The sequence below is a fragment of the Dipodomys spectabilis genome, unplaced genomic scaffold (genome assembly GCF_019054845.1).
Source record: "Dipodomys spectabilis isolate Male_0828 unplaced genomic scaffold, ASM1905484v1 ptg000504l, whole genome shotgun sequence".
NCBI classification, from domain to species: domain Eukaryota; kingdom Metazoa; phylum Chordata; class Mammalia; order Rodentia; family Heteromyidae; genus Dipodomys; species Dipodomys spectabilis.
This window is the reverse complement of record NW_024871181.1, coordinates 1058870-1203048: the sequence shown is the minus strand read 5'-3', so window position 1 is coordinate 1203048 and position 144179 is coordinate 1058870. Positions and strand designations below refer to the sequence as shown.

The following is a 144179-nucleotide window of genomic DNA, read 5'->3' as shown; positions in this document are numbered from 1 at the left end:
CAATAGACACATGAAGAAATGCTCAACCTCCCTAGCCATAAAAGAAATGCAAATCAAAACAACATTGAGATACCACCTCACTCCAGTTAGAATGGCAAAAATCAAGAACTCTAACAACAACAGATGCTGGAGGGGATGTGGTCAGAAAGGAACCTTACTTCATTGTTGGTGGGAATGTAAACTTGTTCAACCACTTTGGAAAGCAGTATGGAGGTTCCTCAAAAGACTCCACATAGAACTCCCCTATGACCCAGCAATCCCACTTTGGGGCATTTACCCAAATGTTTACAAACAAGACCACACTAAAGCTACCAGCACAACTATGTTTATTGCAGCATTATTTACCATAGCTAAGATCTGGAACCAACCCAGATGCCCCTCAGTAGATGAATGGATCAAGAAAATGTGGTATATATACACAATGGAATTCTATGCCTCCATCAGAAAGAATGACATTGCCCCATTTGTTAGGAAATGGAAAGACTTGGAAAAAATTACATTAAGCGAAGTAAGCCAGGCCCAAAGAAATATAGGCCCCATGGTTTCCCTTATTTGCAATATCCAGTATATGTATGAGTCAAGCGGAAAAGGTCAGATAATGTGATGTTAGGAAAATGAACCCTTAGATATGTATTTTAATGTTTTTTTCTTTCATGCATGTGTTTCTAATGCATTTATAAGATTGTTTCTTTGTTGCTTTGTATGTCCCTCCCCCACAGTATAACCCCTGCTTTCACTATATTTGATGTCAGTATAACTTGTGGAGGAGATGGGGAAAAACAAGTCGTTTCAGGATACAGGTGGACCTGTTGCAACAATGAGAAGTACAAGTTGTCATGTCCATAACGAGCTTTACAATGTCAGTGGGGGGGGGGGAAGGATTGGGACTGGGGGGGAAGGATTGGGACTGGGGGGGGGAAGGATTGGGACTTGGGGGGGAAGGATTGGGACTGGGGGGGAGGGGGGAGGCTGGGAAGGGATGTGAAGGATAAACAAAGGAGGAGGCTGCAATGCTTGGTAAGAAATGTACGCATTATCCTGCCCATGCAATTGTAACCCCTCTGTACAGTATGTTCACAAATAAAATAAAATAATTTTTAAAAAATGTGCCTATTACAAATGTTCTAATTCCTAGGGTGAGGAAACTATGGCTCACAAAACAAGAGGAGTAATTGCACTAAAAGGAAAATAGTCTAGTACCACCAGTGACTCCCACTTATAATCCCAGCTACTGAGACCCAGAAGATCATCGCTTGAAGCCAACCTTGGCAGAAAAGTCCATGAGCCAGGCTGGAGGGGCAGTTCAAGTGGTAGAGCACCAGCTGAGCAAACAAGCCAAGTGCATGCAAGGCCTTGAGTTCAAACCCAGTATTGCCAAGAAGAGGAGGAGGAGGAAGAAGAGGAGGAGGAAAAGGAGAGGAAACAAAGCAGTGACAGCAGTGTTTATCTAGAGAGCATCCTGGGTCAGGCAGGGTGATAAACACTACACATAACCACACAGCCCGAGAAAGTGGTAAACATGTTATTTTCCTTCCATTGAGGAGGGAAGTATGGCACAGAGAGGTTAAGGTGCTTAATGCAAGGTCACACAGCTAGTGAGCCGCAGAAGTGGGGTTTGAGCCCAAGCCATTGAGCATGTCCCTGCTTCTGACAAATAGGCCTGTTTCTGATGTGGGAAGTCCTGCACTGCTCATACCTGGGTGCCTGCACACACTGTTGTGATGCTGGAGGCCCAACACGACCCTGTGGATTTTTCCTCACACAAGCACCATGGGTAGGAGCTTTAGGAGGTCAAGTTGACGTCTGTGGGTATCATGGGCAGCGCCCGGGCCACCAGCCACCTGTATCCCTGGTTGATTAGCATTGCAGGTGGGTGTCCTAACCAGAGTAGAAAGCAACTGCAGGAAGAGGGGCTGGTGCTCTTCCCACCCCCTGTAAGCACCTAGCATAGCCAGCCCAGTGGGTGCCTCTTTCCCTTTAAGGGCCTGTAGGTGAATACTTAACTAAATGCTCAACTCACTATTGGGATCAATTGTTTTTCCCACTGGCCTTTAGTTCCTCCAGCTGGTTTCTGAGGTAGAAGAATCCATCTTGAAGCCAGGTGTGGTAGCACATGCCTGTAATCCAAGATACTCAGAAGTCTGAGATTAGGAGAGCTGTATTTCAAACCCCGGCGAAGCCAGCCCAGGAGAAAGTTCACAAAAATCCCACCTCAGTTGATAAAAGTTGAGTTCAAGGGCACACACCTGACATTCCAACATCACAGGAAATGTAAATAGGAGAATCACCACCCAGGCTAACCCAGGCAAAAAGTAAGATCTGAAGAAAACAAACAGACAACAACAAAAACATCCAAAGCAGCTGACCACTGGTACCTCAAGCCTGTAATCCTAGCTACTTGGGAGACTAAGATCTAAGGATCGCGGTTCAAAGCCAGCCCAGACAGGAAAAAAAAAAAATCCATGAGACTCTTAGTTCCAGTTAACCACTCAAAAGCCAGAAGTGGAGCTGTGACTTAAGTGGTAGAGCACCAGCCTTGAGCAGAAAAGCTCAGAACAGTGCCTGGCCCTCAAGTTCAAACCCTAAAACTGGCGCGCGCACACACACACACACACACACACACACACACACACACACACACACACACACACACACACACACACACACACACACACACACACACACACACACACACACACACACACACACACACACACACACACACACACACACACACACACACACACACACACACACACCGTCAAAAAAAAAAAAGAAGAAAAGAAAAAGAAAACAAGAAAGATTATTCCAAGCCCTCACCAGGAACATGAGCTTCTGAGCCTGAGATCAAAGTTCATCTCCCCACTGACCTGGATGGGGCCCTGCGCTGCCCTGCCCATACATATCCTCTGTGGGAATCGGGGCGGGTTTCTAACAACCACAGGAGAAAGACTGGGGAGACATTGCAGGGAGTGCAGCAGTCACTGTGTCCAGTGTCCTCGCTGGGAGCGAGGTGAGCCCCGAGCTAGGTCCGCACTCCTGAGTGGAGCTGGTGGTCGTTGGGGCGGTGTGGTGGACGCCCCCTGGAAATGGAGGCCACACTGCCTCTCTCCAGGCACAGACTCACTTTGCCCAGAAGCAAAGCTCGTGAGAGTCTGAGAAATACTTGCATCTACATGTAAGATCCCATTCGTGCCAGGCACTGGTGGCTCACGCCTGTCATCCTACCTACTCAGGAGACCAAGATCTGAAGATCATGGTTCAAAGCCAGCCTGGGCAGGAAAGTTCACGAGACTCTGATCTCCAATAAATTACCTAAAGAAAAAGCCAGAAGTGGTGCTGCGGCTCAAGTGATAGAGAGCTAGCTTGAGCAAAAGAAGCTCAGGGCCAATGTCCAGGCCCAGAGTTCAAGCTCCAGGACTGGCAAAAACAAAATCCCATTTGTGGTACTAACCCAGCTGCCCGGATTCAGAAGTTAATTCTCCTCTTGGCTTTACTTTAGGAGGAGCATTGTCCCCGAGGACCACAGGTTACGGTCACTGCGGGTCTGCAGGCACCCGTGCCTCTGCAGAGGAGGTATTCACTGACAGAGAAATGGGGGCCAAGAGGGGCTCAACCTTCCAGCCCAGCCCGAGTCACTCTGGTAGTACAGAGGGGGTGCTGAGGGCTTCAGCCCTTTCTCACAAAGGCTACTAAGCTCCTCTCTGCACACCCAGCACCTCAATAGGGCAGTCAGGAAGCGGGCACTTTCCACATATTTCTTCCTAAGGGCCCTGGGAGGCAAGGCCTTAGAGATCAAATTCTCCTATGGAAACGAAGCACAGAGAAGCTAAGTCACCTGCCTGAGGCCACACAGCTGGTAACTACCTGGGTTTGCAAAGCCCCAAGCCCTCTCTCAGCCACACACTGGCCCAATTTGTTTACAAACCAGGACATGGGCTACCGCAGGACCCGTCAGCCCTGAGTCTGATTCTTGTGCATTTCATCTGGAAATCAATAGCCCAGGGAAGAGAGGATGGAGGTTTGCCATTCCCAAGGTCACGTGACCATCAGTAAACGCAGCCACATGGACTCCTCCTACAGTGCCCTTCCTTACCATCTTCAAGGCAAAACACACAATCAGTATTTCTACACCCAGGGAAATGATTGGGGAGATGAGTGGCCATGGCCCATCTCCCCACAGAAACGGACTCTGCAGAAGCAGAGAAGTGGAAGTTCTCTCCTCCTCCTGCTGTATGGGATGGGGGGTGGGGGGGAGAAGGAGGCATTTGAAAGACAAAGCCAGGATCTGAGGTTCACTGAGGGTTAGGGGCCGATGGTTGAGCAGACACTATAACAAGCATGGACATAGCTCCAGCAGCCAATGGTGGAGATTACACCCGTCCAGAACCCGGAGAAGCAAGTGACAGTCAGAAAGGCAGCCGGCCCAGGACTGGCCCTTGGTCGCCCCTACGCAGCCCTGGTCACCGGGCCAGGGGCTCCTGGAAGACCTGGCCTCCTCCTCTAACCACACAGAAAAGAAGCAATGACCAAGGCCAAAGGGGAACCTCTCCTGCCACATCTACGCAGCACACTCAGTCCTGAGCACTCCATCACCCGAAGTGCCGGGTCGTCCCTGGGAAAGTCGTACATTAAGAAGGGAGAGGTGTGCGCATGCGTGTGCACGCACACATGCCTGCACACACACACACCCTCTCCCCCCCCAGCCCCACTGGAGGGTCCCCTCCCCCTCCCCATCACACACCCTCCCCCTACCTGCTTCCATCAGCCGGCACTGCTGACCGAAGACGTGGGAGAAGGTGACGGGTCCTGGGGCAGAGCCCGAGGCGGCCAGCGTGGACTCCATGGCTCTTTTTTAAATAGTTATTTGGGGGGGGAGGGTCGTTGGTGTGGGTCACACGGCAGCGTCCAGACCTTTGGTGTCCCCACAGAGGGCCTGGCCGGTGGCTCCAGATCTGTAGAGCTGAAGTCACTGGTCACGGCCAAGAATATGTCTCCAACCCCAAAGTTGATGAACCCCCAGAGGAGCAGCTGCACGACGTGGATGCAAAAAGCAAATCTCAGTCCCCTCCCCCACTGGAGTGCTTTGGGGGGGTGCTATGGTCCTGAGGTGGAGTGACGGGTGGGACTTGACTTCTGCCTTCCTCTCTTGTGACAGAAGAACGGGGAAAGCCCAGCCAGGCAGGAGCACTGGCTGGAGAGGGAGGCCTCCCAGCGCTGGGGCTGGGGGCCAAGGGGAGCCCAGGGCTCCCTAGGGCTCCCCAGGGAGCGGTGATCGATCCTGCAGTGCTGAGCCCCCGAGGCAGCTGCAGCGATGACCTGGTGAGATGCGCGGCACTGGCTGGCTCTGCTGCGGGGTCCCCGTGTGGCCAGCTCATCCTTCACACTGCCTCCGGGGGGGCCCTGCTCCCCTCCGGGACTGCAGGAGGCTGAGCCATGACAGAAAGACTCTGTGCCGATGCAACCCCCCCCACCACCACCGTGCACCCTTTATCAGGATGCAAAAGGGGCCGGCTGCAATCTGAAGAGATCCTGGATGCAGGGGGAAGTGCTAAGCACAGCCCAGCAGGCTCCCGGGGCGGGCTGCCGTAACCTCTTCATGCCCACAGCCCAGGAAGTGCCACCTGCAGGACACTGCTGGCCAAGGAATCCTGAAGATGCTGCCGGGAAGAGAGGAAATGCCTCCCACGGACCTGGCCCTCCAGTTGGCGTGGGGTTGATCGGGAGGCCCCCCCCCCCGTACTTCCTCTTCACCGTCCAGGCTGAGTGCTGGCTGTGGATGCACTCAGGGGCGATGGGGAAAGGGCTAAATCTCCAGGAAGGGAGAAGAGATGGGCTACCTCCTCTCTCCGGATTCCAGCGGCGGTGCTGGGTGCCAACTTTGGGCATACGGGGCTCCTTCACGCCAGCTTTTGGGGGTGCTGGCTCTGAGGAGCCTTGTCCAACAGCAGGATACTGGCAATCTTCTCTTTCATTATCTCAAGGAGTAGCTGCTGGAAAGCCCAGCCCAGCTGCAAACAATCACAGCACGCCAATCTCCCCTGGGAAAGCGGAGTTTGTGCCCCACACCTGCATGCTCACCAGGAGAGAGGCTGAAGGTCAGGTTCCAGCTGACTTGGTGGGACCCCATGTCTCAGCATGAAGAGCCTCTGCCAGCAAAGATGCCCAGCTCACGTCATGTCCAGGGGGCTGCCTACCTCAGGGGGTCAGGCCAAGGCACTGGAAGCCAGGGAATCTGTCCGGGAGTTCAGCTAGAGGCTGACTTCACACTCACCACTGTGAGCCAACGAGCGCTCCTTTCCCTGTGGTGGAAGAGGCTCTTCTGTGCGTCGTGAAGCTGTGGGACATCGGATGCCATTGTCTGTGACAGCAAGGGTCTAGAGTGGACAAGGACTGAGAGAAACCCCAGCTCCTGGTGACAGATGGAAAATGGAGCTGCTTCCCCATCGGGCTGTATAGATTAGGATGGGCCTGGCTAAGGCCACTGCTACCACAATTCCAACACATGCATTCAGCCCACCCATGTCCTTAGCAAGCCGTGCCTGCCCCAGTCTTCCTCCTCCCTGCCCCCATCCACTGATGCACGCCATTCCACCATGGAATCCCATGGTTCTTCCACAGCTGACGCCGATCTCCTCTGCCCGCCTCAGGGCCTGCACCTGGGTTCCTGCCTGGGCTTGGTTGACATGAACAAGCACAGCAATGGTGTCCCCAGCGCACCAGGGTCATCTGACCATTCATTGTCAGGACTTCGGGAGGGGGATGGGGGACCACAGGGGTATGCATCATAAACCAGGGTGTTGAAAGCTGCTCCAGTGCTCAGACCTCACCGGAGGATCAGCCCCTGGATGAATTCGCAGCTGAGTGGACAGTGAGAAGTTTGGTCCTCACTGAAGAGTGGAGGAATGCGCCTTTGGTGGCATCCATCTTGTGTGTGGCACCTTCCTCTTCGGTTCCCTCTCTGCTCCCTGGCACCACGGAGTGAGCAGCTTTCCCTCACCACGCCTTCCTGCCATGATGCCACCCCCTGCCACAGACCCAGAAACGCCCAGAGCTGGAAGACCAGGACTGAATCTCTAATAACTGTGAGTCAAAGATAAATCCTTCCTCATCTCAAGCTATTTGTGTCAGGCATGTCGTCATGGTGATGGGAAGTAAGGGATGCACAGGTACTGGTCTAGGATGCTGATTTGTGCCCTCTGCCCCCAGTACTGCCCAGGACTGACTCTACACAAGTACCCTTACATTTTTTACCTCTTTTCTAGTAACTGTTGCTGATAAATAACAAGTACAACGACAATAATAATAACACACTGGGGTCTCCAACAGGTATTATGCATTATGGTTCATCGATTTGGTTTGCCTTTCCTTAATTACTAGTAAATCAATCACCTTACACACAGTTGGTAAGCTGTTGATGTTTATCCTTGGGAGAATTCCTATGCACGGAATTTCTTGTCCATTCTCCCGCTGTTCTTCCATTTCCTGACATTCTTGTGGGGTTACAAGAATTCCTTGGCTTTGGTGGATTTTAACCACTAATTCGTCTAGGCTTTGCCATGTCTCCTCCCAGCTGTTCATTGTTATTATCCCTGTCATCTTCTCTAACTAGAAATGCATGTGATCTGAGCACAGAAGTTCATGCCTTTTAACCATAGCTTTTAAGGAGGCTGAGATCTGAGGATTGTGGTTCAAAGCTATCCTGGGCAGGAAAGGTTGTAAGACTCTTATCTCCAATGAACCAGCAAAAAGCCAGAAGTGGAGCTGTGGCTCAAGGAGTAGAGTGAGAAAGCTAAGGGACAGCACACAGACCTTGAGTTCAAGTACTGACACCAAAAATTATTAACAACAATAATACTTGTGAGTGTAGACAGCACTATTGTGCTTGAGACTTAAAACTGACTTAGGGGTCTGGCATAGAACATCCTGCTCTCCTATATTAACTACAGTCAGCCTCTGTGGTAGTTTGACCTTCCGTACTTTGATCGACCTGGAGCCTCTCTTCATATCTGGGATCAGGTTCAGAGCGGGTTTTATGTTTTCATCCACCATAATATTGTGAACTAGATTCTCTCCCATACATTTCTCTCTCTGCACTGGATTGAATGGCACAGAGAGAGGGGGAGGGAAGAGAGAGAGGAGAAAGAGAGGAGAGAGGAGAGAGAGAAAGAATATTCTTATTTTGAAACTCTAACTTCCATTAGGTTCAGAGAGATAAAAGGTACCGTGTGTTTCCTCTCCTGTGTGGAAGATAGATCCAAAATTATCAACATATATGAAAATACATGCAGGGCCACGTGGAGATATGCATGCACAAATCGATGGAAGTGTGATACAGACAAGGAGGATTTCAGTGGTGTAAACTCCTTTGCACAACTAACTTAGGGTTTAACAACACAGATACCGGGAAGCTGGAATGTATGCTACTAGCAGTTGGGGAGTTCACAGAGATGGGGGGCAGACTGATGGAGAGAGGGAGGATGGGCAAATACAGTCATTATATTCAAGGTACATGTAGGAAGGTGGAGGGGTAGTTGGAGGGGAGGAGTGGAGTTGGGAGAGCTGGGGGTGGACGATGGAAGGGATGACTGATCAAAACGCGTTGCACTCACACGCCGATGTATGGAATTGAAACATCTCTGGACAACTACTCAGAGATAATTTTAAAATATAAAAAAGAAGAAAGAAAAAGGAGGGAAGGGAAGAAAAGGAAAGGGAAGAAGGAAGGAAGGAAGGAAAGAAGGAAGGAAGGAAGGAAGGAAGGAAGGAAGGAAGGAAGGAAGGAAGGAAGGAAGGAAGGAAGGAAGGAAGGAAGGAAGGAAACCCCAAGCCCCAATATGGTGCTCTTAGATGATTAGATCTTGAGGGTGGAGCCCTGATAAAGGGACTGTAGACCTAGTTCTTGCTCTTTCTCCCACGAGAGCACAGCAGGAAGGCAGCAGTTGGCCACTTACTGAAGATCCTCACTAGAACCAGACCAGACAGGGCCCTCAGTCTCAGACATACAGCTTCCAGAATGGTGAAAAATAACTGTTGTCTAAGCCACCCAGGGGATGGTAGTTTGCTACAGCTGCCAGAACTGATGGAGACACCCACTTCCCATTGACGGGGGTCTATACCTGAGCTCTGTCCTGGGGGTCTGCGGGGTCTATACCTGAGCTCTATCCTGGGGGTCTGCGCCTGAGCCCCTGTCCTGTCCTTTGGAATGCCGCCCCTCCACTATGCTATCAGTGTTAATGTCTCAAAGTTAGTGGCCAGTATTTTAAGAAGTCTGGATTTCAGATTTTTCAATGAACATCAGATTTGACAGTGTCCCCCCTGTGTGTCTCCTGCTACAAGGCTTCATGGCGGGGAAGGGGCTGGGAGGCATTGCCCAGATGTCCACCCCTTCTTCACAGAGGGGTGCCCAGGTGTTAGAGATGCCTCTAAGATGGAGGCTGAGAGAAAACCACAGGAGATAAGTCATTAACTGTGACATCAATATTGATTACATACTAGATACAGGTAGATGAAAGAGGGACAGAGAAAATGGGAGGAGCAGAATTAGGAGACAGAGGGAAGAACAAGCCATGATCCATCCATCCATCATCCATGCATCCATCATCCATCTATCTATCCATCCATCCACCCATCTACCCATCATCCATCCATCCATCCATGTAAAAGAAAAAGAGACACAGGGAAGATAAGAGAAAGTACCATCTGAATCAAATAATCACAGCATCATGGATAGAAGTCAGGATCATGTGGACTGGTGGGTGGATGGATAGGTAGAAAGATGATTAATAGGCAGATGGACTGGACTAGTGGATGGAGGGATGGATGGATAAATGGATGGATGGATAAGTGAATGAATGAGTGGGTTGGTGGTTGGATAGATAGGTAGGCAGATGGATAGATAGAGTGATGAATTGATTGAGTGATTGGCAGATGGACTACACTGGTGGATGGATAAATGGATGTGTGGGTAAGTAGGTGGATGGATGGATGGATGGATGGATGGATGGATGGATGGATGGATGGATGGATGGATAGAAAAATAGAAAGAGCTGTTGTAGCTGTTACAATCATACTAAATAGATTTAAAGATTAAAAAAAAAACATGGATGATCTACATGGAAAGATAAATCCACAGGTGCAAAGGAGGAAATGGCAACAAAAAGTACCCAATGCAGAAGCAGAAATAAATCTGGTTCTGTCTCTTTGAGCTACATGAAGCTATTGGCAGGAAGGGTCAGGCAGTGGCCACCTTCCGGAGGGAGAGCTAAGCAGGAAGGCTCCGGAGAGGCTGTTGGGGCTCACAGTGTTCTCTGGGCACTGATGCTCCGTTTTATGTCTTTTGCTCTTGTTCTTGGCATTTTAATACTTCAATAAAGAAGGGAAGCTGTGGCACAAATTGGTAGAGCACTAGCCTTGAGCGAAAGAACACAGAGACAGTGCCCAGGTCTCAAGTTCAAGCCCTGCGACCAGGGGGGAAAGAAAAGAATCTAATTGTTTAATAAAGTTCACTTTTTAATGTCTGGGTGGATATCCACTCATCTGAACAGCTATCACTCCTGAAGCAGGGCTGTGGAAGGAGCTGTCATTTTTACTACTGATAATAGTCCAAAACAACAGTATAGAGTTGTCAAGTTTTAAATAATTAAATATTGCAGGAGGTGGGGAGGGAGGGAGGGAGGGAGCTGAGCAAAACGGTAGCTTCCACTGAGAAAGCTTTCTATTCGCCACCCATTCTTCCCGGAAAAACAGCTGAAGATTTGAGGAGCCAGCTACTAAAGGACAGAGAGAAGTTCTTTATCTTAGTGGTGGCTTCGGCTTCATTTCCCCTTGTTCTACTTAAACACAATAAGAAGCCTGTGATGAGAGGCGGGGTGTGCCGGGCCTGGCTTGGGGAGCTAGCTACAATGACACGCAGGGCAGGCTTGCAGAGGTGAATGGATGAATGAGCTCAGTTTGAGGCCTGGGATTGACGTTGTTGCTAAGGGATGGATTTCACCTCCACCACTGTCAGCATGGATTTGATTTCCCGATTCACTGCCCGCAGTGGAGCCCTTGCGGGTACAGAGGTAGTGGTAACGATGCTGGCTGTAAACTAGGCCAGTACTGACCCCAAGTGAGAAGTCAGCTTGCAAGCCAGCTTGGGATCCAGCACACACTCCAGAAATCTCCCAGTGTCACCCAGGGGCGATGGGAGTGGGGAGCTGGGCTGCCAGCTGTGTTATTGAAGCAGAGCAATTGGGCTCTTCTTACTTCCTATGTGGAGCAGCGCTGGAATAGAAACCTGGGCTAAAAGCATCTTTTATGGGATGTGCACACGGCACTTTGTGCTCTCTCTCTGTACTACTTGCTGGGTGCCAAATGCCATCGCTGGCAGAAGACAAGCATGGTAGGTTTTGTCCTTGTGAGAGGCGAGCCTTGACCTAACTTCATCCTGATTGCCTCTCTTGGGCTTCCTGAGTCAGTATTGGGGGGCCAAAAGTCTGGGCTGGTAAAGGCAGGAGACCCCAGGGTTCACTACAGGAGTTTTTGAATAAAGAGTTGTTAAAGTGCAATTCCCTCCAAACTAGCTTTCATAACTGCTGCTTTTCCATGCCTGAAAAGCTCCTCCCCTTTTGTCCCTGGGTTAACTCTTTCTAGCCCTCAGTATCCAATGTAGAAATTCCTGATGGCCAGGGAAACAGAGATGTCTCCTGCCTCACATGGCTCAGACCTCCTGGGAGGATTCAGATTTTGATCTGAGATTCAGTGACCTTTGTTTAGCTCTTTCCTCTCCCAGGGCCTTTGTATGTGCTGCTACCTGAGCTAGGGTGTTGGTGCAGAACTCCAGCTAACACATCAGTGGCTGAAAATCATGGCCCTGTAGGTCAAAGCATGGTTGATTGCAGGCTGCTTAGCTGGCTGCTGTCGCCCTGCTCAGGAGCTGGTGTCATGACAGGTATCTGCCTTCTTGCTTGTCTAGATTTGTGCTGCAATGCACAATGTCTCCTGAGAGCCAAGCCTCAAACCTCCTCCCCATTCCCAGACTCTCCCAGCCATTCTCAGGAAGATGTGGGCCTCATAGTGACAGGGGAGGGAAGAGAAGGCAGCCCTTCTGCTTAGTCAAGAAAATAGAGCTTGTAGAATGAGTGCCCATCCATCCACGCCCGGCTGTGCCCTGCAGACACTGCCGGGCTTTCAGCAGCCCAAGGATCCCCATGCAGAGCGGGCTGGGGGCACCCATGAGCTCGGAGGGGCTCCTGCGTGACCCAGGTGTTCACGTGAATGAGGATAACCTGATAACCACAGAGCCACCATTTGTGACTGAGACCAACGCAGGTCAGGACAGGAGGCCTCCGCCACAGCGGCCCAGAGAACTCACAGGAGTGCTCACGCTTTCAGGGTGCCAGTGGTTCACGCCTGTAATCCCAGCAATTCAGGAGGCTGAGATCTGAGGACTGCATGTTTAAGCCAGGCCAGGCAGGAAAGTTCATGAGATGCTTATCTCCAATTAACTACTAAAAAGCCAGAAGTGGAGTTGGGGTATAAGTTGTAGAAAGCTAATCTTGAGCAAAAAAACAAAAAAGGAAGAAGAAAAAGAAGCCCAGAAACTGAACTCAGGGCCCGGGCCCTAAGTTCAAGTTCCAGGATAGGCACAAAAAGAAAAAAAGGAGCACTCAAGCTGCACTGGTATTTTGTTTCCTATCAGCTCCACACAGGAGTTTCATGGTTTAATTAAATCCTGCAGACTTGCCTGAGAGGGAAGGAGGGAAGGAAGAGAAGGAGGGAAGAGGGAAGGAAGGGAAGGAGGGAGGGGGAAGGAGTCTAGGCTGAGATTTGCTGGGCTGCTCAGTTGACCTTGGAACAGATTCCCAGGAGAAGGCATGAGCTCTGATCTGTAGAAATGCATGTCCTTGGGCAAAAGGGAAGGATGGCCTGTCCCTTCTAGAGACTGCCAGGGCAGAGCTAGCATTTTGCAGAGGATGTGTGTTACCCTGCACCAGGACCTTTGCACTTGGAATATTCTCCCACAGTGTTATTTCCTACTTTCCCTGTGCACAGTTAACTTTGTCATTCTGGTTTGGGTTTTTATTTTATTTGAGCATCTCCTCTGACCCCTTTTAGCTAGGCTGGACCTTTTCCTCTAGGCCTTCACAGCAAATAGAACTTCCAGAAACTTAACCATCACACCTCCCTTCCCACCCCCTTTTCAAGCAGCAGAAGCTCATCAGAGTCCTTTGGGGAGTCCCTTCCACCACGGCTCACTGTCAGGACCTTTGGTGGAGAGGGGGCGAGCACAGGATAATCCAGCGGCCTTGTGTTCAGAGCATCTCCCATGGCACCACAGCTGCTGTGCTTTTACTGGTCAAGCTTGTAAATCTAAGAATAGCCAACTGAAATCCAGGCGGACTCTCTGGTTGAAAATACACATAAAGCAGGTGTGGGCGGCTATTTCCATCACATAGTTTTAGCTGTGTTGGCTTCCACTGTATTTGTACGTCTTCATGCTCAACGTGGCCAAAATGTGATTATTCACAATTTTTAAAAATGCCATTTTTGAGCCAAGCCGTGGTGGCTCACGCCTGTCATCCTAGCTACTTAGGAGGCTAAGGATCAAGGTTCAAAGCCAGCCCAGGAAGGAAAGTCTGTGAGACTCTTATCTCCAATGAACCACCAGAAAAGCTGAAAGCAAAGCTGTGGCTCTAGTAATAGAGCGTTAGCCTTAAGCCAAAGAGTTCAGGCACACAAACCCAGGCCCTGATTTCAAGCCCAGGACCAGAGGGGGGCGGGGGGAAACTTTTATTAAGGTTATATACTTGGTAAGATTAAGGTTAAGGTGCTATTTTAATTAAATATATTGGATATTTTTGCCCCTAACTTTATGGGGGTTTGAGCATGATCTCTATGCTGGCTCAATTGACAGCTTCCCTGAGCCACACTTCCAGCCCTATTTTCCATGGGTTATTTTGTAAGACAGAGTCTCCCCTGAGCTGCCATCCACCTCCTCTAGACTTCTCATCCTTGCTGAGATCACAGGCAAGAAGCAGTGGGTCCAGCTTCCCTCCTATGGAGAAGGAATCTCACAGACTTTTCTGCCCAAGCTGGTCCGGCACCTTGATCCTCCCAATCTTAGCCTCCCAGCTCTCTTAGGATGACAGATAGGCAATGCTGCACCCAGCTGTGTGGTTGAGAAGGAGTTGTGGTAGCTTTTCTGTCTAAGCTGGCCTTGGACTGTGATCCTTCCATTCTTAGCTTCCCAAATCCCTAGGAATTACAGGTATGAGCCACTACCCCTGGTTCGTTTGGTCTATAACTTTCTATAAAGGATGTCTACTGCACATGTAGAGAATTACATGTGTGTGTCTTCTACCTGAGCCCTTAACATTCCCATCTTATTTTATGCTCTGGAAATTGGTAAAGACTTTGCCAGAAGCTGTAGTCTAAACATTTCTTTCAGGCTGTGGAATGTTAGTTGAGAGAGAGAGAGGGAAAAAAAAAAAAAGCTGTTTTCACACAGACAGACCTAAGATGGGTTTGGCTGCTATCTTATGTAATGTTTTTTTAAGCTTTATTTTCCTTTTAGCATTTTGAAAAATGTGTGTTTTGGTCAGTCTCAAAGTAAATCTTTGAAAGTTAAAAAGAAACTTGACCAAAAGACAGTACTAAAATGCTGGCCTGTCAGAATGTCACCCCAGGCAACACGGTATTTAGGGCAGTGTGAACATCTCGAGTTAAGTCCCCTAAATCTCTGACCAAGTTCATGTGACCTGACATTGGCCATTAGCTATACCTTTCTGGCAAAATTAAAGACAAAACTGGCAAAGACTTGAAATTAAAACCTACCAGCGGGGCTGGGAAGATGGCTCAGTGGTAGAGCGCTTGCCTTGCATGCATGAGGCCCTGGGTTTGATTCCTCAGCACCACATAAGCAAAAAAAAGAAAAAAGCCAGAAGTGGCGCTGTGGCTCAAGTGGTAGAGTGCTAGCCTTGAGCTGAAGAGCTGAGGGACAGTGCCCAGGCCCAGAGATCAGGCCCACGACCAGACCCAAAAAATTAAAATTAAAAATAAATAAATAAATAATAAAACCTACCAGCGTTCTGATTGCGCTCTCGACCCTACCTAAGATATTCACAAAGATGCCTCTTCTTTTCTCAGTTTTTCTTTGATGATGCTGGGATTTGAACTCAGGGCCCTGCACTTACTAGGCAGACACTCTACCACTTGAACTATGCTTCCAGCCCTATTTGCTTTAGTTGTTTTGTTTTGTTTTTTCAGATAGTGTCTCACTGTTCCCTGGGGCAGGCTAGGACTATGATCCTCCTATTTATACTTCCCTCTTGGCTGTGATTACATATGTGCACCACCATATCCGGTCTATGACATTGGTTTCAGACCAGGCACATTTTCAAAGGTTTGCTTAGCTGTGTTCTATTTGGCTGGGTTTTCAGTGACTGTCAGGCCTAGCTGTCATTCCAACACAGGCTTGTATTTGTCTATTGCCATCACTAGTAGCTTTTACACTCAGGTTTATTAGCCGGCAGTACTCATAGTACATACATTGAACTTGCTAGATATGAGCACTGAACTTAAATCACTGTGCAAATATAGCTATTGCTTCTCTAGGTCCATTTTAGGGGCCAGCACTGAGTGAGTTATGCTTATTCTAACTTAATTAAAATAAAATGCTGTTTTATGAGGCCAATGGAACAAGTCTGATCTGCAGCATCACAGCTCATCCCTGGTCTCTGAGTTCGATTACTCCCCCTTGTCTATCTTAAGGACTATGTCATAGCTTCACTCTTCACTGTCCTGTCTGAGATTGTCCACTACTCTATTACTTCTCACCGCTGACGAGCCCTCTGGGTCTCTAGCCATCCACCCCAGCGTCAGTGCGAGACAGACAAATACACAAATATAACTAGGAACCTTTTCACCCTTCTGTTGACAATGAATGGCCAGACATGAACCATACGGCTATAAAACAGATAAAACACTATCAACAAATAATCCTAATTGACATTTATTCAACACACCACCTAACAACAAAATAAGCATTCTTTTCAAGTTTCCCCAGAACACATATGAAGATACACTATCTGTGCCATAAAGCAAACTCTAGAAAAAATATTTAAAAGAACGGAAATCAAGCTAGGTGCTGGTGGCTCACACTTGTCATTTTAGCTACTCCGGAGGCTGAGAACTGAGGACCATGAGTTCAAAGCCAACCCAAGTAGGAAATTCTGTGAGACTCTTCTCTCTAATTAACTAGCAAAAGGCCAGAAGTGAAGCTGAGGCTCAAGTAGTAGAGTGCCAGCCTTAAGGGAGAAAAACAAAAACTGAGTGAGAGCTCAAGTGTTCAAGGCCCAGTACTGAGCCCCCCTCCCCCCCCAAAATCATGCAAAATGCATTCTCTGAGCATAATATAAGCAAAGCATAAGTTGAGAATAACAGAATATAGGAGCAATTCCATGCTTCTGGAAACTGAGCAATTGTGTCATCTAAATAATGCATGGATGGAAGAGGAAGAAGCCTCAGAAAATGCTAAGGATATATTAATCCAAATGGGAACAGAAGACATAAATATTTCAGGCACATAGCTAAGCCAAAAGAGGAATTTATAGCACTAAATCCACACTGTAGATAGGTAGGTAGATAGGTAGGTAGGTAGGTAGGTAGGTGGGTAGAGATAGATAGATAGATGCATACATACATACATACATACATAAATTTGAAGCTGGCTTTGTGAGTGAATCTGCTTAAAAGCACAAAAAAGACAAGTTGCAAACTGGGAAGAAAACATTTGTCACAGATCCAGGCCAAGACAAATATGGAGAGGATCTAGAGTCCTCATCCCAGCCGTAAGAGACAAATGATCACAAGCAGACATCGGAGAGACACTAAGGGCCCCTCCCACTGCGGCCCTGAGGAGCCTGGGCAGAGGCCCCTGGCCCTGTGCTCAGACCCCACATCCTCTCCTCCTGCAGCAGGTAGGGCCTGTGCTCACCAACACTGACCACATGGAGGTGGGGCTCAATTTGCTCAGCTGTGCTGAGGATGGAATAGCTCCGCCCCAAGACGCTGATCCCTGAGATGTAAAAATTACAAAGCCATCCCATCAGACAAAACAGTTCCTTGACTCTTTTCTGCCCAGATGCCCCAATGTGGCATTATAGAGTCATGCTGGCAGACGCACTTGGGGACCATGATTCCCTTAAACTTCCCGGCAAAGCTGCCTCTCCTGCTCTCCTGCACCCTCCACAGGATGACACCCACACCTGCACCCTCCACCGGCTAAAACCGTGGAGGACCAGGCTGCATCTCCAAGAAAGGACCCTTGGAGGGACAGCCTTCCTAAGGGCAGGGACAGGATAGTCAGGAGGAGGAGCTCAATGTGAGAGGAACTCAGTTGAAGTCCAGCTCAGGCAGATGTTAGAAAAGGCCCACTTGAAGCCATGAGCTGAGTGTGGTGGCACACACCTATGATCCTGGCTGTTCCAAGGAGGCTTAAGGCTTAGGCTGGCTCAGGAAAAAAAAAAAAAGTCAAGACACTTACCTGAAAAATAACTAAAGCAAAAAGAGCCAGGGGCATTGGCTCAAGTGGTAAAGCACCTACCCGTGCAAGCACAAAACCTTGAGTTCAAACCCAAGTACCAGCACCACCTCTACCCCCAAAATAAAGTACTTTTTCCAAAGTGTTTAAGGAACTGCTGAGTCCCAGGGGAGTACGGAGGGCAGGGGACCCCAGCAGTAGGAGCCCTCTCTTGTGCCAGAGCATCCTGACAGCTGGTGCCAACGCAGGTCCCCTCACACGTCCCTCTGCGATTTGGTCTTCGCATCAGACAAGAATGGGAAGGCTTAAGCAAAACTAGCAATAACAACAACAATGACAAAACAGTGAGCAAGCATCAGAGCCACAATCCCAGGGGCAAGGCCTCAAGTCCACTTGAAAACTCTTCAGAGCCTTCGTGACTCCACTTGACATTGGATGACCTTCACATCCAGGCACGAGTGGCTCTTAAGAGTGGAGATAGCAGTGGCCCGGACGCTGGGCTGAGAGCCAGGGCAGGCTGAAGGGCACCGCGGTAATGAGCCTGAGACCTTCATGCTGACCCAGAAGAGAGGACTATCATGAAAGGGCTCAGCCCTCCAAATCAGCCTGCCAAATCCTGCGAAGGGCAGCCCAGAAAGCCCATCCAATTGGACTTCCTGATAAAGGACGGTTGTTTTAGTGTGAGGCTGTAATGTACATTTGGGACATTGGGGCATACTTAAAGTTAATATTAATTGATTGGTTGACATTCATGTGTACCCAAAATGGTTATTTATTTTTCTGTTCTCGGGTGAGGTGGGGTTTTTTGTTTTTGTTAATCCTGGGGCTTGAACTCTGGGCCTGGGCACTGTCCCTGAGCTTTTCTTGCTTGAGGCTAGGGCTCTACCATTTGAGCCACCGTGCCACTTCTTCCAGATTTTTCTGATTACTTGGAGATAAGAGCCTTCCAGACTTTCCTGCCTGGGCTGGCTTTGAACCACGATCCTTACATCTCAGCCTCCTAAGTAGCGAGGATGACAGGTGTGAGCCACCGGCGCCCAGCTTTTTGTTGTTGTGTATTCATTTGTTTGTTTGGGGGCTAGTATTGGAGTTTAAACTCAAGGCCTGGCATTCTTGCTTTAGCCTTTTCACTCAAGACTGGTGCTCTACTACTTGAACCATACCTCCACTTTTGGCTCTTTGCTGGGTCATTGGAGAATCTCTCAGATTTGCTTGTCCTGGCTGGCTTTGAACCTCAGTTGCCAGATCTCAGCCTCCTGAGTTCCTAGGATTCCAGGCATGAGCCACCAGCGCCCGGCTGTATCCTGTGTCTCGCCTGGCAGTCCCATCTCTGAAGTAATGAGTTTAAAATAAAAGGCTTCCCTGGAGTCAAAGACAGGCACAGAGAGACCTGGCAGGCCAGGCTGCAGGTCCTGGCTCAGCCCTGAGGCTGGGAACCAACCTGTGTCTTCACTTCACTGCTTCATACCATCACATTCAGGGAGGCCTTCCGATGGCTGTCATGGTGAATCCTTGAAGGGCCTCCTGGCAGCCAGAGGGCTGCTGGCACCAAGGCACAATGTGCAGGGACAGGTAGAGCCCCTCTGCTCCATGGGATTGCTGTTCTAGATCAACTAAGAGGCCAGAAGTGCCTGCAGGACTAAATGCTGTAAGAATAAAGCAAAGCCAGGCCCAGCTCCTCTTGGGAGCGTCTCTCCCTTCTTCCTTGAGCAGGGAGGGGGATGGGGACACGGAGCTGAGTGGGGCCTGCCTCCCCAGCCCCGGGCTGCAGAGCTCTGGAGCCCCAAGGCTCCCCTGGCCTCGGGCCCTGACTGGGTGCTCTTAGCTCAGTGGCTGAACGCACTGAAGGGAGGAGCCTCAGGAGCGCTGCCCCATCCACCTGGGCCTGGGTCCCAGCCACAACTGATGGCGATACTGTGTGGCGAGCAGCATCTTCCTGTTGCCTTGGGCCAACTGAGCTGGCAGAGACTTGATCACTTCAGTCTTCCTGCTGCAGAGGCTGATGGGCTTCCTGTGAATGCCGATGTCCCCAGCCGCCAGGGACACTGTCGGTAGGGCATCCCGGAGCCCTTGAGGCAGCCTTGGCCCCCTGGGGGGCTGGAAGCCTGTGCTCATGCTCGGTCACACCTCAAACTAAACAGGTGGTGAGAAAGAGCCCACCCAGGACGCAGGTGGCCCAGGCGCACACCCCACCCCTTGGTCTGATTCAACCTATATTTTTTAATTTGTGTGTGTGTGTGTGTTGGTTGTGGGACATGAACTCAGGGCCTGGACCCTGTCCCTGAGCTTTTGTACTCAAGGTTGGTGCTTTACCACTTGAGCCACAGCACCACTTCTGGCTTTTTGCTGGCTAATTGGAGATAAGAGTCTCATGGATTTTCCTGCCTGGGTTAGCCTCAAGCCACAGTCCTCAGATCGCAGTCTCCTGAGAAGCTGGGATTACAGGCATTAGCCACCGGTGCAGCTCAATGCAATCTCTTTAAACGAAACTACCAGGTGATTCCAGCAACAGCGGTTTCCTCCACCTGAGGAGACACTGGACCAGACCACAGGGAGGCAGATACACAGATGTCACTGTGTGTTCAAACGAGGAACAAAGCTGAGCTCCAGGGCCAGCCGGGCCTAACCCCCGGGAGCTGGGCTGAGGATGGGGTACTGACCCTTGCTCAAGTCTAGGAGGAACCAGCAGTGTGGAGACAGAGGCAGCGGGGCAGGGCGGGATGGGTGAGGCAGGTGAGGGGGCTTGGAAAGATGCGTGGAATTCCTGGCCCACAATGGCCAGCTGTGGGACCCTCACCAAACTGCCCAACCTCTCTGAGCAGACGGCTGTGGACGGAGATGGGACAGAGTTTTGCCTGGCAGGCTTCTGAACTCAGTAATGGTACTGCCGCTGGGCTGACTGAGCAGGGGTGGTCTAAGGGAGCTGCCGCTCGCTGACCTCCTCTGTGCAGAAGAGACACGGGGCCTGCCAGGCCCTCTGGAAGCTTCTTCTGAGGGAGCTGAACTGTGGTCTGGAAGTGGACACCACCTTCTTTTTCATCCTAACCTGCTTGCTATCTTACCTTTTAAGGCTCAGTATGACCTTAGAAAATGGGGTCCTGATAAGGGCCTGTGAGCCTCTTATGTCCCTGCCTCCTCCAGGAAGTCCTCCCAGATACCCACCTGTGTGCTCGCAACCCAAGCAGGCCTGCCTTTGAATCTGCTGCCTCCTGACACCGTCCTTCTTCTCCAACCTCTGCCAGCACCACCACGTGGAGGCCTATAACAAGGCCTGTGTGCATTCAACTCCACCTGCTCGAATTTGGGGGGTGGCTGGAGAGCCGGGTGTGAGGGATCCACCCCCTCATTCCAAGGCTGGCTTTTGCTTTCCCAAAGAACAGGAAGTTATGGGTGCTGCCACTCTGGTGTATAAGCGAGCAGGCGATAGGGTGGGCTGTGCCTGTGGGATTCTTCCCAGAGGAGATGAGCCCCCAAGTCACAAAGGACCCCCCATGTGGTGACAGCCACCCCAGCCTCCCTCACCAGGACGCTTTCCCGCACCGCCAGCCTGCAGGTCACAGAATTTCCTGGACTCCGTCTCGTGGGATGTGATGGGTCTCCATCCACTCTGTTTCCATGGAGACCCCTGGCCCCCACACCGCGGTGTCTTTTCGGAGGAAAGTGTTCAAGTGAAAAGACAAAACTCCAGGCTCTTTCCCTTATGGTTGTACGAGATTAAGACAGGAGCAGAACCCTCTGCGGGGCAGGGGGAACCCACCCCAAACTCCAGAGAGAATGCAGGGCTGCTGTTCCCATCACACTTCCATCCTCTGCCCCACCCACGCCCAGGATCACCCTCCCCAGGACCACAGCCCCTTCCTTCTAGTAGAGTGGCTAAAACCAAACTAAGGCAGCAGTAAGTGCAGACAGACACAGGGAGAAAGCTGGGCCTAAGTTCCCTGCTGTGGGAGTGCCATCTTGTATGTAGGGGTGACGTGTGTGTGTGTGTGTGTGTGTGTGTGTGTGTGTGTGTGTGTGTGCCACAGCTCTACTTCCAGCTTTTTGCTGATTAATTGGAGATAGCTTTGAGGCTAACTTTGAACTATGATCCTCAGATCTCAGCCTCCCGAGCAGCTAGGATGACAGGTGTGAGCCACCTAAACCCAATTAGTGCCATCCTTTGTATCAGCCCCCATCTTGGAGCAATCCAGGAATCATCAGCTGCAGGGGATAAGTGGACATAGAGCATGTGCTCATGGAACATTGGGTACCATAAGAGACTGAATACAACCTGAAGGTGCTATACCAAAAATCGCGTGTCACATGGTCCATTTATATGACATGGATAAGATGGACAGATTCTTAGGGATAGAAGGAGGTTTTATAGTAAAGGCATTGGGGGAGTGGCTGCTGAAAGTTCCTTAGCTTTTTCATTCAAGGCTAGTGCTCTACCACTTTGAGCCACAGCTCCACTTCTGGCTTCTTTTGGTGGTTAATTGGAGATAGTCTCACAGACTTCTCTGCCCAGGTTGATTCTGAACCTCGATCCTCAAAGCTCAGCCTCTTGAGTAGCTGGGATTACAGGCATGAGCCACCAGCACGCATCTGGGGTTTCTTTTGAGGTGATGAAAATCTTCTAAAGCAGATGTGGCAGCTCACACCTGTAACTTCAGCACTTGGAAAGTGCTGATCAGGATTATAGTTTGAGACTAGACCAGGCAAAATGTTAGCAAGACCCCCATCTCAAACAGTAAGTTGGATGTAGTGGTGAATGCTTGTAGCCCATACATAGGTATAAGTGGATCTCAGTCCAGGCCAGCCATGGGAAAAAATAAGCTAAAAACAAACAGAGCAGGGAGCATGGCTCAAGTGGTAAAGTCCTGAGTTCAAATCCTAGTCCAAACAGAATAAAAAACATGAAATTGCTGGCCACAATGGCTGCACATGTTATAAATCCTCCAAACATTATTTATCTATTTTTATTTTTTTGCCAGTCCTGGGGCTGGTGAACTCAGGGCCTGAGTACTGTCCCTGAGCTGCTTTTGCCCAAGACTAGCACTACTTGAGCCACAGCACCACTTCCAGCTTTTTCTGTGTATGTGGTACTGAGGAATCGAACCCAGGGCTTCATGCATCCTAGGCAAGCACTCTACCTCTAAGCCACAGTCTCAGCCCCTAAACATTAGTTTCTAAGGGGGCACACTGCCTGTGAACTGGCTCTCAATAAAATTGTGGAGAGAAACATTTTTCTTTCTATGTTAAAGGCAGGCCGCCTGTGTTTGCAGGCATGGTTGGACTTTAGGACTTGGATAAATGGCTTCATTACTGGAGGGTCAGTGAGTGACCAGCGAGAGAAACGTGGCTTTCCAGATGTGTGTGTGTGGAGGGAGGGGAGTCTCTGAGAAAGCCTGTGTCTCAGCCTCAGCCCTGCCACCCACCCACCCATGCGGGAGACCACAGGCCAAGATCCACAAAGACCACACCACGCCCTCTCCTCGCCATCCCTCTCCAGCCTTTATTTCCACTGGCTTCCCGCAGTAGAGGCAGCTGACCCGTGCCCCAAGCTGGAGGCCTTTGGAGGAACCCCCTCCCCCCCACCGGCCGGGCAGGCCCACTCCCCATGGGACAGCCTGGGCTCTGTGAGCGGAAGCGCTCTCCTCACAGCCGAGTGTGGACGGGGCTTGGTGTGCAGGTGTGTGGACGAGGAGGAGCCCTGGGCGCCGACACTGGCGGCTCGCTGCGTGTTCCTCTCTCCCCTCGGGGTGCAGAGGCCGGGGCACAGTCCGTGAGTGAGGACGTGCAGGGGACAAAGCTGCATCCGTGCTTCGTGCTGGTGAGAGGCCCCCACTGGGGTATGGATGGATTTTTACAAGTTGAAAACAAAGAACCAGCTCTAGCTGGGTGGAAGCTAGGACGAGGGCGACCTGGGCCGCTGGCCGGCACCTCTTTGCCCATGTGGCTTTCTCCCAGAATCCCCGGAACCCCCATGCCGCAGCCAGGACACGGACGGATTCGATTAGAGGCATTATAAAACTTTAAAAACGGGGCATTTACAATCGGGGGCATAAATAACGTGCTTTTTAAAAGCGTCTCCATACATATTTACAGAGTTGGGAGATCAACCCTAGTAGCCCTGAAAAAGGAAAACACAAATCTCTCTACGGTGTCGCGCTGTCCCACCACCCGGGGCCTGCCATGTGCCCAGGGGACACAGCACCAAAGGGGTCCCAGGGCCCCTCTGCCCGGGGTCCACCCCCAAGGCACAGGACCCACCAACCTCACTGACCCAAACACAAACTCGCAGCTGGACCCAGACTATGTCCAGGATAAGCTGATGTGACCCCTGACTTTCCCTGGCAGGAAAATCATTCCTCTTCCCGCTGTCCTTTTTGTAAATTCTTCTCCTTTTTTTTTTCTTTTTTCATTTCCTCTGTGTGTGTGTGTGTATGTGTGTGTGCGTGCGCGCATGCGCATGCACGTGCACAAGTGTGTGCATCGTGCAAGTGTGTGCACGCATGACCCTCTGCTCTGGTTCCTCAGGCAGGAAAGAGGATTCCTCCCAGTGCTGGGGCTGAGGACTCAGGCTCAGCCCGTGGGGTCTATATGCTACTGATTCCCAGAGGCATGGCGGGGGGGAGGGGGGGAGAGGGAAGGTAGGGGTGGGAGTCAAGGGGGAACTTGGCCTCTTGGAAGGCCTTCCTCAGGCAGGACTAAGGCTGACTCCGGGGGTTAACCCAAAGTCCCCACAATGGCCAAAGACAGCTCAAGAAGCAAAAAAAAAAAGCAGGGCAAGGAGCTCTTGAGAAATTGCATAGTATGAGAGACCCCATCTCGACAGCAAGACTGAGCTGCAGAGCACCTTCTGGGGTCACATCCAAGGATCAGTCCAGAGGATGGTGTGAGCCAGCTGCCTGCCTGCTCCCCCGGGTTTGGGACCTTGGCTTGAAGGGCATGCGTGGACCCGCACGCCCAGACGCACACGCACGCACGCTCGCAATCTCACACGGGGCCCGGTTGTTACTTCCTGCAGGGTCGACTGCCAGTCCCTTTGGCTTCACTGATTCCAAGTCACTTCTGGTGCTGAGGAGAAACAGGAAACAAACAGCGATGACCACATGCACTGGTGGCTATTTTGTTGTTATTGTGCTAGTCTTGGGACTTGAACTCAGGACCTGGGCATTGTCTCCCTTTTAGCTTTCCCTAATCCAAGGCTGGTGCTCTACCATGTGAGCCACACCTCCATTTCCAACTTTCTGGTGGTTCACCAGAGATAAGAATCTCATAGATTTTCCTGCCTAGGCTGGCCTCAAACTGGCCTCCAATCTCAGCCTCCTAAGTAGCTAGGATTATAGGTGTGAGCCACGGGTACTTGGCTGCCTCCCAGGTTTTTCCCATTGTGGGAATGGAGACTCCACAATGCTTCATGGACTTACAGGCCCTGAAGCTTCGATTGTTGTTGTTATTTTCCCACTATTTATCATTATATCACCATACCACAGGCTAACACCCAGAGCTGAGTGATGGCCAGGCACCAGGCTACATGCTCTGGATACATTTGACCCTTACTATGCGCACAATCATCCCACAAAGCACGCTCTATTGTGCTCCCCATTGTACAGATGTGGAAACTGAGGCCCGGAGATCACATGACTTGAGGCCTAGCAGTCAGTGAGTGGCAGAGCGAGGGTCTGAAGCCCAGGGGTCCCACGTCTCTGCCTTCGGTCATGAAGGCCTTCCTGGAGGAAGGTCCTAGACAAGCCCACCACAGCCCACACCAGCCTCTCCACCCCCAAGAACCACGCACGTCAGAAACCAATGCCACCGCTCCCTGCTTCCTACCTGTCAGGGCAGGCGAGCACCTACTCTTTGAAGAAAGGTGTCTGGAAGTGGGGCGCAGCCGAGGCCTTGACCTTCCGGCACTGCCTGGTGATGTAGGTGGCTGACGAGGGACTTCGGGATGCCAGGCGGAGGCTGTAGCTGCACAGGAAGAGGAAAAGCAGAAATGTTACCTGGCGCCCAGGCAGGATGGCATCTCCTGGACACCGGGCGGCTGAGTGCCTGGTTTCAGCCCATGTGACCTGAGATGTTCTGCTTTGTTGTGTTGTGCCATTCCTGGGGCTTGAACTCAGGCCCTGGAGGCCCTGAGCTTTTTTGGCTCAAGGCTGGTACTACTGTTTGAGCCACAGCTCCACTTCCAGCTTTTTCGGGAGTAGTCAATTGGAGACAAGGGTGTCACAAACTTTTCCTGCCTGGGCTGGTTTCAAACCATGATCCTCAGACCTCAGCCTCCTAAGTGGCTAGGATTACAGGCATGAGCCCGGCTATGCTGTGAGATTTAATCATCAGTACATGCACTGTTGGGTCTGATCAACATGCCCTCCCCCTGGGGGAACAACACAGAAATCTGGGCAAGAATAAATAAAGGTCTATTTCTGAGGCCCCACAACAGACAGACAGACAGACAGACAGACAGACACACACACACACACACACACACACATACACACACATATTCATATTCCCAGTGGACAGCTAGGATTGGCTCCAGCCGCAGAGACCACAGCCTGACCCGCTCTGTGGCTCCATTTCCCACTGGCCTCCCTGATCCTCCTACCTGCCAGGCCTCAGCACCATAGGCAGAAAGCTCCTGGGGCAGTACAGACACACCTGTGTGTGGACGGAGGAGGGCAGTGTCCTGAGCCTCTGGACCCAACATCCAGCCTACATCTCCGGAGTGTCAGCCCCTCTGGAGGAGGGTAAATGGGAGTCTGGATTTTATGACAGCCCACTCAATAGAATGTGGGGTTTCCATGTTTTTCAGAAAATTTTAAAATATTATAAATATATTAATTAAAATCATACTAATATAATGTGTGTGTATATGTGTATAATATGTATATGGGGTGGGCACCCGTGACTCTGCCTGCAATCCCAGCACTCAGGAGGCTGAGGCAGGAAGGTCCCACAATCTAGACCAGCCTAGGCCACATAGACTGTGCCTCAAAAGCAAAACAATAAAATGACGCCAAGGTGATAGTGGTATGCAGGACTGTGTCGTATTTATACACAGGCCACGCCCCTCCCAGCACATTCTGTTGTCTCTGCCCACCTCTGGAGACAGACCAATAGGAGGCTAGCAGGATGCTGGCCAAAGCAGCTAGAGGCAAGATGGATAGCCAGGGCTTCTGGGCCTCAACTTCCCTGGTGCTGGCTGACTGGGTGATGGGGCCGGTGACAGGCAAAGCGCAGGGTGGGAGCCAGTGGTGCCCCAGCCTGGCACACAAGGTGGTAGTGAGCATGGACTAATACCCAGCTCCATCCAGCCATGCCCCGCCCCCCCAGCTGCCCCCCAGCTGCGGCATGACCATTTCCACTAGGGGGCGTGCTCTCCCTCTGCGTGCACGCATACACACACACACACACACACACACACACACACACACACACACACACACACACACACACACACACACACACACACAGGAGCCTGGCCACCACATCTGGATGCTCTGCCCACCTGGTGGACAGTTCCAGCTGCCACTCACAGGAACCCCACTTCCCCAGCCCTTTCCCGGCCTTCCCTCTGGGCCCCCCGCAGCAGCCCAGGAGATAGGGAGGGTGGATGGTCACATTGCTTCCCAGATAAGGAAACTGAGACTCAGGTCACCACTTCAGGGTCCTCTCTGGCCCAGGGAGTGGTTGTCCTGATCTTGGAGCCCTGCATTGGTCAGGGCACCCCAGAGACCCCAGTGTATTCCTGGTCCCCAGGATGCTGGGGGCTGAGCACAGGGGCTTTGGAACTAACTGGTCCTCTGGCAGTCTGCTCTGAGTCACACAGAAGATGGCAACATAACCTCACAATGCTGGGTGCCCACTCCCTGGCTGTGCCACCTCGGCAAGTCAGGGCCCTCTCTGAGCACCAGGCCCGTCGGCAATGTGAGAACTGTGGTCCTTCCACATGGAGACGGCCCTCGGCATGCTGGCACTCCAGCACATACTAGCAGGGTTTGGAGAGTGGCATTTGGAGACATTGATGCCAAGGGTGGCAGCATGGCCCTCAGAGAGCTGGTGTGTGCTCCCCAGGCCCCCTCCCCCACACCATCCAGGCTCAGAGCGGGACCGCAATCCACCCAGGGGATGGCCTGTGTGGGAGCAGGAAGCACTGGGGGGGGGGGGGGGGGAAGTAATCTCGGATCCTCAAAGGCTGACTGCCAGCCTGCACCCATGGCTCACACCTGTCATCCTCAGGAGGCTGAGATCCGAGGATCACGATTTGAAGCCAACTCAGGCAGGGAAGTTCATGAGACTCAACTCCAATGAAGCACCAAAAAGCTGGACCTGGAGCTGTGTCTCGAGTGATAGAGCACTATAGCCTTGAGTGCAAAAGCTAAAGGATAGTGCCCAGGCCCCGAGTGCAAGCATCAGCACCAGCACAACACACACACACACACACACACTAGTGACAAGAGACACTTCGTGGGTCCCCCCACAGCCACTTCTCCTCCTCGGTCCCCTTCAGTCCCCCTCCGCCAAACAATGACGGCAGCCTCTTCAGGACACTAGATGGAACAATGACCCTAGACTGCATCGCTGCATCAGAGTGTCCTGCTGGCCACCCTCAGCTCCCCTTCACCCCAGTTGCTCTTCTCCCACCGATGGCAGACGGGGCCTGGCCTCCCTGCCTTCAGAGCCCCACCCCCACCCCTGGGTACCCCACCCTCAGTCCAGGGCCTCACCCAGGCACATCTGCCTCTCGCTACCCTGTGTAATCAGGCATCCACTTCCGTACAACACAGTATTTCTGTACAGTGCCTTCAATACAGACCCCAACCCAGACTCACACACACAATCACACACTCACACTCATTCACAAACACAAGACACACATTCCCACACCTACACACATCACTCACACACAACACACATTCCCACACTCACACTCATTTGCACACACACTTATTCGATCACACTCACACACTCCCCATCTTGGTGAACAGTTCCCTGCTCATGTCTGGCAGCAGTGTGGTTTTCTCTTTCCACATCTGCTCCTTCAGAAATCCCGGTCCCTGCTAGCATCTGGCCCATCTCCTTCCCTTCAGAGCTCGTCTCGGTGAACTTGGGTGAGGCCTCTGGAAGGGATGGGGCCCTGGCTGATCCAGAGATTCCCTGAGAGAGGCCTGGACTAAACACGGAGGTCCTGCCGCCAGAACCTCAGTGGGGGGGGGGGACGCGGGGAATGGGGTGTCTCCAGGGACCCAAGGTGCTGCCCAGGGGAGAGCCACCACCCTGGGCTACCCTTGAGGCAGAGTGGCCTTGGGCCAGGTCCCATAGCCCTGAGCTCCAGAGCAGTCAGGGTGAAGACCGCCGCCTGGGTTTAGTCCCTTGTTGTGTTGTTAGCTCTTAACATAGCACTGAGTGAGCACAGATCCAGTGGTTCTGAGTCCACGAAATTCCCACCACTGGGGCTGCACTAAGACGGACTTAAAGGGCTCCCGCGCACATCCCTCCATGAGGGGCGCCAAGGCACAGCACTGCGAATCCCAAAGCCAAGGCGCTGAGCAGGGCCCAGGAGTTTTGCCACGCAGGGTGCGAGTGCCGTGTGCAGGTTCTCACAGAGTGGCTGGACTTCCTCAAAGCAAAGATGGGCCGTGAGGAGCCGGCCCCCAGCTCCGCCCTGACCTGGCTCAAAGTGGGATATCCACCCACAGGATGCCTTCCAGAAACTACTATGCGGCACACAGTCACGTACTGGCCACAACATCGGGGACCCCAGAGCGCGCCAGCTACCCCAACCGACAGCTTGCTTCCTGCGGTCCCCTCCTGCCCCAGGCAGCACGCCTCTTCTGTTATGCAGTGATCTGGCTTGCCCCTCTCTCCTGCAGAAGGTCTTTGCTCAGATGCCCAACACCTGGGAGGTGGAGATCAGAGGATTGTGGTTCAAGGCCAGCCCAGGTAAAAGTTAGCAAGACTCTGTCTCAAAAATACGGTATGGTAGTTCACACCTATAATCCTAACTACTAGGAAGGTAGAGATAGGAGCAGGCTAGCCAGGCAAAAGTGCGAGACCCTATCTGAGAAACTAACCGCAAAAGGACTTGAGGTGTGGCTCAAGCAGTCCCTGGCGATTTCAGCTAAAGGAGAAAGACAATGAGGGGCTGGGAAGGTGGCTCAGTGGTAGAGCGCTTGCTTTGCATGCATGAGGCCCTGGGTTCGATTCCTCAGCACCACATAAGCAGAAAAAGCCGGAAGTGGGGCTGAGGCTCAAGTGGTAGCGTGCTAGTCTACAGTTGAAGAGGTGAGGGACAGGGCCAGGCCCAGAGTTCAGGCCCCACGACCAACAAAACAAAAAAAAGAAAGAAAGAAAGAAAGAAAAAAGGAGAAAGACAATGAAATATACAAGAAAAATTGAACAACAGTGAGAAGTACAAAATGTCATGTCAAAACCAGCTTTACAATGTTGGTGTGGGGGGGGGGGGAGGGGGGTATGATTGGGTGGGGGGGAGGGGGGAGGCTGGGAAGGGAGGTGAAGGGTAAACAAAGGAGGAGGCTGCAATGCTTGGTAAGAAATGTATGCATTATCCTGCCCATGTAATTGTAACCCCTCTGTACAGTATGTTCTCAAATAAAATAAAATAAAATTTAAAAAAAAAAAAAAAAGAAAAATTGAAAAGAAGAAACAGGAAGCCAGGCCAGCTGGCAGGGAGAAAACAGGGAAAGAAGACTGAGGGGAGGAAGAAGGGAGGTTCTAGAAGTGAACAGGAAGGTTCTAGAAATCCCAAGCAGACAAGAGCCACTTGTGGACCCCATGGAGATCTCTCCCTCTGGGGTCCAGAGCTTTCTCAGGAACACAGTGTGGCTGGGCCAAGGAGACAGACCAAAGCCACGGCAACAACAAAAACAGAAACTAGGGAAATAATAATTACAAGCTAAACACAGGCAAAGGACAGCCAGCCACCGAGCAGAAAAATAGACTTGTGGGTGGGAGAATATGGAGAGCAGCTTGTGTCCCTGCCAGCTTCAAACCCAGAGAGAGAGACAGAGACAGACAGACAGGCAGAGATAGAGAGATAGAGACAGAGAGACAGACAGAGATAAAGTCAGAGAGACAGAGAGAGACAGAGAGCGAGACAGACAGGCCAGACAGCAAAGGAACCTTGGCTGCTCCCCGGGCTGCTGTAGATGAGTGTGGGTAGTGGCCTCAGCCCCTCCCGTGTCTCCTGAGACCTCCCCAGCCCAGCCCAGACTCCAAGGCCAGCAGGCGCAGAGAGTAAGCAGGTACATGCATGCGTGCCTGTGGCCCCAAAGACCCCAAGATGGTGATGACAGAGACACCACAGAGGGCGGACCTGAAGTGCTATGGGGAAGACCAAGGCCTCAGAAACAGCACCAAGTGAGCCAGGACTTGCAGGAAGTGGAGAGACGGACCCATATTGGGACTTCGGTTCCAAGAGGTGGGAACAGCAAAGGCCCTGAGGGTCAGATGTGCCTGAAAAGCCAGAGAGATGATGACGAGGGTGGAAGGAAGGGCCTGGGAGACTCTGAGTAAGGAGAGGGCCAAGGACAGGCAGGGCCCGCCATGCCTGGGCAGCCCAGGGAAGGCCAGAGGGTGCTGTCCCACCAGGAGGGGAGGACATGGCATGGGCGGGTGACAGGAGACCTGCCTGCATCTAGAGCCTCACGGTGGGAAGGAGGAGGGGTCCAGGCATGGCAGCATGAAAGGAACGGGGGAGAGACTGGGTGGAGGTGTGAGCAGCAGAGGTGGAGCAGGGAGACCTCCACTGCCAAAGGCAGAGGACAGAGCAGAGCCGGGAGCACCTGGAGGATGCGGTTGCCATGGCAACAGACTCCTGGGGAGCTAGGGGAGCTGATCTGGAGGTGCACAGAGCCCAGTCTGGGGAGAGGAGGGGCGGCTGCCACTCTGATGGGTGGGGGGTGGGGAGGCAGCAGTGTCCCTTTGGGGCATCCTGGGCTGAGACTCTTGTGCACCCTGTCCCTCCTTGTGTCTCTCCTGTGTACTTGTCAGGGCTGTGCTAGTTGGGCCATGGGCCCAGCCCAGCAGTCTTACCCAACCCTAGTGCCTGGGACGTTCTGTACTTTGGCTGCAAGGGGGTGGGGGATGGAGGAGGATGGAGCCCAAGAGTTGTCTGGCATCTACTCCCAGGAACTGTCGGGTGTCACCCAATGCAGGAGCCAGGCGTGGCTGGGGAGAGTGGGGCGGGGCTTCCTGGCTTTGTCACTGACTTGCTGTGTGGCCTTTGGGAAATGCCTGTGCCTCTCTGAGCTCAGGTAGACTCATGGAACAAGGTGCATGTCAGGAAGTAAACTGAGGAAGCAGATGAGCTCCCTTCCCCTCCCCCCCCCACATCTCCTTTCTAATGGACATACATGGGGGTATGTAAATCTGATATCTTATTTTTTTTTAAATCTGGGAATGTCACAAATGGGTAGAGATAGAAAGAACGACAGGTATGTGTGGCAAAAGAGGTCCTTGCAGGTTACCTAGGTGATGGGGGGCTGTCACCCATCTTAGCCCCCCCACCCCTGCAAAAAAAACCAAAGGTTTAGGAGCTGCTGCATGAGCAGAGCATGAGAGTCCTCGCCCAGCTCGGAAAGTGGACAGCACAGGATGGGGACCAGCCACCACCAACCTCGAACTCCCACTTCCTACGCGGGGAGCAGGACGCGTTTCTTTCCCTCCCCATCTCTCTCTCTCTCTCTCTCTCTCTCTCTCTCTCTCTTTCTCTCTCTCTCTCTCTGTCTCATTTTTCCCTACTTTATCTGAAGATACTAAAATAAACTCTTGCTAAAGCTTGAAAGAGAGAGAAAGAGAAAGGAAGGATGGGAAGAAGGGAGGGAGGGAAGGGGAGAGAGGGAAATAATGTAATAGCATCATCACTGAGCACCTCAGTGGGGGGGGGCAGTTACTTGGGGTGCCTTGTGGAGTCCTCAGCCCCCCTGTTTTGAGGCCAAGGCTGCCACATCTGGGAAAGAGGCTCCTAGGCAAGTTCTCTAGACCATCCAAGCTCTCCTGGCCAACAAGAACACTGTGAAGATTTGAATTCAGGACCTGGGCTCCCAAAGCTGTGTCCGTGCAGCCCCAGGCCTTGTAGTGGTAGGGATGGAAGGACAAAGCAGGTGGAGTGGGCCCTGGGCCATGGAGTGGCCACACAGACCTGGTAGAGGAGGGGGGAGTCTGCTGGGGGAATCTCAAACACCATGTTCTCTGGGTCCCCAGGCTGGGGACAAGGTCCCCCCACCCAGGAGATCTGAGCAGAGGTGGCTGGGGTATAGCCCAACAGTGGGGTGTGGGGGGGGGCAGCAGGCTGCATCCCTCTGTCCGGGTGAGGTCGGGAGCAGCAGCACCAGCGCTCGGCCCCACCACCAGTGATCACCAGTGAACAAGGCCGGCGGGGCCTGGGCCAGGCCACCTTGGGCAGGGTGTGCAGTGCAGTGAGGTCAGGCTGGGCAGAACCCAGGAAAGCAGATGTGGCTATAGCAGCTAGTGGCCAGTGGACCAGGCCCCTCCAGCCATTTTTCTTCTAACAGTCCTGGGGGAGGACATGGGCCCAGTGGGCCCCCATTTGGCCACTTCACCCCAAAAAGCTCATCCTACTCTACCTGTGGGTCATCTAGGCCACGTCCTGAGGCCTTTGGGGGCCACAAGTCCCCCAAACCCAGGTGGCTGGCTCTCAAACTGCTCAGCAGGTGATGTGCTGGTCACACCTGACATGGTGTGAACAGGAGGAAGACAGGTGCTGTGGCCTGATGACATCGACAGGGACCCCCATGGGCTGCCAAGAGCCTATGCTCAGTCAGGGAAACCAAGCTGCACTCCGCCTATGGGAAGGGGACAGGACAGGTTCATGGCTTCCTTGAGGAATAAAGGTGTCGGGGTGAAGCCTCAGGAGACATAGGAAGGTTGGGAGGCAGGGACCTTTTGGCCCTGGCATGGCACCACCCACCAGAGAGCCTGGCACAAGAGAGCCCAGAGAAGGCTCTCTCAGTCAAGAAACAGCACAGTGGAGCCAGGCTCCTGATATAGACCTGACCGCCCCCCCCCCCGCCCCTCCCCATGTTATTTTCAAGAACAGAATCTGGCTGAGGTGGCTCACACTTGCAATCGTACCTACTCAAGAGTTGTGATCCAGAGACTCATAGTTCCGGCAGAAAAGGCCCGAAGACTCCAGCTCCAAACACAAAGCTGGGCTGGAGGCATGGCTCAAGTGGCAGAGCACCAGCCAAGGAAGCAAGCAGACTAAGCATAAGGCCCTGAGTTAAAACCTCACTACATAAAACAACAACAACAACAAACAGATTGTCCAGAGACCCAGCTTCCTGGCAAGGTGGCACTCACTGCCCAAACCGTGGGGCAAAGGTTCCATTTCCCCAGTTCTGTGAACCCAATTGTGTGTGGCTACAGGTCCCTCAGGAAGAGCCTCCCCACGCATCCCAGGGCTGGGCTCCAGTCCTAGGGACCTCACCCCTGCAGGAAGCCACCCACCTGACGTGACCCTCCTGGGCTAAGGAAGTACCAGCCAGCCTCAAAGCTGTTTCTCCTGCTTGCCAGACCCTCTGCCCAGCATCAGATCTCACCACATCTCTCCCCTACAGTCACAGCTCCAGCACGCCCCAATGCCCTGTGGTTGGCCCAGGCTGCTTCTTCCCAAAGGAAATGACTAAGAATGGGATGCGAGCCTAGAAGAAAATGTGGAGAGAATGCAGGACCCGCCTAGGGGAAGCGCATTCCTATCTGCGTCAGGAGATGTGGCATCCCCATGACAACAGGGAAGAAGAGTTCATTACTGCCATTGTTACTAGTCAAACAACGAGGCCAAAGGGGCTAAAAAGCTGAGGTCAAGCTGGTGCCAGAGGCTCATGCCTGTCATCTCAGCTACTTGGTGGCTGAGATCAGATCATTGAGATTCAACGCCAACTTGGGCAGACTGTTAACTCCAATGAAGTGGAGCTGTGGCTCAAGTGGCAGGGCTCCAGTCTTGAGCAAAAACACTAAGGGACAGTACCCAGGCCCTGAGTTCAAGCCCCAGGAGTGGCACCTAGTAAACCTAGGTGCCCAAGGTGGGACATAAGATCACAGGAACTTGGAGATGGGGCATTCTGCATTTCAGGTACAGAGCCAAAGCACAGAGAAGTCAGACAACTTGCTGGACAACACATAGCTGGCCAAAGCCAGGACTGAAGCATAGCCATAAACCTACACACACAGGATTGGGGGCAGGGAACAACATAAATAAGCAGGAGTGTTTCAACAAAAGGGTCGAAGACAGCTTGTCATTTACGCCAGACGATATTTTATCTGGCCACTCCAGGCTGCCTACTCAGTGCTAGGCCTCAGGGACAGGGTAGGGAGCGAGGCGCATGCTCAATTCTCACAGGTGGAGGGTGCGTGCTAAGGGCTCATGGTAGCAACGCGCATGCTCAGTGCTCACGAGAGGAGGGCGCGTGCTCAGTGCTCATGTGTGTGTGGGGGGGGGGAGGGGGGATGGAATGGGGTAAGGCACATGCTCAGTGTCCAGGGGGAGAAGGCGCATGCTCAGTGCTCATGGGATTTGGTTGCGGGGGGGGGGGGGGGGGGAGTGGGAGTGGGAGATAGGCGTGAGGCGCATGCTCAGTGCCCATGGGAGCATTCCTAGGATGCGGCTTTGCTCAGGGCCCTGGTCGGGCCTCACAGGAGTCCTGGACACGTCACAAACATCTTCCAGATTAATCTTGAATGTAAGTTTTCTCAAATCAGGCACAGCAGAGCCGTGTCCTGCATAGGTTGGTCTGTCTCCTTGTTGCACAGACCCTCTGCCTGTACAGGCATGTGGGCCCCGGGAGACGTCAAGTGGCAGAGCGCTAGCCTTGAGCTGAAGAGCTGAGGGACAGTGAGTGCTCAGGCCCAGAGTTCAAGCCCCACAACAAATAAATAAATAAAATGAGGTGGTGTTTACACATACTTGGTTGAGAATTATGGCAAGAAGGTGTTTGTGCATGGTGAGGACACACACAAATTTTTCTTGAATATTCTCCAAGTATAGTTGGTTACATGTGTGGATGCAGAACTGGTGGCCAGATGGGGTGGAATGGGCTCAGCGGGCCACAGCCCGGACTAGGCACTCTGGGCTCTGCCTGCATGGGGCACAGGTTCTAGGGGACTATTATTTGTGTAACATATAATGCATGGCCACTGTGATTAGGACAGAGGAAGGTAAAGGGCCTGCAGAGATCATTGGGGGGGGGGGCATGACCATGCTTGTGTGCAGTGCTTGGTAACCAGAGGCCATTGGCCTTTTACGAGCAATGGATCTACCGGTTTGGGAGTGGCCAGGAGAGGTGATAGGATGGGAGACCCCCCTGCTTCCTTACAGAGAAGTGAGGGAGACTGCTGGGGACTGTCTCCAGGGACAGCTGGAGCCATGTGCACTGCTGTGTACACCCAGGCCGCTCATGGCAAGCAGAGTGTGCCTGCTCCAGCAGGAGAGCAGGCCTGTGCACAAGGACCCTGCCCGAACACCCCCATCAAGAGCCACTCCAGCCCTCTGTCCGTGGACGGGTCCTGGTCCCTGTCGGTCCCTGTCTTTGGCACTCTGCTTGCCCTACTGCTCCTGAGAAGGCAGAACCAGCGGTGTGGAACCTGACAATCTTGCCCTCCTGCCATCTGAGTGCCACCCACCCTTGCAGGGCAGTGTGCTCTGTGACCACCAGGAAGTCCTGGATGGTGCAGTGACTTGGCTCAACAGGGGGCCACTGAAGCAGGGACTCCATACCAGCCAGGCTCTCAAACACCCCACCCGTAGCTGGATGTTACATTCATCAACCTCTGTGATGAATCCTGTAACCCTAGCTACTGAAGAAGCTAAGACCTGAGGACCCTAGTTTAAAGCCAGGCCAGACAAATCTGAGAGATTCTTATCTCCAACCAGCAAAAAGCCAGTAGAGGGCCAGCTTTGAGCAAAAAACTAAGAGTGTGAGGCACTGAGTTCAAGCCTCAGTACCTGTGTGCATGCACACACACACAATTGCTTTTAGAGAAAATAAACATATCATTACTTACAAAGGTGAGATAATTCTGCTCATCACATACTTGAACTAGCCATCTAGCCTACTCTCTCAGACCTGTATCCCCCAACCTCACTCATGACCCCTCAAAGGAACCTAAAGTAGGCAGATGGCCAGAGTACAAAACTCACACGCGACACTACTGAAGAAGTTATTCAAAACTTCTATAGCCACTTCCTGAGTCAAGAACAGAATGAGTTACAGAGCAGATCCATAGCTTCTACCTGGTAATTAGAAGAGGAACTCAGGCTCTTCCAGGGGTCTGAAAGGACCAGGGAACCAAAGCTATCAAGATCTAGCCACCAGGGAACCCTCGACATTCACTGGCCACACGTATTGGTGGATGTAGGGAAGTTGGGAGAAAATGCCTCTGTTCAGAATCCAGTATTCCTGGTAGCAGATCTCATTGAGAAAGGGCCTTCACTTCTTCCACCAAACTTCCTTTCTGTCCATAAGTCACTTACAAGGTGCCGACTTTTAAAGAACTCAAACAAAAATGCAAGCAAGGAGTGTTGGCACACATCTGTAAGCCCAACTACTTCCGAGGTAGAAGGAAGGATGGGGAGTTTGAGGCCAGCTGAAACAAAGATAGTAAGATCTTCTCAAAAACAAAGTGCCAAAGATCTGAGGGCCCAAGTGGTAGAGCACTTGCCTAGCGTACATGAAGCCCCAGGTTCAATCTCCAGCTATCAGGGGGAAAAGACAAAACAACACAGGCCCCATCACACATCCACCAATGTCGCTTACCAGCAGAGAACGAGGAGACAAGCCCACCCGTGAGTGTGACATGCACACCAGGTCACCAGAGAGGTTGCTGACCACAGATCCTGGCTAGGACTTCTTCCTGACCCTGGGTTTGGGTCCAGGAGGCCGAGGGTGGGAGGAGACAGCACTGAGATGCACTTATCCCAGAAAAATTCTCATCTTCAGCCTCTCTGGGGACAGGGTGTTTGTTCCACATTTGATGCTCACACGCCTCCAAAGCCAGGTGATCGCTTCACAGAGGCCCCAGCCCTCCATGGCTGACACAGGTACCTGCAGCCCGACTTTCCCCAAGAGTGAATCTAGCTCCAAACAGTGCCCCAGGCAGCCACTACACTGCTATACGCACACGCACACACTGCTGTGGCTTGGAAGGATATTTGTAGATGGGGACCAGAGTTGACTCTCAGGCAGATGAGGCCACACCCCACCCCCATGCTTGCTAAGATGCTCACAGCTGGCTCCCACCCAAACACATACCACCCTGACCCCAGGAAGAGCCACTGTCTTTCTCCTGCTAGTTTTCAGTTCCCCAGGTTGGCTGGTGCTCCTTGTCCCTGGGCAGCAGGCCGTGTCTCCTTGCTTCCTAAAGCTGTGTGGCTGGAAGATGGCATGTGGCATGCTCATGCGCAAGACATCAGCAGGTCAGAGTAGGAGGAACTCAGGATGGAGACACCAGACTGGCTGCCTGGTCCAGATTCCAGGCTCCAGCTCTCACTCACTGCACTCACATTATTTAGCCTCACTGTTCCTCAGTTTCCCTGCCTTTGAAACAAGGGGACTTCCAAATTTTTACTTCACAGGCCTCCTGTGGAAACTGAATGGGGTCATGTATACAAAGCCCTCAGAACAGTGGCCAGCAAGGCTGAAAAGTAATGACAGAAGGAGTGACAGAATAAGACGTACTTTAGAAACTGATTTGTACAACTACTTACAGATAGTAATAATAATAAAGTGCCAGCAGCCATTAGTGTGCATCAGTAAATCAGAATTCTTTTGTTAAATTTCCATGGTTGCACCCAGGTGCTGGTGGCTCATGCTCATCCTAGCTACCCAAGGAGGCCGAGACCTGAAGATCACAATCCAAAACCAGCTCGTGATACCTTTATCTCCGATTAACCACCAAAAAGCTGAAAGTAGAGCTGTGGCTCAAGTGGTAGAGTGCCAACCAAGTGATCATGCAAGGCCCTGAGTCCAAGCCCCAGAACATGTGCACGTGTACACACACACACACACACACACACACACACACACACACTCCTGGTTGCACAGAGCTAATGAGATGTTTTCTTTTAAATCAAAGTAATTTTAAAGTTTACATTTGGCATTTACATTCCAATCAGGGGACGCATGATGAGTACAAAGCTTGCTGACTTGAAAAATGACTTCCAGTCCTACACCTCACCTGTTTCTTGTTATGTTTGGGGGGAGGAGGGGCATCCAGAAACAAACAGCAATAGTGTCCCTGGCAGCAGCACCAGAACAATTCCAGGTCACTCAAAAGCTCAGTCTCCAGACATAGGCAAGAAATTAGGGGACACTCTGGCTATTTTGGCTATTGCGTTCCATTCTCTGCTGAAATCTTATACCAACCAACACTCCTCAGGTTCAAGTTGAGGCTCAAGAGGGCATCTTTCAACAGCAGCAGTGATGGCAGCTGTCTGAAGCCCACTGAGGGCAGCATCTGTGATTCTCAGTGATCACCAGGCATCTTCTCAAGGATGCTGTGTGGGCACAAAGATCATCTCAAGTTTATAGATATGGAACCCCCGATCCACCCAAGAGGGTCAGTCAGTAGCTGGCTGAGGATAAGTGTTCAGATAAGTACAGGATAGAGCCAAGGATTCAAATAATTTATTCAAGGAAGATTTATGGAGCAGCTACTACATGCAAGGCATTGTGGGTCTAGAAGCTGAGAATGTACCCAGAACCAAGTGAAGTTCCTGCCTGGGTCGAATCCTCGTTCAAGGAGGGGGAGCCATATAGTGAACAAGCTGCTACCACAATGCAGAGAGGAATTTAAGCCCCAAGAATAGTAAGGCAAGTAGGCAGAGGGGCAAGAACTTTCTCGGTTGAAGTTTGTCTCTCTGAGAGGAATTCCTCCTTGGTGACTCCCTGCGCCCCGATCCTGCCCCTGCCTACCTGGGCAGGTGACTGAACATTATCTGGCCATTAACTAGGTGCTGCCTTGAGTCTGTCATTGAAAGCACCCTGGCCAGCAACCATCAAGTCCTGCCTAGGAACCGGTGCCACCTTTAACTAACACAGCCACATGGGTGGGGAGTACACCTGGCCTGTTAGAAAACAGGTACCCGGGGAAGGAAACACAGACCCACAGGAGCTCCAGAGAAATGTTTATTTCTATTGGACCACACAAATTCCTTGCAACAAAACCACTCTGTTGTCTAAAACCCCCAGGCCAATCAACTGGTTCATACTGCAGCAGAGCATGGAGCCCCCCCCCCAACAGCTATGCATGGCCACCCCACACTGCTCCAGTCTGATTGACCTGAAAAGCGAGAATCTTGTCTTCCTTGGGTTGTGGGAGAGATCAAGATGAATGAAGCCATGGCTGTGCACAGCGGCAGCCAGCAACACCAGCTCCCTCCACTGCGGCTGGCAGCACCCAGGTCCTCACACAGTCCCAGCCACCCTGCAGAATGCATCAGCTCCACAGCCTGACACCCTTACAACCCAGGCTGGCCACTTAAGGTTTTAAGTTTGAAAACGCATATTGCTGCAGGATGTGCTTGAACTCCCAAGTTCCATTAATAGCTCGGGAAAAACAGCCATCTGAAAATGTTCCTCCACTCTAGATGGGCTGGCAAGCATTGCATGTGATTATAAAACAGGAGAATGTAGCCACAAGGAACACTGAATCGTGAGTCTTTAAATAATTTCATTCCAATAAAGAATATTACATTTTTGGCAAAATTAAACACTAAGAAACAGCCAACTGCTTGAAATTGAAATTGCTTGTAAGTAAAAAAATTAAAGTTGCTGCAGCTCTACCCTCAAGGCCTCAGTGTCCTTTGGTTAATTAACTTACCTGTGCAGCAAATCCCAGGTCCTATTTAAAATTTCCTTTGGATTCAATGTTAAAACTTGGCGATTGCAGATGATATACTAGGGAACCTGTCTAGCAGCGATCTAGAAGGATCTGGGTTTTAAAAGTTTGTCATGTTCAAATACAATCCTGTCAAAAAAAAAAAAAAATACAAATACAATCCTGTCCTCCCCTGCCAAGTGACCCTGTACTTCCTCCACACAGGAGGTGCTCAGCTGGCACGGATCACGGGACGTGCAGAAACAGAGTTTCCCCAGTGGGCTTTCTGCTATGGTTTGTTGGTGGGACAAGAGAAGGCACATTAGGAAGTCAAGTCTTCAGATATTTCTACTACAATCACAAAGATTTGCAAAGAAATCCAGCTGGCACCCCTAAGGCAGGAAACGCAAATTCTATTGTCCCAATAGGCTGGTGAATTTTCCTCTCATAAAAGTATCCCCACGCCCCTTCTGTGGTTCACCATTGAACTTGATTTTTTTCAGTGGCTGCAACTAACTTTATGCAGAATAGTGATGGTTTTCCAGTTCTTTGTAATCCAGATGGTAAATAAAGCCATCCCTACACACACACAAATGCCCTCTATGTCCAATGCTCTAGTGGCAAATTTTAATGCACTTTTTGTTGGGGTGAGAAAGGAGCCTAGACCAACTCTTTTTGAGTTCATACCCTGCAGATCAGGCCAAGGTACTCTGGGGTACCTGTTCCCAAGGTGTCTCACAACACCCCAGGTGCTCTCCTTATCCTCTCCCAAACCACAAGCCTGTTTTCTACAACCAGACCTGAGGAAGCCGTGGGCTCTGGCATGCAGGGGGCCTTGAACCAGTGGATATAGTGGTAGCATGTTCCTCCTGAGGGGCGAGTGGTTAAGGCCACTGCTAGTTCCTCCTAAAGCTCCTGCTGAGGAGCGGCTTGCTGGCCAGGAGACCCTCAACCCTCAGTTGACTGTCCAGCATGCTTACTGATGCTGGCAGACTTTCATGGAGCAGTGTTAGGCCAAAATTCTGCACTGAGGAAACTAAAGCCACTAGAGACACGCAGAGGGTAGCAGCCAACATCCAACTATGCTCTCCCGAAAGAACCACTTCCGGCCCTCCAAGTCACTCCAAGTGACAGCACCACCCAGCATGACAGCCTCTCAGTCTGAACAGCTTATTCAGCACTGGGAGGCTGGAAGGCTTTTCTGGCCTGTGCAAGGGTCTGGACTCCATCCCAGAAAAGCACTTATCCCAGTACTCTGCAGAGCAGCTTGCTGGAGCAGGAGGGGCAGGTGGGAGAGGTGATGTGAAAGGGACTGGTGGTGGCTGGAAGCAGGTGTTGGCCCTGTGGCAGTGTCCATGCGCCAACCAATAAGTATCCATTTCCATTTTCCCTCCTGACCTCACATCCATCCACAGAGCTCACGCACGGCTCAGTGTCACTGCTGGCTCCATGGGGGGACTCAGTCTAGAATGTTGTTAAACATCAGAGGTGCCACCCATCTGGATCTCATTTTTATCAGCTGAGCTTTCAGAGCATGTGTTGCAGTCCTGCATAAGGCAAGCCCTGTAGGAGGAATGGCCAAGGCACTAACGGGGCTAACCTGGCCACAAACACAGTGGAAAAGCAGCAACCGACAGGCCAAGGTCCCTGCTCCCCCAGCAGCACACAAGCCTTCAGCTCCCAAGGACCAAGAGAGACTTCAAAGCCAGTGGCTCAGGCCCATTGGTAATCCTACTTACTCAAAAGGCTGAGATCTGAGGACCATGGGTTAAAGCCAGGGTATAAAGTCCATGAGATGTTTATCTCCAATGAATGAAAGTCAAAAGTGGGAGCTGTGGCTCAAGTGACGGTGCCAGCTTTGGATATAAAAGCTAAGGGATAGCACCCTGTCCCTGAGTTCAAGTCCCCCAGTCCTGGCACAAGAAAAAAAAAAAAAAAAAAGCCAGAACAGCCCTGGCTCTTCACCTCTAATAACCCTCAGCCTTCAGACATGGGTGCTGACCACACAGAGACCTAAGGGATTACATGTGGTGCTGAGTGTCATAGCAGAAATCTGCAAGCCTTCTAACAATGAAGAATTAGAAGCATTCCTTATTTCCCAGCATGTACTCAAGTTCTTCTCTGTGTACTCAAATTACCCATAGCTTATAAAGGCGGAGTAAAAACTAAATAATTTGTCTAAAGCAAAAGGCTGGCCCCAGGTGAACCACACGGCAGCAGGCTAGCGAGCAGGGTGTATGGCCCAGCTTACATCTCTTCAACACACACCACCCACAGGGCTTTACTAGAACCTTTACTGAGAGCTGGTCCCAGGGGGTAGCGGCAGGGCTGGTGCCACAGGAATCAAGTTCTCAGGGAAGCAGAGCCTGCCTAGTCCTTGGAGCACTGGCCCTGTGGACTCCATATCCATCCATCAGACTAGCCCTCTTCCACATACCTGGGCTCTTGTCCATCTTTTTCACGGCAAATCACCCTATAGGGATTTTTATGAGTATAAGCCGACCTAAGCAAACTTTATCAAATCAAGATCTCCATGAATGCAGCCTTCAACCCACGAAGTGAGCTCTTCTCAGCAGTCCTTCCAGAAAGTATCATGGACTGTAGCTGTCCAAATGTCAGAGCTCAAGCGTGACACCAGAACCATCGCCCCCAAAATGAGGGGCAACCCAACAGGAAAGCAGAAGCTCACAGGACCAGGAATTATATCCCCTCATGTGTCCAAAGATCCGAGGACCTAGCCCAGCAGGTACTGAATACTCAGCAAGCCCTGACGACAGCCTTCTGCATCATCAGCCTGGACAGGGAGTCCTCATTGCACACTGAGAGGCCCAGAAACAGTCATGGACTTTGAAGTAAAAGAACCAAAATGAGGCAGCAAGACAGTGGTCAAGCAGCAACTTGTAACATATCCAAGGCCCTGGTGTCAGAGCCAGGGGGATGAGAACTGGAGCCTGGCCAGCTCATTGGAGCAGCATGCACAGCCAGGGGCTGCACAAGACCCGGTCCTCACCTCTGCAAACTAGGGACTAAGATCCAGAAAACAGGACACCTTCTCCAAGGCCTCGTGATGTACTTCCTGAACACCTGGGGGTGAGTGGCAGGCGGGTATGCCAGGAGGCTCTGCTCTCTAGGATGCCCAGTTCCTCCACAGGGCACTGCTGTGTGTTTATGCACCTGAGTATTTAAAACTTCCAAGACTGAAGGCCATTTATAAATTCCCAGTGCCCCACAGCCCCCTTCCCAATGTAAGGAACCTAGGAGGCCTCAAGTGTGACACTCCTACCCCATCCTCTTCCCCCCGAAGCCAGTCATGCCTAAAGCGCCCTCCTGGAGAATACTGGATGTACACTGAGGATGAAGCAGCAAGTGCTACGGTGGCCCCCAGGAACAACTGATACCCCAAACACTTTGGTTCCTAAAACACTGCAGCTGGAGGAAACCCTAAAACAAAGGTTACAATGTCTTTGCCTTCTTGTTAGGAGAGTCACAAAAATAAAGGTCAACTAAACTATAGTAAATGAAGAATCCCCAAAACAAAACATTTTATTCACACTTACCAAATTCGGTCCACAAGGCACTTCCTGGCATTGCTGTCCAACTATGTATCTGCCCTCCAGACACAATACAGTACTGGAATTAGCAAATTTCCAACCAGTGCCAAATAAAGCAGGCAAAGGAAGACCTCATGGGCTGACCACACTCCACGTGCTGTACTTAAAGTGCTTACCCGGCCGACCAGTACGGTGGCACAAGGCCCGTATTCCCAGCTACTCAGGAGGCAGAATTTGGAGGATTGTGATTCGAGGTCAGCCTGGGCAAAAGACATTAATGCATCTCAACAAATAAGCCTGGCGTGGCAGTGTGTGCCTGTGATCTCAGCTGGGCGGGAGATAGGACAATCCTGGTTCCCAGGCCCATCCTGGACAAAAGTACAAGACCCTATCTGAAAAACAACTGAAGCCCAAGAGGGATGGGGCATGGCTCAAGCGGCAGAAGGCTTGCCTAGCAAGCCCAAGGCCCTGAGTTCAAACCCCAGTGCTGCATCCCCTACCCAGAAACTGCTCAGCCTTCCTCTTGCCCTTCACTCTTCCCATTGGTACAAAACGCAGTCCTTCCACAAGTGTTTACAAAGTTTTTATTGGTTACAATTATATAAAATGTGTCATTAAAATAATTCTCCCTTAATGATTAGGTGTCTGTAGTCATAACATAAAACATCTTTTTTTATACAGCTGACAAGGACATATTTCCATGCTAGCAGAGAAAGGTAGCGACCTCTCCTATAACCAGATTCTCTCTCTGTCTCTCTGAAGGCTCTATTAGTTAAAATCAATGAACAGCCTCTTTTGTATGTCAAACTGTAAAGTTTAATGTGTTCATTAGAATAATCTTTTGTAGCACTCTTCAACAAGAATAAAATAACTAACAGCAAACTTCAATACAAGACACTCTCCAGATTAACAATGCAAACAAAAATGAAAACGTAAATCACGTATGATACAATTGAAGCATCCAAAACAATTTAAATAATTTTAAATAGTTTATTTTTAAACCGCTACAAATGCATTTGATACAATATTTCAACATGAAGTCCCCATAACAGAAATGTAACAAAATGGGAATGACAGTGAAAGAGTTAAAGTGGCACAAGTTCACCAAATAAGCATTCAACTACAATCTTTAAGAGGTAGATTACTTTTGAAGTTGATAACAAAAACAGTATGAATAAAATGCAGGCATTTTCCACCAACTCTGTCATTAATTTTTGGGGGAGCAGGGGAGAAGCATAAAAACGCATAGAGAATGATACTGCTACACATAAGAGGCCAATTTGTTGCTTTTAATCTCTGCTAGAGACTTGCGTGAGCCTGGGATGTGCACTGATTTATACTTACGCGTGGACTATCCAGGCCTGCAGAGCACTCTGTGTATTGACATACCGCTACATCATCTCTCATAATACAATAGCTATAAATTAGTGCCAGATAACAATCTGAGAGGATAATGTCCATTTGGATATATACAAGACATTAGGCATAAAGAGGCATAAGAGTCCATATCCAATGTGGTTTCCTCTCCATTATGCTGGCAATCTGCTTATGATTTTTAAAAAGGGGTGAGGGAAGGATGGGAAGAGATCAGCCCAGTGCCTCTCTCTCTCTCTTTCTCTCTGTAATTCACATTAACAGAAAGGCCATCAAGAGCTGGTGTGTGAAAGAACGTTTTAAACTGAGTGCATCATGTCTGTTATCCCTGAAATCTACAATCAACTGCTGATAGAGAACTTGCTTTGCAAGGTTCAATTCAAGCATTCCCTTCTCTATGTGCCAAACACACCCGGGGCCACACTGAGACCTGAGTCCTAGTCCCGACGAGGAGCCTGTGTGGCTAGCCCGTCTCACAGTGCCCTTCTCTTTGGATCTCAGTTCCCTGGGAGCCCAGCTTGCGTGTGGGCACCAGTGAAGAAGCAGATGCCTGACTCTAACCAGGGCAACAAGGAGCCTGGCGGCAAGCAGCTGTATGTTACAGCTTTTGAGTCAGCTTCAAATGGTCTTGCAAGGTTGGTAGATTTCATATCCTTTGCCGTAGTGCTTATCCTAAGTTGAGCATGCAATATCTTTTAGTCAATTAAGGGCTGTTTTGTTTGGGGGGCTTTTCTACAGGAAGTTCCTAGAAAATAAGAAAACTGAAGATAAATGACAACATAACACAATCGTACATGAATTGACCATGTTAAAAGAAAAAGGTGAAGGGACCATAAGACAAATGTTATCAAGACAAACATAAATGACTCTGAAGGCATTTGCATTTGGAACTCAGTGTCCTACTCCAAAGCCGCAGGCCAGGATAATTATGGCAGGCTCGTTTCTCAGGGTCATTTCCAAGCCATGTGGCAGAGATGTGTGAGGGGAAGCGAGCGCTGTACTTCAACTCATAAAGAGGGATCTGGTCTGGCATTTTGTCTGGCTTTTCTACCTTTCAGTTTTCTGGACTAGTTGCAGTCTGCTTCTGTAAACCCTTAACGGCACAAAGGCTGGTGGCTCCTGGAAGTGATCAACTGACAAAGTCCACAAAGCCCTCTGTTAAATGGCAAACTAGCTACAACCACATACTGGAGGTGGGCAGGCCTTCAGCTGGCTTTCAAATGAGGTGGGTTGTTATTTAAAAAAAAAAAAAAGCAGGAAAAGGATATACTGCTAGTTTTAGGACAAGAGCCCAGCATGCCCATGGAGGGAGGGAGAGTTAGGTCTTGGTTTACAGCAGGTGTTCTGCATCACAAAACCATCTCTGAACTGAATTTGTACGTGGAAACATTCTGAAGCAAAAAGACAACTAGAAGGTAAACCACTCCATACCAGTTAACACAACAAACATGTGGAGATGAGGCCTAATCTGTGTCAGCTGGGATGATGAGTTATCAACATCCAGCATACAGATGCCCCAGCTTTGAGGTCAGGAATCCCAGATTTGTACAAAGTACTAGGACAACCCAAGTAAGCTCTGAAGAAATGCCCACCACTCTCATGCCCAATCAAAATAGGATGTTCTCTTGGACACGTGCTTTTCAACTCCTCAAAGCACTTTACAAGGTTACTGGGTAAGTGCCCTGGTCCCTGGGTAGCAGCCATGGTCCCACAGCTATGACCCCAGCACAGCTCCAGTGCCTCACAAGGGACAAACAGCCAGAAGGGTGACTGCTGCCACCATCTATCTACCAACCAGTTGGCACATTACCTTATTTTCTTATCTATCTTTTCAGTCCAAATTTGACTCAAGCAATGTAATCCTCTAACTATGAAGCAAAGCAAAACAATTAACATTAGAATAAAGGAGGGAGAAACACTTCTTAAGGCACGCTAGCCCTTAGCAACTTTAAGGGCTCTTTGAACTAAGTACTATGAAAGAGTGAACAAACTTCACAAATGAGAGTCATTTCTTGACAGCTTTTCTTATCAACTTTATCCCTAAACTCTCACTGTGCTGCTGGCAGAGAACCTCTATGACACAGGCTGAGCCCATGCAGGTACACAGATCCATCAGGCAATTCCAAGGCACACCAATCTATGGGTCGCCTTGGTCATGTGATGAGACCCACTGCATGTTCCTGAAGAACTGGCTCCTTCACTTCCCCAGGGAACCACCAGTGAATGTTCCTGATGTCTTCAGCCCTACTACAAAGCACATCAGCTTCAAGAATTCTATGCAGTAATCACCTCACCTCTGTGTTTCATGCCTTCTCTAAGAGGCCACTCCAGTTAGTCCTTATTCTGTCTGCTTTACAACTCTGAAAATTGTAGCTATGAAAGCCCAGGGTCAGGTCAGGCTACATATTCTGGAAAGAGAAGATTTGAAAGCATTTGCAGAAATGCCATTTGATGACAAATGAGAGAGCTTCACAAGAAACTGATCTACAGGCATTATTTGGGAACCAGCAAGAATTCTAGGAATGCACATCAACTCAGGGTAAGTGGCTCAGAAACCTCTAGAAGTCAATGTCACAAACTTAACTAAGGCCACATCTTTCTATCTGTCCCTGAGAACAGTTCTCAATGTGGGAAGAGCATGGAATAAGGCAGAAAAGTCAGCTCAAATCTGAGATGAGTCATTAAACTCACTACTGGTGAAAAGGCACTAACAAACAACCTGCCCTGGTCACCACAGGCCTAAAAGAGTTGGGGGGGAGGGGGGAATGGGGAGCTGGGAAAAAGGGGTCCCTTCCTATAGCTCTAAGCACTCTCTCTTCTCTTCACCTTTGGAACCTGGCTCACTGATCAATCACCCCATGGCTAGAGGCAGGGAAGGGAAGACCATAAGGCATTTATAGAAATACAGTGTTTTTTTTTTTTTTTACCAACATGGCAAGTGCTTAAAATTCAAACTATTAGTGAGAGAAAGCATCAATATTAAAAGTACCAGTTTATTATTGCTAACTATGTGGAAATCATAGCTACTACCCAAGACCAGTTTGCTAATGACCTCACTCACATTCCACCTCAACCGAAGACATGATCTATGATCAGGAAATAATACAAGTGACTGAGATAATATCCAAGATATAAACCAAGTGTGAGAAACCTTGTCTTTTCACATGGGGTATTTTCAAGGGCTTTCCCATGGATTCAAACTCAAAGAAATGGTACCACTTTTTGAGTCCTTGGTCTGAAATAACAAGTATTTATTTATTCATCTCTACAAGAGTCAAAGCAGTAACCATTCATGCCTAGAGCTTGTCAAAATCTTGCAGGAGAAGAGTTAAACCAGAACACCATTTCCTGCACCATCCTTACCTCCCCCGAGCTCCGGGCTTACCTGAAGTCCTTCAGCTCGTGCCTGGCACTGCTGTCCTCACTCCTGTTCTCACTCAGATCCGCAGCAGCTGCCAGCTGAAGGCTTCGGGTAATCGGGCCCCCACTCCGTTCTCTAGATTTTACATTGAACCGGTCTGTTCTCTTCTTACTTGTCAGAGCAGACTTACTCTGCAAAACAGCTTTGCTTTTCTGTACCCTCACATGCAGGGTCCGGGACGGTTTGCTTGAGAGCTGAGCAGAATGGTTCTTGGCCACAGCTTTGGATTTCCTGCCCTCCATGTGGGTCATTTTGGCCATTCTTACAGGGCTGGAGTTTCTTAAAGAGGAGTTTGTTTTTTTGGCCTTGACCGAAGCTGCAAACTTGACATTCTGCTTGGACCTGAAGGACGAGGAGGGCAATGCGACTTGTCCAGGACCTGAGCTGCGAGCTCTGGTCTTGCCCAGAGGTGCCTGCGTGCTCTGCATCTTGATCTCAGCATCTGCGGTCCGCCGGCGGTGGCTGCTGCTGTGATTCTTCTCCCCGCTTGCAGGAGAGGGGTGGCCACTTTTCTTGGAGGAGTGAGAAACTTTTCTTTTGGAAGGAGAAAGGGGCTTTTTGGGGCAGCTGAAAGCGGCATGCTTGTTCAGGCTGCCAATGTACGTGAACTCCCTGTTGCAGTAAGGGCAGATGTGTGAGGACGACTCCGCAGCATTTCTCAAGTCAGCCTTCTGCTTGGCAGATTTGTTTTTTTGAAGGATTGCTTTCTGGACAAGTTGATTTTTTTTCTTCAAGGCATTTAATTTCAGCTTGTTTGGTGACATTTTGCTGAGCTCCACACTGAAGTTCAGTCTTTTGGGCTGCCCCATTCTTCTGAAAGCATTTTTCCCAGGGCCGTCTGAAACTACCACTCCATTTTTGGGCTGCACAGTTTGTTTCAAAGGTACCGGGTTTTTCTTGGGGGTGTACCTCTTCTTGTCGCTGGCAGAGGCACATGCCAGGATGTGTTTGTGCAACTCAGGCATGTTGTCAACGCCTTTCCCGCATTTTGTGCAGCGGATGGCCGTGGTGAAAGTCTGCGGAATATTGTGGGTAGTAAAGTTTGTAGCTGTCACCCCAATACCCATGGGGTTTCGGTGATGGTACTGAAATGGAGGTGGCTTAAAGCTTGGGTAATGCTGATTCAGACCCAATCGAACATCTGGATCTTTTGTCTTTATTCCAGAAGCCATTATTTTTATGGTGGTGTAAAGCTCCTCAGAGGAATCATTTAATTCCTCTTCTTCTTTTGAAGGTTCCAGAGCATCTTCCGGCAAGCCCTGCATATGCTCCATGTGGGCCTTGCTGGGGTCTGTAAAGTTCTGGGGCCTTAAGGTCCCGCTTTCAAACTCATGGTGTGTACACACTTGGTCTGGGTGGAGATCTCGCTGGTGTTGCTGTAAATTGCACAAAAAAGCAAATTCTTTTTTACATACCGAACACACAAAGATATTCCCAACTCCATGAAGCATAAAGCGATGCTCTGATAAATCAGTTTTATCCTTAAAAAGCTGGACACAAAATTCACATTTGAAGGGCCATTCTTCAGCATGAATAGATAAATGCTTGGTTAGATCTTTAATGGAAAGAAAAGGTGATTCACAGACATTGCAAATGAAGTTTTTGCTGAATGTTTCCTGAATAACATCCTGTTCAACTGCAGGCTGGGGCTCTTCCCTGGGCTTCACACTTTCAGTCTCTAACTCCTCCTGTTTCAAAGTTATTGAAGGGAGAACAGCCTCCAGATTGTCCCCAGAGGAAACTACTGATGACACTGCTGACAGAGGGGGTGGTGAAGGGGAGGAGGAGGCAGGGGAAGACGAGAATGAGGAGGAGGAGGAAGAGGAAGCAGAGGAGGCAGAGGAGGAAGAAAGCTTAGGAGGTCCAGGTGAAGCAGCAGACACAAGTGGCTCCACAGGAGGAATGGGAGAGGGGGAAGGAGACACTGTTGGGGACAGAATTGGAAGGGGAGACTGGGCAGTGGCATTTGAGAGTGGAGAGGGACATGGGCGAGGAGAAGCATCGCAAGAGGGGGTAGGAAGAGGAACAGTAGGCAGCAGAGGAGGGGGCGGAGTGGCAACAGTTAACACAGGAGGGCAGGGTGGAGGGGAAGTGGGGTCCGTGGGGACCAAGAGAGGAGGCAGCTGAGAAGAAGACAGGGAAGTGGTCTGCAGGGTGGGTGATGAAGGACAAGCTTCAGGTGGGGACTCAACAGCAGGGGCAGAGAAGCTGGAGTCAGGACCCAGGTCAGGGTCTGGCTGGGCACCTAGGGATTTACAAGGACTCGGGCTCCTGGCCATGTCAGGAGCAGCTTCCCCGGGCACATCGATGCCATTGTACTCATTAAGCAGGACTTTCTGCAGCATGCATGTGGTTGGTTTCTTTTTCTTTCCAGAACTACAGGCTGGCGGTGCCAAATGGTTTTCTTTGAGTTCCTTGCCCTCGAGGTCAAGACAAGGCTTTTTATGCACACTGAGATCTAAGACAGCCTCCCACTGGACTGGGGTCTTGCCTGTGCCTTCCGTCTTCTGCTTGACGCCACTGGACAAATCCAGGGGCTGCTGGTTGCACACATTGCTGAAAGTGGAAGAGGCTGCCCACTCTTTTGATACTTTGTATTCTTCAAAGCAAGGAGGGCTCCCAGCTTCTCTCTCATCTCTTCCAGACAAACTCCAGGCAGGCGAGTCACCACGGCTTTCTAACCTGGGCTTCTTGGAAGATAGAACTGTGTCTGTCCATACCATCTTCCCATCGCTTGGCTTACCAAAGTCCCGAAGGGCAGGGCTGTGCTGCGGAGAGCTGGGTGGGGAGCTGGTCCGCCTCTTAAATCTACTGGAGGTCCCCGGTAACATGGATGCTGGCGTAGACACACACACAGGACCTAACTTAGGGATCTCAGTGGCTGAAACCCCTGCAGGAGGAGTCAGCTTGTCCTGGGTTTGGAGAAGCTGCTTGAGCTTTGATGACAAATACACACTCTTTTCTTTATGGAAAGACACTGCCTCAGTCGTTGCTACACTAAGAGGCAGAGTTAAGGAGCATGGCGGGGCCCCAGGCTCAGAATCCATTTCCGTTTTAATCTTGGGGAGCACTGGTGGACTGGCAGTCCTCCGTTTCTTGGACTCACAGTTTGTGCTGCTGGGAGGCTCCTTTGGAAGATCATCGGTTACTGGAACAGGGGCAGTCTTTATATTTTGAGTAATCTCTACCGTAACTGGAGTGAGAAGACAATTTATGCCATACAAGTCTGCTGAATTAGACTCCATCTCGATCACATCACAGTTACTAGTGCTGCTGTTGGTCTGAATCTTACCATCAATGTAGTAATTTAAGTTTTCAGAGATATTGCTAGAAATGTCCATGATGTATACATCATCGGCCTCTCCTTCCTCCTCTGGCTCGGTGCTTGGAACGTAGACATTCTGGGTAGGCTGGGCCTGTTCTGCCGGGGGCTGTGGCTCTTCTACAAAGCCTCCTTTCCGCCGGACACCTTTGGGAATCAGGTGGCGTTCATGAACTCTGCGTTGATGCCGTCTCATATTTGTATGAGTTCCAAAAACCTTCTTACAGTATTTGCATGGATGAAGTTCTTTCACTTCCCCATTCTCCTCTACAACGGACGAATTTACTGTTTCCTGGGAGGCATTCTCTGAGTTCAAGGTCAAACAGTCTTGCCCAAGTAGAGGATTTGACTCATCTTTAGGAAGAGCTTTTTCTCCAGAAACTCTGCCATCAGCCAGCTCTTCTGGTGGCTGTAGTATCAGGCTAGGTTTTCGTTTTAACCCTGCTTCATGGCGACGCTCGTGCCGCCTCCTGTTAATTTGTGTGCCAAATGCCTTCCCACAGTATTTGCACTTGAAAGCATGATTGACTGTAGACATGTGGATATGCATGTGACGCTCCAGTCCCTGCTTGGTTGTAAACTTCCTTTCACAATGCTGACAAGGAAACATGAAAGTGTCAAGCACATCTCCATTGGCCGCCTCCTCAGTTCTGGGGACTTTGGTAAGGGGTGGCACTTCCTCAGAGTCTTCAGAAGGTTCTTTTGAAATGGTTTTTGGTTCTTCTAACAAATCCTCTAGCTTCTCATCACACCGTATTTCTGGTTCTTTCTCAGAGCTTTCATTTGGCATGTCGGCTTCTTCTTCCCCATCTTCTTCCAGCTCATCATCCTCACCATCATCCTCCTCTTCCTCTTCCTCCTCCTCCTCTTCCACTTCCTCCACATCATCGATCTCACAATCTGTGGCTTGTTTCCCACCTGGCTCTGGTTGTGGCTCACTGGCAGGGAGAGGGCCAGCCAGCTCTGGAGGCAGGTCCTGACTGCCCACCTCTGGGATAAGAGCTGGCTCTTCAGGCACCGAAGCCAAAGGCCTCTCTTCCTCTTCTTCAGGACCTAGAAGATCCAAGGAAGCAGAATCAGAGGTGAAGGCAAAACTAGGTGTTAAGCGTAATTCCTCTGATTCTAGCTACTTCTCACCTAAAATGCCTGAGAATATAATGAACAATAACTTCTACTTTATGCAGTTCATCTATAAACCTTTCTTCCACTCACTGTACAAATCTGTATAGAGTATCTATTTTGTATCAGGCAACATTCTGGGCACACAGACATGGTGGACATTCTTTTCTGTATCAGATCACACACAAGTATCTTTCTTTTCGGAAATTGTAAACAGTAATATTCAGTAGTCAATATTACATTTAAAGAGACTATTTGTAAATTCCATTCCTCATCATGCACAGAAACTATTAAACTCATCACCAGGTTAGATTCTTGATAGCATGGATAGAGCAGATGATCCTCTCTCCCATTCCTGTATAAAACTATGTATTCAGAAACTAGACCACTTTCTAGGGCACATTATTAGAAGTTCCTCAGTCACAAAATTGAATCAAATTCTTAAGCAGGTCACTTCTAAGTTTCTATGCTCAGCCCCATCTGGGACAGACAGCTAGGCTGCAGGGGTCTCTAATAAGATGACAAGAGCCGGGCGACAGTGCTCATGCCTGTAATCCTAGCTACTCAGTAGGCTGAGATCTGAGGATTGTGGTTTGAAGCCACAGGAAGGTCCGTGAGACTCTTCCAATTAGCCAACAAAGACCAGAAGTGGTACTGTGGCTCAAAGTGGTGGCAGAGCACTAGCCTAACACTCAGGGACAGCAGCCAGGCCCTGAGTTCAAGCCCTACAACTGACCCCCCCCCCCCCCCAAACAACCTAAGAAGCCATGCAAAGATCAAGGAAAACAGTAAACATACAAGCTCTGAGTCAAAAGGTTGTGAGACAGGTTCAAGGAAGGACTGGGAAAGGAGCAGAAGAGGCTAGAATGGTAACCAGGGGCCTAGTTACCTCTACCTGCTAACACAAGTCATCACAAGCTGGCCTTAACACCTTGTGTCAATAGGGATCTACCAGAAGAATCTAACAGACAAGTAAAATGACTGTAGTCAAGAGAATCGTGTTGGCTGCCATGAGGAAGAAGAACAACTAGAGGTGGCCATGGGAGGAGGCAGGCAACAAGAAGAACAGTGTGAATTCCAGAAGGGCAGGGTGGTGACATGCTGTTGAAGAGTGGGGAAAGGTGGTGCAAGTAGTCAGAATGTGGACATAGACTTTGGACATGAAACTGATGACACTTGCTGACACACTGGCCATGTGAGCTACTGGAACCAAGCAAGGACTGAACAAAAACCTACAGTAATCCTGCTTACCACACCAAAGGGCTGCAGGACAAGCAGATGTGGTCTATGTACTCATGAATGCGGTGGAGGTGGGCAGAGGACCAAAAAGGAATAGCTGCTGCAAACTCTGAAAACAAGTTCAGTATCATCCCAGCCCTCTTGCTACGTCCTTGGAATACAGGCCTCACTTTTTTGCTAGTACTTGTAGCCCACCACTACACTGACTAGTAATGAGGCTCTTGTTTCTAAATAGAACCAGCTTTCTCTCCCCTAGACAAATTTCAGAAATTCTAAGAGCTTTCCACAAACTGGGAAACTCATTCAATTTCAAATTAGGTCTCTTCTCAAATGTATTTTCAACAAATACCTAGAATATTGTTTCAATTATCAACACAAAAAGACAAAAAAAATGTACTTCTAGGATTCAGGAATCACTTCCTAAAGTTCATTTTCGATCACTATCTGTGACTTACTCAGATTAAAAAAGAGACTCTGAGAGATTGCTTTTCCCTATGATTGGCAACAACCCAATTTAAAACTGTCAGAAGTTATAGGAACCTAAATATGCACAGTTCCAGTAACTCTAATGCCCACACCAAGGCATGTCTACACACTTGATGTGGTGTGCTGAGACCTAAACATAAAGAGATGTGAGGGGAACACAAAGCGTAGTCTCAATCATTTGCTTATCATGTAAACTGTTTGCTGAGAAGAATGTAAAGAATCCAGGGGACCCCCAACTACACTGTTCAGGACCAACCTCATTCTGATCAGACACATCTCCCTAATTTTTGTATCAATAGACTCAATATAGTGGTTCAATTGCAGCAAGCAAACTGCTTCACTGATTCAATACCTGCCTCTAAGAATTATTACATTATCAAAGGTCTAGAATATTAATGCTCAAAGGGACTAAAAGAACATTTTGTAGAGACATACAGAGATAAAAATAACAAAAGACGCTTTTCCACCCTCGGCCTCAGACCCTGAAGCCGCCGTGATGTTGATGCCCAAGAAAAACCGGATTGCCATTTATGAACTCTTTTTTAAGGAGGGGGTTACGGTGGCCAAGAAGGATGTCCACATGCCCAAGCACCCAGAACTGGCAGACAAGAATGTGCCCAACCTTCATGTCATGAAGGCTATGCAGTCTCTCAAGTCTCAGGGCTACGTGAAGGAAGGGTTTGCCTGGAGGCATTTTTATTGGTACCTAAGCAATGAGGGTATCCAGTATCTCCACCTGCCTCCCGAGATTGTGCCTGCTACTTTGTGATGCAGCCCACCTGAGACTGGAAGGCCTCAGACAAAAGGTGTGGAGGGAGAGTGGCCTGCAAGACTCACAAGCTGACAGACACCTACAGACGGAGTGCTGTGCCCCCTGGTGCTGGCAAGAAAGCCAAGGCTGGGGCTGGTTCAGCAACTGAATTGCAGTTTAGAGGTGGATTTGGTCATGAATGTGGTCAGCCACCCCAGTAAAGATGGAGATTGTTTTGTGTTGAATAAACTTGTAGCCAGGAAAACAAAAACAAAAACAAAAACTTGCACTGTTTTATAAATGTCAAGTGTTTGATATTTTAAGCATTTATTTGAAGTATAAAGCATACGTTAAAGTGGACAAATTATAAAGTATATATAGCAAGGTAATTTTTATAAAATAAACGTGCCCATTTAGCCAGTGCACAGATCAGCAGTAGAACACTGCCAGTGTCCTGGAAGCCTCAGCCTTTCCTAGTCAGTCCTGCCTTCTGTCACCACAGATTTGTGTTGATAGCTGCACACTTCACTTTCTTTGGAAATGCAATCAAATAGGTTGTTTCATTTTATTTCAACAAGAGAATAAGTTCATGTTTAATGAAGATGCTCTTGGGTGATTTCTTGAAAGGTAAGATGTGGAAGATTTGGGTCACCATATTAAATGTAGGCAGTTTTGTTGGTTTGCTGTTTGATTCCTATATAGCTCTTGGACAATTCTCAGAAGAACAAGATAAGGCAACAACTAACTGGTTGTACATACCCAAATCAGACAAGTCCTGCATCATGAGCTTACCTTCCTCAGAGTCTCTCATATTTGCACAGCTGGAATCTGGATCACTGGCTTTCAGCTGTATGTCGTGGGCTTTATTTCCTTTGTTTTTATTTTCCTGGGATTTTTTCTTCCCTGCAACACAACATTTATTTATTTGCTCACTCAGTTGTTATCACTCTGAATTCTGGAAGGAGATGATTATTAACCCAATCATGGTACATTGTGTATTTGTAGGAAATTATTATCATTTTGGATTCCAAAAGAAAAGAATGGATGATGAATATATTTTTAAGCCAAGTCTTGGGAATTCGTTTCCTTCATAGTTACAGTACCCATCAAGTTAATAATCCTATACAAGTAACAGACACACAAGAGCATATTGGAGAAAAACAATATAGTATAACTTGGGAGCCCTTTTGGTTAAGACATAACTATTACTGTCAAAGCACAATAAGAGAAGAGATTCCACAGAATTGTAAGGGATATGCACGCACACCGGTCAAGTATCAAACACAGGGTAATTATGAATAAATCACACGGGTCAGCATGTCTCTCAAAGGGCCCTATGGTTTTGACTAAGTCCAGCACAGTTCAGCATTTCACTAATGGTTGGAGGGATGAAGTTCAGGAAATACTAACTGCAGCATTTCAAGTCATTTCATACTTTAGGAACTGAGAAAATAAACTGAGGTCCAGAGAGAATGCAGTAAGGACATGAATTCATTACAGGCAGGTTCCAAAGCATAGGCATAACCCACAACTGCTACTCCGCCTTTGGCATATTTTTCCCTCCAAGAGCTGTTGTTCCTCTGTCTCAAGATGTAAGCAGATTCATACATCTTTCCTGGAACACTTCCTTTTCTCTAACTACTCTCCTCCACAGACCCCTACTGACACAATTGTCCCCCTTTTAGAAACAAGCCACTTTTATCACTGCATTAGCAAAATGAAAAACAAGAACCCATTTATAACTCCTGGAACATATGGAAAATTATATTCTCTACAACAGAGAATCATTAGAGGAACATGTCAAAAACAGATGACATAAAATAGCACCATCAAAAAAATAATAATTAGGACTGAGCCACATGCTGGTGGCTCATGCCTGTAATCTGTAGCTACTCAGGAGGCTGAGATCTGAGGATTACAGTTCAAAGCCAGACAAAACAGGAAAAGTGTATGAGACTCTTATCTCCAATTAACCACAAGAAAGAAAGAAAGAAAAAGAAAGAGAGAAAGAAAGAGAGAGAGAGAGAGAGAGAGAGAGAGAGAGAGAGAGAAAGAAAGAGAGAAAGGGGGGGGAGGGTGGGTGGGCTGGAAAGGTGGCTCAGTGGTAGAGTGCTTGCCTTGCATGCATGAGGCCCTGGGTTCAATTCCTCAGCACCACATAAACAGAACAAGCCAGAAGTGGTGCTGTAGCTCAAGTGGTAGAGCGCTAGCCTTGAGCTGAAGAGCTGAGGGACAGCACCCAGGCCCAGAGTTCAGGTCCCATGACCGACCAAAAAAAAAGAAAGAAAAAGAAAAGAAACCCAAAAAAAAAAGAAAAGAAAGAAAGCTGTAAGTGGAATTGTGCCTCAAGTGGCAGAGCACTAGCCTTGAGTGAAAAAGGAAGGGGTCAGTATGCCTAGGCCCTGAGTCCAAGCCCTAATATTAGCACACACACAACAAAGTTTTTAGTTTGGTTAGCTTCTGTCCCATCCTGTACCCTAAAACTACAGTATGTAAGGTTTCCCTGTAATTCCTATTAATAAGCCTGTTTTTGTCCACAGGTAGTCACTACAGCTTGGGTACACAAGCACACGCTTCACTAAAGCCACATCTGGTGCAAACAGGAAGGGGCACAGTGGAGGGCAATGGATACAGACTATTTCATGGCCCTGCATGGAGATAGGCATCCATCTGTTTAGATGAGAACCTCCCTTTGCCAAACTAGCAGCACTTAGCCTAAATCTGATGGCAAAAGAGGCTGTGGAAGGAGCCACTTGCATTGATGGGAAATCTGGGTTGTCTCTTGTTAACCAGCTTACTTGTCCCTACTATGACACATGCCCTTCCTGTGTGAGGCCATATTAGATTACTGATACCAAATACAGTGTTATCACCCACGCACATGCCAACAGAAATGACTATCTGCCTACACAGAATAACCTAATGCTCTTGGCACCACTGCTGTCTGAGAAAAGCCACGCTTCTTTCTTAACTGTGAAGCACCCTGGCCCAGCCCTTGACATGCTTCATTCAAAAGTTACATTGAGATGTTTTTCCCTGAATGAAAAGCCACAAAAATCTTCTAAGGCATCAGAACTACCATATGTCCCAAAGCAAATGGAAGAATGTGACCTTTTCTCACCGGCCACTTACATTCTATAGTGTATGAGATTTTAAGATAAACTAAAATAGAGAGGTATGGTCTAAACATAAATCTTATAGATTTATAAGTCCACGCTGTAAAATTTTGTTGTGATGTAGTCCCTTACAGAGACAATGCAAAGATTTCCTGCAATTCACTGTTGTGAAAAACCGAGTTAGCACTTCACATGCAAACAAAATCACACTGGCACTTAAGTACAGTACTGAATAAATGAAATTTGAATGCTTCCATTACAATGAAGCAAAAAACAACTTTACTAATACTGTTCACTAAAAAGTAACAAAATGTTAACTACATAACTATTTTTAAAGCGCATTTTATTCTTTCCTGCTTAAAAGAATATTAGAAGACATAGCTCAAACCAATGTCCATTTTTTGGACTCCCCAAACCTAATCCATGAGAAGTTTCCCTTTTACCTCAGCAAAGATGTTTGCATAAAAGTCATGACCATTGAAGTATAACCCACTGTGTAGAGATCAGAAGCCACTTGTACCCTACACAGATAGCTACAGTATATCCAGGTATCCTGACTACATCATGTAAATTTGGATTAGGCTATTATAGATTAATTCTTTGTTGTGGGCGGAGAATGATATGCAACACTGCTGTATTAACCCACAAATCAACAGTGGCCCTACCCCCCTCCAATGTGATGCCCACGTATCAAGACATGGCCAATGTCCCTTGGGGAAGAATTTCTACCTGTTAAGAGCTAAGGGGCGGGGGGGGGGGGGGGGGGGGAGGGTGCTGGGAAGGTGGCTCAATGGTAGAGTGCTTGCCTTGCATGCCTGAGGCCCTGGGTTCGATTCCTCGGCACCACATAAGCAAAAAGAAAAAAGGCAGAAGTGGCGCTGTGGCTCAAGTGGTAGAGCACTAGCCTTGAGCTGAAGAGCTGAGGGACAGCGCCCAGGCCCAGAGTTCAGGGCCCACGACCGGACCCAAAAAAAAAGAGCTACCGGGTTAGCCCAATATACTGTGTGATGGAAAACACTGACGACATGTAAGACTGTAGTGCGTGTATATATATTAAAAATTATAGTTGAGCACCTGAATAACACTGAGAAACCACTTGTAAAAATGAAGGAATGAAACAGGTAGATTTATCACCAAAGTACTTTGGCAGACAATGACAACTATGTATCATGGTCCTATGGCTCGTTCACTAAACCCGGATTTGCCTATCACATCAAACAGTTGTCTCATTCCACCAGAACCATCTCTCAAGACACCAGAGATGAAGGCACTCCGAAAACCGTCTGCCCTATTGGCTATTTTGTGGGAGATACCACAATGCCGAGGAGCCAGTAGTATTAATCAGGTTAGAACCAGAGTCCTGCTCACACTTATGCCTAGGGTCATGATACCCAACAGTGCAAGGACAGACAGAAGAATCTGCTACATTTCCTCAATCAGGAAACGTCTTCCCTGATACTTGTACTCTATGTCATCAAATTAAAAGAAAAAAAAAATGGACAGGACACTGCCAAAGGGGATGGGGGCTTGTGAGTTTCCATCTTCCAGGCAAGAGGAGTGGCTGGCACGTGGCAAGTACACGAGTGCACTTACCATCGGGGTCCTGCAGAGTCCTGCATGGCGCTACTGCCAGCTGGCTGCTCCACTTGGTCTAGACAAGAAAGATACAGGAATGAAACACAGGAAGTGAAATGGCAATGAAAACAAAGAACAGCATGAAGGACAGGACAAACGACGTTATGTACAGAAGGAAAGGCAATGGGGAAGGAAGGAAAGCAGCAGTTATCTACCACAGCAAGACCTCCACACAAAATCCCTGCATACTTAGCTGCTGATGCCAAGATCAATGAAGCAGATTCAATCTCAGGCGGATCAGCATTCATATTTAATCTGATGCCCATACTACTGTGGACCACTCTGTTAGAAGACCTCAAAGTTCCAATTTATCCTCCTCTCCTTTCACAGAGTAAACACTCCTGGACTAGAGAGGAGAGTGACCTGCCTGAGGTCCCTTGACTGTCATTAGCTCAGGGGCCACAATTAAAACTCAAAGACAGTAACACCAGAAGTGCTCTTTCTGCTACAGTTATTTCTTAAGAGCAACAATGGCAATAAGCATACTTTTATTCTTTAGCGAACACACTTTACACCTATTGTTTCACTTGGCAAACAAAAAACAAAGTCATAAAAACTGAACACAGTTCAGTGGCTCAGGTTTATAATCCCAACTACTTAGGAGGTGATCAGGAAGATATGGCTGCAGGCCAACACTGACAAACAAGGTAGCAAGAAACATCTAAACTAACAAACAAGCTAGGTATATTAGTACACATCTATAATCCCAGCTACACAAGAGGCATAAGTAGGAGGTTCACAGTCTTGGCAAGTCCCAGGCAAAAACACAAGACCCTAAGTGAAAATGACTAAAGCAATGAGGGTTGTGGCATGGCTCAAGGGGTAGCTAGAGAGCCTGCCTACAAAGTGTGCAACCCCAAAGTTAAATCTTAGTACAGATAAATAAAACTGTAAATAAGTTATATAACAACTTCTACTGCATTTGTAAAGGAACACAATCAAATTGTAATTCAGTTTTTTCCTTTTCAGTTTTTGACTTTAACAAGATCCGTCAAGCCCAGAAGCCTGATCTGAAAGGTCTGCCTGGCACTGAACAATCTCAGTGTGTGAGCTTTTACTCTGTAGTAAAGTAAAAGCCATACCAGTGCTTCGACATCCTTAGACAATGGACAGTCAGCTTTACACTGGGAGTTGCAAAATCAAAACTGCCTAAAGCAGCACATGAGTAATTTAACCCAGTCTGGACTATGTTCTACTATGCTAATAAACTAGACAAATACAAGGAAATTCTAGAGAATAATGTTTCATTTAAAAAAAATGCTCAGGCAGCAAAGAGGATGCAGAATTCCAGAAGGTTTGCTCAAGTTACATTAAAAATTCATCACAGCAGTAAAGGCTCATGCATTTAGCAATTTCAATAATAGATGTGTAGGTGTGCTGTATCCTTAGTCATAAGCTAACAGCAGTATAAAAATCAACTGAACTCCAGAGCCCAGAAGCCAGGCCACCAGTCTTTCTTGAGCTTTCCCCTCTTATTTACATTCACAGTTGATTCCAAATCAGTCAAGACCGAATTAAGAGTTCCACAGTTGTGGCATGGAAGGTCACTGAAGGACAGGACAACCCTGGACAGAATCAACTCCCTAAAGGTGACCTGCTCCTACTACCTCCTTCCTGTCCTCACCACCCACCCAGCCCTTCCTCCCCACAACTCGACTTCCATGCTCACCATTCCAGTGCAAGTCTACCAACTTCAGAATGCCAAGTCTAGGTGCCTGGGTTTCTCCTTGCTATGTTGATAGTGTGACATACCGACCTATCTTCTCTTTCCTACAATTCTCCCCAGCCCTGTGATGCTGCCCTGAAGCTTGGCACAAACTTTCTTTTCTTCCTGCCCTTAGCAGGAGGGCCCTGGTGGCCCATCTGAGGGCTGGAACCATGCTTTCACACTAGGCTTTAATGAACGAAAACAGCTATACTAAGGGTAGAAAGGCTTAGGGAACACACAGATATGAGATCATGAGGTGAGAGAGAAAAGAAACAGAAGGCCATGGAGTAGGGGAGACTTGAAGATCATCCTGGTCAGCTTCCCAAAGCTCATAAACACAGCTCTGAGACTTCATGTGATTCCATGACCCACCTCAAACCTCCCACCCAGTCAGCAGTGACACAGACTTCAACTCCCATCCAAATCTACCACTCTGACCTTTGTGTTCCAGTAGGACTGGTAGTGACACATTCTGGGTTGTAATTTCACTCCTAAAAAACAACCTAACAATGTCATCTGCCTCTCTGGCAAACGTGATAAATTCACTAAAGCTTCAAGTTCATCATATTATCTTTTCACATTTCTGAGAGAAATGACAGTAGGTCGCTAGCATTCAGGGCATCTGGTTTACAGGGTTTGAGTTGCAAAAGGACAAGGAAGACAAGCTAACGTCTATGCTAAATGATCCCTTTTGTTTTAAAAAGCTGAAATCCCCATTTGAATATGTTGGTAAGGAGGAGAATTGATGTGGCATTAAAAATGGTCAGTTGATGCTTTATAAGAACCAGTCAATGGGTGGGCAGGGGTTGGACTGCAGCATCGTTTTACATGTGGTAGGTGTGCAGGAACCAAGGCTCTATCTAGTTCAATGTCTGCATCCAAAGGGCTTTGGGAGAAGTCAACAGGGTCACACAGGGGATGTGGCAATAGGGTAACTAGTGTCCAAAGGGAGATCAAGGGCGCCAGGGTGGGGCCCTGTTGGTCCAAGCTGGGAGATGCTGCATGTTGTGTGATGTTTTTCACTTAAAACAACTCTGACGTTCACCTGGCGGTAAGAAAATTCTGCTAAGCTCCCTTGGCAAAATCATACATCTTTTCCTGTAGTTAAACTTACCAAGAGTAGTGCTGTCTGTAATCCTGGAGGTGAATTATAAAAATAAAGTCTCCTTGGTTTTAAGTTGCTTGTGGTATTAAAACAGGGCTGGAGACTTTGCTTCCAACAGAAACAATGGAAAAGTTCTGCAGATTGCAGTAAATTCCTGACATAGCTGCTCCCTACCAGGGGGTGGTCGAGGAGCCTGGCTGTGGGCTCCCTCACTCTTCCAAAGGGCAGGCTGGTAGGAGTTGGCAACAGTCACATCTGAAGGGAGTCATGCTTTTAATTTTTCTTTAAAAAAAAAAAGACTTTATAGTGGCTCCCCAAATACACTTTAACAAACTTAAGGTTTCCTACATTCTTTGAAATCTCAAAGACTTAATTGTCACTAATACTTAAACATGCTGCTAACCTGTTCTATTTTATAATTTAATTTCTGCTCATGGTTTTTTTGTAGGCTTTATCTGTGTCAGTCCCTCCAGGCCACATTAGGGGGGTGTAGTGGGGGGCGGGGGGAAGGGGGGGTTTAAGGACCCAAGGCAGAGGCATGCACTCTGAGTGCCTGATAGCCCCACCTGGAGATCAAGAACCAACCCGTTCCCACCTGAAAACAAAGTCCTTTCCTTTCAAAGCCCAGGAACTATACCATTATATAACATTATAACACTATAATCTCTTGAGTTCACTACCAAATTCAATTTAAAATATTTTTAGGAATAAAAATGTATAAGTAAATTTGAGACAAAATTTAACTTAAAACACAAAATACTTTAACATTGTTTATAGAAATGCACACAGAAGCAAGCATCACACCATCATTAACCAACAGAAAATCAATGTAAAATGCATCCACAGATGGAGAGTCAAAGAGAATGGGTGGTGGCAGGCCCGTAGCCCCAGGGCTGTGATCACTAGAGGTGGGCTTTCTTGGCTGACTGTACTAAGATGAATATAACAAAAGATTATTTTTCAAAAAAAAAAAAAAATGACATCAGAAGCAAAATTAATGAGAAAACTGAAAATATTTTTCTGGTTGAGATTAACACACAATTTTACAAAAGCACAATCTGGAAAAGGTCTCTGCTCAGCTGTGCCTCTACCACAGCAGAACTGTTTCTCTGTCCTCCACCTCCTTCTTGTACAATTGTTCACAAGTCCACTATTCTCAAATCCACAACCATTACACATTCAAATGGAATTTAAAATATTCTTAACTGGTACTAAATAGCCAGAATTGTTTCTTCATTTGATTGAGTGATGCTAACCTTTAGTGTATATCTTCCGAGTCTTTTCTGTGTGTATCACATGACTTCAAACAAAAAACTAACATCTCCTTCTTCCAAACAGCCACACCCTTATTCATCTTCTTGTTTTACTGAAGTCTGTCATGACATCTGCTACTATGTAAATAAAAATCCAAACAATTATCTGTCAGTATTAACCTGAGGGTCAAGGTGCTCACAGTCAAGGGGGAGCGTAATGATAATATTATCTACTTTTATTTTGCATCTAGCTTAAGACTACCCATTTGAGTATATTCATTTTGCTAGAAGTTTCTAAGCACCTGAGCATTGAAAGACCTAACCTCTTGGCCCTACCATGAAGCCCTACCACCTATTCAGGTGCAACTGCAATTCTGTACAATTTATTTTCACATCAGATATGTACTATGGCCACGTCTTAACAAAGTTTGAAAGAAGCACATGCCACACAAGCCCGTAAAGACCCCATCATCATGCTTATGAACTGGAAAAGGATCTGTTCCACCTTTTTTTGCCAGGCAATCTAATCCTCCCTCTGGCAGCTCTCTCCTGCCATGCAGCACCCTCCACACCTGCTGCTATGCCCTTATCTGAAATTAAGGACCAGGACAGACATGGTGGCTCATACCCATAATCTTAGCTACTCTCAGAAGTGAAAAGTCTAAGGCTAGGGAGGCCCCATCTCAACCAACAAGCCATGTGTGGTAGCTCCCATCTGCAATCCTAACTAGGCAGGTGGAATGGGTAGGAAGAATGGTCAGGGCCAGCCCAGGCAAAAATAAGATCCCATCTGCAAAACAAAAAGTAGATCTAAAGAAAAACTTAAAAAATGCTTGAGAGCATAGCACAGATGGCAGAACACATGCCTGGCAGGCTCACAGCCCTAAGTTCAACCCCAGTATTACAAAAAGTAAAATAAACAAAAACTTTAAAAAGTTGTGGGTGGGGATAGGAGGAAAATAATGGGAGGCAGAGAGGGAGAGGTGACACTCTCCAAAAAGAAATGTACTCTTCACCTGTCACCTCTCTGTACATCACCTTTATAATAACAATAAAAACATTTAAAAAAAATTACTTCAATTATCAGGACCGGGTTTTAGAATTCGAGTTTATCCTACGTGAGTGCCCACAGGTAGGGAAAAGTATCTCTCTCAATCTAGTCCCTTATTTCACCTGTCCCCAGAAGTCTCCCATGCTCAAACTCAGAAAATTCATACTCTTCATTTTCAAAGAGCCAGCCCCAGCCAGGTACTGGTGGCTCACCCCTGTAATTCCAACTACTCAAGGAGGCTAAGATCTGAGGATCACAGTGCAAAACCAGCCCAGGGAGTGAAGTCCACGGGACTCTTACCTCCAATTAACCACCAGAAAACACAAAGTGGAGCTGTACCTCAAAGTGGTAGAGCACTAGCCTTGAGCAAAAGAACTCAGGGACAGCGCCCAGGCCCCAGTTCAAGCCCCATGACTAATAACAACAACAAAAGATTTAGCCTCAATCAAGGGGAGAACACTAGTCTACTCTTGCATTCCTTCCCCCAGTATTAGGGTGGTACTCTGAATAAAATAGGTCCTCAACAACAGAAACCCGCAGGACTGAAATGGCATGAAACTGCTGCATGGCCCTGTGCCTGGATCTGAGTACTGACAAATATTCCGGTTCAAGACAGATAGGAAGCTGCCATGGCCCATTCTGGTACTATGCACACACCTGACCAGATTCTGTCGCTGAGGAGTTAAGACAATGCACATAAAGAGTGGCACAGTGTCTGGCACAAACTCAATAATGCAATCCATGTTAAGCAGTACCTACTGTAGATTTTACTGCGCAAGTTGCAGAATCCCCATGCCTGCAAGTATAAATTGTCAGCAGATGTTACTTCTTATGAATACAATGCCATTCTGCTTCTGCTAACAGTTCCTAAGTCAGCCATTTGTTTCATTTGTCTTACCACCCCCAGATTCCTCTCCCCACAACACTCTGGATATTACAAGTCCATCAAAGACAAAGGAAGAAGAAATGACAATCCTGTTACTCCTTCCTTACGTCCCCACCCGTACTGATGCTTTAACAGTGTCGGTTGCAACTATATTTCCATATTTTAAGTCTATAAGCCTCTGATTTTACACCTTTAACCAACTGTTTCCATTTAATTTTAGGACCCTTGGGAGAATTGGGCACCTAAACCCTCTCTCCAGACCGCATGTAGCCAAAGATGAAGGCTGCCTGGGACTAGGGAGGTTGTGCGGTTCTCAAGCACTGTTTAAGGAATAGAAGAAGCCAACCCTTGTGCTGCCTGGGAGTCCCAACTTCTCACAATGCTAAATAAAGATGTGGCCCAAATCATCACAGCTGCTTCTCTAAAACTGGTATTGCCAACTTAATACCTTCTTTAAAAAAAACACACACAAAAAAACAGTTCTTTCACACTTCATTTTTTTCCCCCTAATTTCAAATCCAGAAAGATGGCAAAGAAATCTGTCATGTTACCAGGAATGCTTATATTAAGTAACAGGAGAATGCATGAAGTTCATTAAGTTTCTACAATTATGGTATTTATCATGTAAAAATTTATACACACACAACTTAAAAATACTTGTTTACTTTTCTTATTGTTGTTCTGGGCCTGGGACTTGAACTCATGGCCTGGGCACTGTCCCTGAGCTCTTCACCTCAATGCGAGCACTCTACCACTTGAGCCACAGTGCCACTTCCAGTTTTCTGGTAGTTAACTGGCGATAAGAGTTTCACAGACTTTCCTGCCCGAGCTGGCTTTGAACTGCGATCCTCAGATCTCAGCCTCCTGAGTAGCTAGGATTACAGGCCTGAGCCACCCATGTCTGGCTTACCTACTCTTTATTTCTCTTAAAGAATTTACTAATGTATTTGACACTTTTTTTTGTCCTCCCTAGCTATAACTACTATTTTGAATTTTACTAAATGCTACCTTTTACTATTTATTGTTTTTATCTTGTATTTCAGTTTTGTATACTTTTACTGTCTGTTTCATCTGGAGTTCATTGAACTTCTTTGAGGGTTCACAGTCTTAATAAAGTTTAATACAAATTTTTTTTAAAAAGACATATGTCACACACCCCTGTAATTGCTTCCAAACAGTTACTTTCATGGCTGTCAGATGCTACCTAAGAAAATAACACTTCCGTTGAATTAGGTGTGGAATGATCCACATAAAAGTAAGGTAAAGCAGAAAATAAGCCCCTTTTTCAGGCAAGAAGCCAATGGTGAGATATGCTCACTTCTAACCTGGCACATCAACAAACTGAATTCCAAGAGTCATTTGTCCAGCTTTTGTACGCGCAGGTGTCCTAGTTTGGGTAACAAGCAAAACAAACCAGCTTTGAAGAGAGAAGCAAGCCTCTGCATAGGGGGAAGAAAGTGTGTGTGCATGCACGCATGCGTGTGCACATGCGTGAGCACACACTTATACATGCATACTTAAACTCGAGGTGTGTGTGAATGTGTGTGATTAAACTCCAGGCTTCAATTCTTGCTCTTGCTGGCTTTTTTTTGCCACAGTAGGAAATTCTTTAGTGCCATGATGTGCAACTAGTTACAAGCCTCCCAAAAAAAACTTTACAAATCTACATAAGTCTGTATTACAAAAACAAAATATATGGACTTTAATAAAAATGTTAGAAAACATTTAAACTGTTCATCTTTTCCTAAATGTGCTGATAAACTCAAGGACAGACTGTTACCACAGAGAGAATTTTGCTGGTGCCTCCCATGAGAATGGTTGATGGGCTACAAAGCAAATCCACAGGATAGGTTGTGTTACCCCATTTTGCAGACAGGTAGACTAATGACCAAAAGATGTAATCTGTCCAAAGTCAAAATGGTAGAACTGGGATTTGACAATGGCCTCTTAATTGCAAGACTGCTTTCTGGCACACTATAATAAATTCCACATTTTGTACACTCAAGATATGGATGAGTCTGCAGTTTTCCTTTTCTCTCCACCAAACACACATACATTTTAGATAATTTTAAAGAAGCTATCAACTTTTGCAGGAGTAATTTGCAGGCAATGCACAAGAAACAGTAGTGTATTTCTACTCAGCGGAGAAAAATGAAAGGGAAGACAATTCCACATACTATTTACATGATGTTCACAGCCCAGTCTTTCTAAAACAGTAAGTAAGCACTGTTTTTCATTTGGCAGTTTCTATATTCTACTGCAACCACGAATTTATCTTAGCATACACAGTAGTAATTCATATTATTTTCAATCTGCTAAATTTAGTTTTGATAGAATCAGAACTATAATAGGTATTTATTAAGCCTAATGCTCAAATTCGATCATATTATCAAATATGTCTATGGTCCACCTAAACAAAGAAAAATATTCCCTATAATAATTCATTTAGCAGTTACAGGCAAGTAAATTCAGAACCCTAGGTCCCTTATTCAAAAAAACAAAAAACAACCAACACTGCAACTAAGCACAATCTGATTTACTTATCTGGATGTCAGTGAAAGGGATCTATAAACTTCAACTTCACAGTTAATCCTATCAAAAGTACACCCCTTCATGTGGGAGCAAACAGGGCAACTTCCACATGTGGAAGACTTGGCACAGTGACCATTACTCCACGGGCTGTCTGCAGCACAAACCTGGACCTGGGATTTCCCCACCCTTAGGGCCATAAGAGAAGGAATCAAGGCAAGAGGTAGAGAACAGTGAGCCATCCACTGTTCCTCTGGCTAGACCCTGGACATTCTGCTTAAAGCCAGTGGTCACTTCATCCCACAAAGAACCAGGCTCTGGTAATCCCACAGATTAAACTCAAAACTATGGGCAACAGACCAAGAAAGACATTTTCTGCAATTCAAACTGATTAGAGAAGGAAAACTGAACCTGAGAAGCCAACAGTAGAAACAACAGAAGTATAGAAGTTGTACTGTTGTCCATTCTAAACCATACTGTAACTTCAAACATTGCACATAAATTCCATTTTGAGACTTAAACATGGGTGAGCAAACCAGTTTGCCTTCATTTTTGTGGGCATGTGATGTTTCAGGAAACTTACAAAAGACTGCACCAAGAGGTAGATTAGAAGCACAAGAGAAAAAGATTGTTTATCACTATAGCTTAGATGGAAAAAAGGGAAGGAGGGAGATTTTTGTCTAAGAGTTATTTTTATTTTTAGCCAAAGCATAGACAACCCCTTGCAGCTACTGGGCTGCAGAAACTGGCCTTTGATCATTCAGTAAACCAAAAACATAAAAACCAAAAACATAAAATTTCAGGTTTTTAAAGCATCAGATGAGCAATAATTATACATATCACTATTTTTGGAAAGTGTAGCATTTTTATGTATCATACATAGCATACTATTACTATTATAACAAATCTCTTGCCTCTGAAATTATCTGGGTTTGAACTCCTGGCTTTACTTCACTTGGCTTTGCTTGTTCGGTGGATGCCCTACCATCTAAACTATGTCTCTGTGAGAAAAGCATCTTTTCCATCAAAATAGTTTGCTTTTCGGTTAGTCTTGAGAAAACTTTCTGAAGGATTCCTGCTTTGGCCAGGTGGCTTGGCCCTTGTCAATTACATTTCCCTGAGCACTTTAATTAACATATCCTATTAGAAACTCCTTGAACTTTAGTTATATCCTGTTAATTAAGCTGTTTCCTTTTCCAGACTGTGAACCCCAGCTCAGCCAATGTGAGCAGAGGGGCAGGGTCTGCTGGGTTAGGGGATAAAAAGGGAGCACCCTGCCTGCTCTATGTGCTTGCTGGCCAGAATTTTGGCCTATGGCACACCTTTCTGCAGAAATGAACTTGGCCTTATGAAGAAGTTCTTGTCATTATAGCTATGTGACACCCCAACATCCTAAGCTATTTTTAACAGTCTCTAAAACAGCATTTTACTATTGCTTTTTGAAAAAGGAGTCTCATCACCTTTTCTGCCTGGGCTGGCTTTGAACCTTGATCCTCTTGTTGTCAGCCACCTAAATAGCTAGTATTACAAGCATAAGCCATTGGTACCCCTCTAAATGTAATGTACTTTCAAGATGCAACAGTTAATTACACATTTACCAGTTAATGATTAAATTTTCATTAAAAATACAGCAAAGCTGAGTGTGGTGGTATATGCCATCTAATCCCCACACTAGGAAGGCTGAGACAGCAGACCTTGGATCAAGGCCAGCCCAGGCTCTAAAAATGAGACTTCAAAACAAAACCCCTAAAATGTTTGGAAATTCTGGGATCAAGATCAGACATGGAAACAAAAAAGCAGCTACAATCAATGCTTCAGAACCTTTTTCTAATCTACTCATACTCCATCAAATTCCTCTTAATAATATATGCATCAAGTTTGTATTTATGTGTGCATGCATGTATACACACTTGAACTCAGAGCCTTTATGCTCTGGTTCTGTTTACATGCTATGGCTGGTACTCTTACCACATGAACTATGCCTCTAGTCTGGCATGTTTTTTTTCTGTTTAACTGGTGATGGAGTCCCATGGACTTTACTGCCCCACACAGCTTTTAACATAGATCTTCCAGGTCTCAAGACTCCTGAGTAGCTAGGATTATAGGCGAAAGTCTCTGGTGTAGAACATGTGCTTCAAGTTTGAACTGTTTACCTTCTCCTGTTAAATTTCTAGAGAAAAGTGTGAAACAAAAACTATGTAAGAAATCTGAAAAACACAGATAGGACATGGTGATCAGGAGAACCCAGATTCTAGGCCAGTCCAAGCAAGCTAGCATCATTGTCACAAGAGTAGTGACACAACAAGCAGTTGAGTTAAATGTTAAATCATTAGATGTGTCCATAGCAGATACAGCTTAATAAATGAATTCAACCAAGAACAGTTGCAATGTTATGAAACTGGTTTAATCTGAGTGATAAACAGACCAACAGCTACTTTCTGTTTTTGCTTAAGAGTAACCACAGTAATATTTTGAAATGGCTCTCGCTTCTCATCTTGGCAGTATGAATATGAACTGGGAGCCGGCACTGGTGGCTCACACCTATAATCCAGGTACTCAGGAGGCTGAGATATGAGGATCATGGCTTGAACTTTGGGACTGGGCGCTGTCCCTCAGCTCTCCAGCTCAAGGTTAGCACTTGAGCCACAGTGCCACTTGGGTTTTCTGAGTGGTTTATTGGAGATAAACCTACCCGGACTGGCAAGTCCATGAGACTATTATCTCCAATAAATCACTCAGAAAACTGGAAGTGGCATTGTGGCTCAAGTGGTGCAGCGCTATCCTTGAGCTGAAGGGTTGAGGGACAGCGCCAAGACCCAGAGTTCAAGCCCCACAACCAACCAAAAAAAGAAAGAAAGAAAGAAAGAAAGAAAGAAAGAAAGAAAGAAAGAAAGAAAGAAAGAAAGAAAGAAAGAAAGAAAGAAGAAAGAAAGAAAGAAAGAAAGAAAGAAAGAAAGAGAAAGAAAGAAAGAAGAAGGAAAGAAAGAAAGAAAGGAAGGAAGGAAGGAAGGAAAGAAAGAAAGAAAGAAAAGAAAGAAGGAAAGAAAGAAAAAAAGAAAAAGAAAGAAAGAAAGAAAGAAAGAAAGAAAGAAAGAAAGAAAGAAAGAAAGAAAGAAAGAAAGAAAGACAGGAAGGAAGGAAGGAAGGAAGGAAGGAAGGAAGGAAGGAAGGAAGGAAGGAAGGAAGGAAGGAAGGAAGGAAGGAAGGAAGGAAGGAAGAAAGATGACTATGAACTGGTAACCTGCCTGCCAGCAGAGCACCACGCTGGACAATGTGAAACTGCAACCTAGTTCACTGGGAAGCTCCAACTGTTTGTCCTCCAAAGTGGTGCTCAGGGGCTGCTTAGCCAACCCACATTGCCTCTCAGCAGCAACTTCAAATACATGACACCTCCCTGCCATGCTCCTAGGAGCAAAAAGTCATATACCCTAACAGTAACTGGAATGAGAAGCTGCCCAACTTCTAGAAATAACTTAAAAAATTTGAAATTCAAGAAAAAAACCTGGTGCTCATACTTAAGACAAGAACAACAGACTAGAACTTTTCACTTTCAAATCACAAGCAGCTATCTAAAAAAATCAGCTACTTCAAATTAATTTTTAAAACCTTTTTAGAAAACATAATCCTTCAATAAGCAGGTTTTAACTTTCATTTACTGTAAGTACAGAAACAAACTATCAGCTAACAATAGGCAGATCATAATGCTCTTAATACTCAAATGTCATCTGAAACTTCATAATAGCATTATATAAGAACATTGAAGATTCACTCACGCTAGTTGATTTTTTTTTTGGGGGGGGGGGGGGGAGGGGTCGGTTATGGGGCTTGAATTCTGGGCTTGGGCACTGTCCCTGAGCTCTTCAGCTCAAGGCTAGAGCTCTACCACTTGAGCCACAGTGCCACTTCCAGTTTTCTGGTGGTTAATTGGAGGTAAGAATCTCATGGACTTTCCTGCCTGGGCTGGCTTTGAACCGCGGTCCTCAGATCTCAGTCTCCTGAGTAGCTAGAATTACAAGCTTGAGCCACCAGTGCCCAGCTATAGTTGAAATTTTTCCAAGATATTTTTGGAAAAAAAATTTAGCTAATTCACATAATTTCCCTGTAAATGAAGTTACATATAACTAAGAATCAAAGTCATAAAAAAAAGTACTGACCAATATTTTAGCCTAAATGAGTAGCAATTCAGTGACAGTCAAAGAGTTAGAAATCCATAAAACAATCAAAACTGTACTGAGTTTTTAACAACAGCCACCACAGTGTCAATAGAGCTGCCCTGGCAAAAGCTACCAGAGATCAGACAGTCAAGACTCAGCCTGGGCCCCCCTCAGCAGGAAGGCAGTGAAAACTACTGCACAGGCAGCTCCAGCAAGACCCACCATACAGGACGCAGACCACCTGGGTTCTATTTGGTCTCCGCTTTATGGCTTGTAAGTCATAGTGCAAGCAAGTCCTCTCTAACTGCGCCATGCCTTGCCCTGCACCTATAAACAAGAAGTACAATCAAGTGTCTACCAGGGCCCAGAAGGTACAGGCCTGTCTGCCATAATTCCTGGGCACCACAATCAGGCCTCTCTCAGCTTTGGGCAAGGAACATGCAACAGAGCAGTCAGATGCTACTGAGGGTCAAGACAACACTTTACAGAAACCTACCTGTTCTCATTTATTAAATGCATTCTCTCTATTCACTGCAAGCTGAAGCAACCTTCCTTACCCTAGCACTGCCATTGCATGTGCAAGTGCTCAAAACACAGCAAATCACCTATGAGAAATAGCACCAGCCACCTGGGTTCAAGAGAGATCCTAGACAAGTCCTTGTCCTAGCTTGGAGAGAGCACCCCTCTAGCCAGGGTTAACAGGTGTTTATGGGTGGTCTCCAGGGAGCAGATCTGTGCATATCTAGGAGGTTCTATCACATCATCAGTCCACATCTGCTTCCCACCTGTTCTCCAACAGTTTCCTGTGACCTCTCATTCTCTCTCAGGGAGTAAACATGGATTACTCTTCCCTTCTTCCTATCCTCATGCTCTCTCAAGTCCTCCTCCTCAACACTTCCCTCTGAGCTCATAACAGCCCAACTCCTCTTCCAAGGAACACCCATCAAGAGCCACTGTCATCTGGCTCTGATGACACCAAAGGTGTCTAATGATGCCAATCTCCCCTAGCAACCCAGCCATTGATGGGATGACAGCAGAAAGAAGGCCAATTCAGCCACTGGCAGAACTCAGTTTCATAACTCAAAAAATACTCAAGTGGAGCCAGGCACCAGTGGCTCATACCTGTAATCCTAGACATTCAGGAGGCTTGAGATCTGAGGATTGCGGTTCAATGCCAGCCTGGGCAGAAGTCCATGAGACTATTATCTCTCCAATAAACTACTCTGAAAAGCCAGAAGGAGTGCTGTGGCTCAAGTGGTAGAGAGCTAGCCTTGAACACAAAGAAACTCAAGAGTTAGTGCCCAGGCCCTGAGTTCAAGCCCCAGGACCAGCAAAAAAAAATACACACACACACACACACACACACACACTCTCTCTCTCTCTTTCTCTCTCTCAAATGGGTTTCTATAGCCATAGAAATACTAATAGAACCTCCTGTGTCATTTATGCCACAGCCTCAGGAAAGCTACTAGCTCCCCATTCTGCTCTCCCCTACCCCTTCCCTCCCACACTGCTGGTATTATGAGGTGTGCCTTGCTCACAGCCTGGAGTCCCCTCAACTGCAGAAGATCACTTGGTTCTCTGCTGTGTCTCCATCACCCAGAGGAACATTTGACAAAAGAGGAAAATTTGTTGAAGAGGCCCCTCTAGGTGCTTGCAACTTCTCTGATATGCTCACAGCCCTTTGCTCCTCTGAGCATTCTCATCTCACCACTTTTTCTAAACAAAGCCCTGTGGCCAGCCCAAACAAGAATGCCTTTTCCCGCCTCAAAAACACAGCAACTTAGGCAGCCCATGCAGTGAAAGAAGAAAGGCTAACACTTTTTTCCTCCTCCCTGACCCAGTTTGAGTTCTTCAGCACCTTTGGAGATTTCAAACACTTGAGCGTTTTGTGCTACACCAAGTTTTGTCATTTGAACAATCTGTTGTAAGGTTCTATAGCAGAAGTCACCTAAAAATGTAAACAAGTTGGTATTTTCAGATACTTTAGGTTTGATAAAAAAATTGAGAGGGCTGGGAAGGTGGCTCAGTGGTAGAGCGCTTGCCTTGCATGCATGAGGCCCTGGGTTCAATTCCTCAGCACCACATAAGCAAAAAGAAAAAAGCCAGAAGTGGCGCTGTGGCTCAAGTGGTAGAGCGCTAGCCTTGAGCTGAAGAGCTGAGGCACCCAGGCCCAGAGTTCAGGCCCCACAACCGGACCCAAAAAAAAAAGGGCCTCTCTTAATTTGCTGGACTAGTAAGGTCAGTAGGTTACAAGTAGGTCTCCAATAAGGGCAAATCAGCAGAGAGCCATAGCGCTGGGCAGAGAGAGGACCAGGGAAAGCAAGAGACTTGACGCTCCTGTTGAGTTAACCCAAGTGTCCATAAGTACCTACTGCTTAAAGGAGTCACTGACTTATCACAGGCTCAAGAGATTCTCCACCAAATACACATGTACACACAACACAAATGTTGCAGCCAGCCTGAGGTATGGCACCTGTAGTTAGCAAGAGCAGCCTACATTTCACAAACTTCTTTCCTTCCATTATCTTGCTTGCTCATTCTCAATAGCAATGACATTAGCACTGCTACTATGGCATGTTTTTAAAGCTGGGGAACTGCATCTCAGTGACTTGGCTTGCCCCAAGTCCTGGTAGAAAACTGTGGCTGTTCCTCATTCCTTCCAAGCCCCTTGCAAAAAGCATCTGTTGCTTCTTAGTTAAAAGGACTTTGGATAAGGCTGCGGCTGGGGAAGAGTGGTCACTAGAATGTGGTGCAGTGCAATGTTCCATCATGCCTGCCCAGCATACACAGGCTCTGGGTTACAACCTCAGCATCCCCAAATACACAGAAGAGCAAATTTCATCTCTCAGTTCTTACAGTCCCCAAAAGGGATCAGAGATCCAGCAGCTGACTAACACTTCTATATGTGGTCTTTCCAATGTTACTTCAGAGAATATAATCTTCCTATGGTTCATATCCAAATACTCAGAAACATCAAACACTGAAGCCTTCTCTTCCTGTCTACCAGAAAGGTTTCAATGTCCCTTCCGAGATTCAATCGTACAGAACTAGTCAGACATATTAAAAAAAAAAAGCTAAATACAAATACAAAGCAGAGAGTCAAAAAAAAATCCTAGTTAAAAATGTCTAGTGTATGTACAGTTTATGCAGCTCTGGCCCATGGCAAAATGGCATGCTCTTTGGTCAGAGACAATATAACCTGTGTTCTCACAGCATGGTGTTCTTCTTTGTTTGCTGATCAGCAAATACATTGAGAGCCTACTACCTGCCCTGGTGCTGATCTGCAACTTACCAATACTGTGTGTTCCTTTGCCAGCCTGGATTGCAAGTGCAGACTCCAGGAGAAGAATTACTGCTGATTTTGTGCACACTGCACAACCCAGCAGAAAGCCTGACACACAGCAGAGGCTTCATAAACATTAGTTTGAGTTAATGAGAGACAGTCAGACAGAGATAGACAGGCAGGGGGAGGAGGGGTGAGAAAGGAAAAGAAGAGGGAAAGGGAGGGGAAGGAGAGGAAAGAAGAAAGAGAGAAGGAGTTAGTTTGTTCTACATAAAGGATTAGGGTTTTTTTCCCCACTGTCTAAATAGGCAGTACAAGCTGATGAATTCTGAAAAGCCCCATATTCAATGCACAGCTGTAGACACCACTGCTGTCAGGCAAAGGAGACAAGATCCAGAATTATGAAAAATTCCGCCCTTTTTTTTTTCCTCTCCCCGCCCTCCCCACCCCCAACATGAGGGTAGACCCAATGCCAAGCTGTCAGCTCTATTTCTTCAACATCTGTGGATTTCAGAAAAATGAAAGTTAACCCGCCTCTGAGGGAAATTTATGTTGATTTTCTCTGACATCACTGCCAGAAAAGGTATTATTTAAATGTGTGAGATCACACATAAGACCTAGATAGTAGCAAATTAATATAAAAAGTTTCCCTTTCAGGTCTTTGCAAGCCATACTTCAGCTTTCAGAGTATTCAATCTAAAAATTGGGTGGGGAAAAAAATCCCCGGCACCAGTGGCTCGTGTCTGTAATCCTTGCTACTCAAGAGGCTGAGATTTGAGGATCACAGTTCAAAGCAAACCCAGGCAGGAAAGTCTGGGAGACTTTTATCTCCAATAAATTACCAAAAATAGCTGGAAGTGGAGCTATGACTCAAGTGGTAGGGTGCTAGCCTTGAGCAAAAGCTCAGGGACAGTACCCAGGCCCCAAGTTCAAATCCCAGAGGACATGCACATACACGCATTTTAATTCATAACTTTAAACTCTCTAAACTTTAGGTCACAAGAGAGCAGACAGTAAAGTGTCCCAAACAGGCTGGCTGTGTGTTCTGAGCCTGAGATTCAGTCAGGTCTCTTAATTAAAATCGATGACTCAATGGGTTGTATACTGCCCAGAGTAGGCTAAAAAAAAGTGAGTAAGAAATATTAAATTTCAATCCAATAATCCAGCAATGTAGGCATAAATGCATAAGTTCATGTATCACTAATAAACATTTTCAGGTTTTTCTCCACATCTACCTATAATAAACTAGGGATAAATGCAAAAGAACAAAAGAAGGAAACAGCATCTAAACATGCACACCCAAGTATGCCAAGCAGAGAAAAAGCCTTAATGTGAGTCTACTGAGCTACAAACACCCTTAAATAAATGGCTGTGTTAATGTGCAGTGGGTACAGCAAAAAGCCCCCAGTCTTCAGCTACTACAAATCACAACTTACCTGGAAAAGCTGCAAGCATGTATTATACACAAAACGCAGTCTAAATAAAAGAACAAGTCACATGAAGAGCTTGCAAAAAGCAACCGAATCCCCAAATACAGCTGGAACAGTTTTAAAATAAAAAGACCTGGAATTTTCTAGACTATGATCACCCAATACAGAATCAGTGTTGAATAACCAAACGCAGCAACTGTATGAACTTCAATAAACTCAGAAGTTAGTGACCACAAGGCCCACCAATCCTTTCTTGGATGAATCTCTACTTGCATCATTCTGTGAGATACAAAGAACATGTCACTGAAAAATCAAAATGGACTTCTTGTGTGCACTTTAAATACTGCTTCACAAATTTCAAGACTGTTTCCTTTATGATTTTATTTACAATCTGACACAGTATACTAGGTAATTTTCTGGATATTACAAAAATGTACTTATGACCTTAGGAGGGCAACAAAAAACTAACGTACCTAGTCTAAAAAACAATCATGTCGAGCGCCTCGGTATATTCCAAGTGGGGCTCTATAAAAGATACCCAAATCCGTATTAAAATTCTATATAAAAAGAATTCCAACGACGTATCAGCATGCCAGCTGGAAATATGATACAGCCAAGCAAACTATTTTCCTACCCACAAATTATGCCCTCCCTTTGTAAGTGCAACTACACTCTGCCTCCTGTTCAAGACCATTAGAGATGAGAAAACACCAAGACCAAGTCAAAATGACAGTGGCCGGGGCCCAAACGCCCCCGGGCCCCAGCCCTATGTCCGGGACCTCCCCCCACCACCACCACCGGGGCCCCGTCTCCCTCGGTCCGTTCTCGGTCTCGGTTCGCTGCGGCCCATCCCGGTCCGCGTCCTCCGCGGCGAGCTGTCAGCGGGGCCCGAGGGCGCCGGCCGCCCGACGCCGACGCCGACGCCGACCCCGAGACGATCCCAGGCCGGGTCGGGCCCGGCCCGACTGGGCCGGCTGCAGGCCGCAGCGCGCTCTCTGCCGCGCGGGCGCTCCCACACAAGTTCACACGAAGCCCGAGCGCCCGACACTGCGGTGATTCAGCAGCGGGCCGGGCCGGGCCGGCCGGGCCGGGCGGGGACCAAAAAGGTCACCAAGGCGCCGCGGGCGCCGCGCCAGGCCCGCCGCCCGGACGGCGGCTGGAGGGGTCGGCGCGGGGCCGGGCGCAGCGGGCGCCGGCCCAGGGTCCTACCTTTCCGGCTCTTCGGGGAGCTCCGCTTGCTCCGGGCGCTGGCTCGCTCTTCCTCAATCGCAGCTGCTATCTCGGGGTTGTCTTCCCCATTGTACCAGACCAGGAGCTCCTCGCCCGGCGCGATTGGCTGTGGAGAAAGACGAGACAAGCACGGGTCCAATCAGAGAGGCGGTTGTTGGCGGAGGCGGGGCGGCACCGCGGCGAGCGGGAGCGGCGCGCCGGTGGCAAACAGCTGTCGGGCGGGCGCCGCCGCCGGACGCGCGCAGGAGGGGCCGGCTGGGAGGAAGGGCTCACGGACGCGCGCGGGATGGGAGGAGGGGCTCGCGGACGCGCGCAGGAGATGTTGGCTGGAAGGAAGGGCTCGTGGGCGCGCGCGGGGAGGGAGGAGGGGCCAGCTGGAAGGCCTAGTGGGCGCGCAGGGCGGGAGGGGTGCTCGCGGTCACGCGCAGGGAGGCTCCTGGGCCCAGGGTGGGCCCGGCAGCGAGTCAGAGCCGCAAGCCAGCAGCGTACTAGCGCTTATTCTAGACTGCGTGCCAGGTACTTCCACGTCCCCACAGGATCTGACCCAGCTCTCAAGCCACCGCCACAAAAAGAGGCGCGGTGACGGACACCCAGGGGCGTTCAGGGAAGCCCTTCGCGAGGCCGCCAGCCCGCTTCGGTCAGTCCGCGCCAAGACTGCAGGACCCCACATCACAACTTTTGGTCCTCAGGAAAATGTCTGAATACCAGCCAGTTGCTATGCTCCTACAGCTGGCGGGGTGGGAATCGGCACTATCACGCGACCACCCCCGGGAGACTCCGAAGAAGAGATTGTGAAGAGAAAGGCTGGGCTGGTCCCTGCACAGAAATGAGGGGACCGGCTTACTGGTTTCTTTCTCTCGGGGACTCCTCTTTCCCAAAAGATGCAAGAGACGATCTAAAACCCGCAGAACCGGAGTCCAGGAGTCCACCCCGACCCTAAGGTAAATGAATGAACAAGTGATAAAAGAGAAAGGCCTTTCCTTCAAGTAGATATCAAGGAACCAATGAAAAGGAATGAGAATTCGAAATCCATTACTTGGCAATCATCATCAGAAAACTGATTGGGACAAGACTCACCAATGGATGCTCAGACTAGCAAGTGGAAGTCTGGAGTGGAACAAGAATATTGTGTAGTCTAGAAATATCTCACCACTAAATTTCATTAATTACAAGGGGGAAAATTCTATCTGTGTAATGAGAGCACCGAGTGTCCCTCCTGACAGGATGCAGAGTTCTACATGTAAGATTTCTACACATAAGGCATAAATGCAGTTTAATCAGGAGACACGTAAGAATAACTTTTATTCTATGAAAAACTAATTGCCAGTTCTCCTTAAAACTGAAAGGTTATCAAAGATGAAAGCACCATCCAATCTAAAGAGACAGAACATATGATATCCAAATACCACAGCATTCTTTTCTGTAAGGAAAACTACGCTGATTGCCGTGGAGTATAATTTCAGTGCTGGCTCCCTGATTTCTTTTTTTTTTTTTTTTTTTACTGTCCGTCATGGAGCTTGAACTCTGGGCCTCAACACTGTCCCTCAGCTCTTCAGCTCAAGGCTAGCACTCTACCATTTGAGCCACTGCAGCACTTCCAGTTTTCTGAGTGGTTTATTGGAGATAAGAGTCTCACAGACTTTTCCTGCCCAAGCTGGCTTCAAACCCTGATCCTCAGATCTCAGCCTTCTAAGTAGCTAGGATTATTACAAGCGTGAGCCACTGGGAACTGTCCCTGAGCTCTTTTGCTCAAAGCTAGTGCTTTACCACTTGAGCCACACCACCACTTCCAGCTTTATTTTTTTCTGATAGTTAATTGGAGGTAGAGTCATGAGACTCGACCTGAGCTTTTCTGCCCAGGCTAGCTTCAAACTATTCTCCTCAGATCTCTAAATAGTGATTACATGTGTGAGCCACTGGTGCTCAGCTTGATCCTGCTTTTGTTAAGGATAGGAAAATGACAGTTCACATTGATGAGATGCATTGTGCTCATAATCAGACTTGTAGAATTGAAGGCCCTTTGTACAACTACTTAAAATTATATTTTTAAAAAACCTAAAAAATAAATGTCAATTTAAAGACAATATAGTTCTTTAGTTCTGGGCCTTGTTGTTTAAATAAAGCACTTGAGGGTAACATGTAGAACTCCTGGTATGTAGTTCACATTTCAAAATACTCTCAATTCTTCAAACTAAAATAAAAAAAGAGCTACTGTTTTCTTTACTCCCCCAGAATGGCTAAAACCTGTCATTTTCTTTTTCGTTTTCTTTTCTTTTTAGGGGGGTCAGTCATGGGGCTTGATCTCTGGGCCTAGGTGATGTCCCTCAGCACTTCAGCTCAAGGTGAGAGCTCTACCACTTGAGCCACAGCACTACTTCTGGTTTTCTGGTGGTTAATTGGAGATAAGAGTCTCATAGACTTTTCCTGCCCAGGCAGGCTTTAAACCACGATCCTCAGATCTCAGCTCCTGAGTACAATTACAGGCGTGAGCCACCAGCACCTGGCTCAAAAGTAAATTACTTTTTAGAAATAAATTGTTTCTAGATTATAAATTCCAAACACAGTTTATTCCTCTACCTTTTGGCTATAAGTGACATTTATGACATGATGACATAAAATAGTATTTGAAATGGCTAGGGTTCTAGGAAACATGTAAAATCTTAAAGTCAAAGAGAATGGACTGAGGACAGATGTATTTTAACATGTTTCTCACACAAACTTCATCACTGCAACACCAAGGCCACTACTGGCACCCGCAGGAAGCCTCCCAGAATGAGCATGCCTATTCCCACCTTCCTGTTTGTGTATCCAGTCCTCTGCAGACATCATCAGAGAGATCTATCAGCACAGGGCTGGGGAATATAGCTCAGTGGAAAAGCACCTGCCTTGTTTATTCAAGGCCCTAGGTTCAATCCCCAGCACCAAAAGAAAGAGAAAAAAAAAATTAGCCCAAGCTTTATAAGTAGGAGGACACTTACTCCACCCAAGTTATTCTTATTGCCAAACAAACACCATGAAACCACATGAATCTGTTTGTATGACATATATAAAACATTTTAAACACCAATGGGCTGGTGAAATGCTAGGGGAACTTGACTTAATTTGCTAATAAATAGTTTCAAAATAGTTGGTGGCCAAGATATTTAGACTATGGAACAATACATTTCCCAACTTTTATATTAAAACAGCTACAGAGATAACAATCTATATAGAGGAATTAATTTTTAAATCAATTTTTTAAAAAAAATCAAACAGTTTTCCCCTCCTGTACAATGCTATTTTAAATCTTTCACTCCTTGCATTTCAAGATTTCGTGTCTCAAATTTTGGAAGTAAAGCTGTGTCATTAAAGTAAGTATAAATCTATATTTTAAAAACTAAAATCAAAAAACCATACATAGTTATGCATCTCATGGGAGGAGACACTTTCAGAGAAAGGTGTCATTAGGCCATCCCGAGCTGCAGGAGCAATACCATGCACCCACACAAACTAAAACTACAAGGAGTCATTAGCTGCTGGCATTTACTAAGACTGTGATCCTGTGCTTGTGGTACATGACTGTGTTATATTTTCATATTAAAAATAAAGACAACAAGATTTCCAAACCTTCCAACTTTATTCTTGAGTGACAGGCTTTATAAAAACCAAGCACATTCCCTTCTCTAAATCATCAGAATATTTAAATTTGAATTTTACCAGAACAACTGAAACGAGACCCAGGTTTTTGTATTTCTGTGGCTGGATGAGAATGAGAAATCACTGCACAAAGAGCTCATCTCCTCTGCCTCCACAAACCATTCCCTAGCTTGGTCTCTATGTCACAATCAGAACTCAGCCTCTGCTCTGGAATGGGTGCAGAGTTGAAGACTAACATTCCTGCCTCTCCCTGTGGGTCATCAGGCCCCACCTGATACGGCCTCTATCTACCTCGCAGCCCTCATCTCCTAGGACTCCTCTCCTTCCTCAAGCTATACTGGCCTTGCTCTACTCTTTCAGCAAAACAAACAAAACCACAACAACCTTTCAAAACCAAAGTCCCCTATCTGTCCACTTCAAGTTATTTCTCCTACTGGCCCATCTTCCCGCACTGCTCTTTTCCCCCAGTTCTTTGCAGGGCTGGCTCCTTTCGATGAGGGTATGTCACTTCTCACAAATGTCACTTCTCACAAACATTTGCTCTGACCCCCTGGAGCCAAAGCAGGCTTCCCTCTATCTAGTCACTGTCTAAAGCACATACTGTTGTCTAGCATTATTTTATCAATTTATTTAATCATTATCTTCTTCCTTCCCCATAAAGTGGACAAACGTTCCATGAGACTGGAGACCTTCTGTATCCTGCTCTACTATAGACAGTACCTGGTACACAGCAGACATATGATCAATACTTGTCAAATTAATGAACGAATGAGTAAGTGGACAGAGGCTTAACTATTAACTGTGGAGACTTTAAAACAGCTTCCTTCCTTTGTTTTGGGTTTTTATTTTTATTTTTGCAGTGCTAGACACAAGTAGCAAGTGTTCTAGCACTGAGCTATATCCATAGGCCCAAAATAGTTGTTAACTGCAGTACAAACAAAAGTGATACTGATGGTACCAGTTACTTGGGTGGAATACAGGGACCAGAGAACAGCACACATGATTCATTTACAATGCCTAGAAGAACATACTTCATGTTGTCAGAGAGGGGCCTGAAAGGCCTCATGTGTACTTAGGCAGATACCATAGGTCAGAAATCAGAACCATGCTGTTTCAAAGATAGGCAAAAGTAACAGTACTCCGGCCAGTAGGGTAGCATCCTACTTACAGTTACATTAATATGCTACATAGTGGCTTTGTTAATCTTCACAACAAATATAAGAATTCATGTTTACATTAAGTGTGACTAATTCCAAAATTCAAAACCTGAAATGCTACAAATTTAAATTCAGCACATGTGGGAAATTCCATACCTAACCTCATGTGGCAGGTCAATCAAAAAATGAGGATACTAAAAATACTGTGCCAACTGCCTCTGTCTACCTATATAAGATGAACTTTGTATATAGAATTGGGTCCCATCCCACATTACCCATACCACATTATGTATATGTAGATACAAAATCCAAAGCAATCCAGAATCCAATACACTTCTAGTCCCAAACATTTTGGAGAAGGAACCCTCAATCTGCACTACTACTTCATCTTCATGGACGAGAAGACTAAGAACTAGATCAAGAACTTGGCTAGAACCCCCCAATGCTGAGCACAACGTCATACCTTACCACAAGTGACAGGCATCACCTAGCTCTGTCCACATTCACCATGTGCTCACCACAACTCTGGCTCACACTACCACTACCTGTGTCTTCCCACAAGGAAGCTGAGGCACAGACAAAGGATTTGCTATGGGTCACACACAGAGGCAGGGCAGGCTCAGGGCCACCCTGTAGATCACATCTGGCTTCTGGGCATTCTGCTGTCAGGGTGAAGCAAGTTAACTTGATGCTTAAGGAGAAAGCTGTACTGGTGCCCTCCTCTCATGAGTGACTGGCCCATTTCATCCATTGCGGCTACTGCAGCACTACCGAGGTTCCACCATGCTGGTTCAACCACGTTAGTCTCTCAACTTTGAATAAATTTGAGAAACAAAATGAATTCTTGCATCCCATTCTGAATTCAATTTCAAATCCAATGTTTCAAAACTACAATAATCCTACTAGAAAAGCATGCTCTCACATGAAGCAAAAGGAAATGGGAAGAGAGGGTTTGTTGTTCTCATCAGTGAGAAAATAGCACAAACATGCTGTGTATGTCTATCTTTAGTCCTACATTGGTATGAAGTACCAGGCCATGGCAGGAAAAACACAGCAGAGAAACAGCAAATAGCATGTACTAATTAAACTTGCAAAGGCCAATGCTACCACACTGACAAAACTTAGCCCCTTGCCAAACCAGCTGCCATTTTCAGTGCTTGCTCATCAAGAATCCTCCACTCCACAGAGACTGCCTCTCATGGGCTTGTCTCCAGACTTTGACATATTTAATAGAAGTGAATACAGAAATTGCCCCCATTATGGCGATTTTAGCAAAGGTCTTCACTCTATAAAAGCAACAACCAGGAAGTGGAAGTGTGACTCAGGTGGCAAAGCACCAGCCTTAAGTGAAAAAGTGAGAGCACAAGGCCCTGAGTTCTAACCCCAGTATCAGCACAAATAATTAACTAAAATTAACTTTTTTTTTTTTTGTCGGTTATGGGGCTTGAATTCTGGGCTTGGGCACTGTCCCTGCACTCTTCAGCTCAAGGCGAGTGGTCTACCACTTGATCCACAATGCCACTTCTGGTTTTCTAGTGGTTTATTGGAGATAAGAGTCTCACAGACTTTCCTGCCTGGGCTGGCTTTGAACCACAATCCTCAGATCTCAGCCTCCTGAGTAGCTAGGATTATAGGCCTGATCCATCAGCGCCCGCTAAAATTTAATTTTTTTTAAAGCATCTATGATCTAGCTTCTCAGCCCCAAGATTTGGCCTGAGAACATTTCCGGCATAGTATGCAGACCTGGAGAGTGAGGGCAAGAAAGAGCATTTTGCTTGCCTAAGGAAGGCAGCAACATAAAAGGCTTCCAGGCTGTAAGGTCCCCAATGTGTGGACACCTCCCCCCAGCCTGAACACGACTGTCCTCTTCCTTCCCACCTCAACAGTTAATATCTTCAAATAAAAAAATTGGACCAAGGAAGAAATATGCTCTGTTTTAAAGGAAAGGAAAGCCATTACATGGCTCCATTTGCACTGAAGACAGACTGTCTCTGCCGAACAAAATACGGCAATACAGCTGCTTGTGCATGGCAGGGAGATGGGAGTGGACGCAGTGGTCATCAGCCATGTGGAGAATCAGCAGCATGTAATTACTCCACACAGCCTTCCTCACACTTTGAAGCCCTGACCCCACAAAGTGGCAGCAAAATATATGTAATCAGAACCCTGAGAGCACAGGTCACATGATCCACCTCAGACATGATCGTTCCCTGGTCTCACAATCACTACTGTTAATGGGCAGTGGCCAATTCCAATGCTGTTACCTTCAAAGTTTTATAGTAGATTGCTCTGTTGATCTCCAGTGGAAACAAATTCTGCTCTTGTCCCGAGCAAGCCCAGTTCACATAGCGCAGCCAGTTCCCCTTCTCTGGATCTGTGGCATCGATGCACATCCACCCCAGGTTCGGGTAATATACCTTGGCAATGGGGAAATGAGCCTGGATTAAAACAGGGCTCCACTTTCAAGTTCATTTGCATTAAATACAAGTATCTCTACAAAGCATTTCAGAGGAACAAAAGCAAGCAAGCAATAAAGAAAAACACAAGGTGAAAAGTGAAACCCAAAGCTGTAATTCTCATTGTTTTTCTATTGCTTATTTTTTCCTCTAACCATAAAGGTACTGTAGACAATACACTTAATCTCTAGATGGGTCCTGCTTTAGCAATTACATTATCCATACATGTAAGGACAAGGGACAACTCCATTCCCCCAGGTGAACTTAGGAAAATGGCAACAGTGTTTAACAGCAACCAAACCGGAGTTTTCTGGAATGTTCTGCCAGTTCATGCATGGCTGGACCGCTGGGCTACAGAGTTCTGGCAAGGTGGACAAGAACTGAGCACACCTGATGAGCTAGCATCTGTACACATTTACACACGGAGCTCACTGATAATGCCTACACCCCATCCAGGTACACCTGTGGGGCCTGTGGTGCAATGGAACATTGCTCTGTGCATTACAGTGTCTGGCAGAGAGCACTCCTCTTCTAGGAGTCACCACCGACCCATCCCACAGCAGCTTCCCATGCTGGCCTCCCTCTGTGCACAGCACTGCTTAGTAACCCTGCTTGCTGACTGCTCCTGGATACTCATTCTGACTTCTCCCCTCTACGTTGCCTCTAATACCTCTAATAAGACAGTGTGGCTACCAGCTAATGAGCACATGACAGGGACAGGCCAGAAGTGCTGTGCAGTTCATTTATTTAACATTAAGTCCTCAGATGAATACTTTCAAAAATAGGCCATTTACTAAACACCTATCAGCATCATTCTAAAAAGAGGTTATCTGATTGTTAAAGACTCCTTTCAGCATCATTATCACACTCACCCTCTGCTCCTAAAGGGACAGATGCAGAAAGATATGCACATATGGAAGACACAATAGCCCCCCAAATGGTAGGTCATAAAGAGATAGTATTATAATGCAAAACTAGGTTAAACTTAACACAAACAACAAACTTTCCGTCACTTTTAGTTTAAATGTCTACAGGGCAATTTTATCTTATTTGCCGGCATAGTAAAGCTAGCAAACAGAACAGAGAATGGTCATGGAGCACTAGCTGGTCACAGAAGCTCAGAGATACCCCCATGGACTTTAGCCACACCCACCCATTCCCCCACCCCACCACCCAACACCCTGGCACACTGACAGAGATCAGTTGGACAGCAGAAACACACACAGAGACAGCTGCCAGAGAAACGCACAAATGAAGAAGGCAGCTAGACTATCTACATGCTTCAGCATCAATGCAGACTCTGCTGGAACTTCCTGGCTCACTAGTCAGTAGAGACCTTTGCAAAAAGTGAAGTGTTCTGGTTGACTGAGTTCTTTATGCACAGCTCACAGTACTCCAAAGGAGACTAAGGGATCTTCTAAGTACACTAGTGTGCAAAAAGAAGAAAAAGAAATCACCTGACTTTTATAGAAAAAAATAAACATTTTACTTTTTAAAAATAGGCACATAACTCACAAATAAATACATACCTGAAACCTCATAAAAGAGTAAACTTATCCAGGGGCTGCTGGTTCATGTCTATAATCCTAACTACTCAGGAGGCTGAGATGTGAGTATTGCAGTTCAAAGCCAGCCCCAGGCAGGAAAGCCTGTGAGACACTTATCTCCAATTAAACACCCAAACAGCCAGGAGTGGAGCTGTGGCTCAAGTGGTAGAGTACCAATTTGAGCATAAAAGCTCAGAGACACTGCTCAAGGTCCAGAACTGGCACAAAAAAAGTAATAAACTTAATAATAAAATAATAATTTCAAAAGTTTTCACAAACTAAACTGAAAACACGTATTTAAGAAAATGAATACCATATACTGTTTTGTAGAATGGGAACTTCTTTGTACAACTACTTAAAGATAATAATAATGTTAATAAAAAGAAAAAGAAAAAAAAGCAATGTAAATTCAATCAGAAAAAAAAAAGAAAGAAAGAAAGAAAAAGAAAAAATACTTTGGAAGTAATGTATGAGAGCAGATACTCTACCCAATTACTGATGATCAGAGAACACATTGGCAGGATTTTTCTTCTTCTTCTTTTTTAAGGTGCAAGACCAGGACTCAAACTCTGTATCTGCTGCCTTCAACTAACTGGCTAGATCTCCAACTAAGCCATGCTTCCAACCTGAGGATTTTTTGTTTTTTGTTTTTAGGTCAATAGAGGGGCTTGAACTCAGGGCCTATGCACTGATCCCTCAGCTTTTTAGCTCAAGGCTAATGCTCTATCATCTTGAGCCACAGCTCCACTTCCAATTTTTAGGTGGTTAACTGGAGATGAGTCTCATGGACTTTTCTGCCTGGGCTGAGCTGGCTTTGAACCCCAATCCTCAGATCTTAACTTCCAAAGTAATTAGGATTATAGGTGTGAGCCAACAGTGCCTAGCCCCTAGGGAATTTTGATAAAATTTAGCTATACCTGAACAAAAGAAAATGTTCTATATACACGTTTAATCCAAAAATACACTTGGAAGAATTTGAGATAATTGGACAACTATACCCAGATGTGTGCACAAAGATGTTCATAGCCACGTACTAACCACTCCCAACTCAGAGAAAGATGAAATACAGTATGCAATTAGTTCAGTGCAATACAGCCCATGCATACAGCAGACTACCGAGACACTAAAAAGTTGCACAAATAATTAACTGGATTACACAGAAACTTGTTTTGTTAGGTATTTCTACGCTGCTCAATATTTTTTGACTAACATGCATTATTTCTATAATCAAAGGAGAATAAAATTGCCACATGAAACCCATTATTTTATAGTGAATAAAAATAAATACATGTAACATTTATAAATTAATGCACTTTAATATTTAAAAAAAAACTAAATAGATGTTGTGCAAGTCAGTTTACTGAAAAATATTCACAACAGATTTGTCACTGAATAAAGCCATTTAAGGATAGAATGGATTAAGTATGAAAATATGAAGAGAAAAATAAAAAAAAACAAATAAATAAATATGTCAATAACAGTTTTCCCCTCCAACTAGGACAATTTATAATTCCTATTTTCTTCTTTTTTCGGGGGTAGAAGGGGCAGTCAGTCACAGGGCTTGAATTTGGGGCCTGCCCCTGAACTCTTTTGCTCAAGGCTAGAGCTCTACCACCTTGAACCACAGCGCCACTTCTGGCTTTCTGTTGATTAATTGGAGACAAGAGCCACATATTTTTCAACTTAGGCTGGCTTTGAACCACAATTCTCAGATCTCAGCCTCCCAAGTAGCTAAGATTACAAGGCGTGAGCTAAGAGAACCCACCTATAATTCCTATTTTCACTTTTCTTTTTCTGAGTATCCTCCCTGTCCACTGATTTTTGGTTATTTTGTGTTTGTTTTTGTTTTTTTGTGCCTGAGTGCTATCCCTTACCCTCTTTGTGCTCTATCACTTGAGCCACAGTGCCACTTTCAGCTTTTTCTAAGTAGTTTCATGGAGATAAGAGTCTCAAAGGCTTTCCTGCTTGAGCTGGCTTTGAACTACAATCTTCATATCTAAGTAGCTAGGATTATAGGTGTAAGCCACCAGCACCCAGCCCTTCACTGATTTAGGAGAATGTATACCACAAAGAAGGGGGAAGGATGAGAAGAATAATCCAGACTTTCAGAAAGCAAGTAACTAAGGTTTGCTGAATGCTAAGTTATGCTCTCCTTTACATCATCCTATACACTGATTTCAAAAGAAAAAAGAAAAAACAACAACAACAACAAAAAAAAAAAAACAGTGGAGCATAGCTTTCTTTTTTTTTTCCTTTTTTTTTTTTTTGCTAGTCATGGGGCCTGAACTCTGGGCCTAGGTGCTCTCCCTCAGCTCTTCAGTTCAAGGCTAGTGCTCTACCACTTGAGCCATAGCACCACTTCCAACTTTTTCTGCTTATATGGTTCTGAGGAATTGAACCCAGGGCCTCATGCATGCAAGGCAAGCACTCTAACACTGAGCCACCTTCCCAGCCCTGGAGCATAGCTTTCTTGGTTTTACTGAGTTTGACTTTGTAATTAGGAACTAGAATAAAAGGTTCTGCTAGAATTCACCTTTTAGTTGGCCAAACCTTGGTTTCCAAGGACTTGAAATCTGCTGACTGACACATACTACTTTCTTTCAAGATGTGACAAGATTTTGTTTAATGTAACTATAATTTAAAACTGCCAGTCCCCATCAGCCAGGGTAGAAGAAAGATAGTGGAAAGCCAACTACTCTCACTTCCTTTCAAGCAAAGACAGAAGGCCTCCCACCTTAGCTCAAACCCAAGAACTAACATGCAAAAAGTCTATTTCCAGACCTTCATGGTGAGCAAGAAATACTCAGCTCTCTTGACTCCAAAGAGAAATACTACATAAAATCAAAGATGGTTTTCCTGACAATTGGGATTGTTTTCCAACCCATAATAAAATTCTTTTCAATAAAGCAAAGGTCCTGGATCATGGACTACTATAAAGCACTGTTGACAAGTGAACTCACTTGACTAAAACTCCTCACTTGGGAAAGAACTAGCAAAAGAGGAGTCCCCCTATACCAGGCACCAGGCTTTATATGTTTGTAGCTAAACCTTTAGAGAATCTAGGTAGACACCTGCCCAGATTACTGAAAGCAAACCAAAACCATCCCTAATCCCCAAGCTATCAAGGCCTTCTCTGCCTCTGTCACTCAACAGAGATCAAGCACTCTTTATCTAACTGTGATTTTCATACCACCCAATTTTCATTTAGTTTAATAGTCACTTTGAAATAGTTATACAATACAAACTAACCTAAATTCAAAATTTAATACAGCGATTATTGGTGGGCATAAAGGCCCATCTTACCACAACTAAGAGTTAACAGTATAAGGAGGTATCTTTACTTCTGGGAGTGACTTTTGTCACAACTGACTGCCTACTGCAAACTGGGGCTGGTCTAGGATATTTCTGGCCAATAGACAAGGACAGTGTCCTTGTGTAAAGTGAATGGGAGGTTGGGTTTGTGGTTTCAATTTACAAAGTGAATGAATACACTTATATAGAGAGCACATTTGCAAATCTTTCTCTAAATGGCATAAAGCTGTAATTTTCAATATGTGTTTAAAGAAAAACATTTACTAAATTTTGAATTTGTTGCACAAAAAAATAAAATGCAAAGAGAAACAGGGAACTATCAGTTAAAAGAACAGATTGTTTTAAAACTTTAAAAAGGTTAAAAGCACTAGGGCTGGGAATGTGGCTTAGTGATAGAGGGCTTGCCTCACATGCATGAAGCCCTGGGTTCAACTCCTCAGTACTACATAAAATGAAAAAGCTAGAAGTGGCGCTGTGGCTCAAGTGGTAGAGTGCTAGCTTTGAGCAACAGAAGATCTGGCACAGTGCCCAGGCTCTGAGTTCAAGTCCCAGTTCTGGCCAAAAAAAAAAAGCTTAAAAGTACTGAGATTCATAAAGCTAGGGAGAAAAACATGGTTTTGGTAGTTACGCAGAAAGACTGGAATACAACTACTCTGGAGAGTAGTTTGCACAAGTTCCCAATGATTAAAGAATAAATAACTTTCTTAGTTGAGATGACTTTTGGCTTCATGTTTATATTTTTCTGTACTGCTCATATTATTTTGTAATGAACATATATTACCTTCAAATGTTAAATACTTACTAAAAGGTACAACACCAAGAAAGTGCCCTACATAAGTTATGAACTCTGGGCGATAGTGATGCATCAGTGCAGGTTTCACATGGCAGCAGTGCCCTAGTCGAGGACAAAATGTGGATGGTAGGGAAGGCTGTGGGTATGAACAGGGGCAGAGAGAAACGCTCTGGTTTCAGTGGGTCCCAAAATGCAGCATTGGGGAAACTGAATCCCCATGGAACAGCATGGAGATGTGGGCTAATGGGAGGAATTTAGGTCATGATGAAGGGCTTAATGCCAATAACAAAAGGGCTTGAGGTGCTGTGTTCAATCTCCTGTTCCACCTTGTACTGTGTTGTTTTACCAAGCTGCTTCTTGGTCTCAGACTTGTCAGCCTGCAGCCCTGTGGGCCAAGAGAACTATAAACTGCCCCATCCGTGGTATCTTATTACAAAGCACAAAACATCATGACAGAAACCTTCAGGTCCTATCTAGGAAACTAAAATAGCTTTTTAAAAAGTCTATTTTAAAAAGATTAAACTAATTCTTATTCCAACAACTCAAAACTTCTTTTCATTAGGAGCAATCTGAGCCCCAAAGAAGTGAATTGGAATGGCTTTTATCAGAGGTGGATGAAAATTTTGCAGACTGCTTGACCAAGGAGTGGTCAAGAGAAGCATGCGTAACTCACAGTCCACACCCCAACTCCATGACAGCGTCCCACCAAGCCATCAAAGCAGCTCTTCCCCTTTGAGAACCCACCTGAATTGTGTGTTCACTCCGTGTATATACCACTGTTTCTCCTGTTACTCTTTAATACAATGTTTTCCATAAACGCTTAGCTGATTTACAGAAGAGTTGGCTAATCATGAGTTCAAGAAAAGCAATGTAACACTTTGTCTTAGATTAGAAGTTCTAGCAGAGGTAAAAAGATGCTGCCACGAAAGACATGCTGGGCATAGGGGGCTTTTCTGGAAGTCCAGATAAGGATGAGGTTCTAATGACAAACCAATTATGTGAATGAGTAGTATTCTGGTGAAAGTAGAATAATTTAGGGGAAAATACTAATTTTTACTTTGATTTTCAATTTTGTTTTTAATTAGCTATATATACATTCTAATTTATACTTCCTACACATTGCATATGAATATGTATAGATATATGTATAGCCATACACATCACTAATATCTACCTTCATTTTAACCGAACTTATAATAAAAGGCTTTCACTCACTTTTAAAATCAAAGGTCCCATATCAAATATATGCATATAGAAGGAGCTCTGAGCCTGAGAGCCACACCTACCTCCCTGCCCACCTTCACTTAACCCTGACCACACACCCTCACAAGGACTTACAACTGCAGCAATGTGTAAACTGAACTGTCTCAACAATGGGGGAAGGGAAGGGGGGATCGCAAGTTTACAGATTCTAAATCACAAATATTCAACAAGTTCCTCTCTGATAATACTGTGTACAGATTTCGGTGTAAGTGAAACTTCCCTTACACAGGCAGAGATAATCATTTATATGGTATGCCCAGCAACCTCAAATTGTTACATGTGGTAATATAGGCAACAGGTAGTACCATCAACTTCTGTTTAATTCAATAGCACTGTATACACAGAAGCTGAGTCAGCACGCTCCAGCTCCTTAACATTATCCTGGCTATGGTTCAGCAAGTTTGCTAGTTTCCTTTGGAAAACATCTGAAAGCAAAAATGCACTTTATTTTGGAGCATAATTTTATGGTGGAGACACTTTTAATGATGCAGACATGGTCTTTAGTACTCAAAGCATTTCTTGCCTGGGCAGTCTTTCTATAGTTACATAGCTGTGGCCTCAAAGTGGTGAAACAGCATAATGCAATGACTGTGGTGTAAGTCCTGTTTCCTAAGGCCTCTGGGTCCTCTGTCAGAAGGTATGTTCTAAGTGATTACAGGAAACATTCCAACTCCAAAGGGCTGGGAGCAACAATGAGATCAACCCAAGAACCCTGCTATAGCCTTGAGGAAACAGCCCTGCCTCCAACCTCTCAACGCCCCAGCTTCCTAAGCCAAGTCTCTACACACTTCCTAGCCATATTTTTCTTCCAGGCTTTTATAGGCCCACATGTGAGAAACAGATGTGAGAGCTTATCATCTCACAATTGAACTTGTTTTTAAAGGACTCACACTGTGGAGGCCCTCTGGGACTGCAGAGCTTCCCCCCCTCCCCCCCAAGGCAGTGACCTGAACTCCATTCTACATGAGTGCAGGATTCCATTCAGTACCCTGGGAACATTTTTTACTTCACAACTTTTCTAGTGAAATGTGTCCTAGTGTCACCATTTTTTTTTCAATTCAAGAACTTACAGCCCTGAGACTACATAGCCTGCTCAAAGTCACAAAGCTAGAAGCAGGACCTCAACCCAGGCAAAGGTGCAAACATCTATAATTGCCAGTGTGAGACAGAAGACAAGGATCTGGCTGTGCCTGTTTCCTGGCTTTTCTCCTCTAAAGGCTATTGCCTTGCTCTGCCTTCCTGGGCTGTTGGGAGAACACAGAAGAGAAAGAAAAGCTTGTGCAAAATTAAAAGCTCTATAATGTGACACAGAAGTGATGTTCTGAAACAGTGACTCCTCTGCAGCCATACTGCAGTGTCATTTATGGTATGTATCTAGTGTCATCTATAAAGGGACAACCCAAAACACAGGAAGTCCAGGACTGAAGTGCAAAGCAAAACAAAAAATAGATTTGACATTTACTGTTGAGGAAAGCAGAGCTACTTCAAAAATAAACAACATATATAAATAGTCTGTATCCAAAAAACACATTTGATCATTATTTTTACTTTAAACTATCACATCCCAAGAAAACAGGACAGTTATGTGTCTCTACAATGTACAGACCTCTCGTAAGCAGAGCTGGAGTTCGCGCCTTACCTCCCACATGTACACATTGTTCTTCACCTGAGATCTCTTCTTCTTTTCACCAACGAATGGCCCAAACTTTTTCCCTTTTAAAATCGGTTTAGTGGCCCAGACACCTAAGAAATGAAACCAGTATTTTTATAGTTTACTATAGTTTATAGTTCACTATAGTTTACTGAAAGCATTAAAGTGAATCCAGTTTCATAAAACAGTTAAAAGGCTAGAGTGTCTGAAAACCAAAACCAAAACAAAGCAATGTTTAATTATGACCAAGTTAAATCATATTAAATTAAATCCTTAAGGGGCTTTTGATTTCATCTGATTCTAAACAGATAACTTCTGTAATCTTCATTGTTCTATAACTAGATAAGAGTTTTATGATTTGTACATATCAAATTAATATATTGTTCTTCTGCCAGAAGAACAACATGATCACAAGAAAAATATCAGATTATGGTAAATCTGTCTATCTACGAATTTCAAGTCATCTTCATTAAATGTGAGATGTTTTTGTAGAGGGCTCCTGACAATGTGGCAGCCAGAAGAACTTGTCTTCAGTTTCTAACAGCAAGAATACATGCCCATCTCCTATGTGCTGGCCAGGGAGCAAACTCACATGCAGAAGAAGTCACCAGAAAAGTGGAGGCAAGGCTAGAATATAAGAGCTTCACTTTTCTCTACGTCTGCTTTGAACTAAATTTTATAATACTACCGGTAATCAATCAGTTGAGATACATATTCAACTTTTTAAAATTTTGTTGGAGAGTGCCAGTTTTGAGGTTTGAACTTAAGGCCTCATACTCTTGATTGGCTTTTTCACTCATAGCTAGCACTCTACCACTTGAATCACTCTTCCACTTCTGGCTTTTTGCTGGATATTTGGAAAGTCAAGAATTTGTATATCCTAGCTGTCTCCTGAGATTCTCAGAGCTCAGACTCTTGAGTAACTAGGATTATAGGTATGAGCCACCAGAGTCTGGCTAAAAATCATTTTTATTTGAATACTATAAATACTCCAATTACTCACTGACTAAACTTTGAATGAAAATTAGAAAACACACTAATTAAAAACATTCATATACAGAAATATATCTAAAAAACAAAAAAGAAACAAAATATAAGCATGGTATCTTTCAGGACTAAATTTTTATTTTTATATTCTATTCCCTTAACTTTCTATCCAATAACAAGGCTACAAAATGTGAGTGATACAAGCTTGAATGTATTCAACATGTAATCCCATACAGAGGCATCTGAATACAGTGGTCACATCACTCACTCAAATACCTATTGAGGGTCTACAAAGAGCCTGGTACTGGAGACATAAATAAGAAATCAACAAATGACAGGGGCAGATGTAAAGACAACTACAAAATCATGAAATCAACATAATAACATAACCATACTGAGACACAGTCTGTGGGAAGAGGCCACAGAGATGAGAAGGGTGAATTTGCCAAGGGTGGGGATGGGTGGTGATATATTCCTACTTTCATCTTCTATAGACATCCTGGATATGTAAGGGGAAAACACATCAGCACCACACAGTGTAAGTCAAGGACACATCTACAGGCAGAATGCCTACTGCACATGCTCTCACAGGAAGCTGAGCTGCCTGCTTTTCACTGCCTGTCTCTCTGTGACTGCGTACTCACCAATCCGGGCTTTGTCCACAGCAGAGGGCAAAAGCCTTACTTCCTCTGGAAGTCCTCGCAGCACATGCTCAGGTACCTCAGCCAGGGTCTCGGTGGCTACTGCAGGCTCAGTAGCATTCTGTAAATCAAGAAACAGAGGATCATGCCAAAAGAGCATCTAGTAGTAGTTCAATAAGCAAGTTTGTAACTGAAACCTGAAGCAGGCAACTGGACCAAACCCCGACATCAAACATTCAGGTAGTTCTACAGATGCTTGTTTGTGAGTACCCAAGGAAACCACTGTGACTTTCAAGCCAATCTATGTTGACTATTACATTCCAGCCACCTAGCACCATTTTTAAAATGCGTGAATCCCTAGCACCACAGTACTAACAATTCTAACAGAATCTGGCAGCAAAAATGAATCCTAAGTTTGCTTTTAAATCAAAGGCTAAAGGCAGCATATCTGAACATTTAAAAAATAAAAAAAGTTAAAAAAAAAAATAAAATAAAAAAAAAATAAAAAACAACACTCCCCATTAAAACAAACAAAAAAACTACTTTGGGTATATCCTGTAAAGGCTGAGCTGATCTGGGTACCAGTGGCTCATGCTTGTATTTCTAGCTACTCAGAAGGCTGAGATCTGAAAATCGAGATTCAAAGCCAGCCTGGGAAGACAAATCCAAGAGACCCTTATCTACAATTAATCAGCAAAAAGCTGGAAGTGGTGGTGTGGTTCAAATGGCAGAGCACCAGTCATGAGCAAAAAAAAAAAGCCAAGTGAAAGTTCAAGGTAGACCTGAGCAGGGCAAAATGCTTCATCAAGAACAGCCCCCTGTAGCCCTTACTATGAGCATAAACTTCCAGGATACAGCAACTGACCACTGTGTACAGCAAAGTCACCCTAACACCCTAGCATCCACAGAAAACAAGAGTTTTATACAGTTACCTGTCCAAGTTTAGGCTGGAACTTATCATTTTTAAGAAATAAGATTGCTACTAGATAGGAATTACTACTGTAAGTCAGAGGGAGCATGGCTGCTACTTTAAGAATAACTTTGAAATCAATGGGAAATGCAGTGTCCATCCACTGTCACACAGCCAAGAATAGAGTGAGAGCTCTGAGCGACAGCCTATAGCACACTGCAGACACGATGGGTTTTACAGTGTGAGTGCTCTGACCTCATGACAAAGGTAAACAAGGACCAGCAAAGGAGTCAACATAGGCAGAAAGCAAACTCCAAGCCGAAAAGATTCCTTTTTCTCACAATGAAGCCTTGTAGTTCTCAATAATGTTATGTGCCAAGAAAAAAAAATTATTCAACTTTGCAGCCTGCCAGCATTTCCATTTTTAAAGTATCATCAGTTATTTGCTTAAAGAGAAATCAACTCCAAAGCTATACAGAAACACCCTGGCATGGTGGCATGCTGGTGTGCTGGGGACTTCAGCAGCTGGGCCACCTTGTGAGCAGGGCCAAGTCACCTTCAGAAGCACAATTCATTAGCTGTTAAGTTAAATCTTTTGTCTCAACAAAATCCCTAAAACACCTTCCAAAATAGAGGAGCTTCAAACTGCCCTGGAAAATGGAATCTGCTACCTTCTAATAGCTCAAGAAAAGATAAATTCAGTATAGGCATTTCTTACTTCTAAATAAGGGTGGAGGGGAGAGGGAAGGGATAACAATGATAGACAAGTAATGTACTCATTGCTTTACTCATGTAACTGTAACCCCTCTGTACAGCATCTTTACAATAAAATAAAATTTTAAAAAAAGAGAGTCTCCATTTTTACACTTTTAATCTATAAGTTGGGTTTTTGGAAATTTGAATAAGCTTTATTCCAAAGAGGGGAAAGCTATGCAATTGGTAGCTTTAGCCTAGAGTACATAAATGATGATAGCATGACACTGATAACTAAGCAATATGAGTCGTTCTAAGTCCAAGAAGCACAGCCACTGAGAAGTCAGTTGTCTTCCCTTTTCCCATCTGTGACCCTGGGCCAGCCTTGGCACCCTCTGCCATCCCTAGAGGCACCACCCTGGCAGAGGCACTGTACTGCTTCTCTAGCCAGATGCTTGTGGTATAGCCACAGCACTCCAGTGACAAGCCCAGGTGCAGGCTGCCCTTGGTAAACCAACAGACAGTGTTGCACTCCATACCCACATGCAGAAGAGGAAGCTGAGTCTTAGCAAGTACTCATGGTATGAATATACACTGTAAGTAGCTCATGGTATGAATGTACAATCTGACCAGCTCTGCCCTACAACTTCAGACGTCCATGGAAATGTCAGCAGGAAAAGTAATTCCCCCAGGGGCAATGTGGGCTGAGAGGACAAGACAGGAGACCATGTGCACTAGCATTTGCCAAACACCTGTGAACAGAAAGGACTGAAGCAGAGCTTAGAAGAGGCAGTACTGGTTCAAGTACACCTTGGACATGCATATGCATGTAAGAGCTGCCAAAGAACAACAAAACCTCTAAGGACTCTGCTTAACTGGTTTGGTTGCTCTGTTTTGTTTAGTTGAGACAGTCTTACTATATAACCAAGGATGGCCTTGACCTCTTGAGCCTAATGCCTCATCCTCCAAGTGCTAGGATTATAGGCTTACACTACCACTCCTAGCCTCAACACATGACCTTCAAAGTGGGCTCACTAAAGTGAACTCATAGCTGCCCACTTAAGTAAGCAGACATGGGCGGGGCCAGGATCTCCCCTCCTACCTGCCAAGGTGCTAGAATCTGGGTCAGGCTGCAAACAACCTGGGACATCCTTAGAAACAAGAATGTAGATGGCGGGTCTGGGAAGGTGGCTCAGTGGTAGAGTGCTTGCCTTGCATGCCAGAGGCCCTGGGTTCGATTCCTCAGTACCACATAAGCAAAAAGAAAAAAGCCAGAAGTGGCGCTGTGGCTCAAGTGGTAGAGTGCTAGCCTTGAGCTGAAGAGCTGAGGGACAGCGCCCAGGCCCTGAGTTCAGGCCCCACGACCGGACCCAAAAAAAAAAAAAAAAAGAATGTAGATGGCCTTCCTTCTGCCTTGCCTTTGCTCCCATCTGTATAATTCTGTGTACCTTCCCTGGGACTGCCTCTCTCCCACTTGTTACTCTACTGTGGGCTCACTTCCCACGACCAGCAGTGGACTTGACCTATCTGCTGTCACTTACACACCTGAATGTGTACACAAAGAACAAAGTGTCTGGAGCAGAGGAAGTAAGAAGCAGCCAGAGCTGAGGCAGGGAAGCAGAGGAAGGCATCAGCCAGGGAACAGGGGTGGCTGCTCCTTCCAGAGGTTCTGCTTTGAGTTCTGTTTGAAGGTCCTCCTACTGACTACAGTGCCCAGCATGGCTTAGAGGCTGCAGCCTGGACACTATACCAATGTACAGCCCTGCAAGCACTAGCCATTCAACTAGTGTGCCACATCTCAGGGAACTTGAATCAATTACCTGCTTATTCACCAGTTGTTGATTTCCTTCATCTGAGTTTTCCCACTTCCTGATGCAGACAGCACAAAGTCTATATTCTCTCTCTTCCCCAGCTAAAGGTCACAGGGCTTTGTTTCACTGGATCCACTGTCCAATCACTAACACTTCCCAAGAGTCAGTTCCCTCCTCCCTTCCACCTGAAAGTTCACAGCACCAACCAAGAAGCCCACCCACTAGGTAAAGGACCTCTGCTCCTTCCCCACTGCTTTCAATCAACCTGAGAGATTTTCATTCTCCACGTGTGACTGTCACACCTCCACATGGGAAGGGTCCTTGCACTGTCATCGCTGGCTAAGTGGGCGCTGAGCTCACTCAGAACTCACTGCTTCCTCTGGGCTAAGATCATGCTAAGCCCTTCACCCAACCAAGTTCCTTCACTCCAGCATCCCACCAACAGTAACCTCAGAGAACAATGACGGGCTCACTACATGTCACTCACTATTCTAAGCACTCTGGGTTGCTTGTCTCCTCCCTCTCTCTCCCCTTTTTCCCTCCCTCCCCTGACTCCTTACTGAGATTTGGATTCAGTGCCCAGCATCTTCCAGGCTGGCATTGAACTACTTAAGCCAAGCCAAGCTTGTTTTTTGAATAGTCTAACTTGGTGTCAGGGCAGTGATCCTATTTATGCTTACCATCACAACTTGTATGATAGGCATACACCATCATACCCAACTATTGTTTAAGAAGGGTTTTGTTGAACTTTTTGCTTGGGCTGGCCTTGAATCTATGCCTCCAGAGAAGATGGGACTATAGGCATGTGACATCACGCCTGGCTCTCATTTATTCTGTATTACTACCTGCTGTAGGTACTGTATGGTCTCTACAGAGGAAACTGGGTGTTGTTTGCTGTCACACAGTAAGTGGCAGAATTAGGTAATTCCAACCCACACCATCACGCTTTGGGTCTGCCTCTCTGATTCCAGGCCCCAGAGCAACCTCAAGGAGTCCCACGATTCCAAACTCATGGAGCTAGAGTGTGCATATTATGACCAACCGAGAAGGCGCTTTCAGGGTCCTCTAGGGGAGGGCTAGATGACAGCACCTTTTTTTCTCAGCTGTGCTGACAGCAGGTGAAATGTGTAACTGTTTAATTTTGCATTTTAAAATTCTCTGCTTTATGACTAAAGCTGGCATACTAAAATTATACTAAAGCAACCTCTGAGTTTTGCTAGTCCATACATCCAGCAAGGTGAAATTGTGGGCTGCAGGAAGCTAAGATGAAAGAGAACACAAGATTCTACAGTTTTTGTGGGTTTTTTTTTTTTTGGGGGGGGGGGGGGGGGTTGTGGTCCTAATCCTGGAGGAGGTTGAGTTCAGGGTACTGCCCTGAGCATTTTTGCTCAAGGCTAGCATTCTACTACTTGAGCCACAGCTTCACTTCTGGCTTTTTGGTGATTAACTGGACATTAATTGGAGTCTCACAGACCTTCTTACCTGGGCTACAATCCTTAGATTACAGCCTCCTGAATAACTAGGATTACAGGCCTGAGTCACTGGTGTCCAGCTCTCCAACAAGATTTTATTGGAAGGTTTGGCACTAATCTCTAAAGGAACACAGGAACAACCAGAGCAGATGGATACATACACTGGCTTCTGGGCTAATGCAACCCTGGCCACCACTGCAGTGAGCTCCAAGCTAATGCAACATGAACCACACCGCTGCAATGAACTCTGGACTAACGTAACATTGACCACATTGCATTGAGCTCCAAGCTAATGCAATGTTGACCACCACTACAGTGAGCTCCAAGCTAATACAACGTTGAACACCACTGCAGTGAGCTCCAGGGAAGGGACAAAAAGACTGGACAGCTCCACATCTACTGAACCCCACAGAGCAGGAGCTGAGACCTCACATGATAAGGAATAGTCAAGGCAAGGTGGTGCACTTGTACTGAAGACCTCTGCCCTCCCAGGGTACCTATGGTTCTTGGGAGCCAGACCACTATCCTACTCTGGGATACTCCTTACCAGCTGGGGATTCCCCTTTACAACTCACAGGGTGACCTAGGCAGGCTGGTAGAAGCCAGAGGCTCTGCTTTGCTCACTAGCCATGGCTGGTATTGGTGTGTGGCTAGATGCAGAACAATCAATGGCTGCTGTCACCACTGCTGATAATGAGATGCTAGAGTAGGAAGGGGATGGACAATGGCCAGGCCTCGGCAGCCTTCAATCCAGAGTGAACAGATAAAGAAGCCAAAAAAGAACCTAGTTTAAAAGTCAAAGCAGGAACAGAAGGGATGCTAGAGAGGCAGCATGCCAATAGCCAAGCCTTTGAAACTGTTCTATCTGATCCCTTTCTCCATCCCCATATCCCCAGCCCTTTTCAAAACTGAAAGGGCAATCTCCAATGGGCCCATGTAAACCCAGGCAGCATGCATGGGCAGTAGCCTGCTCCCCTAGGCCAGCAAAAGGGGCAAGTCCAACCCACTCCACATGCAACACAGGCCAGTAGGGAGCTGGGGTATCTCCACTATTACCAGCAACATCAGAGGTAAAACAACAGAGCTAGAGATATAGCTCAGTGGTAGCGAACCCCTCCTCCCCCACCCCCAAGCCCTCAGTTCCCCCCACTCCTGAAGTACACAGACTAACAGAGAATGGGTCAAGGTGGGATGGGGGGGGGGCTGTCTCTGCTGCCTCTCAGAGAGGCTCCTGTAGGTAAGACTGAATTGCCATATCTGGACCCATCCTCATCCAAGGCAGTGAGGCTTATCTGTTCTATCCAGGGCTTTATTTCAGGACAGAAAAACTACTGGAAGAAATCACAGCTAGTCCCCACTTCACTTTTCATGCTCCTCCCTTGCATACTTCATGGAGCTCCAGGCTTACAATCTAGCCTCCTCCCTCTTAGACAAGGTCCTCTTCCCACCTAGATCTGTCACAAATCAGCCTTTCAGCTGCTACCAAGCTGAGTCCATTTGCCTCCCCCTGGCTTCCCTACTCCTATCCAGCATTCCAATCATCTACCACTTTCCAGGTTAAGTTCAAATCCCAGCTCATCCATGAAGACATTCAGCACCTCATCATCACTGCCCCTTTTCTGAGTTCCTGTGTAGTAAGTTTTAGGAGCCCTGGAGAAGAAGGTTCCCTGGGAAGTGAATCACTTAGGAGGTATGTGAGGATACCCGGAAGTGCCAGGCCGACCAGAACCAGGACTGGCTACTGGCTGAACACAACTCCCACACACACAAGGCATTGGCCTCAGGGACTGTGTTCTGGGGACTCATCAGATAAAGAGCAAAGACCAAGAAGCCAGGTGACCTGCCCAAGGCCACACAGCCAGTGGGAGCAGCAGTCAGAGCAGGAGGAAGGAGTGGGACAAAAGGCCATAAAGAGGAGGTCAAGTCGGCCTGTCCCCAACCTAGTCCACATCAACATCTGGACAGGAGGGCCAGGTTTCCTGCCACCAGGCCTTCCGGTAGTTTATGGAAATACTATCTAATGTATTAACATTTTTCAAATTTTAGAAAGAAGGTAATACTTTCATTCAGAAAAACAATGTCCCAGATTTTATAGAACTGCTAATTTATCTAGAATACATGATTCAAAATGAGCTCTAAGTCCATCATTACTTAAGATGTTAATTCTTAAACTATATATTTATTGAGATTTAAGTCATAACACATAGAACACACCTTACTAGAAAATCTTTTCATAAAAAATCTAAAAAGTTAAATTTTTGTACTTATAAAATATGTAATATGCTACATAATTGCCATGTGTTAAAACAGAAAATGGTTTTGATTTTTTTCATATCACGTATATTTTTAGGATTAGAAAAAAGTGGTAAAGGGACCAGGGATAGAGCACACACCTATAATCCCAACTAATCAGGAAGTAGAGAAAGGAAAAAAAGGAAGATCATGGTTCTAGATGAATACAGGCAAAAACCCTATCTGAGATATAAGAAATCCTATTTGTGATCCTATCTGAAAAACTAGGTAAAAAGGTCTGGTAATGTGACGTAAGTGGAGAGCACTTGCCTAGTAAACATGAAGCTCTGGAGTTTAATTCTCAGTACAGCCAAAAAAAGGAGGGTAGGGGTATCAAGTGTGGTGATATACACTTATAATCCAGCACTTGGGAGGCTGAGGAAGGAAGATCCAAAATTCAACACTACATTTGGTTACACAGTAAGAGCCTGTGTGTGTGTGTGGGGGGGGGGGGGAGGGAAAAGAGGAAAAAAAGTTTTTTGGTTGTTTTTTTTCTTAAAGAAGTTAGGAGAGGGGGAAGGCAGTAACTAAAATGAAAGAGAAAAAAAGCCAACCCAGGGCTCAATTTATAAAAGCCTATTCTAAGATGATCTCTGGTAAAAGGAATGAAGTCCTGATGTGGGCCACAGGCGACTCATCTCAAAAGCAGCTTGCCAACCTGTCGAAGGCACACAGGAAAGAGCAGGCAGCCCAGCCACTTCTATGAAACTCTAGACCAAGACAAACCAATCTACTACTGACAGAAGGTGGTCAGCACTGGGGACACGGGATGAGAGAAATGTCCCATGGCCTGACACCGGCAACAACTACGGGAATGCAGACATTTGTCAAGTATGCCACACACTTCACATGGCCACATTTGACTACCCATGGTACACCTCAAGAAGGACTTTCAATGTCAAATCATCAGGTTAAGTCCCTAACTGCTCAAAGTTCATTCAAGTGAACCTTTAAGGCACCAATGAAATAATATAAAGAACAAAAGTGCCAATACAATAGAAAATATTTTTTTGTTTGTGTTTGTTTGTTAGTCATGGGTCTTGAACTCTGGGCCTGGGCACTGTCTCTCAGCTCTTCAGCTCAAGGCAAGCGCTCTACCACTTGAGCCACAATGCCACTTCCCATTGTCTGGTAGTTAATTGAAAATAAGAGTCTCACAGACTTTCCTGCCCAGGCAGGCTTTGAACCACAATCCTCAGATTTCAGCCTCCTGAGTAGCTAGGCATGAGCCACCAGTGCTCGACATAAGTTGTTGTGGTTTTTTTGTTTTTTGTTTTTTGCTTTTTTGTCGGTCATGGGGCTTGAATGTGGGACCTGGGTGCTGTCCCTGATCTCTTTTGCTCAAAGCTAGCACTCTACCACTTTGAGCCAGAGTTCCACTTCTGGTTCTGGTGTTTAATTCGAAATAAGAGTCTCACTGATTTTCCTGTCCAGGCTCGCTTTGAATTGTGACCCTCAGATCTCAGCCTCCTGAGCAACTAGGATTACAGGTGTAATCACCAACACCCCATTAAAGTTTATTTTTTTTAACAGAACTCATAACTCTCCAAAGTCCCTCATGGCCCAGGAAAGTCTACTGTGATCCCATGGTCCCACGAGCTAATGCCATCCCTCCCGGCTCCATGTGGCCTCGCCACATGCAGAGTACTAGTATTTCATGAAAACATAAGTAACTCTATATATCCTTGTTAGTTTTAATTTGTTTAGAATTATTTATGGCTTATAATTATTTACAGTTATTAATCAAAGCTAGTATTAGGGAGTGAGAACAGTAGGTAACAGAGAAACTTCAGTCTTGTTTAACATTAAGAATACTTTAGAGCTAGGCATGGCTCACACCTATAATCCCAGTTACTCAGGAAGCAGAGATGGGGAAATTGTGAGTCAAGGTCAGCCACGGCAAAAAGCTAGTGAGATCCCAACTCAACACGTATGTCAGGCATAGTGGTACAGGCCTATAACCCCAGTTACACAGAAGGCAAAGGCCAAAAGCAAACCACAGCTGAGCAGGCCAGAAGCTGGGGTAGAAGGGAATGAAGCAAAACAGGGCTGGGAGCATGTCTCAAGAGACAGAGCAAGCACCTACCCAGCAAGTGCAAGGACCTGAGTTCAAACCCTAGTAAATGAAAAAAACAATGTCATAGTAGGTTCATGCCAAGATAAGGATTACTGCCACAACAGGGAAATAATATAATAATCCCCACAAAGAATCTCAGAGTATGAAAAAGCTCTAAATTTCTAGGGCCCACTCAAGATCCTGTCTCAACACGTGTGTGCATGCACAGTCACACACGTTCACACACAGAAGACGAAGCCACTACTGGAGGGCTGGGGAGAACAGCATCCTGCAGCAGCCGACACTGCTGCACCTGGGTTAGGAATGAACAAGCCCTCCTCAAGGAGAACAGAGCCAGGCAGGAAAGAAGGTCCCAGTAAAACAAGCACTCTACTTCTAAAAGTGGTGGCTGTGAGCTCATCCAGTCATTCTTACCAATGAGTGAGCAAACAAACTCTACATGTTTACCCGCACCCAGCCTCCACCAGTCAGGGCTCTGGTCTAAACATGGAAATCAGAGCATGCCACTGTCACTGTGTCCCCACTGTATTTGTCATAAAACAACACTTTCCATGCTCCTTAAGGCCATAGAAACCTGGCCCTCGCCTTTCACGCTGAGTCTCTGAGGGGGCCAAGCTGCAGCCCCTGGTTTGCTCTCTGCTCCTTTAACAAGCCCATTCCAACCCCAGGACCTTTATACTTGCTGTGTGTCACTCTGACAAAATGCTCATCCCAGATCTGTGGATACCTATACAGAACCTCCCTCCTTTTCACTTATATCATTCCTCATCATAGGGATCTAGCCTGCAGTCTTCCCTGCACTATTGCTATGGCAACTGCAGAACATGGTCTACCTGGTTCTCTGTGCACCTGTGCCCAGGCCAGCTGGAGTGGTTGGCTGCCTTACATAATGCTCAGGGTGGACCTACAGCACCAAGTCACTGGTAGCCTCTTGGGTTACCCTCAAGTCTTTTTTTTTAAGGTCATGGGGCTTGAACTCTGGGCCTGGGGACTGTCCCTGAGCTCTTCAGCTCAAGGCTAGCACTCTACCACTTGAGCCACAGAGCCACTTCCTATTTTCTGGTGATTTTACTAGAGTTAAGAGTTTCATGGCCTTTCCTGCCCAGGCTGGCTTTGAACTGAAATCCTCAGATCTCAGCCTCCTGAGTAGCTAGGATTACAGGTGTGAGCCACCAGTGTCTGGCTCCCACAAGTCTTTAAAAGCAGTCTGGAGGGCTGGAAGGCTACCTGGCTTTGCTACCAGTTATAAACAAGAACTCCATAGCTGATCAGGACACTGAGACACTGTCACCATTTGCCAGGAGGCAAATAATTCTAAATATTAATAACACTCTGATTTATGCAGACACTGGGAAAGCACACCTGTGGACCCAGTAACCCAGTCCTCATGGGACATGGTGATCCAGCATGGCTCTTCCAACACCACACTCCCTCTGCAGCTGGCACCTGGGGGGGTGGGGGGGCAGCGTTGCACTACCTGAACTTTAAGTCAGAAGCTCATCGCGTCCCCAGCCAGTCACCACTCCCTGACACACAGTCAGCCTCTGTGTCCATGGTCCTCCAGTGACTGTGATGGCAGACCACCGCACTGATTCACTGGATGTACAGCAGCACAGGAAATATACTAGGTCCATACTTAGCCCGAGATTTGGGAATTCCCTGTTACCTCAATGTAGAACCTTGGTTATCTTCACTTACATGGCCATACAGCAAGGTGACCAAGAACAGGGACTTTAGAATTTGATAGGCTGTTGTTTTTTAACTCAGGAACTTGTATGGTAAACACTGTATTACTTCAGCCATGCCTCCAATACTTTTTGCTTCACCTATTTCTTAGATAGGGTCTCTTACTTCGGCCTAAGGCCAGCTTCTGAAAGAAATGCTCCAAGCTAAGATTACAGATGTGTGCCACCACACTCAGCTTGTTCTCTGAAGTTGGGTCTTACAACGTTTTGCCCAGGCTGGCCTCCAATCACTATTTTTTTCACCTCTACCTCCCGAACAACTGGGATTACAGGCATAAGTTACTGAATCCAGCTCAGGCTGAGTCTGTCTGATGTCAAAGCTCTGTCAGTAATGGAATCATCACTTCTCAGGCCTTAATGTCTTCATCACAAAATTAAGTTCTAATCACTATGAGTAGTTACAAAGATTGAATCAAAAGAAAACATATTCTGTGTCAGAGTGCCGACATGCATGCTAAACACTCTGTAGCTAGACAGCAATTAGTATTAAACTCCAGCATATCTAACCTAAGCTACCATCTGTGAACATATCTAGAAGGAGTAGAACACGACAAAGTTACACTTGTTCTCAAGGTGGCTTGACTTACCATATTCAGACTTCACCATATGTCTATCAGGATGCAACCCCACACACGGTTGAGAAGCACCTGCCCTGGGCTGTGTGTGAACTGCCAATGAAGGAATGGCAGACAGCTGCGATTTAAAATGGAGAAGCAGAAAGGGGGACATGAAGGCTTCTGCCCACCAACCAGGCACAGGGCAAGGGCACAGCAAGCAGGAACAGAGCTGACATGCAAAGCAAGCTGGGCTTTACTCTCAGAGGAAGAGAGATGGCAAAAGAGTAAAGAGTGAATAAGGAGCATAGGGAGCTGGGCTCAGTGGCTCCCCCTGTAATCCTCACTACTTATAGCAGTATGGAAGATCATAGTTCAAAGGCAGCCTGAGCAGAAAAGTTCTCAAGACTCTACCTCCAATTAACCAGCAAAAAGTCAAACTGGAGGCGTGGCTCAAGTGATAGCACGTCACCATGAGCAAGCAAGCCCAGCAAGTATGAGGACCTGAGCTCAAATCTTAGAACAGAAAAAAAGAAAAGAAAAGAAAAAGAGAAACAACCACAACAAAACTGTGCAGCCATGGAAGAAAGCAAACACACATACACTGGGACCTTTGTGGCGGTCCATGCAGGGTTCTGAGAGGAGAACTACCTTAGATGCAGATACAACACGTTCAATGGTCAGAACACCACTTCAACGGTCAGGCTTACAATACCGACAGTGCTGGACTCCACTTTCCTTCTAAAGAAATTGCTTGCAAGCAATCTGGCACATCTACACTTGGGATGCTTCAGCACCTAAATCTCAACTGGCACTTGTGAAAGTAATGTCTTCAAGATCACACCCACCGGGACAGATCTGACAACTAAAATTCCCAAGCGAATGCCTGCCAGTTCCCAGAGAATATCCCAAGTGTAAAATAACCACTAGCATTGATGTTACAAGTCAGTCAAACACAAATTTTGGTATAGAATTATTCTGAAGTCTTCAATACATTGAAATGAACATTTTCATGGGCTCAAAATGACTAATACAAGTGAAAACCATAAACTATCCTGAATTATTTTTTTTTTCTTTTCCATTTTGTCAGTCATGGGTCTTGAACTCTGGGCCTGGGCGCTGTCCCTGAGCTCTTCACCTCAATGTGAGCACTCTACCACTTGAGCCACAGTGCCACTTCCAATTTTCTGGTAGTTAATTGGCGATAAGAGTTTCACAGACTTTCCTGCCCGAGCTGGCTTTGAACCACGATCCTCAGATCTCAGCCTCCTGAGTAGCTAGGATTACAGGCGTAAGCCACTGGCGCCGGCTCTGAATTCTTAATTTTTAAAAAAACAACAGGGTCAACTACACAGATACATTTTATGCCACAACATAACCATATCTTAACAGCACACAGCTAACGACAAAGTGGGCCTAATTTTCCTAATACAAATAAAACGTTCATTACTAGCAGACTCCTTACATCACACCCAGTGAGCAATATGCTGGTCATCAGAATGAGAGAAGCCCATCCACTGATGCCACATGTGCTACTAGAGAGGAGGTCTGCCCACTGATAGAACATCTGGCATCAAAGCAGACCTCTACATCTGATATTAAAACTTGTCAAAAGTAAAGGAAGATTGTAAAAGAGCCAAGAAAAAGATATGCTTATTTCCACAACTTTTGAATAGTGTGCAGACTTCTATAAACACAGATTCATTTGATATGTGGAATATTAAAGCCAAACACACCAAAAATATTACTCACCTCATGCGATAGAAGAACTAATAAGCCTAAGGTCAAATCTTTAGGCACCTCAACGTGTGTACAGCGATGAGACTCAACAGAACAAAGCACTTCTAGGTTCTACTCTGGAATCGTTCACTAACTCAGTAGAGAAGCAAACTCATTTGGTGACCAGATTCACATTAGGAATCAATCTTAAAATAGGAAAACAAACAAAACTTTTGGCATCTAAGCCTGTAACTGTGCCGGTGAGGGCCTGACTATCTACTCTGTTCTTTCTTCCCTCCCCCTTGCCATTCCAGACATCACAGGCCTTCAAATGCATGTCAGTAAATCTCCAAGTTTCAAATAATAAAAACCATGTGCCCCATGTGTTTCCCGGACTCACTCTTTATGATGGAGACGTCGGCAGTAAAATAAACAGATTTCTGATAGAGAAAAATAATGAAAGGAAATCAAAAGAATCCATTCCAAAAATGTCCCACCTCCTAATGCTACAAAGAGTGAACTTATTGAATGTGGCTGCCTGATGAAGCTGGACATGTGAGTTCTGGTTAGGAGCCTCTGTACACGGTAAAAGGTGTCTCAAGTCTCCACTGATGGACGAGGAATGAGAAACACAAATTGTTTCCAAGTCTGAGAGCTCTGAGCAAAGCAGTCAAATACATGACATAGGTTTTTTTTTTTTTAAAGTGTATTTACTAAGATTTTTAAGACAGTATGTTTCTGACACCCATAAATTTTTGCAACTGCAAGTATATTGACACCAGAAAAAAAGAACAGTACTCTAGAAAACATAAAACCCTTGTAACAGACACTCTTAATGTTGTAGATACAGCCAGAGCCCCTTCTAGGAAGAGGATTTTCCAAGACAAAAGACTTAAACATTTGTGTTTGCTCCACTGCAATCTCCAAAAACAACATCAATATTCCCTTTCCAATCAATGGAAACTTATAAAACAGAAAGTGCTAAAAATGAAAGTTGAGTAAACTTCAAAGCAAAAAAAAGGAAAGGAACCTCACACTGGGGAGGGTGGGAGAAGGTGAAACCAAAGTCTGAACTAAAATCCCTACTACGAGTGAGACGCAAGGGCTCCGGCACTGCCAGGCCAGGCCCAGACGCAAAAAGCCCATGCCACACCAAACACACATGATGAGGGAACACACGGATGCATGGTGTGAAGGAACAAAAATGAACATCTGGAGGAGGAATGTGGGTGGTGCTATTTTTTTTAATCAAGAGCTGGTCTAACATCTAGGTCATGAATTCATATAAATTTTTATTTTTAAACTCACCTGATTCATTTTCAGTTCCTGTTGTGTTCTGAAAAGATACACACAACAAAGAAACTTCTTTGATTACATGAGCCCTAAAAAGAAAAACAGACAATTGTAATATGTACCTACCTACAAAGGTACAGTGATTTAAAACCACATACAGAACTGCAGTTTGCTCAGGGGACATTCACACAGATCACCTTCCTGCTAGGCTATGCTGACAGCTCACTACTCAGACTCCCTTCCATATAGCAAATGCATTTCCTATGATCCTTGCCCAGCCCTCAGTTCTTTGGAACTGCATCATATATTTGCTCAGGAACTGCATCATTCCTAAGAAGTGAATTAGCTTTATTAATAGTCCAAAGCACAAAGCACTGAGGAGTGGCCTGCAGTGCCTCTCCCTTCCAGTAATGGGCTACATGCAAACAATGAGACCCCATTATATTCCTGTTTCTCCAGTTCTGGAGGTTGAAAGGCAGATTTACTAACTGGCTGCAGTAAATTCCCCTTGAGGAAAAGAGTATAAAACCTGCAGTAAAATGCAACTGTTTTAACAAAAAAGAGGTTTGGAAAGAGCTACAAATGAGCCACACAATTCATGTTCAACATATTCACAGTATAGCAATGGATGGGCCATACACAGAAGATAGGCCCCCAGAAGATGATCTTGCCTCATGATGCCACAGTTGTCTCTACAATGTATAGCACACTGATGATGGCCACAGGGACAAAGCTGCCTAATGATCTTCTCAGAACATACCCTGTCCTTAGGTGGTGCTTGACTGCATTCGTTTCTAGGAAATAATGCAGATGGCCCTTTGTACAGTACATGTCTCCAGTCACCTGACGTTCACAGTATATGAAAAGCACACCACTTTAAGTAGAACCATTGTCATTTCTAAATGTTTCCAGTACTTGCACGCATTCATACATACCCCATAAAGTCTAATTCTCATTTGTTCATGCAGTTGCGAGAAATCACTTCTCTCTCCTTCCTTGTACCAGAAACATGGTTATACTCTAACCTCCTGTTCCCATTGTGAATAACCCAAAGAATATGTAACTGAATAGCATTCTTCATGCTGCTAACAATACCCTGCCTCCTACCATCAGAAAGAACTTGGCTTTGACATTTTACCTTTTGCTCAGTTCTGCAGGAAGGAGAGCTGTGTTTTGTTTTCTTGAACTACCATTAGCAAGGAAAGGCACTTGTATTTAAATGAGGGCTAGTTCACCTGTTTTTTAATGTTACAGTATGGAACATTGCATCTTGAAAGTTACATCCTGAAAGAGGTTCCTACTGGCCAAACCAATACAAACTCTATATGCAAATAGCCACAGAATGAAAAGTCAAGATAACAGAAAGATAACCCATGAAATCCACATCCATAAGGCCTAATGCTGAGCATCTTTTTTTATATTTAATGTCCCTTACTGTACACCACAAATTGAACACAACCAATTCTAGTTGGTTTAAAATGGTTATATGTGTATTTGGCTATAAAAAAAAGCGAAAGGTTCAGGGTCTCTAAGATTACACAGCTGAGGCCCCAATCATAAATGCCCACTGAGCACCATCAGTTCCACGCGGTGGTCCTGGTGGCCATATGTCCCAGGGCTTCACTGTGTGCCCCAGACGAGGGGGCATTTTCACCACTTTGCAGAGGCCAACGTGCATCACAGACTTGCCTCATATGAAATGCATGACTCAAAGTACTAATACGTCCACAGAGCTGTAGAGGCATCACCACCATCAATTCAGGCCATTCCCACCAGCACAAAGTGAGCCCCTGTACTCAATGGCAATGATCCTGTCCTTTCCTACACCCCTCTCCCTGGTCCCCATCCCAGATAACTACTAGTCTACATTCTGTCTCTATGGAGTCTGCAATTCTGGTCATTTCATACTGTCAGAGGTCAAAATTTACTTAAAGATCTTAAGTAATATTCTTTTTTTCTGCGGGTCATGTGGTTTTAACTCAGGGCCTTAGGCAGTGGATCCCTGAGCCTTTTTGCTCAAGGCTTGGCGCTCTACTACTTTGAGTCACAGCTCACTAACTTTCCTGCCTGAGCTGGCTTTGAACTACAATCCTTAGATCTCAGCCTTCTGAGTAGCTAGGATTATAGGCACTCAGACATCAGTGCCTGGTGTTTAAATGATATTCTTTTTTTTTTTTTTTTCCTTTGTCAGTCGTGGGGCTTGAACTCTGGGCTTGGGCGCTAACCCTCAGTTCTTCAGCTCAAGGCGAGCTCTCTACCAAGCGCCACTTCCAGTTTTCTAGTGGTTTATTGGAGATAAGAGTCTCACAGTCTTTCCTGCCCGGGTTGGCTTTAAACCAAAATCCTCAGATCTCAGATCTCAGCCTCCTGAGTTGCTAGGATTACAGGCATGAGCCACCGGCGCCGGGCTTAAAAAATGATATTCTTAGGAGAGGAACCCAAATGTGTCTCTGATCAGATAAAGTAATATTTATTGAAATGAACTCCAGGGAATGCAAATGAGGTATTTTTCTTTTTCTTTTTGTTTTCTTTTCTTTTTGTCTTATTTATCTGTCTTTCGAAAGGCAGGGGGGACACAGAAATGGAAGGACAAAGGGTGAACAAATGCAGCAGTGGTACTCACTAGACACTATGTTGAAAATGAACCATATAACTTGTGCGTAGGGACAGGAGGGAAAACCTGAGAATGCGAGGGAAGGGGGGATACTGTCCAAAAGGAAATGTACTCTTTACCTGATTTATGTAACTGTAGCCCCTCCGTACATTACCCTTATAATAACAATAAAATAAAATAAGATCTTAAGTGGTTTATTTTGGATTCTCAAACTAGGCACCACTACCCTCCAAAGAGAAGAATAACCATTCCTAGCCCACCTCTCCAAGCTCCTGCCTCCCCATTAGTACCTACTATGTTTCAAGCACTTTTCTTGAGCAATCATTAGGGAAGGCTCTTGTACTCTAGGAAGCGGGGCTAGAGAAATTACATACAAGGCATAGTATATCAGGAAAGAAGGGTCTTAGAAAACAAGTAAGAGGCATTAGGGAGAGGGAGATGAGTTACATCTCTGCCTCTACCTCCACACTTGCCAATCCAACAACCTGGTCTTAAAGGACAAAGGACGAGTGAATGCTAGGAGAGCAGCCAAGAGTCCAGAAGATAACGGATGAAACTTCACACCACAGGAAGGAAAGCAAGAGGGTGGCTGTGAAGCAGCCTCAGGGATGGGCACAGGTGTAGGGCAACTTGCAGGAGATCAATGCAGGAGATCAATGGTGCTGGTTCAGCCCAGTTGGAAGAAGTGACTGGGTCCAGGGGAGACTTTAAAACCAAAGCCTAAGTTCGTTGTTGTGTTACATGTGTGAATCAAGAGAAAGTCAGGGATGACACAGAGTATGGGGAGGACTGCTGGGCTTTCTGGGGCTTTGCCTTCATCTCCCCATTCTACAACCTTTGCAATTACTAGATCCCAGGCACCACCCTCAACAGCTGCTCTGGTCTAACTTCTACTGTGGGTTAGCTAAAACACCACAGAACTGAAAACATTGCATTCTTTCATTTACTATCAACCAGTGGCAACTTTTTCTCAACTATGAAAGTAACAGTCTGGTCAGATTACTACATGAGTAAACATCTTTTCTGATTCTCCACATTGTCTGCTCCCTCTTTGTCCAAACACAAATGTACTCATCCTTACCAGAGAAGACACAATCCTAACACTTTCTTTTGAAGGTTCATCATGGACCTGTGAGCAGGCTCCCTCTGTCACTTCTAATTCTAGTGGCTAAAAACCAGGCCTCTGTTTTAGAGACTCTGTCTCTCCTGACTCACAACATGATCAAATTACATAGGTAAAATATTTTGCAATATTCAAAACATTACAAATCCAATAGTGGCTTCCTAATTCCCAGTTTAAAATTAAATTCTGTACCAAGTTCCACTAAACATGGAGTTGAGAGGTGAAGCTAGGCACAGCAGTAACAAGTCTGCAGTCCTAACCGCATGGGAGGACAAGGCAGGGGAGGTAGGGGGACTTGAGCCCAGGAGTTCAAGAACCAGCTTGGGCAATCCAGCAACAACCTCTAGGCAGTCTCTAAAAGTCTAACCTGGTAATGACGCTCAGGAGATCACAGACAGGACTTGCTCAATCTTCAAAAGCACATGGAATTTAAAAAAAAAAAAAAAAAAAAGCCAGGCACCAGTGGCTCACATCTGCAATCCTAGCTACTCAAGAGGCTGAGATTTTAGGATCACAGTTTAAAGCCAGCCATGACAACAAAGTCTGTGAGACTCTTATTTCTAATTAGCCACCCAAAAAGCTTGAAGTGGAGCTGTGACTCAAGTGGTAGAGTCGTAGTCTTGAAAAAAAAAAGCTCAGGGATAGCGCCCATGACCTGAGTTCAAGCCCTAGACCTAGCACCAAAAAAAAATTTAAAGAGACAAGGCTCACAAATAAAGTAATCATTTTTCATACTTTGAAAATGTTCATCTGCGCAGTCCAGCACACTTGAGTCCCTGAATGAGCAGTGTGAAGATCTAATGCTCAAAACACCATTGTGCCGGGTGCCGGTGGCTCACACCTGTAATCCTAGCTACTCAGGAGGCTGACATCTGAGGATCATGGTTCAAAGCCAGCCCGGGCAGGAACATCCGTGAGACTCTTATCTCCAGTAAACCCACTCAGAAAACCAGAAGTGGCGCTGTGGCTCAAGTGGTAGAGCGCTAGCCTTGAGCTGAAGAGCTGAGGGACAGTGCCCGGGCCCAGAATTCAAGCCCCATGACTGACCCCAAAAAAACACAAAAAACACCATTGTGTACAACAGACTGGAAAACAGAGGTTCTGCTGCCCTCAGGGGCTTTAGAGCCATAGAGTGCACATGAGAAAATAGGGCGATCACAACTTTCTTTAAATATGAGAGTTATGAAGCTAGAGGTCAACGGGCCCCAGACCCCAATGGGCCTTTAACAATTAAACTCAAAGAACACAGGAGCTAATAAGCCAGGAAAGTACTGTGAATCTGCATTCAGACTTGCAGAGAAAACATAAATATAAATATAATATGTAAATACTATATTAAAAATATAAAACAAAATATAAATGTAAATATACATTTAAAATTACATATATTAGTATAAATATTAAATATAAATATGAAATCTTGTATATTTTATAAATACATCTATGTGGAAATTTTTTGAAAAAATACTGCTCCTGGGCTGGGGGACTAGCTCATGAGTAGAGCACTTGACTAGCTTGTGCAAGGTATGCATGCTGCATGTGCACACACAGACAGACACACCTATACACAAAATTGTAATAAAAAAGACTGTTCCTAGCACCAATAACAGCACTAGGCTTAGAAAGAAATGTGGCCACTGAAGATTATCATTTACCTGATTAATCTAGTAGACATCTATCAGTCTACCCTATATCATACCACACCAAACATGGAATTTATGACATCACAAATCTCAAGACTTTCAACAAGAATTTTCACTCTCTACTTCAAAACGCCTCGCTTCTCTAAAGAATTTACGTTTCCATATCTCCCAGGCAGTAGGGTTTTCTTCCCCTTGGTACAAAAACCCAAAGACTCATTGTTAGTTTTCCTGGATGTGCTTACTCCATCCTGTCACAATAAATACTATGAATTAAAGTTCATTTTTCTTCCCCATTTTCAAGTCTGTCAGGATATACAGTTGTGAGAGACTGGACAGGAAAAGTGGGGCTACTCTCAGAGCAGCCTGCCCTCTGGAGGGGCGAGGAGGGGTGGGGTTCTTCTGGGACCAGGCTACAACTGCCATCCCTCCTAGTAAAAATACAAAATAATTCACTATTAGCTGGATACTCTACAAAACAGTACTGAAGGACTTTCCTTTCCCTAGTTAATATACAAGAGCTTTATATTATTATAAGGAAAAGTAAGTAAATTCCTCACTAACCACTCAAATGCAAGCTTCAAACAAAATGTCTCAAGCAAGGAGCCATGTGATAATTTTCTGCACAAAATGGAGGCTTAGCTGACTCTGGAGGTACTTGTTCTCTAACAGAGTTGCCAACTCAAGTACTAATCTTGAGAACTTTGAAAATTAGTATGTTCAGGATATGATTACCCTGTTCCTGACAGCACTTTAAAACAACAGCGATGCCTACTGTTTGCAATGTGTGCTGTTGTCCAATTTAAGAAACCTATGAATACACTTGAGTTACTATTTTCAGAGGAAAATATATTTTCACAAAGTAAGTTATCTGTAGCTGTCATTTCAAGGGAAAACTACATGTCTAAAAACAATGAAAGCCTCTTCACACTGGCCTCCTGTGTTGGCTGGCCCCCAGAGAGGATCTACACAGGCAAGAACAGGACAGCCAAGAGAGAGTTGAGCTCCAGGTGAAACTGGAAGATGACTTTGTAAGCAAGGCTCCCAAGATACAGTGCTAGAAATTACTAACCTACTCCCCATGCCCTGAGGGTCTACAGCAAAAGATGCAAGAGGAATTCTGAAAGCAGGGTCATGGTGACCGCAGCAAAGAAGCCTGGTTCCAGCAAAGCCTGTCAAAAGGCTAATTTAGTTGGCTGGGATGGGCAACCAAGTACTTCTCACTGAGGTTGTGCTTTAAATAAAATAGTTGAATGTATAAGGAAGGTTAAGTAGATAGGAAAGAGTCAAGTGGTTGCAGCTAGAAAGATGGGGCAGAATGCCAGTTAAAAACCTAAGCTAATAAGCAATTAGCATCTAGACCACAGAAAACAGCTGGAAGCAGCAGTGACAGACTTGCAGAGCAAAGGAAGAACAGGAGGGAAGGACAGCCCAACGCGAGAATGTGGCTGACTGCAAGACTGGGCTTGAACATATCTGCAGAGGTGTTTTGGAGAGTAACTCTGAGGAAAGACCAGACACTCCCATGGAGAGCTCAGTGAGCCATGGTCTCTGCACATTCAGGAATGGCACTTGGGGTAGAGATTCCTAATCTTTCAGTCCCAAGGGGTTACTCAAGAAGCAACGACCAGGGTTTAGAAAAGTGGCCAGAGAGAGTAGAGTACAAAGATTTGGCTTTGTGGATGGCAGGGAAGGGACTTGAAAACTGACCACCTGTTTCTTTGTCCAGCAGGGAACAAACTAGTAAGGTCAGAAAGCCCAAGGACTCAGGAGATAGTGTGCAGGGATCAATAACTGTGCCAACCCCCTCACATACACATACACATACACATACGCATACGCATACACATACACATACACATACACACCCAGAGAGCTGCTCCATTCAATCACCACTTGCTTCTTCTGAATCACTTGCAGCTCCAGAAATGCTCAGTCCATTTCTCCTAACAAATGGGAAGAGAACTTCACCATTAAGAATGGAAACGTAGCTAGGGGTATAGCTCAAGAGCATGTAGCCCTGGGCCCTAACTCCAGTACAGAAAAAAAAAAAGTCTGTATTTACCCCAAGAGCCTTTCTTTTGAATAGTCCTACTTACCGGGGTACCATAAAACTAGATACTATCTTAATAAGGTCTTAGAAAATATACATATTTCATACTAAGTATATGGTTTGGGAACTCCCACAATTCTTTGCCAATTTTCATGGCATCGTTTAAATTATATGATAGTACCATAGAACCGTTCCTGCCAATGTTTAACCAAGACTTAGGAAAACTACCGATAAGCACCCATAAAATGCATTGGTTTAGCAGCTTTCAGACTGGCTACCCTAGGTAATAAAACTCACAGTTGCATTGTTTTCCATATTCCAGGCGAGCTATGCAAAGAAGTAATTCTGCTCTTTCTTAATATATAATTTATTGCAAAAGCTATAAAATATTCTTCCCTCCAAAATTGCTGGAAAATACGTAAGTATTCAGTGAAACCCCCTTTATTTCATGCTCCAAAGGACTAATAAATACAAACACAGCATAAGTGTGACATGGACCAGCCTCTGTTATAAATACTACACAGGACTGGGAAAAATATTACAAGCATATTTCACTCCAAAGGAATCATATCCAATGCATACAGTAATTCCAACTCTAACTCGCAATTTCACAATTCGGTCTCTGAAAGAATATTTACCCCACTGCTGTGAAAAAAAGAGAATAGATGCATTCATTCCAGTGAAACCCACCCTATTAGTACATGGAGCTCCAATGGAGATCCTTCTATATAGTTTATTTACCAATGTCTAAAGATTTCTTATTCCAGAACAAAAAAGAAAAATTACCCATAAATATTTGAGAGCTGGTTTTTTTTCCCCAAAGAGCATTACTGATACATGCATTCCATGCAGATCAATAAGCTACCATTAAAAGGTATTAAGTTACAGTAAGGTAAGTGCTTGGAAGCCAACTACCTTTCCTCAAGACAAATTCACTACTTCTGTATCCCCAAACTGATTGAAGAAAAAAAAAAAGAGGCAGTATTAAAAAAAAAAAAAAAAAAAAAAACCACTAGAATTTAGCTTCTATTTTAAAAGGGTTTCTTTAAGAAATCTCATTTTCTAGAAGACAGTCATTTCTGAGCTGTTCAGTACAATGGACATGTTTACACAATTCATGAGGCATCAACTCCATGTAAATTTATTTAAATTTCATAATTTAATCTGCATATTGAGAATGCCAATCCCATCGTGAAAAGTTCAGCATCTCCATGGTCTTTCACATTGCTTTATCTCTGCCACCTAAGGAGGTGGATGCAAAACTGCTCAAACTGACCATTCACAAAGTCACAGAAACAAAAGCTGGAAGGAACTGGGACAGCACAGGAAGCTGAGTCCCTGCCTTCCAGGTAGAGCGTACACCATATATTCTTGCAGTTCTTTTAAGTTCCTTCTACTGTTTCATGATTAAACCATTCAGTCAAAGGGGCCTTTCTTCAATATATCTTTTAATGCAGCCATTGAGGACCACTCATTTTTGTCCCCGCCCCACCCCATTACACATCTGGTAATGTCTGGAGACTTATTACCTGACATAACAGGGGTGGAGAGGCACCTCACAGGTAGGGAAAAGAAGTTGTTAAATGTTCTACAATGCACAAGAGTCCAAGAGTCATCCCTCTCCCTCAAACCAAGAGTGAGCCAGCCCAAATGTCAACAGTACAGAGGCTGAGAAACCCTGCTTTAACAAAACCCAACCAACGGCATCCACAGCTTCCAGCCTGTCAGCTCCACAAAGATGATTTTTACAGCTCCAACTAGAAACTTCTGACTACAAAAGGAGAACCAGAGCACAATCCGGTGGTTGGTGAAGACAGTGATGGCTCAAGACACACATAACCAAAAGCAGACATTTCAGATGTGCAGGTACGGTTTTATCCCCACCCCACCACCACCCAGAAACTTCTGCTGCTGGCCCTCACAAATTACCCTTTCCACGTCCATATTTCTCTTCCACTCCCCACTACAGAGGCTTCTAGGGGAAACTCAGTTTGTGGTGTTTCTGATTTTTTTTTTCTGCATGGGTAGTAAAAATAATATGAAAAGCTCATCATAAGACAGGAAAATAGTCAATAACCTAAGGTGTTTTCTATCCTAGAGAATAATTTAGCAGGACCTAAGAGGTTTGTGAATCATTTCCTTGAAACTTGAAAAGAGATGAGCAGTTTAAAGGACAGCCTCATGAATAAATAAACATCTAAAGTGAAATAATCATCAAAAGAAAATGTGCTCACAGTTATGTACATAACTGCACAGATCTATCTGAGAAAAGACAGGGAGCTGAGCGTGCTACCTTAGAACTGTACCTGACAGAAAAATGTATACTGAGATGCTAAAAAGTAGAATTTATGTTTTTTACATATCTTACAAGACTGAGGAACTTTAAAACTCTTAATAGGAAAAAAAATTAATCTTAATGAAAAGCAAATTTCAGGCTTCAGAAACCTGAGGGATCAATATGGAATTGATTGGTAACTTATGGCCCATCCACATTTGAGACACCATTCAACAGCACACTGAAGAACAGGTATTGGCATGGACAGAGGCTCACAATACCACGAGTGAAGACAAGTTACAATCAATATACATAGGATATCCACTCTGTGTTTATAAATGTATAAACACAAAGGCACACCAATGGGGTGTGTTATCCAAGGATAACAATGGTTATCCTTGGAGAGGGAAGGTTATGGCCAATTCCTTCTCTCCCTTTGTGCTTTTTACTATTTTCCAACTATTCTACAATAAGAATGCTTTGTCATGTTTTGTACTTACAAAACTAATAGGTTATTACAAATTTACACTCTATTATTTCAGGCATTGTCTACAAAAGAAGAAAACAGCCCCAATGAATGTTCCAAAAGAAAACTGCCTTCCACAAAAGCAAGCACTTACTGAGCATTATTATTCTGTGGCCGACCCTTTCCTAAGCAGTTTAATGTACTCACTGATTTAAACCAAACCAACTGGCTGAGGGATAAAATAAGCCTTGGAAAAACAGCAAACACCTTTGTGCTTGGTTCCCTCAACCAATTCCTATATCCCGTTCCACAGTTTGAAATAAAATGGTTTAATAAAATTACCTTAATATTCCTCAAGGATAAACTGAGATTTAACATGGAAAAGAATTCTGCTAAGTGCAGCATTTACAAGTAAGAAAGCCTCCGTGGCTTTTGAGTTGGCAGCTGAGCACTGTTTCAAAAACACAAAACTTACTACAAAGAAACACAACTGTCTCTGAACATCATTCTTAATATTTCTTTCTACTCACATTTCCCATCACATTAAAAAAAAAAAAAAAAAAAAGGAGAAACCACTGGACACCAGTGGCTCAAGTCTGTGGTCCTACTCAGAGTCTGGGAACTGGAGGATGGCGATTTTATGGAGATTTAAATCCACCCCAGGCAGACACATCTGTGAGACTTTTAATTCCAATTAAAAAGCTAGAGATGGTGATGTTGGTGTTCAAACCCCAGAAATAGCACATACACAAAAAAGAGGGTGGAGGAGTGGGAATCTACGTGTTTACATACAAACAGGGACAGTGCTGACCGAAGTGAAATGAAGGCGATGCTACTGTAGGTAAAAGGATGTAGGTAAGAGAAGTTGTGGGTGTTGAAAACGCTGCAAATCAGTAATAAAACCAGAGGAAACTAGCGTGAGGTATATTTTAGTCGTGTTTAGGGGACAAGGACTGCTCCAAGGACCATCATTTCAGTGTCTTGTGATTAAAGGGTTCTGAGGATGGATTCCAGGGATCCAGCCAAAAGCGGTCCACGTCTCAAGTACACCCCAAAACCTCCATGCAGCGACAGGAACCTCACTTGTCAGAGGAAATTCAGCTGCGTAGTTGGGGAAAAGCGGCTTCCAGGGTGGCTGAGGGGTCGTTCCCCCGACGTCCGGGCCTGACCCAAGGCTGGTTTCAAGGGGGTCCGGGGTGGAGGCTGGGGTCGGTGGTCCCCGGGACGGTCGGGAGAAATCTCGGGGGTCGGGGGACGCTGGCCGGTTTGGTTTACTTCTGTCCCGTGGCCACCCGCAGAACGAGGTTCATGGATGGCTTCGGTGACGAACCGCGCCGTGCAAGCACCAGCGAGTGTCACACAAATGCACGCGCGCGCAGACACACAGTGGGTCTACGGCCACACGGGGCGGGGGGGCGGTTCCCAGCTTCCGATCGCCCAAAAACTATCCCGGAAACACAAAGGACACAGGGGAAGTCGAGGCACCAGAGCGGAAGGCACACGCAGCCGGGACACAAAAGAAAAAAAAAAAACAGCACCGCGACCTGACCACGGGGCCGGCCCCGGGGTCGGCGCGAGGCTCCCGGGTCCCCCCGCGCGAGCGAGCGCCGGGCCAGCCACGCCGCGACAAAGCCCACCCCGACTCCGCCGCGGGGGCCCCGAGCCCACGCCGGTCCGCACCGCCGGTCCGCACCTCGTCCCCAGCCTCTCGGCCCCGTCAACCTGTCGCGTCCGGGACCGCGGAGGGGGCGCGTCCGCCGGCCCCAGGTCCCCGCGACGCCCGGTCCCCGGCGTGTTCCACTCCCGCCCGCCACCGCCACGCGGCCCCGAACCCGTCGTCCCGGCGCCAGCCCGCCCCACCGCCCTCACCTGCGCCTCAACGCGCCCGGAGCCGCCGCCGCCGCCGCCGCTGGTCCACCCACCCCGGCAACCGCGGCCGCGCCGCCGCCATCTTTGACCAAGCCGGAAGTGACGTAAGGCGACGGCGCGGCCTTCGCGACCCTCGACCTCGACCCCGCGCGTCGCCGGCGACCGCTGACTGCGGGCTTGACGCGACGACGCGCGACGACCGGACGGCCTGGGAGGACCCCCGCGCCCTTCGCGGGGCTCCGCGGGCCCCCCGAGTGACCCCGCCCTCGGCCTTTGACCCGGGCGGGGAGGGAAAGCGCCCGTCGGAGGCCTTCGAGACCAGAGACTCCCTGACGGCACCCAGAAACGTGGCCCTCCGTGACGCCAGGCTCTCCGGGCTGCTGGGCGGACGCGCTGCCAGCCGCCACGCGGCCTGGCGTGGGCCTGGACCCTAGGGGAGGCCCCGGGACGCGGCCACGCGGTGTCCTGGTGGGCGTGGACCGGGCTGGACTAAAGGTGGACATCCGGAGGGAGGCCTGCGCCGGGAGCTCACCCCGACCTGCGGGGAGGAGACCAAGCCCGGGGGTCGTGGCGTCCCCACGAGATAACATCCCCAGAAAACGAAGTCAGGGTGGAATCTAAGCATGCTGAGCCGCTGGGCGCCTGTGGCCCACGCCTGGAATCCTAGCCACTCTGGGAGGCTGAGACCTGGCAGATGGAAACTGGAAGCCAGCCCTAGCAGCAAAGTCCACGGGACTTCATTCAATCGTAGAATGCCGCACTGGAGGAACAGTTCAAGTGGCTGAGTTTCAGGTCTACATTTCTAGTGGAATGGGTCTGATCTAATAAATAGTACATTAGGTTCCAGGCGTGCCTCCAAATCTTTGGAAAGACTGGAGGAGCTCATTTATGTAACTCGAATTTAAGGAAGCACGTGTACCAACATAGACCATAAATCGCATTATAAAGGGTTCATGCTGTAGCTGGGAACCGAGTGAACAAATGAAGATAACTTCATCAAAGAAAATATCAACCGAAATGACAGGATCCGCAGAGAACCTACAAAATATGCAAATCAAATCTCCACAGTTTGTTTATTTCTTCTGCTCTGCAAGGAAAATCTGCAGATCAGAGAGATACTTGAAAATAGTATGTTTCCTAAGCCAGTCAATCATGAGATTACTGTACCCTTTACCTTGATTAATACCTTTCAGCTTAACCTCTGCATCAAAACCATTTGAGGTATCTTTGGGGGCGAAGGGAGACTTCACCATTCCGTCCACTACTAACACACACACACATCAACATTTTAAAGAAAAAGTTATATGCCACAGCATTTAATGGAATGTAAAAGGAAAATTGAGTGTCAAAGGTGGCAGGAATCTTACAAAAGAAGGTTGGCAGAGTAGTCCATTATTGTCCTTCCTGTTGTTAATCTGAAATGACTGGATAAATTTGTTTCCTGGAATTGCCATTACAAATCTGATGATTGAAAACAACAAATTTATTCTTTTAAAATTGTTGATTCTGGGGCTGGGAAGATGGCCTCATGGTAGAGTGCTTACCTTGCATGCATGAGGCCCAGAGTTCGATTCCTCAGCACCACATAAGCAGAAAGTGGTGCTGTGGCTCAAGTGGTAGAGCACTAGGCTTGAGCTGAAGAGCTGAGGGACAGTGTCCAGGCCCAGAGTTCAGGCTCCATGACAGACAAAAAAAAAAAAAGTTGATTCTGAGGTAGGTGATGGTAGCTCACACCAATAATTCAATTCAAAAACTAGCCCAGGCAGGAAAGTCCATGAGACTCTATCTCCAATAAACTACAAAAAAGCCACAAGTGGAACTGTGGCTCGAGTGGTAGAGCACTAGCCTTGAAAACAAAAATTGCAGGGACAGCACCCAGGCCCAAAGTCCAAGCCTGACAAAAAAAAAAAAAAAATGTAGACTGGCCAGGTGCCAGTGGCTCAAACTTGTAATCTTAGCTCCTTAGGAGGCTGAGATCTGAGAATCACAGTTTGAAGCCAGCCTGGGCAGAAGTGTCTAAGATTCTTATTTTGAATTAACTACCAAAAAGCTAGAAGTGGAGTTATGGCTCAAGTGGTAGAGTGCTACCACTTGAAGCTCAGGGACAGCGCCCAGGCCCTGAGTTCAAGTCTCAGGACTGGAGCACACACACACAAATCATAGACTCTGGAAGTGCAAAAAATCAATGTATCTGATCTAAAATGAAGGTGTTAAAAAAGCAATTCTCCCTGTAATGGTTTTGAGCGATTACGTCTGTCTTCTAGTTTCTGGTTGCTACCAACGTCTTCAAATCTCTCTTCACATCATCTTCATTAGTAGTCATATTCTGGGGTTTGCTTCAAATCTCCATCTTCCAAATTGAAGCCCCCTGAATATGGTGGAATTACAAGTCTCCAGCACCCAGCCCTATAGTTTTCATCTGTGTATTTTGCTTGAATATGTTTCCATTTTTCAACTTGGACAGCAGCTTAGAGTAAATAATTATACATTTTATCTATTTTAATTTTAAAAAACAGCATATTTTAAATATCAAAAAAAGAACTAGCTAGGCACTGGTGGATCACACCTGTAATCCTAACTACTCAGGAGGCTGAGATCTGAGGATCTTGATTCAAAGCCAGCCCAGGCAGGAAACTGTGAGACGTTTTAACCACCAAAAAGCTAAAGTGGAGCTGTGACTCAACAATAAAGTGCCAACCTTGAGCAAAACAGCTCAGAAAGAGCAGCTAGCCCTTTGTTCAAGCCTCAGGACCAGCACACACACACACACACAGAGGAAATGCAATGTAATTTAAGTGATTATTATCTTTGTGGAAAACTAAATATTACTCTTTGAAATAGTGACCTGTGTTGCTGAGTGATGAAGGGAAGAATTTTCATTGCCCTTTTCATCACACTTCCTAGGCTGTATCTATGTTATGGGATGAAAGTACAAAATGTACTTTGTCAAAATCTAAAACATGAGTGAAACAGCATACTACACAAATCACCTAGCACAGCTCTGGTTAGTTTTGTGCCTGACCGTGGAACATGATTGGCACCAGAACATCCTGGCACCAAGAACACTTGCCAATATGTAGTAAACACTATACATAGATACTTTTTTGTGAGGGGGGAAACGTATCTTCTCCCTAGCTCTCTTGAAGTATATGAATTAAAGTATGTTGTAGGTCAGACATTGTGGGGGTTTTGTTTGTTTTGTTGCTTGTAAGGCTTGAACTCGGGCGGGCAATGTCCTTGAGCTCTTTAGCTCAAGGCTAGTGCTCTACCACTTTGAGTCACAGCTTTCCTTCCTGTTTTTGAGTTGTTAATTGGAGATAAGAGTCTCATGGGGATTTTTCTGCCCAGGCTGGCTTTGAACCATGATCCTCAGATCTCAACCTCATGAGTAGCCAGAATTACAGGTGTGAGCCACTCATGCTCAATCATTGTGAATTTTTAAAACAGTGTACAATTATAATTGGCATCGCAGCAGTGTCTATAACATTGCTTCTATAGAGATTAAAGATTTCACAACCGAGATTAAATAATCTACAACACCCTGCCAAAAGCTCCCCAAATGATGATAACTTATTCTCTGAGGGAATCTGCTCTCAATATTTGCTTGGATTATCGCATTTATCCTCTTAACAACTCTGTGCAATAGGCATTTTTGTGTATAGGCAAAGAAACTTAAGGCCAGGATAGGTAGAAGAACTTGCCTTGGTAAGTGATAGGACCCAGTTTGAGCTTAGACAGTAGTTCAGCTTCCTCATATTGGTGTCAGTTACCTGGATACACACAAGATAGGCATTGGAAAGTATTTAAATATCTTCATAAAGAGGCCATTCTAAATACTAGCACCATCAAGCAGGAACATTTATTAAAAGGTCATAGGTGCCCAGCACTGGTGGTTCACGCCTGTAATCCTAGCTACACAGGAGGCTTAGATCTGAGGATTGAAGTTTGAAGCCAGTTGGGGCAGGAAAGTCTGTGAGACTCTTATCTCCAAAGAACCAGCAAAAGAGGTCATTAGGTATGGCCTTCGGCTAAGGGCTCAGTGTCGTCAGGACAGCCTCAAAATGAACTAACCTTTGGTTCAGATAACATACTGCTTACCTTAAAAAAATAGAAAAAAGTTCCTTTACCAAGGTTTGACCTCTTGTTTGGCTTTTTTTGTTCAAAGCTGATACCATATTACTTGAACCACAGTAATTTCCAGTGTCTCTCTTAGGTTTGGTCACCTCATCCCTTCCTGCCACCACCCTCTGTGCCATGCCATTTACCAAAAGCAAGCATTGACAGCCAAACCATCACCAGAAGACATGTAAGTTATATTCTGGGCTCTGATCAGAGAGGAATAGATGAATGAGAAAGACAGAAATCCTGGGGTAAAAGTTGTCCTATTTGTGTAACAGACCCTTTTGGCTGCCCCTTTGGTGAAAAACTCAACACAACGTTGGAATGATAGGTGATTTTTAGTGCTGAAATTAAATGGTGGGAAAAGCAAAGCTATCACCTGTACTTAGCAACCAGTCCGCATTGATACTATGTCAGCTTTTCACCATTGCAGCTGCAGTAACAGCTGCTATTTACAATTGAATACACTGGAGCTGAAATTCCGTGTGGGGAAACTCAGCTGATCATAACCAGAAGCATTAAAGAACTTTTAAGATATTCAGTCCATAATGAGCCGGGCACCTGTGGCTCAAGTCTGTAATCCTAGCCATTCAGAAAGCTGAAATCTAAGAATCACAGTGTGAAGCCAGTCAAGGCAGGAAAGTCCATGAGACTCATCTCCAATGAACCACAAAAAGCCAGAAGTGCAGCTGTGGCTCAAATGGCACACTACCAGCCTTGAGCACAAAAGATCAGGAACAGCACCCAGGCCCAGAGTTCAAGCACCAGGACCAGAAAAAAAAAAAAAAAAGTCCATGATGTGCTCGCTTTTTGCCCTGTTTTCAGCCATGAAGATGCTTGTGGACACTGCTGATCTCTGAGAATGCTGGGTCCAGGGAGGAGACTGGGTGTATAAACAGCTTAGAGGGCAGCGGGAGGCTAGAAAGGCACCGCAGCATTTCAGATATGCTCCGGAAAGATTGGCACCTCCCCACTTCTTCTTTTTTTTTTTTTAGGTACTTTTAAAAAGAAGAAAAGACTCAATTCCACAACGCTCAAAAATTTCCAACCAATTCGAATCCAGGGCCCCAAAGATAACTTCCCTCCATCCTACAAGAAAATCTTGAGCGCTGATTCTACATTCTTCCACTGCAATTCCTATGCCACATGTAATGTTTTTAGAAACAAACATGTTAAGTCAAGAGCAGTTCCAGCCTTTCCCACCCACGTGGGCCCAAGTAGCAGAGTTTGCTCCTGTCGCAGACACCCCAGTAATGAGCTCAAAGATGGATGCGATTTGCTGCAGGGAACAGAAAGGGAAGTTTCTGTCTTCCTGGAAGGCAGAATTAATTCTCTAATACACCACCATGAGAGCATGAATAAAACATACAGGTTGGAACAAAGTCATAAAGTTGAAAACATTTTTTTCCACAGGGGAAAAAAAAAGCAGTGTGAAGAGGAATGGAAGATAAATCATGTGCTGAAATCCACAGGCTGCAGGGCCATGGTGACACCACAGCTCCAAGCAAGCAGCTTTTCTGGGGGCCTGGAGGGGGAGACCCACCCTACCGACATAAACATGTCACATGGGGCCCTGCTTCTGCAATGACATGGAACCTTGTGACTGCTTTCTTCACCTTTCCTTTTGTCTAGAATTCTCTCATCACACCCTCAGTTCTGCATCCACGTTTTGCCTCTTCCAAAGCCAGCCTTGCGATGCCTCACTTCTGCTCAGGGCTGCATTCTCTCTCAGTTCTGCAGGGGCAGACAAGCTTACTTACTGCTCAGGCCTGAAAATGCCTCTTTCAAGCTTTGGGAGTTGGCCTTGTAAACACATTGCTTCCACCACTTTGTTCTTCCTGTGGCTGGCTTATACCAGCCACAAGATTTAAGGCCTACACTCTACCAGAAAGACATAACTACCTGTGCTGACAAATAGAGTCACAGTCTAAGGTCCTAGAAGGGGCATGAATTTGGGGGAGATACTACCCCAGTACTGAAGTACAGTGCACGAGAATCATTTCTTCTTAATAGCCATCCCATGAAAACTCCACCAAAACATCTCCAGGTGCTACTTCCTGCAGTCAGACAAGTGAACACGTTATGTCCGAAGTCCTAAATAAATCCTAAGTCCCAGGAGAGTTCATCGCTACTAGGCACATATTTTCCTCAGCCAATGCTGTTGATTAATAAATAATGGTACAATGTTTTATCACATAAATATCTCTGGAATGGAAATATACTGGCCACAGTCAAGCAAAAACTTGGGCTGTGGATGTAACTCTATTGAGGGTAGGATACTTCTAGATATGTGCAAGGCTGGGTTAGATCCTCAGTGCTGGACTGAATTTCTTCCGAATTCCCTTTTCTTCTCATTTAATTCCCTCCTTCACTCCTCCCAAAGGATTGAAAACCTACTGTTTTAAGGTTGTTGGGCTGTTGATAGAGATAATTCCTTATCAAAGATTTGTAAGCAGGGTTGGAAGTCCTGGAATTCAGGGCCAGCAAAACACCATCTCAGTCAACAAGCAGATAAGCAGTAGGCGAAAATAGAAGGGCTATGGTCCAGATCAGCCCCAGGCAAAAATACAAGACCTACCAGAAAAATAAAACTGTTACAAAGGGCTGAGGGTGTGCTCGAGTGGTAAAGTGCAGGCCTGGCTAGTGTGAGACTCTGAGTTTAAACTCCAGTTCCACCAAAAAAGCAGGGGACTGTTGAGTTTTATTACATCTTTTCCCCCAGTTATTTTTTTAATGCTGAACATTGTTTATGCAAAATAGCCTTCTTTTACAAGATGTCCAAGGAGTGTGCTTAGCAGATTCAAAGACACAGACAGACCAGAGCTCTAAGCAATGAGAAAAGCCGAGCTTCACTTGCTGTGCTGTGGTCACCTAGCCTGAAAATATCTACATGCCCAGTCTCCATCAGGACTGGAGAGGGACTTGGCCCCATCCAGGGGTATTTCATGATGCAGTGCATAACAACGGCCCTGTAGAAAGATCACTATTAATAATGCTCTGGTTTTGTGTTCTGTTCCAAGAGCAAATGTCAAAAAACAATTGCCAGCAAAACTGATGCTTCATTATCACCATGTTATAGCAGTGAGATTATGGATCTGGTTCATGAGAGACAATCAGAGGAGCAGCATATCCTGGGCCACAGTTTTCAGCATTCCCGTCTTCTGATGTGATTACGACTCTCCATAGGCCCACTTGGGGCTTGTGTTTTAATCACTTTGTGGAATCCTAAGTCAAAATACTTCAACTGCCCTTTTTTTTTTTTTTTTTTTGGTGCCTGTCCTAGGGCTTCAACTCAGGTCCTGGGAGCTATCCCTGAGCTTTGGTGCTCAAAGCTAGTGCTCTGCCACTCTGAGCCACCACTCCACTTCTGGGCTTTTTTTTTTTTTTTTGGTAATTAACTGTAGGAAGAGTCTCATGGACTTTTGCTTGAGTTGACTTTGAGCTGTGATCTTCAGATCTCAGCATTCTAAAATAACAGGTGTGAGCCACTGGCACCCAGCTCTCAACTGCTTTTGGTAGTTGAATGTGAAGAAGTAGGATGATTGTGGTTACAAAAGAACAAACATATTTTAGGAAGAAGGAAACTAATCTTTCATGTAAGAGTATAAATGGTGCTTAAATAGAAAATGGACTCCTGTATTAAAAATATTTTTTTCATCTTTGGAAATCTCCTCTTTTATGATATAATTTTTTAAGAATGGATATGACTTTACTTTTGATACCTAACATCTCTGGACTTGAATTATATCTGTAAAATTAAGGGTCTGAGTGAACGGCTACAATCCCTGGTAAAGTCTAGCATTCTGGACGTATTTTACTCTAGGACAGTTTCGTAAATCATCAATATCTGACAATATGAGGCATGAAAAATTAAAAATAGGATATCTCCAAAAAATAGGATATGTCTTAGATTATGATATATGCTCTTAAAAATAAATTTCCTAGTGTTAGTGCATGTCTGTAATCTCAGCACTTGTGACACTGTGGTACCCAGATCACAAGTTCAAAGGTCAGCCTGGGCTACGTTTTAAGACTTGTCTCAACAACCATTGAAGTGAAAGTCATATGCAAGTCACCATATGTAAGCAAACATAGGGGAAAAGACAAAACCAAACCAAAATAGCAGGACTCTGTGGCTCATACTTGTAATCCCAGCTACTCAGGAGGATGAGATCTGAGGATCACAGTTTGAAGTCAGCTGGGGAAGGAAAGTCTGTAAGACTCTTATCTCCAGTTAACTACTGAAAAAAAAGCCAGAAGTGGAGTTGTGGCATAAGTGGTAGAGCACTAGCCTTAAGCAAAAAACAAGCAAACAAACAACAACAAAAAACACACACAACTCAGGACAGCACCCAGGCCCTGCGTTCAAATCAAATACCATGTAACTTGAGGTGCTCCATTATATTCTTTTGAAATGTTATCATGGAATTTGGACATTTGCAGTTAAATAAGGTTTATTTCTCTGTTCCCCCCCACACCCGCCAGTGAAAAAACTAAACTTACCACCAGGTACCTATAATCCTAGCTACTCAGGAGGCTGAGATCTGAAGATTATGGTTTGAAGCCAACAGAAGCAGGAAAGTCCATGAGAGTTGTATCTCCAATTAACCATCAGAAAACTGAAAGTGGAGCTGTGACTCAAAGTGGTAGAGCACTAGCCTTGAGTGAAAAAAAACCTAGGGACAGTGCCTAGGCCCTGAGTTCAAGCCTCATGACTGACCAAAAACAGAAAGAAAGAAAAAGACCAGACCCTGTTCCTTTGTGATATAGAGGAGTATATACAAATATACATAGGTATGTATATGTTACATAATGCATAAATGATACATAAGTATATATGTTAAAATACATGAAATATAAATGTCCTGTAAAATCTAATATGAAGTAGGCATGTATATTTATTGAATATTAAATGTAATATTTTAGCCAGGTACCAGTGGTTCACACTTGTAACCTGTAGCTACTTAGGGAGCTAAGATTTGGAGGATCATGGCTTGGATCCTGGCCCAGAAGAAAAGTCCTGAGACTTCAACTCCAAGAAAAAACTTGGCTGGAGGTGTGGCTCAAGTGGTAGACACCAGCTTAGCAAGAAAACTGAGCAAACTTGAGGCTCAGTTAAAACTCTAGTATTGGGGGAAAAAAGTTACATATTTTATCTCTATTAAAAGTCAATAGTTTTGACTGAGAAAACAGAATTGTGTAGCTATTATAAATGCATATGATGTAATGTCATACATAGTGAGACAAGGTCTCACTAGTTATCCCAGGCCGACCACTCAGACCCTTCTGTCTCCATTTCCCAGGTGCTGGGATTGCAGGTGTGCACCACCATGCTGGCCTTATAGCATCTCTTTTCATTCAAAAAATATTATGCATTCTTTCACTGAGTTGCAAGATTACTGAATAATAGAACAAAAATTGACTGTAAAAAAGAGGGGGGGAAGCCTCTCTAAATGTATAAAGTATATTTTAACAAAGAGTTCCAGTCCTATGAACATAAATAAAATAGTAAGAAAAGCATGTATGCGACTAATCAATATTGTAACAGGGTCTGAATCCTTTCTAGCTTCACCAAAATCTGTTTCTGATAAGATTTTGAGCTAAATTTATGTAGGAGGGATCCACTGTATTAATGGATATCCACTGTGAATTCACTGTGAATAATGGATACTTACTATGAATTAACTATATGCTTTTTTTTTCTATTTAGCTGAAACAAGACTGGCTGCTACACATATACACAGTACAGCAGAGTAAAAATGAGTAAAGCAAAGTGGAGGAAAATAAAAACAAAAGATGAGTTCCAGAGAAGTCCCTATATTATGATTCAAACAGCGTATGTGTCACACATCAGTCATTTAAATGTCCCCACACAGGGGAAGGGAGGGAATCATATAGTATAGAGAAGAGAGTGCAATTCTGCCGGGGACTAGCATTAAAATTACATTGAGTTTTTATTAACATTCCCCAGAGAAACAGGCTCAGTGGGATATGACAGCGACAGGGGGAAAGAGATGGAAAGACAGAGAGATCTGACTTGGAATAGCAAGTTTATATGTTTGGGGAAGCTACCCTTTCCAAACTCTGCTCAGACAGCAGGCTCAGGATCCAGGAGAGCCAGTATTCCAGTTCCGGCCTACAGGGGGGCAGACGAGAGACCTTGAAGAGCTGGTGATGCAGAGGAATTCTGATGACAGTCAATCTGCCAGAGATTCTCTTATTCCTTGTTCTACAGAAGCTCTCAGCATAGGAGAAGAGGCCCAGTCAGTATGGAATGCAGTCTGCTGTGCCAGAAGTTTAGTAATTGAAATGCTGACTCATCAAACATATCCTCCATGCCAGGCACCCATGGTGGCTCATGCCTATAATCCTAACTCATCAGGAGGCTGAGATCTGAGAACCCTGGTTCAAAGTCAGCCTGGGCAGGAAAGTCTGTGAGACTCTTATCTCCAAGTAACCACATTGAGCACTGTGGCTCAAACTAGTAGAGTGCTAGACTTGAGAAATAGGGCTCAGGAACAACGTCCAGTTCTGAGTTCAAGCCCCATGGCCAACCAAAAACAAAATAAAACATATTGTCCATGTTGATACATAAAAGTCACTGCCACTGTGACACAGTGCTACTATAATCCATGATTTTGTGAGTTCTGTTCTAGAGCTCATGTTTGCAGAAAAAGCTGGTTTTTCACAGGTCTATGGTATTCCTGCTCTTGCCAAATCTCTCATGCTCCATTGCGTTCTGTTCTTTTCCTATGAACATGAACTTTTGAGGAAAGGTTATTTCCATACAGGGGTGGTGATGAGTACCTACAGCCCTCACTGATCGGGAAGCTTAGGTAGGAGGACCACAAAAGGCCAAGAGCTTGAGGCCAGCCTGGAAAATATTTATATTTAAAAAAAGATTATTTCTATGAAAAAGAAAAGAATGTGTTAAAGAAAGAAGCTTGATCGTGTAATGTTTACCTGAAGATTTTAATGCCATTGTTAAGACAAGCATTAACACCATATCTAGGAGAATGTTTGTTACTGCTCAGTTGCTATTTTATAACACAACTATTTGTTGTTAATGTATCTTTAAAGAACACGAATGGGCATGGCGGCATTGTAATCCTAGCTGCTTGAGAAACAAAGATTGGGGAGATTGCTGTTTGAATTCAGCCCAGGAAACCTGTTATGAACAACTCCCCCATCTCAACAAATAAGCTGTGTGTGGTGGCATGCACCTGTAATCACAGCTACTGGGAAACTCCATAGGTAAGAGGATTGTAGTCCAAGGTCTTGGGCAAAAATGCAAGAACCTATCTGAATAATAGTAGCTCAAATAGTAGAGTACCTGCCTAGAATGCAGAAGGCCCTGAAATAAACCTCTGGGACCATCACGTGCACGCGCACACACACACACCCACACACATACACATACACAGAGAATATTGTCAACTAGTAGAAGGAGATGTAGCCAGGTGCTGGTGGCTCATGCCTGTAATCCTAGCTACTCAGGAGGCTGAGATCTGAGGATCATGGTTTAAAGCCAGCCTTGGCAGGAAATTCGGAGAGACACTTATTTCCAATTAACCACCAGAAAACCAGAAGTGGTGCTGTGGCTCAAAGTGGTGGAACACTAGCCTAGAGCAAAAAGAACTCTGGGACCGTGCCCAGGCCCCAAGTTCAAGTCTCATCACACACAAACACACACACACACACACACACACACACACACACACACACAAAGGAGAGATGTATTTGCAATAAGTCACTTTCCAGAGGAATGTATGTATACATATGCATGCATGACACACACAGGGCATTTATTGGGAAAGTTTTTATGAAAGCAAAAATAAGGATGCATTATCATAGCTAAGTGCTGGTGGTTCTTGCTTGTAATCCTATTGACTCGGGAGGCTGAAATCTGAGGATCATAGTTCAAAGCCAATCTGGCAGGAAAGTCTGTAAGACTCATCACCAATCAACCAGAAAAATACTGGAGTGGAGGTGTGATTCAAGTGATAGAGCACTAGCCTTGAGCCCATAAGCACAGCGACAGTACATAGGCCCTGAGTTCAGACACCAGGACCAGTACTCCCCCTCCCCCTGAAAAAAAAAAAAGGAATAAATGATCAAAGCTGGCTGCTGGTGCTGAGTAACTAGCTAGTGCTAGTTACTCAGAAGGCTGAGATCTAGAGGATCACAGTCAAAGGCAACCCAGCAGAAAAGTCTGCAAGTCTCCATCTCCAACTACACAATAAAATACTGGACTGGAGGCATTATGGAGTACCAGCTATGAGCAAAGAAGTTGAGCAAGTATGAAGCCCCCACTGGCAAAAAAAAAAAAAGAAAATCAAGCGTAAAAATTAGTGTTGTTTTAATAACCCTTTACCTTGGAGTCTTTATAGGAATGGAAACTTGCACTCCCCTTTTTCCTTGTACCCTTGATCTCTTTACTGCACTGTTCATTAGCTCTGCTGTGAGATGAATGGAGGCAGAGAGGTGAACGAACTGCTTTTTGTATCACTAAATTGACAAGGTGCCAACTTGCATTGCAGTGGATCCAGATTCCTTCGTTCACGTGGCACAGATTTATTGAGCACCTTGCAAGGGAAGAGAGATTTAGTGTGTGCACACAGCCCTCTGCCTTCATAGGACTGAGATTTACAATCTGCTGATCTAGGCTCGCTATCTTCTGCCTGGCTGTCAAGGCCTTGCAGGCCATTGCGTTAGCATAGACCAATGCTTGTCGGCCTTGTCCACCTCAGCCCGGTCATCATGTATCTCTTCCCCATCTGTCCCCTCCAGGATGCCTTGAGCTCCCATCTGGGCTCCCTCCTCTGTCCTCTGCTCAGCTGTCCCTTTATGAGCCATTGCTGGTCCTTTCTTATCCCACAGCAAGGAGAAATCCCTCTCATCTCTATACTCCCTAGACTTCTTAGGCTCCATCAGTCCTCTCGGATGGCATCTAGAACTTTCTACATATTTGCATACCCACCCATCTTGTTTTCTAGACGTATTTGCATACACACTTACCTTGTTTTCTGTAATGATGTCAGGAGAGTCCATTATTTACCCTTACTACCTGACCACATCCAACACATGGTAGATTCTTCATACGGGACAAATAAATATGTTGATGGGTTAGGGGAAGTCATCCAGTCTCATGAATGCTGATTGGAAAAAGTAAGGTGAGGGGTGGGAACACCGGAATTCTAGTTGTGTAAGTATCTTTAGTAGCAACTCCTCCTCACGCTTCCCCCTAACTACTAAAGCACAGATTTACCATATTTCAGTCTGACATAGACGTTGGAATCTATGATCATGAACTTAATGAATATCGAGGATCTGGGGAAAGCAAAGGAAGGGGTGATATTATCCAAAAAGAATTGTTTTCATTTCCTGATTTATGAAATGGTAATCCTAGTGCATAACATCCTCCTATGAACAATAAAATTATATATTTTTTTTAAAAAAGAATATGGAGTGTCTTTTTCTGGCCATTAGGTGATTCTTTCTCCAGACCTAACCAATCTTCCAGCCAGAGTTCATGGCCCTTAATCAACCATCATCTCATTTCAACCCCCCCCCCCCCATCTCATTTCCCCATAGGGGTTGGATCTCTCCCACTTCTCTGATCAGCCTCCACTCCTGGAACATCCAGACATGCCAAGTCACAGCTCACACTTTTCTTCAAATCTGTCATGAATTTGCATGACCAGTTTCATGATATTACATTATTACATTATATTATCACAATGTCCCTTCTCCTTCCCTTCATCCATTAAAACTATCCCCAGCTTCACAATTCCACTTTCTGCTTTTCTCCCATGGCTATACTCCCTGAACTTCCTAGGGCCCATCAGTCCTCTCTGACTTCCTGCGTATTTGCACATACACCTATCTTGTTCTCTCCATTGCTAACCATCTCTGCAGAGTCCCCTGCTATTTATCTTGACTTCCTCCAGGAGGGGTCCGCCTTCATTGTCCAGGAAGCCTTCCCCCTTTCAAGGGATCTTCAGGTCAGCATCCACGGTCTTCTTACTTGGTCTGTCACTGGGTCCCAGGCCCTCAGCTTCACGAGGACCAATACTGTGGCTTGTCTGCTTTGGTTATATAATAAGTGTTTAGGTGTTGTGCTCAGCTTCCAACTCAGCACTTTGCTATTCCTAGCCTTGGGTCCTCCCTCCACCATCTATGACCTGTGCGTCAGTGGACAATGCTCTCATCCTTTGTAGACCTCAGCACACCATAACAACACTGAAGCATACCAATGATGAAACCCAAGAGGGAGGCTGAAGTGGGAGACACCGGTCCAATCTATAGGACCGATGCTAATGTCTGTCACATCCCAGCCCATTGCTAAAGCAGCACGGTGCTTATTAAAGATGGACACATCTGAATGTGGTGTGGTGGTGCATGCCTTTAAGCCCAGCACTAAGGAGGAAGGGGCAAGATGATCACCAGTGGCAGGCCAGCCTGAGTACACAGGTTGAACCACCTCCCCCTCATAAAAGAGGGATGCCATGCCATTTATGTTGGCTCTGCATTTGCCAAAGTAAGTGTCCAAACATGCGTACAGAAGGAACACAAGGGAGATGGGATCCTGACCGGCCACCCTATATAAATTGCATCTCCTAGAACATAAAATAATCCTTCTTCCAGGCTGAAATTGAGATGGATTTGTCAATCGAATGCAGACAGATAAAAGGGCTGCACTTTGTTTCTCCCAGCATTTCATAGAGAAATTGTTTTAAAGGTAAAACTTGGAGGAGGAGGAGGAGGGCAACGACAATGACAAATAGCTAATAGGAACATGAAGAAATGCTCAACGTTCTTAGCCATCAAGGAAATGCAAATCAAGTACACTAAGATTCCCTCTCATCTCAGTCAGAATGGCAACCATAAAGTAAGCAAATAACAAATCGTACCAACGAGGAGTTGGGGCAAAGCAAACCCTCATCCATTATTGATAGGGGTGGAAATTCATGCAACCACTATGCAAGTCAGTATGGAGGCTCCTCAAAAGACAAAAATAGACACATATAGGCACATATCCAAAGAATCAATATACAAGAAACACACCCACTTCATTTTTTTATCTTAATTTAATTGGTACTCATTCACTGTCACAGGAGGTGGAGGTGGGGATTCACTGAAGAGCAGAGAACATGATCGAGGAAGTGAAAGGCAATCCAGGCAATGAGAGGTAATATTTACAAATATTTACTGATCTCTGATAAGTGATACAATAAAGAACACATTAAGAGTTGTTACAGTCTAGGGGCTGGGAAGGTGGCTCAGTGGTAGAGCACTTGCCTTGCATGCCTGAGGCCCTGGGTTCGATTCCCCAGCACCACATAAGCAAAAAGAAAAAAGCCGGAAGTGGCACTATGGCTCAAGTGGTAGAGCGCTAGCCTTGAGCTGAAGAGCTGAGGGACAGTGCCCAGGCCCAGAGTTCAGGCCCCATGACCGGACCCAAAAAAAAAAAAAAAAAGAGTTGTTACAGTCCAATAAATAAAAACGAAAATTAGCCCACTGCATTAAAGGACACGGGATTTGAATAGATACTTCCACAAAGAAGATATTCAGGGGTTAGGGATTTAGCTTAGAAAAACACTTGTTTAGCATGTGCAGGGCCTTTAGTTAGATTTTTTGCACCAAGAAAAAGAAGGAGGGAGGAGGAGAAGAAGAAAGAGAAAAAGGAGGAGGAGCAGGAGAAGGAAGAGAAGAAAAAGGCCAACAAGCACAGATACCCAACATTGCTTGTTGTTAGGGAAATGCAAATCAAACCCACAAAGAGCTACAACTCCACACTCCCTAAGGGGGCTGTCATCAGAAGCAGAGATAACAAATGCTGGCCAGGTGTGGAAGAGCTGGCATCCCCAGCATTGTTGATGGCATGGCAGGAAAGCCTTAGGGAAAAACAATACATTGGCCACTCCCCAAAAACTTACCCGTAATTACCATGCCACCCAGCAGTCCCTTCCTGGATCCACATCCAAGAAAACTAACAACACATCTGCATGCAGTCACTGCAGCATCATCTAAGATGGCTCCACATGCAAACAGAGCCCTGTGTTTATCCACTGGAAGATTAATCTCTTACACAAGAGAGTTGGGGGTTTTGACACATGCTACAACCAGAACGAACTTGGAGGCCAGGTTTGGTGGCTCAAGCCTGTAATCCTAGCTACTTGAGAGGTGTAGATCTGAAAACTGCAACACGAGAACTCAAGCTATGTACATATACAACTATATTCATATTTACATGTAATGCAGTATAAATCTGTGCTACATATCATACATTTGATACCAGTAATATGCATATAAAAGAGAGAGAGACTACAGACCCCCAACTGATCTTTTCCTGCACATTTTTAATACATATGGAAAAAATATATTAAAAAAAAATAGACCGCGAACTAGGCTATAAAAGAAGTCTCCACGGATTCCAAAGGCACAGCGTCATATTCACTGTACTGACCTTTTCCTCCACTCAAAGACAATAAAGAGAAAAGTTAATAACAAAAGGCAAACACAGAAATAACATATGCTTGGTAAACGAAGTAAGAAATGGCCCGTGGATTGTAAAGGAAATCAAAAGGGGGAAATTAAAAATTCTTACAGCTGAGTATCATCAGCAAGCACATTTCTCTGCAGTGTTAACTGCCCTGCAAGTGTTACATCGTGGCCAAGCACCGGTGCCTCACGCCTATAAACCTAACTACTCAAGAGGCTGAGATAAGAGGATCATGATTTGAAGTCAGCCCAGGCAGAAAAGTACCTGTAAGACTCTTCAATTAACCACTCAAAAACTGGAAGTGGTGCTATGGTTCAAGTAGTAGAGTGCTAGCCTTGAGCACACAGAGATTCAGGGACAGTCCCCAGGCTCTGAGTTCAAGCCCTACAATTCATCCACCTCTCCCCCCACCCAAAACAAGAGTTACATCATGGCCTGTGTCCCACTGACTTTCAACAGAAAGCCTGAACCTTCTGCTCCCGCATTAAAAATGGTATGAATTTTAACCTTATAGCTCAAAGCAATTCTGTGTGTGTGGTTGGAGCCTCCCTAGTGCTGGAATTACAGGTATGCACTACCCCACCTAGCCTGGGGTACAGACTGTGTGTGTGTGTGTGTGTGTGTGTGTGTGTGTGTGTGTGTGTGTGTGTGTGTGTGTGTGTGTGTGTGTGTATGTGTGCCCGTTGGTACTGGGGCTTGAACTCAGGGTCTGGGCGCTGTCCCTGAGTTTGCTCAAGGCTAGTGCTCCTAGTGCTCTCTTGAGCCACATCACTCCCTGAGTGGTTTGTTGGAAAAGAGTCTCATAGACTTTCCTGCTCGGGCTAGCCTCAAACCCTGATCCTCAGATCTCAGCTTCCTGAGTAGCTAGGATTCCAGGCGTGAGCCACCAGCACCCATCAGGATTCCAATTTTTTTTTTAAGGAGACTGAAGTATGGTATACACAGCCCAAATCACCAAGAGTTTGAATTGCTCTTCCTTTTAGAAATCAGTCATGCTGTGTGGTCAATGAAGAAATGACTCAGTGGCGTATGATTGTCAACAGTGTTCATGACATACCTTCCCTTAAAGAGAGATACTCTCCCTGCTGAGGAAGCCAGGAGGAATCCTCTGACATTCACTGGTCCTGGGAGCAAGGTCAGCATGGCTTGGCGGTGTGAAGGGCTCCCCCCCAGGGCCTGTCCATAACTCTAGTCCCAATGCTACCTGCAGCTTCACAACCAGGAGGCAAGACCACGCCATATTTACTACCATTCTTTTTTTTTCTCTCTCTTTTCTTTTTTTTAAAAAATTTTGTTTTGGTCGTGGGGCTCAAACTCAGAGCCTGGGCACTGTCCCTACGCTTTTTTGCTTACCAAAATAATAGTAGTAGTAATAATAATAATAATAATAGTACTCTATCACTGGAGCCACAGCACCACTTCCAGCTTTTTGGTGGTTTATTGGAGATAAGAGTCTCATGGACTTTCCTGTCCAGGCTGGCTTTGAACTGGGATCCTCAGATCTCAGCTTCTTGAGTAGCTAGGACTACAGGGGTGAGCTGCCACCGACATCTGGCTTCCCATCACCATTCTTGATGACCAACGGTGAGTGAGGAAGTTGCAAGTATTACAAGAAGGCACCAACCATGTTTTCTCCTGCCAGGCCTTCTGTTTCACTTCTCACTCTTATTTTTGGTGGGGGGGGGGGGCACCCTCTGCGTATAGTTCATGCAGACAGTGCTCCTAGCTTGAGGGATGGCTGTGTCCTGGGTCTGATCCCTCTGGCATTCCCAGGGAGCAGGGAAGGCTGGTTTTGATCAAGCTGACCCCTTGCAGATGGATGTTTCTTTGTTTCTGTGGGATGGGTATCGTGCCATTTTGAGAACACAGGTGGTGTGCAAGCAGGGATGTATGCATGAGGGGAAGAGGCTGGGCTCATCTTGGCCTCTGTATGAACAGAAAGCCCGGGGTAAGGACAAATCAGAGGGACCACCCCCCTAAAACAAGACCAGGCATGAGAGAGGGCATGAGGGCTCACATCTAACAACCTAGCAACTCAGGAGGCCGAGAGCTGGAAATCACTGCTTGAAGCCAGCTTGAGCAGACAGCTGTGAGGTCCCATCTCCACAATAACCAGTCAAACCATGCCTTAAGTGCTAGAGTACCAGCTGAGCCCGTATGAGATGCTGAGTTCAAACCCCCATACTGGGGAGAAGAAGAAGGGGGAAGGAAGAAGAGGAAGAGGAAGAAAAGGAGAAAGGAGGAAGAGAAAGAGAAGGAGGAGGAAGAGGAGGAGGAGGAAGAGGAAAAGGAAGAAGAGGAGGAGGGGAAGGTGAGGAGGGGGAGGGAGAGGAGGAGGAGGGAAGGGATGAAGGTCAAGTTCTTGGTGGCATCCATGGGGCACCTTAGTTGTGCTATGTCTGCACTTAGTGATCATCCCCAAGTCAGTGACTCCATACACAGTCCTTTTGGGGCTTGAGGATGGCGCCTAAGGTTTCCCAATTTACTGACAAACTCTATACCAGGCCTGATACATTCTTTAACAACAACAACAACACACACACACACACACACACACAAAACAACAACTAATGAAAATGTTAAAAGCCCAGTTGGTTTTGGAATGGGATGTCTCCCATCACGGTCACAGCACCCCGTCAGTCAGTCTTCGAAGGGGAGGGGCAGCTCTGGCCTGCTCACTCCCATCAACAACTACTATGCTTAGTAGTAAGATACATCCTGCTTTTTTAAAGAACAGAGGACTGACATAAAATTGGAACCCCATAGACCTAAATCTGGGGGCTGCGTCTGTAGGGAAACCGCAGTAAATGCTGCCCAGTGCTGCTGGTGCGAGGCGGAGAGATCATCTTGCCTTCTGCCCATCATTCCACAGAGGATCTCCCACAGCCCAGGGCAGGGACAACACATGTATTTGTTTTTGTTTTCTTTGGGGGGGGCACCAGTACTGGGATTTGAACTCAAAGCCTGAGTGCTGCCCTTGGCTTTTTTACTCAAGGTTAGAGCTCTACCAGTTGAGTCATACCTCCACTTGTAGTTTTTTGCTGCTTAATTGCAGATAAGAGTCTCCCGTGGGTTTTCCTGCCCAGGCAGGTTTCAGATCTCAGCCTCCTGAGTAGCTAGGATTATAGGCATGAGCCACTAGTGCCCAGCCTGAAGACTCACATCTTGAACATTGTTATGGCCAGCTCATTTTCAAGACCACCAGACAGGAAAACAATGGGGTCCTCGCTTACTCAGGCACATGACTTCACGCTGGTTTGTGGGTGAGTTTTCTGGGCATTTATCAGTGCTACCATCTTGAACTTGACTGCTCCCCACCTCCTGCTCCACCAAGGCATAATGAGAAAACATCAGGAATACAGGTCTTCACAAAAGCAGCAGAGAACATATTAAATTCGGAACATGTTTGAATGCAAGAGTGCTTTTCAACAGAGTGTACATCAGTATTGATGTTGAGAGTATCATGTGACTTATTGAGAATCGGATACCTTTTCTTACCATCACTCATTTGTATTTGAAGAGAGCTGTCAGAGAATTTTCCATTTGGCGTGTTACTAGAGGGAAGGTTCTCTAGGAGGGGTGTGCTCCCCCATTTTGGGTTACCCACTTTTCACAAGTTGAAAGCTTTCAACTTCTTGAAATCACCCGGGCTTCAATGTTCAAGCCTTGGATTACAGGAATGTTGCTTTGGGTTAAGAAAATATGGAGCATTTGTAACACAACAACAACAACAATAATAAAACAGTTCATTTGGTCAGAGACAAGTTAGAATGGCATAGTCATCTAATGTATAGTTTTAAAAGAAATTAATTGTCCTAGGAACAATAACATAGCTCACAGCTCAACTGGTCTCCCAGACAATGATTGTCAAGATGATAGTAACTAGGAAAATAGTAATAATAATAATAACTATTATTATTGTAATGCTGTGTCATAGTGAAACCCACCTCAGAAGTGTCTCTTTAAGAAAGGTGGAGGTGTCAAGCTGGTGGCTCATGCCTGTAATCCTAACTACTCAGAAAGCTGAGATCTGAAGATTAAGGTTTGAAGCCAGACCAGGCAGACAAATCCAAGAGACTCATTATCATTCATTAACTAGCAAAGAACCTGAAGTGGAGCTGTAGCTCAAGTGGCAGAGCAGAAAAAGCGTTGAGCAGAAAAAGCTAAGCATGAACAGGAGTCCCTGAGTTCAAGTCCCACTACTGTCACCAGAAGAATGAAAGAAGGAAAAGAAGGAAGGAAAGGAAAAGGGGAGAAAGGAAGAAAACAAATAAGGAAAGACAAACAAAGCCAGAACTGAATATTTATAAGACGTCAAACTAAAAAGGAATCTGAATTCATGTCTGTAATCCTAGCTGCTCCGGAGGCTGAGATCTGAGAATCACAGTTCAAAGCTAGCTCAGGCAGCAAAGTCTGTGAAACTCTAATCTCCAATTAACCACCAGAAAATCAGAAGTGGAGCTGTGGCTCAAATGGTAGAGTGCTAGC

General features: G+C 46.0%; 1 protein-coding gene, 1 long non-coding RNA gene, 1 other non-coding gene and 1 pseudogene across 6 annotated transcripts; 2 read left to right on the top strand and 2 right to left on the bottom strand.

Moving 5' to 3' along the window:
- Positions 1 to 23524: 23524 nt before the first annotated feature.
- On the bottom strand, positions 23525 to 123140 carry Prdm2 (PR/SET domain 2). Of its 4 annotated transcripts, XM_042669670.1 has the most exons (10): positions 123068 to 123140; positions 111043 to 111116; positions 96465 to 96582; positions 94822 to 94925; positions 86076 to 86228; positions 78998 to 79124; positions 56428 to 56538; positions 48683 to 53093; positions 25346 to 25483; positions 23525 to 24586 (listed from the first exon to the last, which is right to left on the bottom strand). In XM_042669670.1, the coding sequence occupies exons 2-9, from the start codon at positions 111049 to 111051 to the stop codon at positions 25366 to 25368; spliced, it is 5151 nt and encodes a 1716-aa protein (XP_042525604.1). In that variant the 5' UTR covers positions 111052 to 111116; positions 123068 to 123140; the 3' UTR covers positions 23525 to 24586; positions 25346 to 25365. The 4 variants fall into 4 exon arrangements, with proteins under 4 accessions (XP_042525604.1, XP_042525606.1, XP_042525607.1 ...); XM_042669672.1 differs by lacking the exon at positions 111043 to 111116 and having other exon boundaries at positions 123068 to 123135; XM_042669671.1 differs by lacking the exons at positions 23525 to 24586; positions 25346 to 25483 and adding an exon at positions 44900 to 46042.
- LOC122099106 lies at positions 55349 to 55895 on the top strand (annotated as a pseudogene).
- LOC122099186 lies at positions 64845 to 64948 on the bottom strand. The gene has a single exon (XR_006145864.1). It is a non-coding gene; the product is annotated as a small nucleolar RNA U13 (small nucleolar RNA).
- A 789-nt stretch (positions 123141 to 123929) lies between the features above and the next one.
- On the top strand, positions 123930 to 128418 carry LOC122099099. Its single transcript, XR_006145853.1, has 3 exons — positions 123930 to 124195; positions 127281 to 127373; positions 128182 to 128418. It is a non-coding gene; the product is annotated as an uncharacterized LOC122099099 (long non-coding RNA).
- The last annotated feature ends 15761 nt before the right edge of the window (positions 128419 to 144179 follow it).

Excerpts from the sequence above, each read along its gene's own strand:
- Prdm2 (XM_042669670.1), bottom strand. Across the intron at positions 94,926-96,464 it reads TGTGGACAAAGCCCGGATTG|GTGTCTGGGCCACTAAACCG; the intron begins GTGAGTACGCAG and ends TTCATTTCTTAG. Across the intron at positions 86,229-94,821 it reads ACAATGTGTACATGTGGGAG|GTATATTACCCGAACCTGGG; the intron begins GTAAGGCGCGAA and ends CCCATTGCCAAG.